General features: G+C 39.0%; 1 long non-coding RNA gene across 1 annotated transcript; it reads left to right on the forward strand.

Moving 5' to 3' along the window:
* Window positions 1–29,260: 29,260 nt before the first annotated feature.
* On the forward strand, window positions 29,261–112,017 carry LOC140844809 (uncharacterized). Its single transcript, XR_012123304.1, has 3 exons — window positions 29,261–29,372; window positions 29,475–29,726; window positions 109,447–112,017. It is a non-coding gene; the product is annotated as an uncharacterized lncRNA (long non-coding RNA).
* Window positions 112,018–144,179: the final 32,162 nt, after the last annotated feature.

Below are 144,179 nucleotides of genomic sequence, written 5' to 3' on the forward strand. Positions count from 1 at the left end.
CCTGCTTCTGGTCTAAGTGACCTGTCCTGCCCCTTTAAGATTTCCAAAAAGCACTCCCCTTCACAAGGCGCTGGGTTCTTGCAGGTGTGGATGTGGTCTGGATGTTGTCCTGTGTCCTGTGGTCTCTATTTTAGGAAGATTTTTCTTTGTTATATTTTCATAGCTCTATGTGTTTTTGGGAGGAGATTTCCACTGCTCTACTCACGCCGCCATCTTGGCTCCCCACCTATTTGCATTTTTTTAACCAACAAAAATCAAAAGTTAACAAGTAGCTTTACTAAGTCTGGAAATTTTAATTGATAGTAAAAATCGAGATGAGCTGAATATATTCTCTTAGGCAATTCTAGGGTGTCCTTTGTGTCCATATGATGTTGAAAGGATGTGCTAGCTACCTTTTTGCTTTAATTTCAAGCTTTGGATAAACTTCCTGACCTTATTTAGGCATAAAAAGAGGTATGACCTTGAAAACTTCTCTGGAGGCCTTGCCTAGCTTTATTAGAAGCTACCTAAGGCTGTCATGTGCCATGGGTTCAAGGCCACCTTGTTTTGGCCACTCTGTTATTCTCCAGCTTTTCCAGTTGCATGGATCCTGCCCTCTCCACCAGTACTTGGCCCATGCTCTAGGCCTAGAATATTTGATTAGCTTGACAAGGACTAGTTATCCTGGCTTTTACTTTAAATAAACCACAGAAATGACTTAAAATCACTGCCTTTGAGCATTATGCACTACCCAAAACACATCTCCCATTATTATCTATAAATATAAATGTGTGACATACATAGTAATATATGTGGATATAGTGCAAAAGCAACTGTCTTTTATTTTTTTGTGAGTTATTTTTCCTTTTTATTTAAAAAAGTTGTAAAGTTCATGCTTATGGTAAAAAATTCAAAGAGAGAGAGAGGATATGCACAGAAGAGTCATTTCCTTACTCCTCAGTCCTTCACCAGGTTTGGTCAGTATATTTAGACCTGCTTTGTTCTTTTAAAACCAAATAATTGATTTCACCAATTGCCTATGCATGGACATTTTGACCAATCCTTATATTTTATACATAACATTTTTATATATTGGCACAGTGAATGAGAGTAGGAAACATTTCTTCTAAAAGTTGAAACAAATATATATGGGTGTGTGCGCTTGCGGGGGTGGGGCGGGTGTCCAGATGAAAAGACCATAAGGGTCAAAGTTGGACATGGGTATATAAATTCAAGTTTTGTTGAATTTATCACTGAAATAAGATCTACAACTAACACCCATCCCAGCTTCGTTTCCCTGACTGCCCTCAACTCTTTGTATATTGTTGCTGTGTAGCTCCCCAAACTGTTTCTTAAACTCTTATGGAGATTCCAAAAGCTCCTTTTAATAAATTCAATTAGTAAATAATACTCTTTAATAAATTTTATACCAAATGAGCTAGGATAGTGTAGCTCCCGGGAGTAAGGGGGTTTCCCTTCTGGAACAAATTCCCCTATGAGTCCAGTGAAACCGAAGTGAGGCAAGGGGGAAGGGCAGGTTGGGAGAATTGCTCACACTTGCTCGAATTCGAATTCGCTAGCCAGGCCGGCTCCATCCGACTCAGGCGTGGCTCACGCTCTCTCCCTCTCCGCGCTTTCCGGGAGGAACTTCATGGGCGGGACCGTGGTAATTGACTGGTACCAGATCAATTAGGTACCAGGAACGGAGTCAGCGTGAGAATGGCCCTTGTTTCTCCACCCTTGCCCTGGACTGACCTCGAGGCTCTGCTTTGCTAAATACCCATTGATATGTAAACGGACTAAGTCTAGGTGGGAGATTCTGGAAATTCTGCGTTTACCCTACAGATAGGTTTTGTTTTTTTAATTAAGAATGCTGTTGCTATAAAAGATAACGAAAGGGCTTCATTTTGTAACTATACAACCACTCTTACTGATGTTCGAGGAAACTGAAAAGCAGAAGTTGTGCCAGAAGAGTAAAGATAAACAAATAGAAGAAAAATAAAGATATCAGACATCATACACATGAGAGGAAATTCCTACAACAGGATATTAAATAAATGGCTTGCAACACTTGGAGAAGAAAGTGGTGATCCTGAGGAACCCCTACGGAGTCATTAAGAAGTCAAGTCATATAGATCTTCTTTCTCTTATTTAAGTATTTTTTAACAATGATTCTTTATTGGTCAGGTTCTCCTTTATTATTTACCTAAAGAAAAAAACCGCATGAGGTTGTAATCAGAGTACTTAACAAGTTGATAGTAACGGAAATAAAACAAATTTTATATTTTCTCTCAAAAATTTTCGTGCATGTGGTAGAAAAGACTAGAATAGGATAATAGTTGCAATTAGGAGTTTTCAAAGGCTGCTGTAAGGAAGGATTTGCAGTCACGTGCAACAAAAATGTCTACAGTAGCAATAGGACTGGGAGAAGGAGGAGAGAGCATGCTGCTCACCATGGAAGCTGATATTACTGTTTTGACTATGTTCATTTGGGCTTTCTATTAACTGACAAATTTGAAGGACTTTTTTTAATGACATGGAAAAATTCCATTATAAATGTTATGCACAAAAGAGGCACTTAAAATCACATATAGTTTGATCTCAAATGGGCAAAAAATTACCCAGAAGCAAACTTGAAGGGCACGTATTAAAATGTTAAAATGATTAACTTTGGGTTGCAGAATTATATCAATCATAAGTCTGTAGTATTTTTATAACTAGAATTAAAAGTCAAGGAAGAAAGAAAAGAGAGGCTTTGGGCATTCTGGGAGCAGGGAAATATGAAGTGTATGAATGTTTAACTGCTGCGGTATGTTCCAGGGAGAGGAGGCAGTTCTCCTGCGATTAAATCCTATGAAGGTGTTTTTTCGTGTGAATTTCATAACAAGGAATTAAATTTCATCTCCAGGGTCCCCTCATATACAGATTTACACTTATATTACAAGTATAGTAATTCATATTATTAAAATAATAAGAATTAGAATAATTTACATTACTGTTTCTTGTAGGGCTTTTCATAAAAAGCAAGGGCATAACATTAAAGGGAAGTCAGTGAAGGTTACCTCTTGGAGGGGCCATGCTGCAGAGAACAGGTGGATTCTGAGTGGCTAACCTGGTCCAAGAATAGACTGTAGAGAAAACTGACTTAACCAGGGTCACAGAGTATGTTAATGGCAGAGCCAGCATTAGACCTTCTGACTTACTTTTTCAGCCTGGCAGTGCTACCCATCTCCCTGCCTGGCCCAGAAAAAGAAATGTGGGGACTACTTCAGTTCCTATGATCACCATCAAAACCCTTACTTCAAAATATATTCTCACCCACCTTTTTTCTCCTTTCATCAAACTACTTTTTTTTTTCAAACCGTCTTTCTTTGGATGAATGTGTAATTGCATGTGTGTCTATGTGAGTATCCTAGATTGACAAAGTCTCTAGGAGGTTAAGACATTCTCTCCTGAGATTTTAGCCACAACAGAGCAAACACTCGCCCTTCAATGATTAATGGAGAGAAATTAAGGTAGAACTGATGGGAAATTTACAAGATGCTTTTAATGTAATTAAAAATAATGTCTCTGTTGGCTCTTAACTCTTCCCCAAGCCTACTATTGGCTTCTTTCCAGAACTAACACATTTAATCTAGCAGTTGGGGAACAAATTTTAAGAAAAAGAAAAAGTCTTTCCATCTTTGAATTCATACTTGATTTACCGGAGTGCCATTTGTGAAATTTAATATTAGCTTACTATATTATGAAAGAATCACTGGGTTGCTTTTAGTAATATTTTCATAAAACCATAGAGCTTCTTTTAGAGCAAGAAGAAACATACCAGTACCTCTAATCTCATCTTATTTTACAGATCAGAAAACTGAATCCAGGGAGGTTGAACCATTACTAACCATTAATCCTGTGATTTTCCTTTTTTTCCTCATTCTTTTATTTGAAAAATAATTTTTGAGCATCCATTATGTATCAGATTGTGTAGTAGATCTTAAGGAGTTAAAAATCAAAAGCCTTGATTCAGAGCCTTAAGAAATAATACACTAAGGGAGGTACAGCATGGATCAATAAATATTAATCTATCATAGCATATGTTACATCGTATTATAGTTACATTTCTAGAGTTATGAAAGGAGAAGGAACAGGGAAATTTGCCTGGGTGGTTAGGAAAGCTTTTCTGGAATTGAAAGATGAGCAGGAATACACGAACTTCAGAAACTAGGGAAGAATTTCAAGGCAGAGGGAAATGAGAGGCACAGGGCGGAAGCGTACCGGTTTGAGTTTATTTGGGGATATCAAGGGCTGGCTTAATCTTTAGGGAGTGATTGGAGGTAAGACTGAATAGGTAAGCTCTGAGGTTGTTGGGAAAGGCTTGACAGAACCAGTGAAGTTGTATAAATTGTATTCTGCAGGCAATGGGAAACTATCGCATAATGTTAAGCAAATGACGTTTTACACTTTCATATAGGTCTATATTTGAGAGGAATAACGGTGGCCTTGTGGAGGATGGACTGTGGGGAGGCAAGTTCAGATGAAAACGGCGAGGTAATGAACCAGACCCATGGGGGTGTGCCCTGCAAAGGAGGAGGAGGTATTTGTAAGGTTAGAATTGGCAGGACCTTACAGTGACTGTGGGGGATAAGACAGGGAGCAGCCGACGAGGCAAACGAAGGTCCTGGTTTTGAAGATAAATCACAGTGATGCCATATAACTAGGATATGAAATATATGAAAAGGGAGGGAGAGACAAGGTTTGCATGTCGTGGTAGACATATTCAGCTTACCCATGATGGAACGTTTTAAAGGGAAGGTATACAGGAAATAATTAAAAATCTGTGTCTTAAACTCAGAAGAAAAGTCTGGGCTGCTGTTAACTGATTTTGGAATCTTTAAACTAGGTGAAAGTTAAAGCTGAGGAGACTAGAGAAGAAGTCTAAGGACAGGATGCTGGGGCAAACAGTACTCTGAAGGGATGGATAGAAAGAGGAACTGGTATAAGATACAAATAGAAAGTATTATTTGTGTGGTAGAAAGAGAATGAAGAGAACAGTGTTGGGAGAATCATGCTAGTTATGTTGCTTTCGACTGCAATCCACAGTCAACCAAACTCAAAACGACCTATACTGATAAAGTGGATTTATTCGCTTCTGTAACAACAGCAAATTCCAGAAGTAAGTAGAGCAGAGAACAGATGGCTTAGTCATAAATCCCATTCCGTTTCTGATTCAGCAATGCCCTCCTCTGGCTGTTGGGTTTATCCCTTGACTGCTGGGAAAAAGGATGTCGCAGTTCTGGGTTTCCCATCCATACAACTAAGGCCTTTTTTCCAGTGGTTCTATCTCAAAAGTGAGGTCACTTCCTTCCCCCACTTCCTTTCCGTGTTTCTCTTCCATCTTACTGGCTTGACACACCTTTGTTTGAACCAACCCCTCTGGCCAGTAGAATTCCATATGCTGGTGGCACTCGGCTTGGGTTTATGGACTGATCACTAGCATTGGAAGTAAAGATGGGGCTTACCTCTGTAAATGGGGGACTCATGGATCCCTCTTCTGTTTCACAAAGTGCAAGCCTGCTAACCAAAGAGGGTGAGGGGGAAATAGATGTTAGGCAGGGGGTTGTCTGTTATAAAAGCCAAGGCAGGGGAGATTTTTCTGAATGAAGGAATGTCATTCATATCAAATTAACACATCAAGTAGAATAGGCATTAAAAAGAGATCATTAAATCTGTCAATGATGTGGTCACGGGTGACCTTTGGGTGAGACCTTTCCAAGAAGTGCAAGGACAGCTTTTGCAGAATATTCTTTGAAGGAGGGTGGCAGCAAAGAGAAGGAGGGAGATGGGGCGTGTTAAGTCAATTGCAGTTCAGTGAAGCTTATAAATTCCTTTGGAAACATTATTTTATTTATTGATAAAATGGCATCAACTCACTTCTCCCAAATTGAAAATAGGAAAATTAATCCTGCAAAGTGAAAAGCATATGGCAAGCTTGTGAATGAAAGGAAGAGGATATAAACAAGGAGAGGGTGCTAAATCTACATTTCATGACAGAAGGTGGCCACTAAAAATGTGAGAGATGAGATTTCCACCAACATTTGCTTGGAACCAGAATCTGTTGTTTTGGGCATGTTTTGGTTAGTTTCCTGCAATGAAAAATGGATACTTCAATTTACAAGGGCAGCATTAGTCATATTATATATGTGCTTTGTAATTGCATGGTAATTACGTTAAAAGGCAGAGGCAATTTTTTCAAGTGTCACCAGTCACTCAGAAGATCGGTATAGGAAAGCAATAGGGCACATTTAGTTGATGTCAGGCAATAGAGTTTCTAGGTTTCCAATCCTCAGTCAAAACATAGAATAAGTTTCCAAACTCTAAGAGAATCAAGAATTTAATGTGATGATTCTGTGATATTACTACTACTACTACTAATGATATCATCATGTGGCTGATAGGTATCTTTCACTTTCCAGAAAAAGTAGTTCTTGTAATGGTCCCCATTTCATTTTCATTTGGAGAGCACATTTCACAATTCATCCAATTTTCTCTCCAAGTCATAATAACCTGGTGAATTAGGAATAGGTGATATCTTTATTTCCAAGTGGGAAAACAAGAGTCCTGGAAGAGTTACTAAGGGATCAGTCAAAGTCACCATTGCCCTGAATATGTGTGAGTTGCACCTGTGCCATAGCGAGTGGAGAAATATCAGGATATGCAGAGTGGGGCTCATGGGAATATCATTTTAAGATCAGGATGATGCTGGAGAAGGTGAATTCTTGGATAGACTTTCCCTCAGAGTGGACCAGGTGGCGTGGGCTGAGGGGAAGTCTTCCAAAGTAAATAGATGGACTGATGAATGACCCAGGCACTGGCTAAGGATGAAAATGTATAGTCTTTAGGTTACTTTAAAGAACATTCTAACATACCCTCTCCTCTTACCACAAGGATGCCAAGGCCCAGAGAATTCTGAGCTGGCTGAGAGGCATATTTTTCCCCACCAGCCCAGTGAACCTAGCTCACTGCTCTCTCCACTGTCCTAGAGCAACTTGGAGTTCTCAAGAGAAGGAGCAAAAACCGGATGGCAGGTACAGAAAGACAGGGGATGTGATTCTGAGGCTCGTCTCCTATCAAAATTCGGAGGATAGGGGGAGAGTCATTTCCTTAATGCCAAGGGACCAGTTGATCTGGCTATGTAACTGTGAGAAGGGTCACACAGTGGGTGAAAGGGATTCAGAGGCAGAAGGAGGACTTCTCCAAGTGTGACTTGCTACGGACGTACCTGATGAATTACGGAGCCAGGCCCTGGGACATGTCCTATGTTCTCTGCAAAGATACTGAAATAGTTGGAAATTTTCTGTAGCACTGATGTGATTTGTCTTGATCTTGGAAGAGGCTGTCAAATTTTTAAAATTGCAGATACTTTCCAGTAATAGATGATTCTCTTTTGGGGGATAGGGGTGGAGCAGGGGATGCAATTCTGGCTGATTTATTTCTGAGAGCAAGAAGCAAATAGCCCTGTTTATTATTAGTCATAGTTATTACACTATTCATAATCTCTTCTCCCAAAAGAATAGTATTGCAATGATGAATGACAACATATATATAGAACAAAACGAATTTATTGCAGGATGCATTTCCAGCGGTAAGAAATGAGGTCTGCAGTATGTTCAGGCTGCCCTGGGCAACTCTGGTTCCGCCCAAGAACTCACCTTGAAAAGATAAGGAGCAGACACATTCCTAACCAATATGATATTGCAAGCTCCCCTCTCCAAAGACAAGACCATATCTTAACTCAATTTTTTGTCACTCAGAGCCTCATTCATAGTACACAATGAAATAAAGGTAGAGTAGAATCTGTTGAAATGAAAGTGACTTCATTATTACAATTTTCCCCATCACAGTGATTAACATATATTGAGTAACTGATGTATGTTAGAAATTGTTCTAAGTGCTTTACCTGGTTAAACTCACTCAATCCTCCTAACAACCTTGTAAGGTAAATATTATCACTGCCACTGTTGCACAAGAAAAACTAGGCACAAAGAGATTGTGTAATTTGCAAGGTTAAATAACGCAACTAAATAAATTGGACCTGGGATTTAATCCCCCATCCTGGCTGTAGATGCTGCTGCCTCATTCACTGCACTCTCCTGCTTCCTGTGTGTGTGTGTGTGTGTGTGTGTGTGAGGTGTATATACATACGCATGCATATGCATACACATATATTTATGTAAACACACATTTCTCTCCCCCTGGGCTTCAATTGACTTCTTTTCTGGATCCAGGAGAGGTGAAGGTGGGAAAGTAATTATTTTAGCTCACAAAATAGTTTCTCTGGGTAGAGGGGAATCTGATTGTTCTCTAGGCCAGTGTGTCCTTGAAAAGATGGCAGCAAACATGAAGAGACCAATGGGATGGTGGAAAAATGACTCAGAGCTTCAGTTATCTTTCCTGTGGGATAAAGCTCGGTGGTACTCAGCAAAGAACCTTCTGCAGTTTGGGGTGGGAAAGGTTGGCTTGAGGGAAGGGTGGTGGAGGTGTCCTTTGTTTTGATGATGGTAACTATAATAATGCTGACTATGTGCTCGGTGATATTCTAAGAGCTCTACATGCCCTACCTCTGTCTGCTCGCCCAGTTCTATGAAGGGGGTAGTGCTGGCCTTTGCTTGCAGATAGAGAAGCAGAGTAGGAGGTCAGCTGGGCGACACAATCGGAGGAATACAACCAGCAATTCAGACCTGGATTAAAATCTTAAATCTTTGACATGGTTTACAAGGCCCTCACAATTTGGCCTTCACCTACCTGTCAACCTCATCGTATGCCACTTAAATTCAACCACATGGGATTTTTTTTCCAGTTCCTTAATTTTGTCTTATTTTCTGTGGCAGAAGCACTGCTGTATACCCCAAAGCATTTCCTTTTCTTCCCAAGCATATAGAAAACTTCCTTTCTCAGCCTGACACCCTTTGGATTTTGCTGGGGCCTGTATGGTTAAAGGGTTGGAGGTGAAAGCGATGCACAACATTCCCAGTTCTGGCCCCTAAAGCATTCTCATCCTTGACCACAGGTTCTGTTCCCCATCTGTACAGCTGCATGCACAGACCCTTACGGAGCAGATGGCTGAACCCCAAGACAGAACCCCTGCTTCATTACTTGATTGAGAGCCACCCAGAGAAGAAACTTTTATCAGAAAATACTGAGATCTTAGAGTGGTTTATTACAGCATCTTGTATTACCAACCAGGACTAAATCATTTGCTCTGGATTAGAGGTTGGCAAGCTCTTTTGGTTTAGGTTGTGCAGGCCGCACAGTCTCTTTTATAACTGCCCACCTCTGGTGCTGTAGTGTGAAAATGGCCTTAGATCATATGTAAATGAATAGGCATGTCTGGGTGCCAATAAAACTTTATTTACAAAAGCAGGCACTGGCCTGACTTGGCCCCTGGACCACAGGATGCTGAGCCCTGTACTAGACTAAGGGACTAGAGCTAGAACTCTTCTTCTCTTCCAGCTTCTCTGCCTTTCTCCATCACTCCCAGACTCAGTCCATCCTTTGCCTGGCGAAACCGTTACTCTTCATATGTTTTTCTGATCCCCTTTTCCAGGAGGTCAGAAGTCATTCTCATATGTTCCCACAGCAGCCACCTGTGCTTTTTTCATAATAAGCCTCCCATTTATAATTGTCTAGTGTTTTCCTTCTTTACTATGCTGAGCACTTCATGAGAAAAAGAAGCTCTACTTCATTCAATTTTATCCTAGAACCTAGCACAGGACCTGGCATTAAGCAGATGCTATAAATACATACATAGTCAGTGGGTAACTACAAGGCATACATTATTAACCACTGCCTTCAATATATAGAACATGTGGAAAGTCATCCTTCCTCCCCTTCTCTCTCCTCTTCCTCCTTGTCCTTCAGTCCTTGGAAATGTACCCAAAAGGAAGCCAAGCCCACAATTAAGGTATTCTTGTCCACTCTTGAATGGGGAGAATACCACAGAGATATTTACCCTCAGGCATATTTCTTTGGTGGAAATACTGACCTTGTCTTCACCTCCGTCAATATTTTTTTCCTTACGACCATAAATCGTGGGATGTCTTCTCATAAAAGCCGATCTCTGTCACAGCTCTGAAAGCTAATTCCATGAGCCCCATAAATGGAAAAAGGCTATTTCTCAAGTTCTTTCATCATATTGCTCCAACACCTATAAATCTGAAAAGCTTTCCAACTTTCCTCCGTGTTGCACGTATAATGTATTAGGTCAGTGGACGACTCGAAATGGTCAGAGATACGGTCCCACCATATACAAAAAGGGAAGATAGGAGAATAGGTATTCTGTTTTCAGGACAAAGAAAAACACAAGAAATATCGGCAGCTTCTAATAGATTAGGAACAAAAAGATATATAAGGACTGTAACAGAGCAGCCGACCTGCAAGTTCCATGAAGGTGAACTTGTAGTTCTGTGAAGTGTTTGGCTTGATATGGTAAAATGGCACTAGAGAGCTCAAATATGTTCATGGGCAGATTCACGATGCAGCCAACGTTGCCAGGGCTGCAAGCTGAGTTGTGAGCAGTGCGTTTGAATTCCCCGTGGGTTTGCCAGCGGCGTCTGTGAGCCCAAGGCAGGAAAGACAAGTCTGCCAATATGGGAAAAGTCCAAACACATTATACCCAAGAGGCAGCATCAGCTTGCCTCCTATTGTGTCATGTGGTCATGGAGCATCCACAGAAATGTGTGCACATCACTTAGGAAGGGTTGGAGTGAGCAGCGTCAATTCCTAAGGAATTGCAATGGCAGTTGCAGGGTCGTTAGCCATTTCCATCTTTCAGTCTAAGATATAGTCTAAGAAGTAACTTAAATATAATATCCTTTGGGGAATAAAACTAAATTACTCATGTTTTTCATATTGGAAAGCCTCACAAGTCCTACAGTGGGAGTTCATGAAAGAATATCTGGCCCCAATTCATTTACAGAAATGAATCATCCCCCAAAATCTTATTTCCTAATAGCAGCTGGAATCTTTATCTCTGACAAGGAAGATAATCAAAGCCTTCTAATTGCACTGTCATCATTCTGTCCCTAGAACCCAGCTCATGGCACTGGGCCATAAATACTTGCAGAATTTCTGAATGAATGAATGAATAATGCGATTGGCTGACAGATTGAATGAATGAAGAAAAGAGACCTGAAATAACATGGGCCCCAAGTCCATCTTTTTCTTTTTTTTAATGCTATTTCCCACTTCTATAATGATCCTTGGTCAAGTGGCTTTATAATTGTGACAACTTATGCAACTACCCAACTAACACTTAATGCAGCATTTTTGCATACCTTATTTTTAGTAATATAAAGTATCTGGCCTTAGTTTTCTGTGCATTTAGTTTGCTCCTTTGACCAGGGGTCAATTAACAAGTAATCATTACCTTCAGCTTTATGTGGGTAGGGCACCTTGTGACTACTGTTGTGCTCAGCACTTAACAGTGGGAACATTGTCTTTCTGAACATAGATAACTGAATTAGGAGACCTCGGTCAGTTACATTTAAAATGCAAAGCTTCAAATAATGCCTTTAGAGGGAATTTGTTGTGACCATTAGGATAAGTAAACACATCAGACATTCAAATATATTTGCTGAGCCAAATGTAATAAAGGAAGAAAGAAACTTTTTTTTTCCCACTGGGTCATTCTGTTTTGCAACTGTAAGCTTACTGCATGCTGTAATTCTCCAGAATGAACACTTAATTCTTCAGCTAAAATGCTGTATCAGACATATTTCAAGCTAATTCTTTGGCATTATAAGATCCTATTCTGTTCTCTAATCGCTTTGCAACATACTTTTTCAGGAGGGCATCAGTGATTTCCAAAGATAAAAAAATGATAAAGGACAAATAACGATTATCTGGCTGGGTTGCCTGGGCTCATTGCTGTATGGGGCTGAGCCCAAGAAAGTCATCTGATGCCCTGCTGCTTGGAGGCTGGGTTCTCCTGCTGATTAAATAGCCCTATCATTTTGTTTCTTGCTTTTATAAAACACAGTTTATTATTTTTGTATTATGGAAAATTAGAGTGCATAACACAGTAGATAGAGAGCTAAACAATCCCTATCTTTGCTGCCTACCACCACTCATGCAGACTGTAAATGTTTACTGAGTACCTGTTGTGTGTTAGGAACTGCTCTAGGGACTGGTATCTTCGTGAATTTCTAAATGCCCATTTCAACTGTGTAAAGTGTCCTTTATTAAAGTGTAACTAGGTGGAATTTGTCTTGAGTCCTCTGTCCCTTTGTTCTCTGCCTGTCCTGCCATATTATCTTCCCTTCCCTGCTTTTCAGTGATTCCCATCCCAGCATATTAGGTCTGTGGGATCCTTCTGTCTTCTTTTTTATGCTGACATAAAACTTGCTTTCAAGAATGGTTCTGGTAAGACTTCATGATGAGCTAAAAAGATAGTTTGTGATGCCTGGTAGCACATAGCAGTTGAGTTCCTGGACTCCTTGGGTTCAATAAAGGCTAAATAAAGTTTTAAAATCGAAAGACAAAAGAGAGCGGATGTTTACTTATGGTAATGCTACCTGAACTAAACAAAACAGAAGACTTGAGTGGAATTCCTAGTAGTCTTTGATGTATACAAAGAGGAAAAGTCATTACCCATGTATGGTTTGGTAACCCAAATCTTTAAAAACAGTGTAACCAACTGATTAAACAAAAAATCCTCTTTACTGGTGAAGTGTTCCAGTGCAGAACTGAAGGTGGATGTGGGCAGATCCTGGTAGGCAGGTCCCTGTTGCTGCTCCTGGGTAGCTCTGGCCTTGCCTAAATATTTTGTATTTTCCATGGTAGTGGAAAGAGAGGGGAGCTAACTGGGTGTGCAGGGGGATTGCTAGTAACCTGCTTTCCTGGATGCTGTGCCTGATCCTCTGAAAACAGGGAAACCAGCCCAGCTTGCTTAGTGGTTATCATCTCATCCTGCTGACAGGTGACCAAAAAGGGTGCTCATCATATAGCTCGAGAGGCGTCTTTGGGTGTTAGAGTCTTGACCTGCTCAGACATCAAAGAGAAGAGCTCTTCCTCCAGATCTTGAATATCAAGATTTTTCTCTAATGAGAGATTTTTTCTTCTAGTCTTCTCAGGGCTGGTCTTACTTTGCAACCCAACTGAGTGGGTTGAAAATGTCCCTTGATCACTTAGCAACATGTGGCCATCAGAACACTGGTGACATTCAACCATGAAAGAAAACCGGGAGGGAGGGATCTCTAAGTGACCTTGGTGACAGAAAAGACGTCCCCAGTGGAGCCTGTATCTCAGGCGAGGGAGGACACAATGAGCACACTGTGACTGGATGACATTTCATCGGTGAGTCGCTGCTCAAGTATTTGGAGAGGATGCATTGATCCCACTCTCCTGGAAACCCCCAAAAGCTCTCATAAAATGCCTGCTTTCATTTAACTTCTGTTAAAACAACTAAAATTCCCTTCTCATAATACTTGGGACATTGCAACAGTATAGTCCTTTCTTTCCCATTTTGCAACTCAAACAAATATTGTTTCATTTATTTCTTGTGGGTTCCCCAGCCTCATACTAATGTAAACAACTTTTCGAGTTGAAAGGCATTTCCCAGGACTCCCTGAGGGTGGCAGTATTGCTCACGAGTCAGTGACGAGAAATGAGGCACCTGCTAGGGAAATGATTTAAGGAGCATGGGTTTACACTACCAAAATGAGCAAAGTATATGGAGGACTGAGGGGTTCTTTGGGCCCCCAATATAACAGATGCCCTCAAAATCAGCCACTTCAAGTGCAAAAATAAAAGCTGAAACCTAAAATGCTCATGTCAACAGAAATATATGGATAAAAGTGGCAATGCAAATACTATTTCAAATAGGCTCAATTCCAGACAATTACTTAATACAAGCTTAGTCCCCACAATGCCTTAGGGCCTGTGAGTTGTCCACAGACAGCTGGCTGGGCAAATTTAGATGATGTCAAGTCACCAGGAATTTTCCAGGAGGAGACAGGCTGCTATTGCTCCCATCCAACTTAACTCTCTAAGAATTTGCAATCCACATGACTTATTAGTAAACATCTATTGTCCTTTGAGCTAAGTCATTAGAAGGTCATGTAACAAGAGTGCTCTAATGAGGTGTTTCACACTTTTATGTCAAAAAAGCTTCTTAGAATCACCCAAAGTGGAATTGAACAACTAGAATTGAGTGAAACTCATTGGTAATTTTAAATGAGAAAAAATCATTGCCCATAGTATTGATTGGGAAGAGGATGTCCCTTTTTAGGTCCAGTCAAAATCAATCACTTCCCGTAACCACTATTCTTATGGTGGTGTTTGGGCATGCCTGGTGGCATCCTAGTGTCACCTAGGATGATTGATGTCAGACCCTGAATGTAAATGATCGATGTCAGACCCTGAGTGGAAATTTCAAACACATCAGTGGTAGCTGGAGGAGGAAAGCCACAGTTTAGTCTCTACAAAAAGGTCAGGGATGTGAGGAAAGCCCCCGGGGACAGAAAGCTGGGAATATCCACATCTTCCCAGAAGGCCTCAGCCTGAGAGTTCCCAGACTTCTAGTTGAGTCACTTTTACCTTTTATTGGGTATGGTCATTGGGGTTTTCCAATTTTCTAGAACTCTGAGAGAGAGGAGGCACTGATTATTCTATTTGTATTAAGTGATGAAAATGAGGCAGCCTAACCTCCACTTTGCATCGCTTGTTACAGCAGGGAGTTGCCTGATACTGTTACACCTCAGTGTAGGCCCTTTATTTAGTCACTCACGAACTCTCCTTTCTGGAGGCCATTGAAAATAATTTAGGAAAAGCCTTCTGTAAAGAAATACCACTTACAGAAAAATTCAAGTTAATAGATAATATATTTACTGAATGGTTACTAAATGCCAGATATATAGGTGCTTTACATGTATTATCTCATTTAATCTTTACACCATCCTAAGAGATAGGTACTGACATTATTTTTCATTTGTTAGGCAAGGAGATTGAGGATCAAAGGCATTCAGTTTGCCCAAAGCTGTGACTAGTAAGGGGCCAGCTGGGATTCAGTCCCTGTGCTTCTTCTTGGAGGAGACAGCAGGTACATTTTATGAAACCATTGGACAGGCTTGTGAATTTATTAGATGCTCTTGTGAGTTTAGGTTGGCAGAGGGTGGTTGGTCAGGTTGGTTATATCATGGTGTTGACTGTTACAGGACCTCAGATACAATCCCTTACTTGATGCCCACCATTCTTGAAAATGCATCCCATTGGCCAAAGGAATCAGATAGTAAGAGTGTTAATGGGCTGGTGCTCAACCAGATTTTTCAGGGAAAAGGAATAGCAACTTTTTTACATTAGAGGATAATTAATTTAATAGCTGTCACCTCAGTGGCTCAACTTTCCACCAATGAACCCAGCACCCAAAGCTTTGCCTGCTCAGTACCATAGCTGTTAACTTCTGTCATTACTGGAGCCTCCACGCTCCCAAACACAGTTCCCACCACCAGATTCCTACTTTCTTCCAACACATGGACCTGGAAAATGTGCATGTGCCCATCTATGGGACACATAGTTGGATGGGTAATGAGGAAATATGTGCCAGTCACCTAACATGACCATTGTTCTTAAAAGACACCTTCTGGGCCGGTTGAAGTTAGGTCCCAGCCCAGCTCAGTAGACTGTTCTCCCTGTGCGCTGTGATCTCTGTGGTGTCGTGATCACGGGCCTGCCATCCAACCTTCAAGGGCCAATCCTGAAATCAACATTGGTGCTATGCAACAGAGATGCCAGTTGTTTTTTCTGGTTAGATTTAGTTATTTTGCAGTAACTGTGGAATTGGGGGATTCTTACTTGAAATCATTGGTCGGTCTAGGCATGGAATGAATATGCACTTGCAAGAAAGCAGGGAATAGGGAGGAAGTCCGGTTTTAGTGAGGCTTCAGACAGGAGGGATAACCTGGAGGCAGGCTGTGGGGAAAATGGAAGTTCCTATGGCCGGGGTCCTCACCTGAAACTAAACTACTTGATGACGTAACTGGCCTGCTGCTAGGCTACTGCTTCCACACCCGCAGGCAATAAGCTATTATTGACTGAGTCACTATATAAAGAGCGCTGCCCCCTGCTCTGGGCGGCGGTAGAGAGGAAGGAGGATTACAGACCTGCGGACTGCTTGATGCCGAGGTAATTCTAGTGCTTAACCTATCGCCAGGAGAACAAGCCGGGTAATAAACTCTTTGACTCCCAAGAACATTCCATTGTCAATACTTGGTCTCACTAAATCTATAGTGAACTTGCCTGGGGCTGAGACCCATTGGCAAGACACAGGTCACTGCTTTTAAAGCCACTTTTGGTATCACAAATGTGCAAGTTATACCGGGAAGTTAATATTATAAATATAATCAAGGAAGAAAAGGCCTAAGTTGGCATTTCTTGATGTAACACTTGCATAGGAAACACCTGAGAGATTTACCACAAATTTAAATCTGAGTGACACCTGTTGAATCAGGGCCCTTAGCATCGAGACAGAAATCAGAGGAGCTGGTTCATGATTTAAATGGAGCTATGTGTGATATAATGATTTATAAGAAACATCTATTTGGTCTTTCAGATGAAAATGCTTCAAAGCCATAAAGGTGAGATGGGTGTCTGTTATTAATGAAAGTGACTTTGGCTCTCACCCAAGGGCAGGGGCTGGTTGCCAGGAGGAATGACCCTATGATTGGAAGGTTGGAATTTTTAGTCCCACCCCCTGACCTCCTAGGAGTGGAGAGGGGCTGGAGGCTGATTCAGCCAATGGCCAATGAATTAGTCAATCATAATTATGTAATGAAGCCTCTATAAAAACCCAAGGAGGTGGCTCTTTTTTTGTCTTAATTTCTTGGAGAGTCTCCATGCTTGGGAAGCCAGAATGCTTCTGAGCCAGGCCCCAAGCTTCAGGAGGACAGAAGCTCTTTTCTTTGAGACCTCCCTCACCCAATGTCTGGCTGTTGATTCGTATCCTTTAATAAACTGGTAAATGTAAGTAAGTTTCCCTGCATCCTGTGAATTGCTGTAGCAAATTAATCGAACATAAGGAGGAGGTTGCGGGAGCCTCCAATCTATACCCCTTGGGTGGGTTGGTCAGAAGCATGGGTAACAGCCAGCGGCTTGAAACTGGGGTCTGAAGTGGTGGTGGGGGGAATCTTGTGGGACTGAGCCTGCAACCTGTGGAATTTGATGCAGCCGCTGGGGAGACAGTGTTAGAATTGAGTTCCTGTGTGTATGTTGGGAGGGGGCTCAACCCCCCCACTTTAGAATTGGATCCAGTGAACCCTAAAAGACCGTGCTTCTCAAAATGTTCTCAGACCGACAGAATGGGTATCACCTGGTTTTGAAATGCAAATTCTTGAGTGCTGTCGGAGGCCTACTAATGAAAAGCTGGGGACTGGGCCTAGCAAGCTGTTTAACCAGCTTCAGGTGATTCTGATGTGTGCTACTTTGGGGAACCACTGGTATAGAGAGTTCTCCATAGGCCTACAATTACGCAAAAGTGTTGAGTCAGAAATATCTGGGGATGGGGCTCTGAGATCTGTGTTTTTATTACACTTTCCTGGTGATTCTGTTAGATACGTGTTTGAGAAAAATTGATAGAGAAGAACAAAAACTTTATTTTCTTTTGTCTTTGCCAAGGCACTGGCTGTTATCTCCTAAGGCTAAGAACCAGATTATTCCTTTACTAAAAGCCCACCTACTTGGCCAAAGGGCAGGACAGAAACATTGGTCTGTATATCCTTTACAAGCTTGCCATAAATACTTGTGTGTATGTAAATATTCAAAATAATGATCAAACTCTGCCAAAAAAGACTATTACCCTGCTCTGCCTTAAAACTTAGCCAATTCCCCCTTCACTTTACTGCATTGCTTGAAATTTTACCACTTAGAGAGATAGTTGGGTTAATAAGCATCTTTTTAAATTCAGACACGAAAGTCAATGATTTCACAGAAATAGAACAAATAATCCCCAAATTTGTATGAAACCATAAAAGACCGCATCCTGAATACCCAAAGCAATCTTGACGAAGAATAAAGCTGGAAGTGTCATGCTCCCTGATTTATTTATTTATTTATTTATTTGTTTGTTTGTTTGTTTATTTATGCCATTTAGCACTTGTACGTGCCAGATATACATCATCTTATTTAAATTTTTTTTGATGATTTAATATACTGTTGAGAAAAGGCACATTAGTCAAATGTATTAAGCACATCAGCTGTAAATAATGGACATATATTTCCAAATGCCTCCTGCTCACAATTACTTGTAAGCTCAGCACCTTCTGAGTTCTTCCCTTGCCTGTATTTGTGCTTTGCACATAACATACTTTTCTCTGCCTTCATGTTTCACCCATCTCCACAACTCCCTCGCCTGTGGCATACACCATCTGTTCTGTCTCTGAGTCTATTTCTGTGCTGTTTGTTTCATTTTAGATTCCACATATAAATGAAATATGATTTTTGTCTTTAGCTGACTTATTTCACTTATGCTCACTGACTTCAAGCTATATTACAAAGCTATAGTGATCAAAATAGTATGACACTAGCATAAAAAAACAGACACATAGATGAATGGAACCAAATAGAGAGCCCAGAAACAAACTCACCCATATAAGGTAAGTTAATTTATGACAAAGGAGCCAAGAATATACAGTGAGGAAAAGATACTCTCTTCAATGAATGGTTTTGGGAAAAATTGGGGAGCCGTGTGCTAAGGAATGAAACCAGACCCCTATCTTATGCTAGACACAAAAATTAGCTCAACATGGACTAAAGCCTTTAACATAAGACCTAAAATTGTAAAACTCCCAGAAGAAAACGTAGATCCATATAGTTAAATTAGCTTCTTCCAATAAATAATCTTACTTCTAGGTACTTCCCCCTTGAAACAATTTTAAGAACCTGCCATTCAGTGTATTGGGCATCCTTTTGCTTTTTATATAGTTCACACATCTGATCAAAATGGTACCATTAGTTATTGATTAAACTGTTGAAAAGACCTCCCCAATGCAGACAAAATGCATTAGTATATAGTCTCTTGGCAGGTTTCTTCAGTGAGTGGAAGTTTACCCTTGATCTCTTTCTCTAGATTTTTCTATTTCTTCTATGAGGATATTAGGACAAATCTTGTCCAAGACTTTCCTGCAATTCGGATTCATCTGCAGAATTGATCAGTGAACAGAGAGAGAGAGAATTCAGTTGATCAGTGAACAGAGAGAGAGAGAGAGAATTCAGTTGATCAGTGAACAGAGAGAGAGAGAGAGAGAGAGAATTCAGTTGGGCCTCACTTGTTCTTGATGGTTCCTGTGGTACTTCCTAGGATTCTCCATATCCTCCCGGTATGTGCTCACAATTAAATCTATTAATATTCCATCCCAGAAACTTTTCTGGATTTAATGTCAAGTTCACTACTCCATGAATGACAAGGTCCATCTGCATTTTTTTTAAAGTGGGAACACATTTATCCTCTCTGTAATTCCACAAAGTACTGCACATTCTTGAACACTACACTGATATGTGTTTTACATATTTTATTCAGGGAATCGAACCACTTCAGGGATGCCAGGCACTGCTCTATTATACCTCACTTGTCTATCAATATTTACTTTTTTCAGAGCAAAATCATGCTCACTGACAAAGCACTCTGATGCAAAATTCAAATAGAGTTCCTTTCTATCTCACTGTCATCTGTTAACACTACATCAGTAGCCCAGGCAGCTGATAAATACATTTCTTGTTATTCTGTTTACTTTCAATATAACAAGAAATGTGTGTCTGTTCTCTTTGCATGCTTTACATTTCTCAGCTATTTGAGAGGTTTAGGTATTTAATAATCATTCTTAGAAATTCTAGCCAATATCTTTTCTCTTCCTTTCTTTATATGCTCTCTTTCCCCTCTCCCTACTTTTGCATGTGCTTCCTGAAATTTGAGTTTCTAGAAACTTCACTATTCGAGGACATGATTCTTTTGGCCATGTTTTATCTTTGTTTCTTATTGGGACCATCTGTAATTTTATTGTCAGGATACACTTGCTCCTGCTCTTGGGAGTCACCTTCATGTGTTTCATGTCAGCATGACTGAAGGTGGAGGGGGGGACCTTTGAGGTTTCTTCTTTATCCACTTTGTTTTCTCAGATGCATGGAAATGAGGTTAAGAAGCCCATCTTCTTCCACACAAAAAATAAAAGTCAGTAGAAATGGGACTTTAAAGTTCTCCCACAAATTGATCAGTTGATTAAAAATAACTCATGGCATTTAAATTTGGTTTCAGGGAAAACCCTTTGAAAACATCAAATTTCAGAAACTACCTGGGCTCCATGACATCAGTCCCTGCCTGCTGCAGTCCTGCTTTGTCACCAGCAGCAATAATCTCCCTCCTGACCACTTTGTCATCGGGACGTTTTGTTTCTGATTTTCACTCTAGTTCCTTATTGGGACTGCAAGCAATCCCTGATCCAGCACAGTCACTGGAGCCGTAACACATGATTCCTAAAATCTCCCTTCTGATCTGCACCTCCCTTCTGACATCTCTCATATTGGCCCAGAGGATTTGCTCTGTTTACAACTCTGACATGCATCTGGCCGAACCATTGCTGGCCCACAGCCCTGTCCCCCGCCCCAGTCTTTGGATATTGACATCCATCTAGATTTGTCCTCAGTTCACTATGATCAAAGATGGCGAATATTCCAATGTTAGTGTGCTTCAGGCTGTTGAAAAGTTCTCAGAATGCATGGAGTTTCAGAAAGAGGGAACATTATTTCTCTTCTGGAATTGACATAAAATCAGTTTTCTGGAGAAGTTTAAAAGAAATCAATGACTATACTCTGATTCTAGACATTTGACAGCATTTAAACAACCCCATTGAATTGAGAAAGGTTTAAAAAAGTGGTGTGTACAATTGGCTACATGAAAAAGAATGTAGTAAAAATAATGAGAGTTCCTTTCTTGATTGATAAAAGATCAAATATAGAGCTTGGGTAAGATTTTGGTCTTCTTATTGAATATTTTTATTAGTGAAACTAATTACCAAACAATTCGAATGTCCCAGGAACTATACTTATATTTAAAAATATCACAACAATCCATTATTTCCATTTTAGGTTGGGGGTGTGTGGGGGAGGGGAGCTGAAGCTTGAGGGCAGTAACTGGGATAACTGGGATGAGGTCCTCCAGCTGGTAACTTCCAGAACCAGAAAATTACCAGCTGTTCGAGGTTGCCTGAGATTATCCTGGAGTTAGCATCCTGAGAAACCTCTCAGTTCCAGGACATTTGATCACCCTACAAGTGAGCCCAAATTTGAATAATTCTGAAGCCCATGGTTTTTTTTCCTTTCATTGCCCAGCTTTGATTGGCTTTCCTGAGCTCTGCAACATTGCTATAAAACACTTCAGTTGAAGATTAAAATACTGAGACTCCTCTCTTGTAAAGAGAAAGAGTGACTAGGCTCCTTCAAGGTCTACTGGTGAATTTTGAGCTCACTTACTTTGACATACCATAACTTTCTCATAACTCGCTACCTTCTTTGTCTAACATCCAACTGAGTCAAACAATCTCCCTGGAATACCCCTGTAATATTAGTGACCTTATACTGTAAGACTTACTTTTCTGATAAGAGTTTGTTTGAATTTAACTTACACAGCACAAGCATTGGTATCCTGAAAAGGCCAAAATCATGGTGTTATTCTCATTACAAAATTTCCATGTGGCTTTGCAACATTTCCTTGGTGGAACCAGTTTGACCAGAGGACTTTTTTTTTTTTTAGTTATAAAATAAATAAGTCGTGGGGATGTAATAATGAACAGCATGGTGACTAGAGTTAATAATACTATACTGCATATTTGAAAGTGGTAGATCTTAAAAGTTCTCAGCACAGGAAAAAGATTTCGTGACCATGTATGGTGATGAATGTTAACGAGAGGATTTTAAAAAATTCCTCAGTGTGGATTTTGATATTTTCATATTTTATTAACTCAGCATGAAAGTGGGAAGAAACTTCTCCTTGTTAGATGGTTAAATCATAAACTAGAATCATCACTGCAAAATTTTATTGAATTCAGAAAAAAATGCTACATTTCCAAGTACAAGATAGGAATTTTCCATTTCAATGAGGGGAACAAAAAAAGTCTTGGGGTGTGATAAACACGTAGAAATGCATCCTAATGTTCAGTTAAAGCTTCCCAACTTATTCTAGCTGATAGTGAACATCTACATCTTTGCTTGGCTTAGAGATACTCAGATTTAGTAACACTGGTCATGGTTTGATTCAGTGTCAGGCCCCACATCCCACTATGGATCCTCCTAGATGTGTTTCACCCTCTAAAATGCTGTGGCATCCTGAGTTTGCTGTTCAAATTCCACAGCATACCAAGTAGAATCAGGTGTATAGCAGAGGGTAATTAAGACTTTCAGTGGTGAATAACTTGATAGCTCCTCCTTGCTCACACCTGGTGTTGCTGGAGAAACAGGCATGAAGAGGTTGCAGAGGTCAGGCATCTCTTGGGAAGAGTATTTTAAAGAGGCATTCAGGTTTCAATATATTCTTATTGGGTGCTTGTTTTTGCTGTAACTGGATTGTACTGTGAACAGCACAGCCCTTCTTTCCTCTCACGGGGCTTCCAAACCAGAGAGAGAGAGAGTGCTCTGGGTGGTCTCTCTCTGTTATGAAAGTCAATACTAATACAACAGAGGATTATGGAACACCCCTGAGGTGCCAGGCATCTTACCAGGTATGTGGATATAAAGATACATATGGAAAGGTCATTGGCCCCAGGGAAAACTCAAAGCCTAGTGGTGAGATGGACCAGCAGATAAATCGATAACTACTAGAAAGTGTGTAATACCTATTAGCACGGGAGAGGAGAGGGCTGCAGAGGACAAAGAAGGGAGTGATTGAGGCAGTTATATTTGGCATGGGACTGGCTCAGAAAAGAAGGCTGGGAGTGGGAAAGGAGGCTGAGAAAGTGGTTTTCCAGGGCCAAGCCAGCTCTGACCAGCCTTGAAGAGAGATGGAGGTGCGATCGCCGGGGAGACGGCTGCCCTGGGCAGGCCTTCCTGGTAGTCTCAAACATCTGCTGGCAGCCCATGATTTGTTCCTGCCCCTACTGAACTGAGAATGAGTTTTAGGGTCGAGTTTCCCAGTCAAAAATTCATTAATCTCATTCAGTCGCTGCTTAGATTTTTTCAGTCCTCGTTCCCCTGAGCAAAAATCCCTACAGCTCGTACAGCTGTCACTCTCTGGTCTTCTGTCTAACACTCTCTCAGCATGCGGTTCTGCTTTGTCGAGGGCCTTGTCTGAAGTGGCCTTGACTCCACAGGCGTTCTGCAAAGCCTGGGGCCAGGAGTTCATGTCTGAGGAAGGTTTCCCGCACAGACTTCACATTAGAGAAGCCAAGACGGGGGCTCGGTGAGTGAATGACAACTGCACATTGCCTTTCTCCTTTTTCTGGGAGGACAGAGATGGGAGACTGGTGATAAACTATTAAACCTTTTAAGATAGGAAATGTTCTGAAGTAAAAAACGTGCCATGTATATGAGTTTGCATCCTGCTACTGAATGTTTTTCTTATATGCATTCTCCATGTACGTTTCAAGGTGACAAAAACAGCTGAAAGTTGACCCTGTCACAAACACCTCCTTAAACAGTGACCGGAATGCAATCCCACACTCACACGATTTGTCGATAGAGTTATATTAATTTCTTCGAATGATCTAAGGACATAGATTTTTCCATTAGCCCTTTAAAACAGCTCCCATTAGCTGGGATCATCAGAAGGGAGGGAGTCTAGGAGTATTTCCATTTCAGTGTCTGAGCTACTAAGGGAGACAACACCACTGTCAGAATATAAAATGCTTTGAATCTTAAAAAAAAAAAACTTAAAAATAAAGCCAGGACCTATGGCTGCAGCACCAGGCCTTGTGCTCAGACTCTGAATCAGTGCAGACCACTGGGGTGTCCGGAGTTGGGCACCTCTCCCAGGCTTCCCTCTGCTCTGGGGTGATTCCCACTGAAGCAAGAAGGGTGCACGGACTGTGTAGTGTCATTCAGTAGGCATGGCAAAGACTGTCCCTTTCACCATTTAGACATAGAATAGCTTTAAACAATAAAAAATGTGTTGAATCCCACTTTTCTGACCCAACACTTGCTCTTCTTTCTCCAAGTTTAATCCATAGCTTTATTCCCATATGTGCATTTTTTTTCATGTTGTTGCCATATAGCCTATGTGATTGCATGACTTGCTTTTAGGAAAGGAAAACTTCAGTAACATTATTTCAGGGACATTTTCCATATTGTTACACACACTTCATGTTTATATGTTTAATGATGGACTAATATGCCATCGACCAGATGCTCCATAATTTATATAGCAATTCCCCTGTTGTTGGACATTTAGGAAGGCTATTGTTTTTGGCAGACTTCTGCTTCTGCTGAACTCCCAGCTGTGTGGGTTGAGATGGAAAAGAAGAGATCAATCTCAGGCAAGCCAAGATTGGATGCTGGGGAGCATGTGGACAGGATGCCAAAATTTAGTCCATGGAGAAGAAGTGGTGTTGGGAGCAGATCAGGGTGAGAGTCCCAGCTCATGGAGAAGGAGTATATTTCCCCGCTCCTTCCTGCTTTACTTATTTATTCCCTTTTATCTCTGCTCCCCAATCCTATTCCTCTCACTCTTCTATAAATAACTTCTCCAAAGTGTTTTCCAGAAGCAGCTACACAGAGGTTATTTGTAATCCAGTGAGGGTCACTGAAGCAGCCTTTCTGCTCAGCTGCTGGTGGCGTTGCGGGGGAGGAGTGGGGAGAGGCTGGGGAAGCCCGGATGGAGGTGCTGGGTGGAGAAGGCTGCTTGGTGTAGGAATTCATCTATGAAGATAGAAGACAGAGTCTTTACAATCAGCTGAATTAGTGGTTGAGGCAGGCTAACCTATAGCAATAGAAAGCCTCAAACATTTAGTGATCAAAGTCAAGTAGTTTATTTCTGTGTCTGCTAACAGCACAAGGCTGGTGCTCAGGTCAGCGGCATGTCACTGCTCCGTGCAGGCATTCTGCCCCACTCTTCTACATGTGGCTTTCAGGTTCTCTCTGAGGATCTCCATTCCTGCCCACGAGAAGGGCGAAGGAGACTGAGGGGAGGTCATATGGGTCAGCTCTGCACATGGAGATGCCACACCATTCACATGCCACTGTGGAGAGCAGAACCATGTGGGGAATGTGATCCCAGAGCGAGAGATTAGTAGTATCTGTATAATCATTTTGGCCTCCCTTCTGCGTTTCTCCTTTGTCTTACTTTCAGTTGGTTTAGAATTTTTGCAAAGAAGGATTCTATGTGAGAACCCCTAAGGGACTCCAGCCAAAATTAATTTGTTAGTGCAATAGTATTACAGATATGAGTATATTCTGTCAGCAGTATTTGTTGGTATGGAGGAGGGTTGTTGGGGAAAGTTTGAAAAAAGAAAGATAGTATTTCTGTGCAGTGGAGTCTCTATAAAAATCATAAGGTCACACCTACCACAGGACCATATTCATTCACTTTTCTTAAAGATGCCACTGTCTATCATTTTTGACAACTCAGACATTTCAGTTGCATGGGCCAGCATATATTCTTTAGCTGGTAATTTTAAATTCTGAGTTTCCTATGTCTTCATATATGTCACATTCATTCATTGAATCAACATCTATTGGGTTCATGAACTAGCTTTTATTCTAGTGCCACTAGTAGATATAAAATGGTCAAAATATATCCAAGTTTCAAAATTAAATGAATTTGAAATCATTAGAATTACAGATAAACTGAGTTATGTAGTGGTTTTAGAATAGTAGAGGTGATTGAAAATTGATAAACTAAAATTTGATTAAAAAACTGAAAGAGTGCTTGAATTCTAAAGCTAAGTTGGGCAACCAACTGCATAAAAAAGCAAATACTTTCTTCTTGTAGTTTATTTCAAAAGTGAAATGTTCTTTATTTCACAGTTCTGGTGGTGAACCACAGAGAAATAATCAGATGGTACAACCTCTAAGAGCTTGAGAGGGTGTGTGCCAACAGCAGTCTTTCTAGGGCAGGAAGAGAAGAAACTCCTTTCTGCATTTCTCTAGTCTGTCCTAGCTTACGTCCTCGCTGTGGCTCCGTTCTGAATCTAAACCCTCATGCCTAAGCTCGTACTTGACAGCTAGCTCCATCTGGACTGTGTGACCCCTCACCCCACCAGCTTTAGGGGTTCTGGGGGTCTGAACAAGAATCATCACAACAGCCACCTCTCATTGGGTACCTACTGTGCGCCTGCCACTGGGTGAATCACTTTGTGTGCAGATTACATTTAGTTCTCAGTCTCCCTGAAAGGAGGGCTCTATTATTTTTTCCCACTTTGCATATGAGTAAAATTGAGGCTTAGGTCATTAAGCCTTGTTGAGGTTATGCAGTATATCAGGGCAGATCCGGGGTAAGAAGCCACTGATACATAAACCGCTACACCATGCTGCCTTTCCTCAGGGCCACGAAGCATTTTTTAGTCACCACATTCTCAAGTTGCCGTATGTATGCTCTTACTGTGTTGGATAAAAATAGTGTGTTTATTTTAAAAACCTTCTCTCCACGTCCCCAAAACCGAAACAAAATCATTTATACGAATGTCTTCTGAGGTGCTTGCTACCCAGAGTGTTTACGATTTAGAGGTGTGTGACTTCAGCAAAGCATCTAAATTCTTCCCATCTAGAAAATAAGGTCTTTTTAAATGAGATGTTATATAAGGAAATCATTTCAAAAATGAAACACTTAAATGTAAGCAATTACTCTTACTGCTCTGTGGACAAGCCTGGGGACACATGAATGTGTTATGAAACACGTCGTGACGAAAAACAAACACTTTGGTGAGGAAATGCTTCCAAAAACCTTCTAGGTCTTCCCCAGTTTTTCCCAGCCACTTTACTTATTTATGCTTTGGTAACTTTTTTGTGAGAGTTCCCTGCCCATGAGCTCTCATCTGAGCCTCTGGGATTGTGTATAATCCAACTGGGGAGTGAATTTTCAGTAGACAATCAGCAGTCAGACTGTGTGGTTTTGGTTCAAAGCCTCCTCGAGAGGGATGGAATATTAAAGCTCTGCAAATGAGAAGCTGCTAATTGGCTGGCAGGGAATTGGACTGGTCTTATTTTTCATGAAGGCTTAACTCCTCTGGCTGACCATATTGGACTCAGACTGAAATGGATCACCATGTTAAAATAAACACACTCCTCTTATTATCTGGAGTGTTTAGCCCAGTAATTTTACATGAAATGCTTGTCAAGGTAAAAGTTCAAGAGCTCTTCAGGTCGTGGGAAGGATTTGGGGATCATATCCTGAGAAGGTGAAATAGGAGCCATTTATTAACTATCATTTTAATGAAACAATTGAGATGAGGATTTAATCCACTGAGCAAAATGTGTGCTGCATTGCCGCAGGAATAAACTAACTGAACACAGAAACAATGGCGAGGTTGAAAGTCACAGCTCCTTCTGTCTCCAAATCTTCCCAGGCTCCTGCCCCTAAATGCCAATAAGAAGGGGCAGTTTTCTCTTAAATAGAAGAGACAGCCTTCCTTAGTCTGGCCCTGGAGTCCCACTGAACGGTGACAGGTGTAGCCAAATCCGTGACTAGTGATGTGATGCCATTTAGGGGCTCCTAGTTTCCTGGCTTCCATGCACACTGGTTTCCAAAGGAGGTGCCTGTGTTCCTTCCCACTTTGTTTAGCTGGCTATTTGTGTGTGATGTGTTGTATGTAGTGTGTTCTACCTCAGCCTCCAGCCAGTTCAGCAGGGTTCTGCAACAGAGACTGTTCACCGAGCAGAGTGTAAATTGAATCATCTAGTCAAGCCCAGAGCTTGCTGTGCTGCTGTGGTTGTGAGCCTGCTGGTCTATTCCATGCTCAGCATCAGGCTGATTGGTGCCAGCATTACTTTTCTAAGCCTCTGGGGCCAGCAGGACATTGCCATTAAATGGTCATGGACATCCTGTAATATTGTGCTGGCCCCTAACTGGGTTCCCTGATCCCATTCCTGCCCCTCTACCATCTATATGCCACTCAGCAGCCAGATGGAGCCTTCAAACATATACATCCAAAAATCTAAAATGGTCCAGCCACTGTGGAAAATTATAGGGTGGCTCCCCAAAAATTAAAAGTAGAATTTCCTTATGAAAATGACATTTGGTCCTATTACTCTTAAGAGGCCTTTCTGAGCTATTTTTTCTAAAATAGCACCCCATCCCTCTGTTCTCTTACCCTAGATTTTTTCTTCATAGCACTTTTCATTCCCTGATACTATTTGGTATGTAGATTTGTGCATCTATTTATTGCCTATCTTCCCAATTAGAATGTTAGCTTAATGAGATCAAGGATATTGTCTGGACTATTTATCACTGTATCTTCAGTGCCTGGTCCCAGTGAATATTTGCTGAGTGAACAAGGAGTGAGTGAGTGAGTGCATGCATTTTCGCTGCAAAGAGGGTGCAATAATACAGTGGAGGGACTCAGCACAGGGCAGATGACAGTGTCCAGGCTGCTGTAGAAGGGGTGGTGGCTATGGTCACTTGCACGACTACTTCCAGATTCCCCCTCCCATGCTCCGCCTAGCCTGAGGCCACCCTGGGTGCTTGGGGAGACTGAGGAGTGGGGCTGTTATCACCTCCTCCTTTAGCTAGCATCGCCTGACATTCTTCCATTCACACTTCCCTGTTTCCGCTGCTTGTCTGGATCTCTGCCTCTCAATCTGGATTTCAATGAATTAAAACCTGAGCCTGCACCTACACACTTCTGACAAAGGCAGGCCCAGTTGCTTAGAGGTGAAGCAATTAGCAGAGCCCTAGCAGAGGCACTGGCCACTTTATTGAATGTGATTTGAAGAGAGGAAGATGCGTATCTATTCTTTCTACTTTAGGCTCAGGTGTTGGATAAAATGTTTGCCTGTCTACTGTCTTGAATTCTGGAGGGCCAGACCTGCTCTTAATTCAAACCTTAACCTTTAGCTTTGACCCTTCACCTGTGGCTCCTCAGGTGCAGCTGTGCTGTCTTTTAATACCTATTTAATCCTTCAGAGCTGCCCCAGTGTAAGAGTCACTATCCCCTGGAGCAATCTGCCTCCATCCATACCAGAACAGCTGTGGTGACCTGTCAGCTTCCCCAGGGGACCACCTTCCCTTGGTTTTGGTGGTGACACAGGATTGGGGCCTCGGAGTCCTCTCTCAGATCCACGCTGATGTCCAGCCCAGATATATTTGCACTTAGAAAGCTGATCACATGCATATGCTAAGTGTTTTTTTTTTCCCCACCAGATGCTTTTGCTCCATCCGTTAAAGCCAAACTCAAGACTGGGCTGCATTTTTCAGGTTCCTACTAACATGTAATAAGGTAAGTTATCCGATGTATACATTAGAAATTCATAAAATTCTATTTTTAAATTTGAAGGTTGTCAAGGCCTATTTTGGACCAAACTGGTATGGCTTCCTACAGGCAAAGATCTTTAAGGTAAGACCAGAGGAGGAGAAGATCTCCTATGTGCAGAGGACGGCAGAGGAGGGAGCGTGGAGGAGAGCAGAGAAGACAAGCCGGCCCGGGAGGCTGCCGCTGCGTTGGCCTCTGTGCGGTGGGGCAGGTTTTACGGGGAAGAGCTGAGACAACGGAGCAGAGACCCGGCCATGAGGGCATGATGATCCATGTTAAGGATCCAGAATTATATTCTGAAAGCAGCGGAGAACAATGGAAGTATGTAAAACTAAAGACAACACATTTTTTTTTAATTAAAAAAATACCTCTCTTACTGAAGAATGAACTCTGGGTCAGAGGCAAAATTTGAAGTTGGATAGGAGGTTATAACAGCACGGAGGCAGCTTGAACAAAAGTATGGAAAATGCAGTGAAGAAAAATGGTTAGATTTTTAAATAGACTTTACTTATCTTACCATATTTTTAATGCAGACCTTATTTTTTAGAATGGTTTTAGGATTACAGAAAAATTGTGCAGAGTTCCATATACCAACTCATCCTCCCCCTTTTTCTGTGCACACAGTTTTTCCTGGTATTAACATCTTGCCTTTAATACAGTATATTTGTTACAATTGATAAACCATTGTTGATAAGTGATTATTACCTAAAGTCCATCATGCGTTATACAGTTATTATTTGTATAATACACTCTTTGTGTTATACAGGTCTATGGGTTTTGACAAAGCATAAGGTCATGCGTGTACCATTATAGTATCATACAGAATAGTATTACTGCCCTAAAAATCCTCTGTGCTCTGCCAATTCATCCCTTCCTCCTCCCCCTGAAACCCTGGCAATCAATGATCTTAATACATTCTAACATTCTGGAAAGGCAAGATGGTAAAATAGTTGGAATCATACAGTATGTACAAGTTTTTCAGCTAGCTTCTTTCACTTAGCAGCATGTACTGAAAGATTCCCTCATGTCTTTTTGTGGCTAGATAGCTCTTCTGTATTGGTTTGCCTTTTACTCGCTGAATAATACTGAATTGCTGAGTAAACCATTGTATAGATGTACCACAGTTTATCATTCACCTGCTGAAGAGCATCTTGGTTTCTTCTAAGGTGTGGTGATTATTACTAGAGCTGATATAAGTATACATGTGTAGGAGTTCATGTGACATAAGTTTTCACTTCCTTTGGGTTAATCCCAAGGAGTGTGATTGCTGGATTATATGGTAAGAGTATGTTTAGTGTTGTAAGAAGCTAGCAAACTTCTTAAGCAGCTTTACCATTCTGCAGTGATGAGAGTTCTTGTTGCTCCAAATCCTTGTCAGCATTTGATGTTATCAGTGATTTGGATTTTAGCCATTCTAATCAGTGTGTAGCAGTATCTTGTATCAATTTGTAATTTCTAATGACATAAGATGTTGAACATCTTTTCATATGCTTATTTGCCATCTGTCTACTTTGATGAGGCATCTGTTCATTACTTTGCCAAACTAAAAACTGGGTCATTTTCTTGTTGTTGACTTTTTAGTTCTTTTTTATTTTGGATTGTAGTACCTCACCAGATAAATGTTTTACAAAGATTCTCTTTTAGACTGTGGATTCTCTTGATACTGTCTTTTGCAGAGCAGAAACTTTTAATTTTATTGAAGTCTAGCATGTCAATTTTTTCTTTGATGGATCATGCTTTTGGTGCTGTATCTAAAAAGTCATCACCAGACCCAAGATCACCTACATTATTTTCTATGAGTTTCATAGTTTTGTTTTGTATTTAGGTCATTGATCCATTTTGGGTTAATTTTTGTGTGTGAAAAATATAAGGTCTTGTCTAGATTCATGTTCTTGCATGTGGATGTCCAGTGATTCCAGCACTGTTAAAAATAGTCTTTTCTCCATTGAATTATACTTGCTCTTTAGTCAAAAATGAGTTGAAAGTATTTGTGTGGGCATGTTTCTGGGCTCTCTGTTCTATAGTTTCATTTATATTTTTGTCTCTTCCTTCTACAATATCATATTGAATTGAATACTGTAGCTTTTTAGCAAGTTGAGTAACATCAGTCCTCCGGCTTTGTTCTTTTCCAATTTTATATTGGCTACTCTGGGTTTCTTGCCTTCCTAACAGTGTTAGTCAGTTGTTGATATCCACAAAATAAATTGCTGGAATTTTGAGATTGCACTGAGTCTACAAAACAAGTTGGGAGAAACTGACATCTTAAGGATACTGAGTTTTCCAATTCATGAACATAGAACATCTCCTTATTTATTTAAGTTGTCTTCAAATAATTCATCAGAGTTTTATGATTTTCCTCAAATAGAGGGAAACTTGTATATATTTTGTTAGACTGGCTTATGCCTAAGTATTTTATTTTGGAAGGTTCTTATTTAAATGGTGGTGTTTTTAATTTCAAATTCCAATTGTTCATTACTGGTATATAGGAAAGTAATTGACTTCTGTTTATTAACCATTAAGTAGAGGTTAGCTGGAAAGACTTTTTGTTGTTTGTTAGACTGTTGTTTTATCAGGTTGAGGAAATTCTCCTCTATTCATTGTTCATTAAAAATTTTTATCATGAATGGATGCTGGATTTTATCAAATGCTTGATCAGTATCTATTGATGGCATCATATGATATTTTTCTTCTTTAGCCTGTTAATGTGATGAAGGATTACATTAATATGATTTTCGAAAGTTGAATCAGTCTTGCATATCTGTGATAAATATTGTCCTGCTGTATAATATTTTTACACAGTGTTGTATTTGGTTTGCTAATATTTTCCTGAGAAGTTTTGCATCTATGTTCATGAGAGATAATGGTCTGCAATTTTCCTTGTTTCTAATGTCTTTGTCTACTTTGGGTTTTAGAGCCATGTTGGCTTCATAACATGAGTTAAGAAGTGTTCCCTGTGCTTCTGTTTTCTGGAACAGGGTGCAGAGAACTTGCTATTATTTCTTCTTCAAGTGTTTGGTGGAATTCAACAGTGAAACCACTTGGGTCTGTTGTTCTCTGTTTTGAAGAATTATTAACTATTGATTCAATTTCTCTAATAGATACAGGCCAGTTCTGCCTATCTTTCTCATTGTGTATGTTTTGGGTGGCTCTGTCTTTCAAGGACTTGGTCCATTTCACCTAGGTTATCAAATTTGTGGGCATAGAGTTGTACATAATATTCTTTTATTATCCTTTCAATGTTCATGGGATCAGTAGCAGTGGCCCCTCTTCCTCTTTTGATATTGTTGTAATAATTTGTGTGTTTTATTTTTAATTAGTCTAGGTAGAGGTTGTATCAATTTTGTAGATCTTTTCAAAGGAATTACTTTAAGTTTCATTGATTTTTCTCTATCAGTTAGTTTCCTGTTTTCAGTTCCATTAATTTCTGTTTTTTTGTTTCTTTTCTTTTCTTCTGTTTAATTTGGATTTAATTTGCCCTTGTTTTTCTAGTTTCCCAAGACAGAAGTTTATATTACTGAGTTTAGATTTGCCTTCTTTTATAGATGCATTTAATGCTGTACATTTCCCTCTAAGCACTGCTTTTGCTGCATTCCCCAAATTTTGATGTTTTATTTTTCATTTTCAATTAGTTCAAAATAGTTTTAAGTTTCTCATGAGTCTTTTTCTTTGACATATGTCTTATTTAAAATCATGTCATTTAAGATTTTCCAACCATCTTTCTGGTATTGATTTCTAGTTTGAATCTGGTATGGTCTAAGAGCATAATTTGTATGATTCCTATTCTTTTAAATTTGTAAAGATACACTTTATTGCCCAGAATGTGGCCTACTTTGGTACATATTCTATGCAAGCTTGAGAAGAATGTGTATCCTGCTGTTGGATGAAGTATTCTAGAAAGGTCAATTACATTCACTTGATCGATGGTGCTGTTCAGTTCAACTCTATCCTTACTGATTTTCTGTCTGGTAGGTCTGTTAATTACTGGCAGAAAGAGGATAGGTTTTTGAAAAATATATGGTCCTTTGGATTTTAGCAGTTCTAATGGGTATGTATTGTGGCATCTATTGTTGTTTTAACTTGTTTTATTTTTATTTTGAAGCCATCTCAAACTTACAGTAAAGTTCCAAATATAGTGCAAATAATTATTTCTCTCCAAACTATTTGAGGATAAATTGCTTATCTAATTTTCTACCATTCTCGAATACTTTAGGATGTATTTCCTACAAAGAAGGACATTTTCTTACATTCGCACAAAGCAGCCATCCACATTATCCTCCCAGATTCTCTCAATCAACAGTGCCAAGGGATATACGTATACATATGCCTATACATCACATCTATATTTATTTATATATCTATATTACAAATCCTGAATTCTTACTTGTATCTCTGATTTCTAATCCAGCATGTCAGAGTTCAATCTGGTTTTGTCCCTTTCCTTGCTGGTAGCTCCCTGCTGTGCCATCCCACTCCGGCTCCCACCCTTGGCCCACTGCATCTCCCTGCCGCCCCCACACGCTGGTGACGCCTACCTTCCCTGGACTCACCTAGTGGCTTCTGTACTGAATAGTCAGCAATGGAAAGGAAGAGAAGAGCAGGGGTGGGGTGGGGGTGTGTGTAGAAGAACAAATGAACAAATGTGAGAGATCAGGAGACAGAATAAACAGGACTTGGTGACCTATCAGATGTGGAGTGACGGTAGAGCCAAGTCAGAGATGACGCTCAGGCATGACTTGGGTAGAAAATGTAGAAGAGGAACAGGATTGGGGAATGTGAGGGAGAGGGGTGGGAATGGTGGAAATGCAGCTCAAGCAAGAAGTCTGTCTTAGAATACACATTTGGCATCAGATTACATTTAATATTTAAAGACATGGAAGTGGATGGAATTTCCCCAGGAACATATATGTAAAATAGAATTCTTAGAGAAGAAATCAGGGCACTCTGACTAAAGAGATGGGTAGATACTAGGAGTTGGACATGACGGAGAACACGCAGCTTGTACAGTGTCTGGAAGTCCAGGGAACGAGGTCTACTGAGTCAAATGCTACCAACAGGTCAAGTAAGATAAGGACAGAAGCACACCTCCTGGACTGAGCAATAAGGTGATTAGTGACTTTCCAAGTAATTCAAGTAGATTAGAGTATGAAGGCACTTGATCGGAAAGGGAATGCCAATTTAGAAAGTTTTAGAAAGGAAGCACATGACACGCAAGGTTGATGAGAGAATTATGCAAGTTTAAATATTGATGGGAAGTGCTGAAGCCCCAGGGATGAGGGAAATAAATATTTCAGGTCTCTGAGGCTAGATCTCAGTCATCCTCACACTTGAGGGAGAACAAACACCTCCTGGAAAACTTGAAAACGTAATTCCGTGATGCCATATCTAGAGGTTCTGATTCTGAAGGTCTGAATTGAGGTTTCTGTACCTTGTCAAACCCCTGAGGTGATAATGACGGTGGTGTTTCACAGATAATATATACTTTGAGAAATAATAGGAAGAAAAGGATCTAGAGCACAATGGGGACAGAAAACAGCATTTTACCCATTATAACAGGAGCAGATGTAGGCCCATGTTGTTTGCGGATAGAAAGTTTAGTGATTCTTGTCTGTGTGCTGTATTTTCTCCGAGAAGTAAGTGGTGAATTTTCCCCTGCAAGTGAATGGTCAAAGAGGTTAGAAGAGAATGGCAAAGAATGGAAATAGCTACAATGCAGAATGGGAGACAGAGTGCTCTAATAAAGACTTATGAGATGTTTGAGAACGAATCGAGGTCTGTAGATCATGATTCTGTAGTAGCAATCATCTACATTGTTTTCTGAGTTTCTCTGAGCCCAGTGTCCCAGTGTGAGCACCGAGAAGAGGGTCAGTTGGATTGATCTAGGGTTTGTGCTTTTGAGGTATAAAAGACAGATAATGAAGAAAGGAATTGCATTTAGTGCCCAGAAAATTGTTGAGATGGTGAAACCCAAAATGAACAAGAAGTAAAGGCAGGAGGGCTCTAATGAGGCAAAGGGAGACAAGGAGCAGAGAGGTCACAGCAAGGCCCAGAGTGACTTTGTTACTTCAAGGAACCCAGAGGCCCAGAAGTCAGATCACTTAGGTTACCTTGCTCTGCTTCAGGTAAAAGCAGCTTAGTAAAGGTATTAAGCATAGTATCATTCTTTTCCTCATTGTAACTTAAAAATTGGTCTGTAACAGTGCTTCTCTAAGTATGGCCTTCAACCACCTGCATAAAAATCACATATGGGTGACAGTTAAAGATGTATACTCCTGTGTCAACCCTAGACCTAATAATACAGTAGAGTGGGGGTTGAGTTGGGGAGCTAGAATCTGTATTTTAACTAGATCTTCAAAGGATTCTTATGTGTGCTGTACACAGACGTACACAGACGTGTGTATGTATGCTTTCTGGGAGAGCAGCGCAGCACGTAAGTCTGTGTTGCCTATGGTTGGGATTCATGCAGACCCACGTTCTCTGAAATGTGCTCTCCCTCTGCGTCATTGAAGCACATTTTCATTCTAGCTCCCTTTTTTACATAAATGCTAATAAAGATAAAACAGAGAGCAATCAAGTGATTTCCTGCTTATTAGTCTGAGGGATACAGAATATCCTCTAGGGATTTTAAGCAAATACTTCTACAGATTTTGCCTTTGGTTGAATTACACAACTTCATTCTAGATTATACCCCCAGCGAGGGCATAATCTTTACTTAAAAAAAAAAAAAAGATATATATATATATTTTTTCTTCACCGATGATTTTTTTTTCTTAAAGGAATATACAATCAAGGGTGAATTGATAAAGAATGTCAGGTTTCCAAATGTCAAAAAAAGGACAACATTACCGCCTGCTTTAAGAAGAAACTGAATATTATAATTAATATTTTTATCCTTGACATTTCCTAACTGCCTTTGTGTGTCTTTGGGGCTATTGTAGTTTACTTTTCAAAAATAAAAATCCAGTATTCCTCTTACCCCCCGTTTTATAGTTCAGCTAATCCCCCACTAGTTCATCTGCTTCGTTGATTCACATTGCTAACGCCACTTACGGAAGGCAATCAACCATGCTTATAACATCTTGGTCTGTTTAGTTTAATGCTACCATCATTTGAGAGAAAAGTACCAGTTAGTCTGCTCCCATAGTGAACTCAATAAACAGTTTTCCTTGGGGTTAAAGTGCTCTCCTATTTCAGTTTTTCTTACTCTTCATTTCCAAAAAGCATGGCATTTATTGTTCTGCTTTATTTCCTTTTCAGCATTTGGATGTAGCTATTGACATCTGTCAGGGTCTTAATACCTTGAAAGTTCTCCAGCTCCCTCGGCCCTTGCTATTTTTAAAAGGATTCATAGGAAAACCTGAAAAGATGAAGTTATAGCAAGTTTACACTTTATAGTTGCTTTGAATTTCACAGAGCAAGTAGTGGTGTGATGTTAAAAGGTAAAGAAGGTAGGAGCTATGAAATTGTTCATTTGTTGAACAATATTTTAGGCTAGAATATATACTAAATGTGCTACATTTCATTTCATCTCATCTTCACCAAAATTTTTACAGTTGAAGTTACACTTGCTGTTTTTACAGATTAAGAAATAGATAAGGCTCCAAGAGGCAAATTAATTCATTAAGGTCTCCTTTTTCATTCAGTTATCACCTAGACCACATCTATTTTCAGTATCTATCTTTTCTATCTCCCCTTCCCTTATTATATAAACATGTTAAAAATTTCAGAACCTAGAAAAAAACAAATCCTCCTTTGACGATATTTCTGTATCACTGTTGTCTTCTCAGTGACGTCTTGAAGGAGCAGTCTCCATGCTTTGCTTTTGCTTTTCCACTTTTCCTAGTTGATGCATAACCCACAGCCATCTGGTTTCAAGCGTGCCCTTCCTGCAGCTCTGCACCTGCTGAGGACACGAAGTCTTTGGCGCTCTGGTCCTTGTCCCGCACGCAGCCTTCAGTGCGGACCGTGCCCTTGTTGCCAGGCAGCTGCGTCTGGGGAGGCCTCTCCCTGTGCATTAGGTGAAATCTCAACTTGGACAGGGGTGGGCTTTTGACTTTGATGGGGAAAGAATTCTCAATCGAACTGCCAAAAGAGCTCATTAAAGCAACAGCAGAAGCGAGTAGAGTATCCCCAGCCATGCAGGCAGTAGAGAGGAAGGAAGAACAGAGGGAGGAAAGGGAAGTTCGTTGAACTCCTGCTTGGCGTAGGGCAAATCCCTTGCCAGCTCCAAAAGCCAGGGTCACGTGGCACCCAGGGTCTGCTTGATCTGCACAGCGTGGGAATTACATCCCCACCACCCCAGAATTTGGGGGAGCTGTGAAGTACTGATCAGAGTGAGATTGTGTTCTCAGAACTTCCACTTCCCTACTGGTCTGAAATAAAACAGGAAGAGAGAAAAGGAGTGAGTTAACTAGAAAGCTGAATGAAATGCAAAGTGCCAAAGACATTTACAACTAGAGGTGGAGGTTGGTGAGTTCTTTATCATGAAAAAGAGTTCAAAGACAATAACTGTAGGCCTATGCAACAGGAAAGTTTATTTAATAATACAGCACACACGCAGGAGTGCAGGTGACCTCAGAGAGGGGGTGCACTTAAGGGTTTAGAGTTTGGGGTTTTATAGGACCTTTCGGGTAGGGGTTGGTATAAGGTATGATGTATACAGGTGATTCATAATTCCTTTGAAGTTTTGTATTAAAAATAGGGCTATTTAGGTGACTGTGTTAATCTGGCATTCTTTACCCGCACAGTTCATTTATACTCTGGAGGTCTGTCTCTCATCCTGGTTACCAAGTTCCTAAATTGATTAAGGGTCTGAAAGAAGAGGAAGAACAACATATAGATTAAGTTAAGGAAGAAGCTGGGTCTTTTTTTGTAGGCTAAGTACATTTTATAATGGCATGACCCTTGTCCCATTTCCTTGTTCTGTCTCTCCCTCATCAGAGAGCTTGACTCACTAGGAGGGCTGCTGTCAAGATTAAAATAGTTAATTCAAGAAGTTCGTGGCACATAGGAAATATATACATATATGTGTGTGTATACATATGTACATATAAATACATACACATACATATGAAACATGTATACTTAAAAATTTCTGCATGTTATTGTGTTTTGGTATCTTAAGCAAAATCTTCCTGGCTGGAGAGAGACTCCACCTCCCTGGACTAGCCAATCCTTAGAAGTAACTGAGGGCCCAGCTGAGGGCATGGTCTTGATACGCAAACTAGCCAATCCACAGCCACACTTTCTCTATCTGCCTAAGCATCCGGGAAGCAATTTTCCTCTGCTTTCATGATGCCAGGGCCAGGTATCAGGAAGTAGCTACCTCCCTAAAGCCCAAAGCCTGTTGAAATGCTTTAAATGAGTGAGTCCTAAACTGTTTACCTGCCCTTCTTTGCCTTCCCTGGGGGAACCCCAGGAAACGCCATCCTAAGTGCTACCCCTTGCTGAGGTCTGTCTTCCGACTACTCTGGTGTTTTCCCATGTGGAGCATGCTGGGTGGTGGGCTCTGTCTTCTATCTCTAGGACCTGTGAGTATAATAAACTGTTTACCCAGCCTCTTTTCCTGTGGCCACACCCGACCCTGTCAAAAAGGAATGCCAAACAGCCTTTGTTAAGTGTTAGATGTTACTGATGTGTGGCCATGGTGGTTCTTCCTAGGCTTCTGTCAACACACTGAGCAGGGTCTCTAGTCACTTTACAAATGAAATATTTTCCATTTATTGTACTAGTCTGTGTCTTTATTACTGTGCTTAGACTCAGGCAAGGGGGATCCTTGCTCTGGGCTTTCCCTCCACACTGAAAACAATTGAATGGGGGGAAGATGCAGCATAGAGTTTACACCCACCTCCTCCTGTCTTCATACTGAATCTGTACATACAGAACAATTATCTTGAGGAAGAGCTGAGGACTGAGTGATGACCTGCACAATAAGGAATAGCTCACGTAAGAAATGGCAGGAGAGAGAGAGGCATGGTAACAGCGGGAACCCACCCCCAGCGCACACGCCTGCAGTGGGGAGAGAGACTGCTGAGTGTCTGGATGCAGATTCCCTGCACTTTGGGCATAGAAAAAAAAAACCCAGACTATAAGTGAAAAAACCCAATTTATAGAACTATAGCACCTGCCATTTGGCCAGGGAATTGCTGGAACTCTTTCCAGATTGCAGGTCTAGTAACTATCATTATTGGTCCTCCTTCCTCACCTTGTGAGCAGGCCTGGGGCCAATATGTCAATTTCAGATTTGATCTAGGAGGCTTCTCAGCCCCCTCCCATACCCCAACCTGTCACACAACAGCTGCAGAGCGGGAGCTTCCCTGGAGGCAGTTGTTGCTGTGCTCTTGAGCCACAGGTGGGCCTAACTCAGGACAGTACCCTTGGACCCACGGCTTTCCCGGAGACTGCCTGGGCATGCTGCCCCCATGCTATCAGAGACCCAGTTATTACATATTTAGAAATTCCTCTGATCAGTCTCCTTGGACCATGCTGCCCTGCACCCACACTCGAGGAGTCCTGACACTAGGATACCCATGGCTCATGCTCACTAAGCCTCCAGCCAGCCAATCTAAACCACCAGGCAGTCAACTGATGGACACTTAGGTTGCTTCCATATCTTGGCTATTGTAAATAATGCTGCAATAAACATAGGGGTGCATATGCCTTTTTGAATCTGAGATCTTGTTTCCATTGGGTAAATTCCTAGGAGTGGAATTCCTGGGTCAAATGGTATTTCTATTTTCAGTTTTTTTGAGAAACCTCCATACTGCTTTCCACAATGGTTGAATTAATTTACATTCCCACCAGCAGTGTAGGAGGGTTCCCCTTTCTCCACATCCTCGTCAAAATTTGTTGTTCTTTGTCTTTTGGATGGTGGCGATCCTTACTGGTGTGAGGTGATATCTCATTGTGGTTTTAGTTTGCATTTCTCTGATGACAAGCAATGTGGAGCATCTTTTCATGTGCCTGTTGGCCATCTGAATTTCTTCTTGGAGAAGTGTCTGTTCAGCTTCTCTGCCCATCTTTTAATTGACTTATTTGCTTTTTGTTTGTTGAGGTGTGTGAGCTCTTTATATATTTTAGATGTCAATCGTTTATCGGATCTGTGATTTATGAATATATTCTCCCATACTGTAGGATGTCTTTTTGTTCTATTCATGGTGTCCTTTGTTATACAGAAGATTTTCAGCTTGATATAGTCCCACTTGTTCATTTTTGCTTTTGTTTCCATTGCCTGAGGAGATATGTTCATGAAGAAGTTGCTCATGTTTATGTCCAAAAGATTTCTCCTGTTTTTTTCTAAGAGTTTTATGGTTTCAAGACTTACATTCAGGTCTTTGATTCATTTTGAATTTACTTTTGTGTATGGGGTTAGACAATGATCCAGTTTCATTCTCTTACATGTAGCTGTCCAGTTTTGCCAACACCAGAACAAGCTGTCATTTCCCCATTGTATATCCATAGCTCCTTTATGGAACATTAATTGACAGTATATGTTTGGGTTAATACCTGGACTCTCTATTCTGTTCCTCTGGTCTTTGGGTCTGTTCTTGTGCAGGTACCAAATTGTCTTGATTACTGTGGCTTTGTAGTAGAGCTTGAAGTTGGGAAGTGAGATCCCCCCTGCTTTATTCTTACTTCTCAGGATTGCTTGGGCTATTTGGGGTCTTTTGTGGTTCCATATGAATTTTAGAACTATTTGCTCTAGTTCATTGAAGAATGCTGTTGGTATTTTGATAGGGATTGCATTCAATCTGTAGATTGCTTTAGGCAGGATGGCTATTTTGACAATATTAGTTCTTCCTAGCTGAGAGCATGGGATGAGTTTCCATTTGTTAGCATCCTCTTTAATTTCTCTTAGTAGTGTCTTATAGTTTCCAGAGTATAGGTCTTTCACTTCCTTGGTTAGGTTTATTCCTAGGTATTCTATTCTTTTTGATGCAACTGTGAATGGAATTGTTTTCCTGATTTCTCTTTTTGCTAGTTCATCGTTAGTGCATAGGAGAGCAACAGATTTCTGTGTATTAATTTTGTATCCTGCAACTTTGCTGAATTCAGATATTCTAGTAGTTTTGGAGTAGAGTCTTTAGGGTTTTTTTATGTATAATATGTCATCTGCAAATAGTGACAGTTCAACCTCTTCTTTACCAATCTGCATACCTTGTATTTCTTTGTTTTGCCTGATTGCCATGGCTAGGACCTCCAGTACTATGTTGAATAAAAGTGGGGAGAGTGGGCATCCCTGTCTTGTTCCCGATCTTAGGTGAAAAGCTTTCAGCTTCTTACTGTTAAGGATGATGTTGGCTTTGGGTTTTTCATATATGGCCTTTATTATGTTGAGGTACTTGCCCTTTATACCCATTTTCTTGAGAGTTTTTATCATGAATGGATGTTGAATTTTGTCAAATGCTTTTTCAGCGTCTGTGGAGATGTTCATGTGGTTTTTGTCCTTTTTGCTGATGTGGTGGAAGATGTTGATGGATTTTCAAATGTTGTACCATCCTTGCATCCCTGAGATGAATCCCAGTGGATCATGGTGTATGATCCTCTTGATGCATTTTTGAATTTGGTTTGCTAATATTTTTATTTTATTTATTTTATTTTTTATTTTTGAGAGGGCATCGCTCATATTTATTGATCAAATGGTTGTTAACAACAATAAAATTCTGTATAGGGGGGTCAACGCTCAATGCACAATCATTAATCCACCCCAAGCCTAATTCTCGTCAGTCTCCAATCTTCTGAAGCATAATGAACAAGTTCTTACATGGTGAACGAATTCTTACATAGTGAATAAGTTCTTACATGGTGAACAGTACAAGGGCAGTCTTCACAGAAACTTTCGGTTTTGATCACGCATTATGAACTATAAACAATCAGGTCAAATATGAATATTTGTTTGATTTTTATACTTGATTTATATGTGGATCCCACATTTCTCCCTTTATTATTATTATTATTTTTATTTTTAATAAAATGCTGAAGTGGTAGGTAGATGCAAGACAAAGGTAGAAAACAGTTTAGTGCTGTAAGAGGGCAAATGTAGATGATCAGGTGTGTGCCTATGGACTAAGTATTAATCCAAGCTACACAAGGGCAGCAAAACATCCATGGATGCAGAAGATTTCTCTCAAAACAGGGGGGGTGAGGTTCTGAGCCTCACCTCTGTTGATCCCCAAATTCTCACCTGAGGGCCCCCCTGCTACTGTGCCTGTCTTAGGTTGTTCCTCCCTTGAGGAATCTTACCTGTCTCTGGCTAACCAGTCATCTTCCGGGGCCATACAGGGAAATGTAAAGTTGGTAAGTGAGAGAGAAGCCATATTGTTTGAAAAGGTTAGCTTTTTACTTCTTTGCAGATTTATGCCCTGTGGCTTCTATGCCCAGCACTTGTCTCGAGGTATCTTTACCACCTGGAGGAATTATGATACTTGGTAACTTCGATATGAGGCACGAATTCTATTTAAGGGTTGTAATTAGGAAGGAAGAAGAAAAGCTATAGAGGTAGCATATGGAAGAAAACATGGGAGGATTGATTATTTCTTTGACATATCTTCTTGTAGAGTACCTTAAGTATGTATAGGTTTTAAACTACTAACTAATTTGCACACACATATTAACATAATAGGAATATGGTGACATAAACAAAGCAAATCTATAATTACCATCCATCTCCAGTGAAGCCAAGAAAACCATTTAGGCACCCTAGGCATTTGTGAGAATTTGTCTATGATATGATGGATATTGTCCAACTGTACTTGAACAGTCTGAGAGAAATCAGACAAATTAAAGCAACCCATTTCTGGGATCTGTTCACATCCCATATGTTCTTTTAACCGTAGATAGTCTATAGTCATAAGATTTTGGAGTGCTACAACTTGCACCCCTCCCAACTCCTGGTTGAGTTCCAACAGTACAGATCTGGTCAAATTCGTTGTCTCACTGTATGTACATGCCATGGTTTGCTAATATTTTATTGAGTATTTTTGCATCTATGTTCATCAGGGATATTGGTCAGTAATTTTCTTTTTTGGTGGGGTCTTTGCGTGGTTTTGGTATTACAGTGATGCTGGCTTCATAGAATGAGTTCATAAGTATTCCCTCCTCTTCTATTTTTTGGAAAACTTTAAAGAGAATGGGTATTATGTCTTCTCTATATGTGTGATAAAATTCAGTGGTGAATCCATCTGGCCCAGGTATTTTGTTCTTGGGTAGTTTATTTAGAACGAATTCAATTTTGTTGCCTGTAATTGGTCTGTTTAGATTTTCTGTTTCTTCCTTGGTCAGTCTTGGAAGGTTGTATTTTTCTAGGAAGTTGTCCATTTCTTCTAGATTTTCCAGCTTGTTAACATATAGATTTTCATAGTATTCTCTAATAATTCTTTCTATTTCTGTGAGGACTGTCATGATTTTTCCTTTCTCATTTCTGATTCTGTTGATGTGTGTAGATTCTCTTTTTCTCTTAGTAAGTCTGGCTAGGTGCTTATCTATTTTGTTTATTTTCTCAAAGAACCAGCTCTTCATTTAACTGATTTTTTCTATTGTTTTATTCTTCTCAATTTTATTTATTCTTCTATGATCTTTATTATGTCCCTTCTTCTGCTGACTTTGGGCCTCATTTGTTCTTCTTTTCCAGTTTCAATAATTGTGACTTTAGACTATTCATTTGGGATTGTTCTTCCTTCTTTAAATAGGCCTGGATTGCTATATACTTTCCTCTTAGAACTGCCTTTGCTGCATCCCACAGAAGTTGGGGCTTTGTGCTGTTGTTGTCATTGGTCTCCATATATTGCTTGATCTCTGTTTTTATTTGGTCATTGATCCATTGATTATTTAGGAGCATGTTGTTAAGCCTCCATGTGTTTGTGAGCCTTTTTGTTTTCTTTGTACAATTTATTTCTAGTTTTATACCTTTGTGGTCTGAGAAGTTGGTTGGTAGAATTTCAATCTTTTTTAATTAAGTGAGGCTCTTTTTGTGGCCTAGTATGTGCTCTATTCTGGAAAATGTTCCAGGTACACTTGAGAAGATTGTGTATCCTGCTGCTTGGGGTGTAGAGTTCTGTAGATGTCTATTAGGTCCATCTGTTCTAATGTGTTGTTCAGTGCCTCTGTATCCTTACTTATTTTCTGTCTGGTGGATCTGTCCTTTGGAGTGAGTGGTATGTTGAAGTCTCCTAAAATGAATGCATTGCATTCTATTTCCTCCTTTAATTCTGTTAGTATTTGTTTCACATATGCTGGTGCTCCTGTGTTGGGTGTGTATGCATTTATAATGGTTATATCCTCTTGTTGGACCGACCCCTTTAATCATGATATAATGTCCTTTTTTATCTCTTGTTACTTTCTTTGTTTTGAAGTCTATTTTGTCTGATACTAGTACTGCAACACCTGCTTTTTTCTCCCTATTGTTTGCATGAAATATCTTTTTCCATCCCTTCACTTTTAGTCTGTGTGTGTCTTTGGGTTTGAGGTGAGTTTCTTGTAAGCAGCATATAGATGGGTCTTTTTTTATCACTTTTAGTCTGTGTGTGTCTTTGGGTTTGAGGTGAGTTTTTGATTGGTCTGCTTTCTTTGCTGTGATTTTATTTTCTCTGGTGACATCTATTTAGCCTTAGGATTTGCTTTCATCTAGAGAAGTCCCTTTAAAATACCCTGTAGAGGTGTTTTGTGGGAGGCAAATTCCCTCAACTTTTGCTTGTCTGGAAATTCTTTAATCCCACCTTCAAATTTAAATGATAATCTTGCTGGATATAGTATTCTTGGTTCAAGGCCCTTCTGTTTCATTGCATTAAATATATCATGCCATTCTCTTCTGGCCTGTAAGGTTTCTGTTGAGAAGTCTGATGATAGCCTGATGGGTTTTCCTTTGTAGGTGATCTTTTTTCTCTCTCTGGCTGCCTTTAATACTCTGTCCTTGTCTTTGATCTTTGCCATTTTAATTATTATTTCTTGGTGTTGTCCTCCTTGGGTCTCTTGTGTTGGGAGATCTGTGGGCTTCCATGGTCTGAGAGACTGTTTCCTTCCCCAGCTTGGGGAAGTTTCCAGCAATTATTTCTTCAAAGATACTTTCCATCCCTTTTTCTCTCTCTTCTTCTTCTGGTACTCCTATAATGCAAATATTTTTCTATCTAGATTGTTCACACAGTTTTCTTAATATTCTTTTATTCCTAGAGATCCTTTTATCTCTCTGCCTCAGCTTCTCTGTATTCCTGTTCTATGATTTCTATTCCATTAACAGTCTCTTGCACCTTGTCCAGTCTGCTCTTAAGACCTTCTATCCATAGTTTCCTTTCTGTTATCTCCCTCTGGACTTCATCACTTAGCTCTTGCATAATTCTCTGCAGGTCCATCAGCATGGTTATGATTTTCATTTTGAATTCTTTTTCAGGAAGATTGATTTTATCTATCTCACCAGCCCTATCTCTGGGTTTGTCTGATTGATTTTTGACTGGACCAAGTGGTCACAGGCATTTGGGGCATGTATCAGCTGGAAGAACAATGTCCCTTCCTGCTTGTTGGTCACCTTGCCCTTCTCTGCTGCCTGTGCCATCTACCCACACAGCTGGAGCAGTGTCTGGGATAATCTCCTGAACTTCCATGGGTGGAGTGGTCCTCGGAATAGCCTAGAGCACTGTGGGGGGGTTGCAGCCACAGCAGGTGTGTTCTCCTGTGAGAATGGTGCCCCTCCTTGCCTTCCGGACCTTGCTTCCGCTCTGCTGCCTATGCCCATTATCTGCACAGCAGGAGGCAGTCTCTGGGATAATCTCCTGAGCTGCTGTGGGTGAGGCGGCCCTTGGGCTCACCTAGCACACTGCGGGGGTTGGCAGACATGCTGGGTGTGTTCTCCTGCAAGAACGGCTCCCCTTCATGCCTTCCAGACATTGCTCTGGCTTCTCTGTCTGTCCCAATTAGCTGTGTCCTGGGAGGAGACTCTGTGTGGTTGCTGTGGGTGGGGCTGTTCTCCGGCTGCTCTGCAGCTGTGGCGGGTCAGCCGGTTTGTTTGCAGCACTGGCTGGGGTTTAATGAACGGCAGGCTGCTAATCACCATGAGGTGCTTCGGGGCTGCTTTACCCATCAGCGGTTTAGGGGGCCTGAAGTTCCTCAAGATTCCCACCCTTGTCCCTTTGAGACTTTTAAAAGGCACCTGCTTTTCTTTTGGCTCAGTGGAGCCAGCTGTGGGGGCCCACTCACAGTCTCCATATTATATTTTACTTTTCTGTTTCTCTAATATCCAGTACACCATGCAATATGTGTCTGTGCTCCTGGTGTAGATTACTAGGGCTGGTTATTTAGTGGTCTGCTTCCACTCCCTCCCCACTCTGATTCTTTTCCTCCCACTGGTGAGCTGGGGTGGGGGGAGTGCTCAGGTTCTGCCAGGTCACGGCTTTGCATCTTACCCTTTCTGTGAGATGCTGAGTTCTCACAGATGTAGATATAGCCTGGCTTTTGTACTATATCTTCTGGTCTCTCTTCCAGTAATAGTTGTGCTTGTTGAATTTTCAAAAATATATATGGTTTTGGGAGGAGATTTCCACAGCCCCACTCATGTCGCCATCCTGAACCCCTCCCCTCATTGTGGTTTTAATTTGCATTTCCGTGATAATTAGTGATGAGGATCATCTTTTCATGTGCCTGTTGGCCATCTGAATTTCTTCTTTGGAGAAGTGTCTGTATCCTCCACCCATATTTTAATTGGATTATTTCATTTTTGGTTGTTGAGGCATGTAAGTTCTTTATATGTTTGGGATGATAACCCCTTGTCAAATATGTCACTTAAAAATATATTCTCCCATACTGTAGGATGCCTTTTTGTTCTACTGATGGTGTCCTTTGCTGTGCAGAAGATTTTTAGTTTGATATAGTCCCATTTCTTCATTTTTGCTTTTGTTTCCCTTGTCTGTGCAGATGTGTTCAGAAAAAAGTTGCTCATCTTTATATTCAAGAGATACTTGCCTATGTTTTCTTCTAAGATTTTTATGGTTTCATGACTTACATTCAGATCTTTGATCCATTTTGAGTTTACTTTTGTGTATGGAATTAGACAATAATGCAGTTTGATTCTCTTACATGTAGCTGTCTAGTTTTGCCAACACCAGTTGTTGAAGAGGCTGTCATTTCCCCATTGTATATCCATGGCTCCTTTGTCATATAGTAATTGGACATATTTGCTTGGGTTTATATCAGGGCTCTCTATTCTATTCCATTGTTCTATGCCTGTGTTCTTGTGCCAGTACAAAGTTGTCTTGATTACTGTGGCTTTGTAGTAGAGCTTGAGGTTGGGGAGCATAATTCCCGCACCTTTATTCTTCCTTCCCAGGATTGCTTTGGTTATTCGGGGTCCTTTGTGGTTCCATTTGAATTTTAGAACTATTTGCTCTAGTTCATTGAAGAATGCTGTTGGTATTGATAGGGATTGCATTGAACCTGTAGATTGCTTTAGGCAGGATGGCCATTTTTACAATATTAATTCTTCCTATCCATGAGCATGGGATGTATTTCCATTTATTGGTGTCTTTAATTTCTCTCATGAATGTCTTGTAGTTTTCAGAGTATAGGTCTTTCACTTCCCTGGTTAGGTTTATTCCTAGGTATTTTATTCTTTTTGATGCAATTGTGAATGGAATTGTTTTTTGATTTCTCTTTCTGGTAGTTCATCCTTAGTATACAGGAAAGCAACAGATTTCTGTGTATTAATTTTGTATCCTGCAACTTTGCTGAATTCAAATATTAGTTCTAGTAGTTTCGGAGTGGATTCTTTAGGATTTTTATGTACAATAATATGTCGTCTGCAAACAATGACAGTTTAACTTCATCCTTATGCCTTTTATTTCTTTGTGTTGGACATCTGATTGCCATGACTAGGACCTCTAGTACTTTGTTGAATAAAAGTGGGGAGAATGGGCATCCTTGTCTTGTTCCCAATCTTAGAGGAAATGCTTTAGCTTCTCGCTGTTAAGTATGATGTTGGCTGTCAGTTTGTCATATATGGTCTATATTATGTTGAGGTATTTGCCCTCTATACCCATTTTGTTAAGAGTTTTTATCATGAATGGATGTTGAATTTTGTTGAATGCTTTTTTCGCATCTATGGAGATGATCGTGCGGTTGTCCTTTTTGTTGATGTGATGTATGATGTTGATGGATTTTTGAATATTGTACCATCCTTGTATCCATGGAATAATTCCTACTCCATCAGGATGGATGATCTTTTTGATTTATATTTAAATTTGACTTGCTAATCATTAGGGGTATTGATCTGTAATTTTCTCTCTCTCTCTCTTTTTTTTTTTTTTTGGTGTCTTTGCCTGTTTTTGGCATCAGAGTGATGCTGGCCTTATACAATGGATTTGGAAGTATTCCCTCCTCTTCTACTTCTTGGAAAACTTTAAGGAGGATGGGTTTTAGGTTTTCACTAAATATTTGATAAAATTCAGCAGCGAACCCATCTGGTCCAGCAGTTTTGTTCTTAGGTAGTTTTTTGATTACCAATTTAATTTCATTGCTGGAGATTGGTCTGTTCAGATTTTATGTTTCTTCCTGGGTCAGTCTTGGAAGATTGTATTTTTCTAGAAAGTTGTCAATTTCTTCTAGATTATCCAATTTGTTAGCATATAATTTTTCATAGTATTCTCTAATAATTCTTTGTATTTCTGTGGTGTCCATAGTGATTTTTCCTTTCTGATTTCTGATTCTATGTGTATAGACTGTCTTTTTTTCTTGATAAGTCTGGCTAGGAATTTATCTGTTTTTTGAATTTTCTCATAGAACCAGCTCCTGCATTCATTGATTCTTTCTGTTGTTTTACCCTTCTCAATTTTATTTATTTTTTTACCTAATCTTTATTATGTCCCTCCTTCTAGTGACTTTGGGCCTCATTTGTTCTTCTTCCTCCAGTTTCATTTATTGTGAATTTAGACTATTCATATGGGATTGGTCTTCTTTCCTGAGGTAGGCCTGTATTGCAATATACTTCCCTCTTAGCATGGCCTTCACACCATCCCACAGATTTTGTGTTATTGAGTTATTGTTGTCATTTGTCTCCATATATTGCTTGATGTCTATTCTTATTTGGTCATTAATCCATTGGTTATTTAGGAGCATGTTGTGAAGCCTCCATGTGTTTGTGGGCTTTTTGGGGTTTTTTTTTTGCATAATTTATTACTAGTTTCATACATTTGTGTTCTGAGAAGCTGGTTGGCAAAATTTCAATCCTTGTGAATTTACTAAGGCTCTTATGGCCTAGTATATGATCTATTCTTGAAAATGTATCATGTGCACTTGAGAAGAATATGTATCCTGCTGCTTTTGGGTGGAGTATTCGGTAGATGTCTGTTAGGTCCATCTGTTTTAATGTGTTGTTCATTGCCTCTGTCTCTTTACTTATTTTCTGTCTGGTTGATCTGTCCTTTAGAAGGAGTGGAGTGTTGAAATCTCCTAAAATGAATGCATTGCATTCTATTTCCCCTTTTAATTCTGTTAGTATTTTTTTTCACATATGTAGATGCTCCTATGTTGGGTGCATAGATATTTATGATGGTTATATCCACATGTTTTACTGGGAACCTTTTATCATTAAATAATATCCTTCTTTGCTTCTTGTTACTTTGTTTGTCTTGAAGTCTATTTTGTCTGATACAAGTACTCCAACTCCTGCTTTTTTCTCCTTATTAGTTGCATGAAATATCTTTTTCCAACCCTTCACTTCAGTCTGTGTATGTCCTTGGGTATGAAGTCAGTCTTTTGTAGACAGCATATTTATGAGTCTTATTTGCTTATCCATTCAGTGACTTGGTCTTTTGATTGGTGCATTCAGACCATTTACATTTAGGGTGGTTATCAATAGATATGTACTTACTGCCATTGCAGACTTTAGATTTGTGGTTACCAAAGGTTCAAGGGTACCTTCTTTAGTATCTAACAGTCTAACTTAACTCACTAAGTAGGCTATTACAAACACAATCTAAAGGTTCCTTTCTCCCCCCTCTTTTTTCTTTCTCCTCCATTCTTTATATATTAGGTATCATAATCTGTACTCTTTATCTATCTCTTGACTAATTTGGTGGGTAGTTGATTCGATTTTGCATTTGCTTAGTAATTAATTGGTTTGCTTCCTCTACTGTGGTTTTATTTCCTCCAGTGACTACTATTTAGTCTTAGGAGCACTTCCATCTATAGCAGTCCCTTCAAAATACACTATAGAGATGGTTTGTTGGAGGTAAATTCTTTCAACTTTTGCTTATCTGGAAATTGTTTAATCCCTGCTTCAAATTTAAATGATAATCTTGCTGAGTAGAGTACTCTTGGTTCTAGGATCTTCTATTTCATTGCATTAAATATATCAGGAGACTCCCTTCTGGCCTGTAAGGTTTCTGCTGAGAAGTATGATGACAGCCTGACAGGTTTTCCTTTGTATCTTTTTTTCTCTCTCTGGCTGCTTTTAATACTCTGTCCTTGGCCTTGGTCTTTGAAATTTTAATTATTATATTTTTTGGTGTTATCTTCCTTGGGTCCCTTGTGTTGGGAGATCTGTGCAATTCCATGTCTTGAGAAACTGTTTCCTTCCCCAGACTGGAGAAGGTTTCAGCAATTATTTCCTTAAAAATACTTACTATCATTCTTTCTCCTTTTTCAGTTCCCCCTAAAATGTGAATATTGTTCTATTTGAATTGATCACAGAGTCGTCTTAATATTCTTTCATTCCTAGAGATGCTTTTTTTCTTTTTGTGCCTCAGCTACTTTTCATTCCTATTCTCATTTCATTTACTATGTCCTCTACCTCATCTAATCTTTTTTAACTTTTTCATTTTGGTGTTATTAATATACAATTATATGAATGTTGCTGTTACTAGATTCCCTCCATTATCAAGTTCCCACCACACACCCCATTACACTCACTGTCTATCAGAGTAGTAAGATACTATAGAATCACTACTTGTGTTTGTGCTATACTGCCTTCCCCATGCCCCAGCTATGTTATGTGTGCTAATCATAATGCCCCTTATTCCTCTTCTCCCGCCCTTCACACCCACCCCCACCAGTCCCTTTCCCTTTGACAACTGTTAGTCCATTCTTGGGTCCTGTGAGTCTGCTGCTGTTTTGTTCCTTCAGTTTTTGCTTTGTTCTTATGGTCCACAGATGAGTGAAATCATTTGATACTTGTCTTTTTCTGCCTGGCTTATTTCACTGAGCATAATACCCTCTTGCTCCATCCATGTTGTTGCAAATGGTAGGATTTGTTTTCTTCTTATGGCTGTATAATACTCCATTGTATATATGTACCACATCTTCTTTATGCATTCATCTACTGATGCACACTTAGGTTGCTTCCACTTCTTGGCTATTGTAAATAGTGCTGCAATAAATGTAGGGGTGCATACATTTTTTTTGAGACTGGGAAATTGCATTCTTAGGGTAAATTCCTAGGAGTGGAATTCCTGAGTCAGGAATGGTATTTCTGAGGAACCTCCATACTGCTTTCCACAATGGTTGAACTAATTTACATTCCCACCAGCAGTGTAGGAGGGTCCCCGTTTCTTCGCATCCTCCTCAGCATTTGTTGTTCGTATTCTTTTCTATGTTGGCCATCCTAACTGGCATGTGGTGATATCTCATTGTGGTTTTAATTTGCATTTCCCTGATAATTATAGATGTGGAGCATCTTTTCATGTGCCTGTTGGCCATCTGAATTTCTTCTTTGGAGAAGTGTCTGTTCATATCCTCTGCCCATTTTTTATAGGGTTACTTGCTTTTTGGATGTTGAGGCATATGAGTACTTTATATATTTTGGATGTTTACCTCATTTCAGATATGCCATTTACAAATATATTCTCCCATACTGTAGGATGCCTTTTTGTTCTGCTGATAGTGTCCTTTGCTGTAAAGAAGCTTTTTAGCATTATGTAGTCCCATTTGTACATTTTTTGTTTTGTTTCCCTTGCCCAAGGAGTTGCATTCAGGAAAGAGTTGCTCATGTTTATATTCAAGAGAGTTTTCCCTATGTTTTCTTCTCAGAGTTTTATCATTTCATGACTTACATTCAGGTCTTTGATCCATTTTGAGTTTACTTTTGTGTATTGGGTTAGAAAATAATCCAGTTTCATTGTCTTGCATATAGCTGTCCAGTTTTGCCAACACTAGTTCTTGAAGAGGCTGTCATTCCCCACTGTATATCCATGGCTCCTTTATAGTATATTAATTGACCATATATGCTTGGGTTTATATCTGGGCTCTTTAGACTGTTCCATTGGTCTATGGGTCTGTTCTTGTGCCAGTACCAATTTGTCTTGATTACTTTGGCTTTGTATTGGAGCTGGAAGTCAGGGAGTGTAATTCTCCCCACTTTAATCTTCCTTCTCAGGATTGCTTTGGCTATTCGGGGTCTTCTGTGGTTCCATATGAATTTTAGAACTATTTGCTCTAGTTCGTTGAAGAATGCTGTTGGTATTTTGATAGGGATTGCATTGAATTTGTATATTGCTTTAGGCAGGATGGCCATTTTGACAATATTAATTCTTCCTATCCAGAAGCATGCAGTGTGTTTCCATTTATTGGTAACTTTAATTTCTCTCATTAGTGTCGTTTTCAGAGTATAGGTCTTTCACTTCCTTGGTTTGGTTTATTCCTAGGCATTTTATTCTTTTTGATGCAATTGTGAATGGAATTGTTTTCCTGATTTCTCTTTCTGCTAGTTCATCATTAGTATATAGGAATGCAGCAGATTTCTGTGTATTAATTTTTATCCTGCAACTTTGCTGAATTCAGTTATTTGATCTAATAGTTTTGGAGTGGATTCTTTAGGGTTTTTATGTACAATAGCATGTCATCTGCAAACAGGGACAGTTTGACTTCTTCCTTACCAATCTGGATGACTTTTATTTCTTTGTGTTGTCTGATTGCCATGACTAGGACCTCTAGTACTTTGCTGAATAAAACTGGGGACAGTGGGCATCCTTGTTGTGTTCTTGATCTTAAAGGAAAAGCTTTCAGATTCTTGCTGTTAAGTATAATGTTGGCTGTGGGGTTGTCATATATGGCCTTTATTATGTTGAGGTACTTGCCCTCTGTACCCATTTTGTTGAGGGTTTTTATCATGAATGGATATTGAATTCTGTCATATGCTTTTTCAGCATCTCTGGAGATAATCATGTGGTTTTTGTCCCCCTTTTTCTTGATGTGGTTGATGATGTTGATGAATTTTTGAATGTTGTACCATCCTTGTATCCCTGGGATGAATCCCACTTTATCATGATGGATGATCTTTTTGATGTATTTTTGATTTCGGTTTGCTAATATTTTGTTGAGTATTTTTGCATCTATGTTCATCAGGGATATTGGTCTGTAATTTTCTTTTTTTGTGGTGTCTTTTCCTGGTTTTGGTATTAGAGTGATGTTGGCCTCATAGAATGAGTTTGAGAGTATTCCCTCCTCTTCTATTTTTTGGAAAACTTTAAGGAGGATGGGTATTAGGTCTTCACTAAATGTTTGGTAAAATTCAGTGGTGAAGCCATCTGGTTCAGGAATTTTGTTCTTAGGTAGCTTTTTGATTACCAGTTCAATTTCATTGCTAGTAATTGGTCTGTTTAGATTTTCTGTTTCTCTCTGGGTTAGCCTTGGAAGGTTGTATTTTTCTAGAAAGTTGTCAATTTCTTCTAGGTTATTCAGTTTTTTAGCATATAATTTTTCATAGTATTCTCTAATAATTCTTTGTATTTCTGTGGTGTCTAGTGATTTTTCCTTTCTCCTTTCTGATTCTATGTGTGTAGACACTCTTTTTTTCTTGATATGTCTGGTTAGGGGTTTATCTGTTTTGTTTATTTTCTTGAACTAGCTCCTGCTTTCATTGATTATTTCTATTGTATTCTTCTTGATTTTATTTATTTCTCCTCTAATCTTTATTATGTCCCTCCTTCTCCTGACTTTGGGCCTCATTTGTTCCTTTTGTAGTTTTGTTAATTGTGAGTTTAGACTGTTCATTTGGGATTATTCTTCTTTCCTGAGGTAGGCCTGTATTGCAATATCCTTCCCTCTTAGCATGGCCTTCGCTGTGTCCCACTGATTTTGCGGTGTTGAATTATTGTCATTTGTCTCCATAGATTGCTTGATCTCTGTTTTTATTTAGTCACTGATCCATTGGTTATTTAGGAGCATGTCATTAAGGCTCCGTGTGTTTGTGGGCTTTCTCATTTTTGTGTAACTTATTTCTAGTTTCATACCTTTGTGATCTGAGAAGCTGGTTGGTACAATTTCAGTCTTTTTGTATTTACTTAGGCTCTTTTTGTGGACTAGTATATGATCTATTCTTGAAAATGTTCCACGTGCCCTTGAGAAAAATGTGCATCCTGTTGCTTTTGGATGGAGTGTTCTGTAGATGTCCATTAGGTCCATCTATTCTAGTACATTGTTCCATGCCTGTCTCTTTACTTATTTTTTGTGTGGTTGATCTGTCCTTTGAAGTGAATGGTGTGTTCAACTCTCCTAAAATGAGAGCTTGCATTTTATTTCCTCTTTTAATTCTGTTAGTATTTTTTTCACATATGTCTGTGATCTTGTGTTGGGTACATAGTTATAATGCTTATATCCTTCTGTTGGACTGACCCCTTATCATTATGTAATGTCCTTCTTTGTCTCTTGTTACTTTTTTTGTTTTGAAGGCTATTTTGTCTGATACAAGTACTGCAACTCCTGCTTTTTTCTCCCTTTTAATTGCATGAAATATCATTTTCCATCCCTTTAATTTCAGTCTGTGTATATCTTTGGGTTTGAAGTGAGTCTCTTGTAGGCAGCATATAGATGGGTCTTGTTTTTTTTTCCCATTCAGTGACTTCATGTCTTTTAATTGGTATATTCAGACGATTGACATTTAGGGTGATTATTGATAGGTATGTACCTACTGCCATTGCAGGCTTTACATTCGTGGTCACCAAAGGTTCAAGGGTAATTCCCTTACTATCTAACAGTCTAATTTAACTCAGTATGCTATTACAAACACAACAAAAAAGTTATTTTTCCCCCCTCCTTTTTCTTCCTCCTCCATTCTTTATATATTAGGTATCATATTCTGTACTCTTTGTCTATTCCTTGATTGACTTTGGGGGTTAGATTATTTGATTTTGCATCTGCTTAGTAATTAATTGTTCTACTTTCTGTGGTCTCATTTCCCCTGGTGAAAGCTTTTTAGCCTTAGGAACACTTCCATTTATAGCAGTCTCTCCAAAATGCACTGTAGAGATGGTTTGTGGGAGGTAAATTCTCTCAGCTTTTGCTTATCTGAAAATTGTTTAATCCCTCCTTCTAATTTGAAGAGAAAATTGCCAGGTAAAGTATACTTGGTTCAAAGCCCTTCTTTTTCATTGCATTAAATATATCATGTCACTTCCTTCTGGCCTGTAAGGTTTCTGTTGAGAAATCTGATGATAGCCTGATGAATTTTCCTTTGTATGTGATCGTTTTCTCTCTAGCTGCTTTTAAAAGTCTGCCTTTATCCTTGATCTTTGCCATTTTCATCACTATATGTCTTGATGTTGTCTTTCTTGGATCTCTTGTGTTTGGAGATCTGTGCATCTCCGTGGCCTGAGAGACTATTTCCTTCCCCACGTTTGGAAAGTTTTCAGCAATTACCTCCTCAATGACACATTCTATCCCCTTTTCTCTCTCTTCTTCTTCTGGTACCTGTATAATGCCATTATTGTTCTGTTTGGATTGGTCACACAGTTCTCTCAATATTCTTTCTTCTTACAGATCCTTTATTCTCTCTGTGCCTCAGCTTCTTTGTATTCATCTTCTCTAATTTCTATTCCATTTACTGTCTCTTCTACTACATCTAATCTGCTTTTAAATCCCTCCAGTGTGTGTTTCATTTCAGATATGGAATTTCTTAATGATTGAATCTTCATCTTAAATTCGTTCCTGACTTCTTGAATATTTTTCTGGACTTCCATGAGCATGTTTGTGATTTTTATTTTGAACTCTCTTTCGGGAAAATTGGTGAGTTCAGTTTCATTTGGCCCTTTTTCTGGGGTTTGTGAGATTTTGGTCTGAACCAGGTTCCTTTGGCATTTCATATTTCTATGTAGTGCCCTCTAGTGCCCAGAAGCTCTAGTCTCTGGAGCTGCTCAATCCCTGGAATGAGGTTGGGTGTCACAGGGGAGTGGTGCTTGTGCCTGGTGGGATGAAAGAGGTGTTTCCCGATTCCCGTCTGTGGTGCCTGTCTCCAGTGTCAGAGCCAGTGGGCCAAGCACACAGGTGTAAGCTTCTGGCTTTGCATCTCTAGCTGTTGTACATGGGGCCTCCCTCTGGCTGGCCTGACAGCAGTGCAGTCACTGCCGGTTTGCGAGCTGGTGCTGGCATGCCAGGAGGAAGGTATAGCAGGCTGTGTGTCACAGTGGGGGGCCTTGGAGCTGAGTAGTCAGCCAGGGACATGGAGCACCTAAAGCTCCTCAAAAGTCCCAACCTGCTGGGTAGAGTGCACCCAGACCACCTTGTCCACCTATCCCTTCTCCCAGGCAGCAAGCCCCATGCAAACCCTGCCCCTTTAGCATCCCTTTCACTGCTAGACAGCTTCTCTGACCACCCACCTTTCCTTTATCTCAGAGTGGGCGGGTGTGGATCCCTGTCATCCACAAATGGCCAAAATCTCAGTCTCTCAAGCACTCCACCTGCCCCAGCTCCCCAATCCCACCAACCTCCAGATCCCCACACAATGTAGGTTCATGCTCCTTAAGCAGATCTCCATGGCTGGGTGTTTAGCAGTCGTAGGCTTCCACCCCCTCCCTGCTTCATTTCTCCTCCTCCCACTGAGCTTGGGTCCTGCCAGATCAAGGCTTTGGTGTGTTACCCTGTTTTGTGAGGTCTGCTCTGTTCTCCAGGTGTATGCAGTCTGGTGGAGCCTTCTTTCCTGTTGCTGTTTTAGGATTAGTTGTATTAACTATATGTTCGTACTATATGTGGTTTTGGGAGGAGTTCTCTCCTCTCATCTCTCACACCATCTAGAATCCTTCCCTCATTTAATCTACTTTTAAATCCCTCCATTGTATGTTTCATTTCAGATGCTGTATTTTCAAAGTTTCTCTCTTTCTGGAAGTCCTCCCTGAGGTCTTGAATATTTTTCTGTAGTTCTGTTTGCATGTTAATGATTTTTATTTTGAAATCTTTATCAGGAAGTTTGGTGATTTAAGTTCCACTTAGTCCTTTTTCTTGTGTTTGTGGGATTTTGGTTTGTACTAGGTTCTTTTGTCATTTCCTATTTGTAATGTATAATGTGGAATAACAACTTTGTGTAGATTCTGCCCTCTAGTGCCCGGAAGTTCTACTGTCTGGAGCTGCTCAGCATCTGCATTGATGGTGGGGGTTACATGTGAGTGGTGCTGGTGCCTGTCATGAGGAAAGAGCTCTTTCTTGATTCTCAGCCATAGTGCTTGCTTCCCCTGCCAGGAGCAGTGGGCTGAGCATGCAGGCAGCAGCCGCCTCTGCTTTATGCCCTTGTCGTTTCTGTAGGCAGAGTCACCCTCTGGCTGGCCTGGTGCAACTGCAGAGGCAGCAGGTTTGTGAACAGTTGCCAGCTGGGCTGAAGAAGTGGCTGGCTGCATTTTTCAGTAGGGAGCCTGGGTGTGCATCCCCAGCCATGGGGATGGAGAACCTGAAGCTCATGAAAATCCCCAATAATCTTGGCTGAGTGTTCTGGGACAACTTTGTCCACCTGTCCTTTACCCTGAGTGAGCAGAAACTCTGTGTACTACTTGCCCCTTTAGCAGCCCTCTTGCTATTGGGAAGTCTCTCAAAGCACCTGCCTTTCTTTAGTCCTGGAGTGGCTGGTTGTGGGTGTCTTTTCTCCACAAGCAGATGGAATCTCAGCCTCTGAGTTTTCCACCTGTCTTTGCTTCCCAACCCCACTTAATCTCCAAATCACCATATAATGTGGGTTTATGCTCCCAGAGCAGATCTCCAGGGCTGGGTGTTCAGCAGTTCTAGGATTCTACCCCCTCCCTGGTCCATTTCTCTTCCTCCCACTGGTGACCTGCAGTGGGGGGAGGGCTTCGGTCCTGCTGGATGGTGGCTTTTCTACTTTACCCTTTTCGATAATGTCTCCTTTTTTCCCCAGATGTAGGCAGTCTGTTGCACTCTCCTTTGTGTTCGCTCTTTCAGGATTCATTGTATTTGCTGTATTTTCCTATTACATGTAGTTTTGGGTGGAAGTTTCTGTCTCACTCTTCACACTGCCTTCTTTAAGCCTTCAGGAAAATAAGTCTTAGAGAGAGGTTTATAGCAATACAGGCCTACCAAGAAGCAAGAAACATCTCAAAGAATTGACACATATAAGGAACTACAAAAGAAGAATAAACAAAGCCTGATGTTTGTAGAAGGAAGATCACAGAGGAAACGAACAAAACTAAAAAAAAAAAATACAAACTATGCATGAAACTAAGCTTGTTCTTTGAAGTTAGTAAAATTCATAAATCTTTAGCTAGACTCACTTTAAAAAGAGGAGAGGACTCAAAATTAGACATGAAAGAAAAGTTACACTGGAAACTACAGAAATACTAATGATTATAAGAATATTATAAAAAATTATGCCAACAAATTGCACAACTTTGAAAAAATTGGATAAATTCCTAGAAACATAATCTTCAAAGACTGAAGCAGGAAGAAATTGAAAATTTGAATAGACCAATTACTAGTATGAAATTCAATCTGTAAAATGTGTAATAGGAAAACCCCAATGAACAAAAGTCCAAGATTTGATGGCTTCATGGGTGAATTCTACAAAATTTTTAAAGAGGAGTTGATACTTGTCTTTTTCAAGGTATTTTCCAAAATCAAAGAGAAAGTAAAGCTTTCAATTTTATTCTATAAGGCCAGCATAACCCTGGTACAAAAACCACACAAGGACACTGAAAAAAGAAAATTATGGACCAATATCCCTGATGAATAGATACCAAATCCTGAACAAATTATTAGCAAACCAAATTCAAGAATACAGTGAAAGGATCATTCACCATAGTCAAGGAGGACTTATCTCAGGAATGCAAGGGTTGTTCGGCACCCACAAATCAATCAGTGTGAAGCACTGCATTAACAAGAAGAATAAAAACTCTATGGTCACCTCAGTAGATGATGAAAAAGCATTTGACAAAATATGGGTATAGAGGGCACATATCTCAACAAAACAAAGACCATATATGACAAACTCACAGCTAATATCATATGCAATGGTGAAAAACTGAAAGCTTTTCCTTAAAGTTCAGAAACATGGAAGGTGCTCACTCTCACAACTTTTATTCAACATAGTCCTAGAAGTCCTAGCCACAGCAGTCAGGCAGGAAAAGAAAGAAATGGCATCCAAATTGGTAAGAAAGAATTAAAATTGTCACTATTTGCAGATGGCATGATACTATATATACAAAACACAAGTCTCCACCAAAGAACTATTAGAACTAATAAATGAATTCACTAGTCGCAGGATACAAAAATTGATGTACAGAAATCGTTTGCATTTCTGAATATAAATAATGAACTAGCAGAAATAAATTATGAAGGAATGCATTTATAATTGCATCAAAAAGTAAAATACCTAGGAATAAATATAACCCAGGAGGTGAAAGACCTGTACTCTGAAAATTGTAAAACATTGATGAAAGAAAGTGAGGAGGGCACAAATAAACAGAAAGCTATTCCATGCTCATGGATAGGCAGAATTATATTGTTAAAATGCCCATCCTGCCCAAACCAATGTACAGACTGAATGCAATCCCTATCAAAATACCAATGGCATTTTTCAATGAACTAAAGCAAATAATCCTAAATTGGTATACAACTACAAAAGAACTTGAATAGCCAAAGCAATCCTGAAAAAGAACAAAGCTTGTGGTATCACACTCCCTAATTTCAAACTGTACTACAATGCTATCATGCTCAAGAGTATGGTACACAGAAGCAAGTACATAGGTTAATGGAACAGAATAAAGAGCCCACAAATAAACACACACATATATGGCCAATTAATCTATGACAAAGGAAGCAAGAATATAAAATGAGGCAAAGATAGTTTCTTCAAAACTGAACAGCTTCATGCAAGAGAATGAAACTGGTTCACTGTCCTACCCCATATGCAAAAGTATCTTGAAATGGATTAAAGACCTAAACTTGAGACTGAAGCCATGAAACTGTTAGAAGAAAACAGGCAGGAATCTCCAGAAAAAATGGAAATTTTTTCTAAATGTCTCTTCATTTAAGGGAAATAAAAGCAAAACAAACACATGGGAGTACATCTGACTAAAAAGCTTCTGCACATTAGAGGTAACAATCAACAAAATGAAAAGGCAACCTGTACTGGAGGCTGTGTTTGCAAATGATACAACCCATAAGAGGCTAATATCCAAAATATATAAAGAACTCTACAAGTCAACACCAAAAACACATAACCCAATAAAAAATGGGCAGAGGACCTGAACAGGCATTTTTCTAAAGAAGACATGCAGATGGCCAAGAGACACATGAAGAGATACCCAACAACACTACACATCAGGGAAATGTAAACAAAACTACAATGATGTATCATCCCACACCAGTCAAGATGAATATTAAAAAAAAGATGAGATATAACAAGTGTCGGCAAGGATGTGGAGAAAAGGGAGCCCTTGTGTACTGCTGGTGGAATTACAAATTGATGCAGCCATTATGGAAAGCAGTATGGAGATTTCTCAAAAAACAAAAAATAGAAATACCATATGATCCAGCAATTCCACTTATGTGAATGTGCTTGAAGAAAATAAAATTAATTTGAAAAGATATATGCAATCTTATGTTTATTGCTACATTATTTACAGGTGCCAAGATATAGAAGTAACTGAAGTAACCATCAATAGATGAATGGATAAAGAAGATGTGATATGTATATACACAATAAAATATTATTCAGCCATAAAAAAGAAATCTTGCCATTTGTGATGACATGGATGGACCTATAGAGTATTATGCTAAATAAATAAGTCAGAGAATGATGAATACCATATAGTTTCACTTCTATGTGGAATCTGAAAAGAAAAACAAATGAAAAATCAAAACAGAAATAGACTCACAAACACAGAGAATGGATGGTTGGTTACCATTGGGGGTATGGATGAACTAGGTGAAGGGGATAGAGGTACAAACTTCAAAGTATAAAATTATTCAGTCATGCAGATGGAAGTATAGCATAGGCACTATAGCTCATAATATTGTAGTATCTGTTGAAAAATGTAATTATGGTGAGCATTTAATGTATATAATTGTATAAATTAATGTATATAATTTAATACATATAATATATAATGTATGTAATTAAGATGAACCAAGTTAGTATAGTACTTTATATAAACTGGGTTTAAATAGAGAATATCAGTTATATATGTACAATAACACTCATTAATTATTAAGAGTACAATTTGATAAGGTTTGACAGACCGGTGTAACCACCACCATAATCATGCCAAAATTCCTTGTGTTCCCTTGGAATCAGTCTTTTCCCCCTCTTGGTCCTGGGCAGCCATTAACCTTATTTCTGTCATTATAGTTTTGTCTTTTTTAATGTGTATAAATGGAAACTATCCACTAATTAGATAATTGTTTGTATCTGGCTTCTTTCACTTTGTATAGTGGTTTTGAGATTCATCTATGTTGTTTCATAAATAACTATAAAAGTGGGATAGATCTTAAGGTAAGTGGATGTTTTTGATAAAATGCTCAACTTTTTTCAAAGTGTTTGTACCATTTTGCAATCCCAACCTGTTGAGGAGAGTTCCTGTATCTCCACATTCTTACCAGCATTTAGTACTCAGTCTTTTTTATTTTAGCCATTCTGATGGATGGATAGTCTGTGGCTTTAATTCGATTATCCCGAGGGCTATGAAGTTGTGATGTGTCCATATCTTTTGCCCATTTAAAAAATTGGGTTCTTTGTTTTGTTGATTAGTAATAGTTCTTCGACATTCCAGATACAATAATTTCTACTACATTTTCTTCTAGAACTTTTGTAATTTAGGTCTAACATTTAGGTCTGTGATTCGTTTCAGTGGGAGTTAAGGATCAAGGTTAGTTATTTTCTTGTTTTGATACCTCGATATGCAATTGTTCCAGCTCTGTCTAGGTGAAAGGTCTGTCCTTTCCTAATTCAATTATCTTGGTGCCTTTGTCAGAAATCAATTAGCCAAAAATATCGGTTTATTTTTGGCCTCTGTTTTGTTTTATTGAACTATCTTTTAGTTTCTAAAAGTAGAATTTTAGATTATTGATTTGACACTTTTCTAATATAAAGATTTAATGCTAAAAATTTTATTTAAGTGCTGTTTTAGCTGTTCATAAATTTTCCTGTATTGTATTTGCATTTGCATTCATTTAAAAATATCGTCTAATTTCACTTCTGATTTTTTTCTTGATTTATGTTAGAGATATATTCAATTTCTGTGCTATTTGAGAAGATTTCTAGATACCTTTGTTAGTGGTTTTCATTTAATTCTTTTAGTGTTGGAGAACATACTGTGTTTATTTTAATCCCTTTAAGTTTTTAAACTTTTTATTTATGGCCTAGCATGTGGGTTTTTGTTTTTTTGTTTTAGATTTTTGCAAATGTTTCACGTTCATTGGAAAAGAATGAGTATTCTGCTGCTGTGTTGAGTCAAATTGGTTGAAATGATTATTCAAATATTCTATACTCTTAATGATTTTTCCATCTACCTATCAATTACTGATAGAGGAGTGTTTGTATCTGCTGCTGTAATTGTGAGTTTATTTCCCTTTTTGATTCTATTGTGGATTTGTTTGTTTCCCCTTCTCTACCAATGTTATGTCTTTGAAGCTCTGTTATTAGGTGCATAAGGTTTAGGATTACATCCTCTGGGTGAATTCGTGCCTTTATTATTATGAAGTATTTCTCTTTATTCCTGATCATAAATGTTAGTTTTGAAATCTTTGATATTATTATAGCCACTAAAGCTTTTTGTAGGTCAGTGTTTTCCTAGTGTATCTTTAAACAGCAATTATATTTCAAAGAGATAAAAAGGAGAAAAGTACATTTCGTATTTGCCCACTTATTTATCATTTCTGACATTCTTCATTCCTTTGTGTAGTTCTGGGTTATCATCTGGTATCATTTTCCTATGCCTGAAAAACTTTCCTTAACATTATTTGTAATTCAAGAGCAATAAATCCAATCCAATCCCTGTTACTCCTTTATGGTCAGAGGGAAAATAGGGATTTTGCTACTCTTCAGAGAGTCCTGCTTTCACCCTCTTAATGGCTGTGCACTTTCGCATAGTGTGAAGATTCAGTGAGGCTAAGGGGATGTGCCCACCCAGAACCTATGCTCCCCTTCTAACTAGACCATTCTGACATGGGCATAAATCCTCTGAGTTACATTCTTATCACCTACCTCCGCTGTCCACTGATGACCTTGAATTTATAAAAGGGCAAAGCCATAGATAGAATCACTTGAGTGACTAAGTCACAGCTTTCAGGGGAACTACTCAGGAGAACCACCAACCCAGGAATATTTGCATTGGAATTGAATTCTTTTAAAAGTTCTTTTATTGCATTAAGCCAATAAGGTTTTGGATTGTTTGCTACAGCAGTTAGTCTATCCAAATACATACATTTATATGTTGAAGTAGGCTTTTTCATAACAAAAATTTGAAATATATGTTACTGGCTCAGCAATTGGCTATGGTCAGTAAGGAATCTGAAACTGGCAGCTGGAAAAATGGTAATCTTGTTATGTAATACAAGACATTTGGTAAAAGTTTTTCCTGTGAACACTTGGAAGGTAGAACATGTACCTATTGAAATCAAAATCTAGGAGAAATGAAAAACAGAACTCTGGTGGTGTATGGTTTTTATTGGCTGTATTTGGCCAAGGAAAAGCTTGAGAAAGAAATGGCTGGCTTGCAAGCATAATGAAAGGGGAATAAAGAGAGTCTGGAAATTGTTTTGCAGAAAAGAAAAGGTCAGCTGTTTCTAGAATTTAAGCAGTGATGAATGGAATTAAACAACAACAAAAAAAACCTTTAAGCAATAACAGCCAGTAAATCTTCTCAGGTGAATAAAATGATTCACAAAAAGAGATCAGGTTAAAGATAGGATATTCCCCATTCAAAAATTATAGCCTCAGTGTAGGTATTACTACACTGAGAGAGATTAGTACGGTGGCAAGGAGGCAGAAAGATAAAACATATTTGAGAATTCTGTCTAGGAAAGATCTCTGAGTGTGGTTTCTGGCACATTCAGCTTCTGAAAAGCAAACTGTTCAGGAACCTATTAAGGTTTTGAGGAATCTTTATTTCCAAAGAAACCACAAACCAAACGAACAACCCAGTTTCGATCCCTTCGGACTTCCAACGGATCCAAGAAGGATCACTGGAACTCCACACTTTCGTAAACGTGACGTTGACCTCCAAGGCTTGCAGAGGGGTGCTCCCTCTCTCCTGCTTCACAGATGGCCAAAGACAGTAATGGACAAGGTGGTGCTCACAGAGGCTGGAACCAGGGCCACAGAGAAGGGTGCACAGGGCCATTTCTCTTGGGGAACATAGGAAAAACCGTTTCGAACATCTTTTCCTAGCACCATTTCAGGGGCTTTGACATTTTTCTACCCAAAAGAACTTCAGTATTTCTGTAGATGTTGGCTTCTAGGCTTTTGCACTTGTTCCTTTAATAAGTGGGAATGTTTGTTACTGCTCTCTGCCTCTGTTCCACCACTGCACATTGGCTGTGTGTGTGTGGTGCTGGTGGGCAGGTAACTTACATTTTAATTCATCAGGTACCAGCACACAGGGAGTCATAGGAGCCCTAATGGAAGGGCTGTATATCATCTGGACACCCTGAACTCTGGACCCTGAGTAATTCTTTGGGGTGACTTTGGGCCATCCTCGTTAGTGAGGTGCTGAGTGTACTTTGCAGGTAGGAGGAAGAGTGAGCTGAGAATTTGGTGGCCAGAAGGAAGTCTAGGGCAGAGAATGACTAAATGCTCAGCAGTCACATATATTTCCTATTCCTGAGTATCCAAGGATAATGCTTCTCTCCATTTCCCTTGAAGTTGCATTAAAGTCATGTGACCAATTTGGTCAACAATGTAGACCAAATGTAGAAATGATGCATCCCATTTCCAGGACCAGCCACAGAACTTTGCGCAAACCCCCAGTCTCTATGCCCTTGACCGCTGACTGGAAATGTCAGGATACCTTGAAACCACAAGGTGAAAGTAGCCTGGGTTCCCAAGGTACTGCCTGGAGAAAAGCTGCCCAGGAGAACCATCTGGCTAGGAGTGTCCACCATGGAATTCATATAAGCAAGAAAATGCTTGATAATGTTCACTCACTGTTATTTTGGGGGTCAGGGGCTTGTTTATTCCAGCAGTGAGCAAATCCTGAACAATATAGAGCACATGATAGATTGTGGAGAATATCATGGAGAGTAATCACTTAAAATGGCACGCTTGTTAGAGATGGAATGGAGGCAGTTTCTTCTTCTGATCTCTGAAATAACCTCAAACCCCAAATAGGGTTAACAGACTGAGACAGCTGTTTAGGAGGAGGATTAATGCTGATGGTGTTCTGGGAGTTCATCTTAGCGGTGGGGTGCTCTGGGATTTCAAGATAGAGATCCGAAGGGTGAACATGAAAGTAAATCAGTGAGTTTACCACCCGCTATTCTGAACATTTGAGAACATACTGTCCAGATGAGACAGGGAAGAGATGATGCATCTGCCAGAACTGCTGAGTTCAAGGATGTCCCATCGTTTTCCAAGTTCCACCAGAGTTCTTTTTGTGTGGGCCTGAATTCCGTACTTTGTTTACAGTGAGTATTGTTGAAGGGGTGGGGTTTGTGTGTGTGTGTGTTTCCTGGGGTGTGCTATTCTCATTGCAGGGATAACTTTGAATTTGGGTTGGAATAGTTTATGGAAATGTTGCATGTCCAGAATTGAGAAAGCAGAGGGAACTTTTGAAGAGCCTCATGGGGCGAGTATTTGTTGCAGTACAAATACTAGAAATTATTTTCTTCTCATCACTGTGCAGTATGCTTAAGGGCCCAAACAATAGTTTGGGGACTGTGGAGACCATACAAAATCTTTACATCATACAAATGATTATTAACTCTTTTAGAGCAAAAAAAGCCTTCAGCTATGAACAGATCCTGTAGATAACATTAAAGGAGGTATGCTTAAAGAATCAGTGACTTGAGAAGACAGGAATCATGTCAATCTGTTCCAAGAAATCAGATGAATTTTAGATGTGGTATCTTTCTGGAAACTCCAATAAAATAGACAGCAAGAATTAATTCCCTGATGTAAATGGTTTGGGGTTAAAAAAAATTCTCCTCCCAGTTTATCTTGACACCATTTGCAATCACATGATTACTGCCACCTATCCACTGAAACGAGGGTCTTGATGGTTCACCAGTGACTCCATGTTGCCAACCCAGAGGTTTTTTTTAGTCATCTTGCTTGGTTTTTAAGTAGTATTTCATACACTATTCCTTATACTTACCTTGTTCTAACTTCTCCACTTGGATTTCAGGCCATCTAACCCACCTGGATTTACTTTCATCTCTTGTTTGAAGTTCTTTCCTTTGCTGGTGTCTCCTCATCTTTCTGACATCTACATCAATGTTAGTGTTCCCCAGACTTACTCTTTAGATCTTTTTTCTCTTCTAACTCAGACACACATACATTTGGTGACCTCACCTGTTCTTTGCTTTTAAATGCCATCTATATGTTCATGTTTTCCAAGTTTGTATCTCTAGTCTGTACTTCTCCGAATCCCAGACTCATGACAGAATACCTCCTAGACACATTCTCTTTGTTTTTATCTCAAGCTTTACTCCTGCCTGTCAAGGCTTCTTTTCATACACTCTTTCCATAAACATAAATAATAAATCAGTTCTTCCTCAGGCCAAAGGTCTTGTAACCAACACCTTAATTTACCTCTCATCCTTACTTCATATGAAAGAACAGGTCTTTGTTTTTAAACTTCCAGTGAATATCCCAAATACAACTGCTCTCACTGTCTTGGACCTCTTCTGGCTATGATCAACAGTTTATAGCCAAACAACCTTTCTTTCATCAGAGAATAAAGATAAAACCTGCATAAACACAGAAGAAAATCAATTTGAAGGCATCAGAGAGCTATCAATACATCTGGGATCTGAGTTTCTGAGATCTCAGAAGAGAAGAGAGGAAGAAAGTTGAAATTTTTAATGCTACCATTCCTCTTATTTATTGATTCACAAGTTGCATTGTGAAAAAAAGCAAAGGTCAGCTGGGAGTGGCAGCCGAAGGCAGAGAGGCTGATTAGCGCTTTCCTCTCTTTCATGGGACAGAGACATGCACTGGAGTTTAAAGATGATAAAGATTTGATTATAATGATTATAAACCCAGAGTGAAGAGAATCACAGAAGAGCAAGACTGATACTCTGCCCTGCTTTTTCCCAACAAAGCATTTGTCTTTTCATAAGTGGTCAAGGGCTGAGAGGCCATGAAGCTAAGCAGATATTTTCTCCAGTCTCATAGTGTGAGGGAGGCGATATTTAGAGTTGAGGGCCCTTGCAAACACGTCAAGTTTTCAGTTAAAAGTCCTGAAGGACTACATCCTAGGCATAATGGAGAACCCAAAATAGGTAAGACTTTCCAAGGCTTGAAATCCAGCTGTGAGTGAAATTCGATTCCTCATCAGATTAAGATGATTTGCCCAAAGTTAACATAATCCTTTCTGGAAGAGTTGACAAAAATCAATACACATGCAGATCTTCCTCAACCTACAATGGAGTTATGTCCCGGTAAACCCACTGAAAGTTGAAAATCCTAAGTCAAAAATGCATTCAATATGCCTGAGCTACCAAACATCATAGCTTGGCCTCGCCTACTTTAGTCATGCCCACAACACTCACATTAACCTGTAGTTGGGTAAAATCATCTAACAGAAAGCCTATGTTATCACAAAGTGTTGAATCCTTTATATTCAATACTCTATTGAAAGTAAGAAAAAAACAGAATGGTTGTATGGGTACAGAATGGTGGTAAGTGTATTGGTTGTTTATCCCCTTAATGGTGTGGCTGATGAGAAGTGGCAGCTGACTCCACTGCCCAGCATCATGAGAGAGGATCCTACCACGTATGGCTAGTTTGGAAAATGATCCAAATTAAAAAGTTGATGTGTGCTTTCTACTGAACGTGTATTGCTTCCACACAGTTGCGAAGTTGAAAAATCTTAAGTCATAGCCTTGTGGACCCACAGTTGATCTAGTTATTAGAGTTATCAGGTATGGATGTTAAAATAACTGTGCTTAATATTCAAGACTATAGATGATAAAATGGAGAATTTCAGCAGAGAACAGGAATTAACAAAAAAATAACCTGATATCATAAAATTGAAAAAATATAGTAACAGAAAATAAGGACATAATAGATGAGTTTCATATCAGATTAGATATTGCTGAAGAATGAATTAATAAGTTGGAAGAAAAGGAAAATATCCAGACTAAAGCATAGGAGAAATAAACACTGAAAATTATTAAAGGTGCATAAGGAATATGTGGGCTAGTAAAGCGGCCTCATGTAAATATAATTAGAGTCACATGTGGGGAAGAGGAAAAGAATGGGACACAAGTAAAATCTGAAGAATAACGGCTGAGAATTTCCCAAAACTGATGGAAGAAATCGAGTCACAGATTCAAGAAGTACTTTGCACCACAACCAGGATAAACACTAAAACCACACAGAAGCACACTGTAGTAAGGCTGCTGAAAGAATTGCATAGAGAAAACCTTAAATGTAGCTAGAGGAAAAAACTGTGATACTTGAAAAGAATCAACTTATCAGCTGATATCTGAAAGTAAATGATGCAAATCAAATTTAAAAAAAAGGAATTCCATCTTGTCAAAAGAACATTATCTTTCATACAATAAGCACACAAGAAAAGATAAAGCCATTGGGAAGGCCAAATCACAACCTGTCAGCTATTTTCTTAAAGACAACAGTGTGGAGATAGTGTGATAGGAGATTTTGAAAAACATCACCTTACTCTGGCAGATAACACCAGAGAGAGTTGTAGTCTCTTCATGATCATCAACTAATTACAAGCAGAGACAGTTACGGCACTCCTGTTGTTTCATCCCAATCTCCTCCCCAAACCTTCAGGAAGCAGTTTCAAAGGTTTCTTTACCAGATTGCATAGAAGGAGGGAAATAATGATGTGGAACTTTCTCAGCCAAATGCAGGTGTGAAAGACAGGTGAGAGGAGCCTAGGAATTTTAGGCCTAGCGAGTGGGTAGCCATAGAGTCCAGCAATCCTGAAACCTGGGCCCTAAGCTGGTGGATCTGGGATGGCCACTTAAGCTAGTTCCTTTGATGGAGGTTGGAGAGGACATAGAGTTAATGGAGCCAGAGGTGACTGAACTGTGATACATCTGGCCAATGAGTGATGGACCTTCACAGCTGTTTGGGCCTACAAGCATGGGCGTGGGGTGGAGTGCAGTGGCCTACAGAGGATTGTGAAGAACAAGTGGAATGTTGGGGAAGAGATTACTAGGCTTGACTTTTTTTATTGTACTGTGTTTATTGCTAGAATGCAAAATCTTTTACTAGACAGATTGAAGACTCATTAGTGAGAGTGGTCCAAAGGATATCATGAGTGAATTTCTGGGGGGCAAAAGGGACTAGCCATGGTGGGGCCAGCTTCTACTGGCTGGTGAGAGCCAGTTGCACATATCTCCTCCCAATTTCATGTTCAGTTATGTGTTTGGTACCTTGAAATCTGCCATGGTGGGATTTCACGACAGAAATGTAAATTTACAACAGACAAATTTAGCAAATACTACAAATTAGGGCTCTCTACCCTCCAACCCCTGAGAGTCAGTTGATAAACATTTGCCAGTACAGCATTGGAGCTGTGTCACATGGCAAAATTTCACAGCATGAATTATTGGGACAGTCGGAACAGATTAGACATTGCATCTTTTAAATGTTGATCTCTCCCACTGTATAATTCAAACCCAAGCTTTCCTCTTAACATCCAGTTCCATTTTTCTCTTACCTTGACCTTACCTCAAGTTTTATAATAATCACTTTAAATTTAGCTTGTACAAAATTCATTACCTTATCTCCCAAACTAGTTCTTCTGGCATTCTTTATTATGTTTTTTGACGACTTAACCCCAGGGACCCAAATCAGAGACTTAGATGCCTCTATTGTTGTTATTTCCCAATGATCACTGGGTCTTGACCAGTCAACCTAAGTAGCATATAATATATTTATTTCCTGATTTCCTCTATTAATCCTGTTGTCTTGGTTCAGGTCCTCATACTCTTTTGCCTTCCCCAGCGTCCTTAAACACTTAATCATTAGAATCACATGAGTACCAGCTAAAATACAGACCTTCAGGCTCTTTTTTCTAGAGATTTGGGTTCAGTTATGAGAAGACAGCTGCAATCTACATTTTCAACAGGTATCAAGAATTCAGATAAACCTAATTGTTAGCTCAGGTTGGAAAATACCCAGACATAGGATAAAAATCAAAATTTTTGATCTTAGAATACAAACACAACCATAACCTGCCCTTTCATTGATTCTCTAACTTTCTTTCTCACAACCTTCCAGTATGTCTTTTATTTACTCTATTTTTTCACCAAGTATTTATTATGCTCTAACTATGTATCAGGTGCTATCTTAGGTACCCAGAATTACAGCAGTGAAAACAAGATACGTTGTTTGTTTATATACAAATGTTGTTGTTGTATACCAACAGAGGTTTGTGTATAAGTAAGCCAAACTTCACAGTTTTGGAGGTCTCCAAACATACCATTCCCAGCCATGCCTTTTGACATTTTTGTTCCTCATGTTCCTTTGGTCTGGGGTGCCTTTCATTTAGCTACCTTCTCTGATTACCTTCTTGTCTGTGTCACCATTGTTCCTGCTTCATTCCTCTTTTATACAAGGTTGATTTCCTTGTGTCTCTTTCTTAGTAAGCTGCTGGCTCCTCACAGGCAGACTCTTTCAAGCTCTATTGTCTAGACCAATAAATGGACAGAAAATAGTTCCCAACCATTTACTGAATGAATATTACTCAACTAGTAAGTAGCACAGTAGGGATTTCAATTTAGGATATTTGACTTCCAAATCATGTCCTTTTAACTCTACTATACTCAGTAAAATATGGTTCACCTTGTCAGAGGAGCCATTCTTTAATCATTTAAGGAGAATCAAATGATACTTGAAGACAAAACTGCTACCTGTCCAGAGGGAGATGTGCCAACCAACCACTTTAGCTGATCAATATCCAGTCTAGATTGGAAAATTCCTGCCAAAGAATATTCTTTGTGATTTATTAAACTAACAAGACAAATATCTCCCCTTACCTTGGACTAATATCAGCATAACTTTACCATGCAGATACACCTACTCTACTAGGAAAGGTGACAGGCTAAGAGTAGGTGATGCTATTTCCTAATATTAATCCAGCCAATTAGTCTTAAACTCATTTTTAGGTATCAGTCAAGCATAGTGCTTGCACACAAAATTCCTCAGAAGCATTTCAGAAAGACTGAATTAGAAGATGAGGCCGATACAATTTGGCAGAAAATGAACCTAACGCTCAATCAATTTAAGTATCCACTTTATTGAGGAAATTAATGCAACTCATAGGATTTTTTATGCTTTAGCACAAAAAATCAGGGCAGAAAAAGCTAATGGATAAAATTTAGTGTCTCTCTTCTGTCATCTGATTTGGGAAATATGTGCTGACTTTGCTAATTGTATTAAAAATACTGTCCATAAAATACATGTGAACTAGGTTGGCACAAGTTATTTTAGGGCTGTGAGAAGGACCGTTATTAATAAAACCGCCTTTTCCCCTTCGAATTAATTCATGGCATTGCCACCAGAGTGTTCTTCCTATAGCACAAATTTGATTATGTCACACTCTCCTGCTGAAAAACTGTTGGTGACTCCACATTTTCTATAAATGTGTAAATTCCCTATAGCAGCACATGTAAACTTTTTACAACCCAATCACATCCTATCTTCCTATTCACAATTCATTTCAGTCTTTCCTCAATTCCAAATACACATCACAAAATTTAATAATTTAATAGCATAACTGTTAAAAGAGAAAGACAAGAAACAAAAAACTAAAAATAATTTCAAGTAGTGGTAATTACTGTGGAGGGAACAGAAAAAAGTAGTATGATAGAAAGTGACAAAAGGTGTCACTGAGCAAGATCAGATATGGGGCCATTTCTGTAGTATATAGATTTCTATTTTTTTGGTACCATTAATATACAATTACATGAGCAACATTATTGTTACTAGACTCCCCCCATTATCAAGTCCCCCACACATACACCATTACAGTCACTGTCCATCAGCATAGTAAGATGCTATAGAGTCACTACTTGTTGTGTTGTACTGCCTTCCTCGTGCCCTCTCACCCCCACATTACATGTGCTAATCATAATGCCCCCTTTTCCCCCTTATCCCTCCCCAGCCATCCTCCTCAGTCCCTTTCCCTTTGGTAACTGTTAGTCCCTTCTTGGGTTCTATGAGTCCGCTGCTGTTTTGTTCCTTCAGTTTTTCCTTTGTTCTTATGCTCCACAGATGAGTGAAATCGTTTGATACTTGTCTTCCTCCACCTGGCTTATTTCACTGAGCATAATACCCTCTAGCTCCATCCATATTGTTGCAAATGGTAGGATTTGTTTTCTTCTTATGGCTGAATAATATTCCATTGTGTATATGTACCACATCTTTATCCATTCATCTACTGATGGACACTTAGGTTGCTTCCATTTCTTGGCTATTGTAAATAGTGTTGCGATAAACATAGGGGTGCATCTGTCTTTTTCAAACTGGGCTCCTGCATTCTTAGAGTAAATTCCTAGGAGTCGAATTCCTGGGTCAAATGGTATTTCTATTTTGAGTTTTTTGAGGAACTTCCATACTGCTTTCCACAATGGCTGAACTAATTTACATTCCCACCAGCAGTGTAGGAGGGTTCCCCTTTCTCCACAGCCTTGCTAACATTCGTTGTTTGTCTTTTGGATGGTGGCCATCCTAACTGGTGTGAAGTGACATCTCATTGTGGTTTTAATTTGCATTTCTCTGTTGATTAGTGATGTGGAGCATCTTTTCATGTGCCTGTTGGCCATCTTAATTTTTTCTTTGGAGAAGTGTCTGTTCAGATCCTCACCTATTTTTTTTTTGGGGGGGGGTGTGCAAGGAAAGCAACTTTATTTGGAAAGCCAGTAGGCCTAGAAGGTGGCGGACTAATGCCCTAAAGAACCATCTTAACTTAGGGTTGATTTCAAACTTCTTTCATATTAGGTGGGGGGGGCAGGAGGAGGTTAGGTCAGGAAGTGATAATCCACTCTGACATCTGCACGTCGGCCAGGGTCTGAGGAGGGTTTTTACCCTTTCGTCCTCCATTAGTTGATTCCAGTTGTTTTGTTAATGTCCTCACCTATTTTTTAATTGGCTTATTTGCTTTTTGAGTGTTGAGGTGTGTGAGCTCTTTATATATTTTGGATGCTAATCCCTTATCAGATATGTCATTTATGAATACATTCTCCTGTAGTGGAGGATGCCTTTCTGTTCTGCTGATGGTGTCCTTTGCCACACAGAAGCTTTTTAGTGTGATGTAGTCCCATTTGTTCATTTTTGCTTTTGTTTCCCTTGCCGAAGGAGATGTGTTCAGGAAAAGTTGCTTCTGTCTACTTTCAAGAGATTTTTGCCTATGTTTTCTTCTATAAGTTTTATGGTTTCATTACTTATGTTCAGGTCTTTGATCCGTTTCAACTTTACTTTTGTGTATGGAGTTAGACCATAATCCAGTTTTATTATCTTACATGTAGCTGTCCAGTTATGCCAACACCATCTGTTGAAGAGGCTGTCATTTCCCCATTGTATATCCATGGCTCCTTTATCATACATTAACTGACCATATATGTGTGGGTTTATATCTGGGCTCTGTATTCTATTCCATTGATCTAGGGGTTTGTTCTTATGCCAGTACCAAATAGTTTTGATTAGTGTGACTTTGTAGTAAAGTGTGAAATTAGGGAATGCAATACCTCCAGTTTTGTTCTTCTCAGGATTGCTTTGTCTATTCAAAGTCTTTCATAGTACCAAATGAATTTTAGAACTCCTTGTTCTAGTTCAATGAAGAATGCTGTTGGCATTTTGATAGGGATTGCATTGAAACTAGATTACTTTAGGCAGGATGGCCATTTTGACAATATTAATTCTTCCTCTCTATGAGCATGGGATATATTTCTATTTATTGGTGTCTTCTTTAATTCCTCTCATTACTGTCTTGTAGTTTTCAGAGTATAGGTCTTCTACCTCCTTGGTTAGGTTTATTCCTAGGTATTTTATACTTTTTGGTACAATTTTAAATAGAGTAGTTTTCCAGATTTCTCTTTCTGCTAATTCATCATAGTATATAGGAATGCAACTGATTTGTGTATTAATTTTGTATCCTGCAACTTTGCTAAATTCAGGTATTATTTCCAATTGTTTTTTGGTGGATTCTTTAGCATTTTCTATGGAAAATATCATGTCATCTGCAAACACTAACAGTCTAACTTCTTCCATACCAATCTGGATACATTTTACATCTTTGTGTTGTCTGATTGCCATGGCCAGGACCTCCAGTACTATGTTGAATAATAGTAGTGAGAGTGGGCATCTTAGAGAAAAAGCTTTCAGCTTTTCACTGTTAAGTATCATGTTGGCTGTGGTTTGTTGTATATGGCCTTTATTATGTTGAGGTACTTACTCTCTATACCCATTTTGTTGAGTTTTTATTATAAATGGATGTTGAATTTTGTCAAACGCCTTTTCAGCATCTATTGAGATAATCATGTGATTTTTGTCCTTTTGTTGATGTGGTGTATGATACTGATTAATTTTTGAATATTTTACCATCCTTGTAACCCTGGAATAAATCTCACTTGGTCATGATGGATGATCTTTTTGATGTATTTTTGAATTTGTATTGCTAATATTTTGTTGAGGATTTTTGTCCCTATGTTCATCTGGGATATTGGTCTGTAATCTTCTTTTTTTTTTTGTGGTGTCTTTGGTTTTGGTGTTAGAGTGATGCTGGCTTCATAGAATGAGTTTGGAAGTATTCCTCCTCTTCTCCTTTTTGGAAAACTTAAAGAAGGATTGGTGTTAGGTCTTCTCTAAATGTTTGATAAAATTCAGTGGTGAAGCTTTCTGGTCCAGGGGTTTTGTTCTTAGGTAGTTTTTTGATTACCAATTCAATTCATTACTGTTAATTGGTCTGTTCGTATTTTCTGTTTCTTCCTGGGTAAGTCTTAGAAGGTTGTATTTTTCTAGAAAGTTGTCCATTTCTTCAAGGTTGTCCAATTTGTTAGCATATAATTTTTCATAGTATTCTCTAATAATTCTTTGTATTTCCATAGTGTCCATAGTGATTTTTCCTTTCTGATTTCTGATTCTGTCTATGTGTATAGACTGTCTTTTTTTCTTGATAAGTCTGGCTATGGATTTATCTATTTGTCTATTTTCTTGAAGAACCATCTCCTAGTTTGATTCTTTCTATTGTTTTGTTCTTATCAATTTATTTCTTCTCTGATCTTTATTATGTTCCTCCTTCTACTGACTTTGGACCTCTTTTGTTCTTCTTTTTCTACTTTCATTAATTGTGAGCTTGGGCTGTTCATTTGACATTATTCTTCTTTCTTGAGGTAAGCCTGTATTACAATATATTTTCCTCTTAGAACTGCCTTCACTGCACTCCACAGGTTTTGGGGTGTTGAGTTGTTGTTCTTATTTGTCTCCATATATTGCCTGAAATCTGTTTTTATTTGGTCATTGATTCATTGATTATTTAGGAACATGTTGTTAAGCCACCATGTGTTTATGAGCTTTTTGTTTTTGCATAATTTGTTTCTAGTTTCATACCATTGTGATCTGAGAAGCCAGTAGGCACAATTTCAGTCTATTTGAAAAACTGAGGCTCTTTTTGTGGACTAATATGTGACCTATTCTGGAAAACATTCCATGTACACTTGAGAAGAATGTGTATCCCGCTGCTTTTGGGGGGAGTGTTTTGTAGATGTCTGTTAGGTCCATCTTTTCTAATGCATTGTTCAGTGCTTCTGTCTCCTTATTTATTTTCTGTCTGCTTAATCTATGGGTGTGAGTGCTGTGTTGAAGTCTCCTAAAGTAAGTGCATTGCATTCTGTTTTCCTCTTTAATTCTGTTAGTATTTTTTCTCCTATTTAGGTTTTCCTATATTGGGTACATAGATATTTATAATGGTTATATCCTCTTGTTAGACTGACCCCTTTTTCATTATGTAATGTCCTTCTTTGCCTCCTGTTATTTTCTTTGTTTTGAAGTCTGTTTTGTCTGATACAAGTACAGCAACTCTGGCTTTTTTCTTCCTATTAGTTGCATGAAATATCTTTTCACATCCTTTCACTTTAAGTCTGTGTATGTCTTTAGTTTGAAGTGAGTCTCTTGTAGGCAGCACATAGATGGGTCTTGTTTTTTTATACATTCTGTAATTCTGTGTCTTTTGATTAGTACATTCACTCCATTTACATTTAGGGTAATTATTGATATGTATATGTACTTATTACCATTGCAGGCTTTAGATTTGTGTTTACCTAAAGTTTAAGGGCAGTTTCCTTACTATCTAACAGTCTAACTTAACTTGCTTATTATGCTATCTCATACACAGTCTAAAGGTTCTTTTTTCCCCCTTCCTCTTCTTCCTCCTCCACTGTTATATATTAGGTAACAAATTTTGTACTCTTTGTGTACCCCTTGACTAACTTTGTGAGTAGTTGATTTAGTTTTGCATTTGCTTAGTAATTAATTGGTTTACTTCCTTTACTGTGGTTTTGTTTTCTCTGGTGACAGCTATTTAGCCTTAGGAGCACTTCCATCCCTTTAAAATACACTGTAGAGATGGTTTGTGGGAGGTAAATTCCCTCAATTTTTGCTTATATGGAAATTGTTTAGTCCCTGCTTCAAATTTAAATGATAATCTTGCCAGGTAGAGTATTCTTGGTTAGAGGCCATTTGGTTTCCTTGCATTAAATATATTGTGCCACTCCCTTCTGGCTTGTAAGGTTCCTGCTGAGAAGTCTGCTAATAGCCTGGTGGGCTTTCCTTTATACCTGACCTTTTTCTCTCTCTGGCTGCTTTTAATACTCTGTCCTTTTTCTTTATCTTTGCCATTTTCATTATTATATGTCTTGGTGTTGTCTTCCTAGGGTTCCTTTTGTTGGATGATATTTATGCTTCCATAACCTGAGTGTCTATTTCCTTCTCCAGACTAGGGTAGTTTTTAGCAATTATTTCCTCAAGGAGAATTTCTATCCCTTTTTCTGTCTCTTCTTCTGGTACCCCTATACTGTGAAAATTGCCCCATTTGGATTGATTGCACAGTTCTCTTATTATTCTTTCCTTCCTAGAGATCCTTTTTTCTCTCTGTGCTTCAGCTTCTTTGTTTCCCCATTCTCTAATTTGTCATTCATTTATCATCTTCTCTACATCATCTAATCTACTTTTAAATCTGTCCATTGTATGTTTCATTTCAGGTACTGTATTTTTCAAAGTTTCTATCTTTTGAAGTCCTCCCTGAGATCTTGAATATTTTTCTGTAGCTCTGTGAGCATGTTTGATTTTTATTTTGAAATCTTTATCAAGAAGATTGGTAATTTCAGTTTCACTAAGTCCTCTTCTGGATTTTTTTTCTTGGAATTTTGTTGGACAAAATTCCTGTTGCTTCACTTTTTTTGTGTCTCTGTTTCTTATGGATATTAGATTTGTGTAGTAGACACCCTCTATTGCCCAGAATCTCTACTTTCTGGAGCTTCCGTTAGCCTGCAGCAATGGTGGTGGTCACAGGTGAGCATAACCTGCGCCTGCCAGGAGGAAAGAGCTCGTTTCTGCTTCCTGGCTGTAGCACCTACCTCCATTGCCAGGTCCAGGGGAGGAGCCTCTGTGCTATGCCCCTGTAGCTGCCATAGGTAGGGCCACCCTCCAGCTGGCCTGGCACAATGGCAGGGGCAGCAGGTGTGTGGGCCTGGTGCCTGCCAAGAGGAAGGATCGACAGGCTGTGTATTAGAGTGGAGGGCCCTGGGGCTGCATTGCCAGCCAGGCAGATATAGTGTCTGAAACTCCTGAGATTTCCCAACCTGCTGGGCTCAGTGTACCAGGACTATTTTGTCCACCTGCCCTTTCTCCCGAGCAGTGAGTTCTGTGTAATCTTTGCCCCTTTAGCATCCCTCTTGCTGTTGGGACATCTTTGAAAATGCCCACCTTCCTTAAGTCCCTGGGAGGCTAGTTGTGCAGTACCTGTTCTCCACAAGCAGCTGGAATCCCAGTTTCTCCCTATATTCTGCCTGTCTTTGCTTTCAAACCCCACTCATCTCCAGAGCACCATGTAATGTGGGTTTGTGCTCCTGGGGCAGATCTCCAGGGCTGATGTTCAGCAGTCCTGAGCTTCTATTCCCTCCTCACTCTTTCTCTTCCTCCTGCCTGTGAGCTGGAGCTGGGGGAGGGCTTGGGTCCCACCAGATCGTGGCTTTGCTACTTTACCCTTTTTTGTGAAGTCTTCTCTTTTCCCCAGATGTAGGGAGTCTGCTCTGCAGTCTTTGGATCACTCTTTCAGGATTAGTTGTATCTGCTGTATTTTTGTGTTATATGTGATTTTGGGAGGATGTTTCTGCCTCACTTTTCACTCCGCCATCTTTTTTCATCTCCAGAAGGCATTTAGAATTCCATTAGGTATTAAACAAATTTGCATTTTATTAGTCCCAACATTACATATGTTTGAAATATGATAGCTGATATATTTGTGAGACATATTTACTCAGTCTATATGCAATGCTTAAGGTACACATGGATTCATGGGAAATAAGCTCTGTGACCCCTTAAGAATCAATAATCTACATTTTTGGAATGAATGAGCTGGGCCATAGAAAGAACATATCTTATTACACACAGAGTTGGGAGGCAGCTAAGTCTACAGTTTTAACTCTGTAGACGAGTTTCCATTTTAAGACATGGCACTTCTTCATCTGGTTACATATCTGGCTGCTTTTCAGGCAGTGTAGCCTGGGGCAGTGTGAGAGGAATGAGGGAAAGTATCTTCTCCATGGTTTTTCAATCACAATAGGTGTGAAAATTTGTCCCTGGCTTCTAGAAGGCAAAGTTGTACTGATGACATTTACTGTTCTATTTCTCAAGTTGCATGTAAAAGCAAATTTGAGATAACTTTATATATATTTCTTATAATAAAATATTCAAATATAAAAGGAAAATGGTGGAAAATGTAACAAATACCTATATACCTGATACTGAGAACAATGGTAAATTTTCATCCTATCAGACTTTTTAAAAGAAGTAAAATAAAGAAACTGTTGAAATCCTTTTTATATCCCTTGCTAGTCTCTGCTCTATTTTAACTGCTTAGATGGCATTTTAACAAATTCTAGCTGTGGTTTATCTTGCCGTAGTATGTAGGATCCGTCGCATTTTCTCACAATGGCCTAAATAATAAGAGTAAAGCTATTGGACTTCAAAGTAAGGGTGAATCATTATGCTGCATTTTTCCTAGTCCCTCTTACAGAGAATAAAGAAAGTTCCCTGCTCAAATCAAAGGACAAGATATGCATTTTCTCCACTCACTTTGAAGTGTAGGAGAAAGCAAATAGTTTCAGTGGCATGAAGATACTGCAGTCCTCCCATTGGCATTACACACACGGGCCTTTTTGTTTTTATCCTCTTGGTAAACAAGGGAAAGATTAAATCAGATACCATCCCCAGATCAGTCTACATTATGTCCACACAGCCAGCTGAAATGTGAATGTTTATTTAATCATCTGGTTGGTAAATTATTCAGTTGGCTTTCAAAAACATTATAATATGGGACATGTTAAGTGTATAAGAAGTAGGGGGTTTAGTGTAATAAACCCTCTCATACTGTAACCAACTTCAACACTTATCAAGTGATGACCAATCCTATTTTCTCTCTACCTACCATTACTACCCTACCACTGTGTATTGGGATGAACATATCAAACACTGTATAATACCACCCAGAAACATATCTGTGTGAATCTTTAAGGGATAAGGATGCTTTTGAAAAACATAATCACAAAAAAGGTATCACCCTTTAAACATTAGTATTTTCTTAATATTATCAAATATCGAAAGCTGTTCGAATTTCTCTGATTCTCACATTTTTTAAGTCTGCTTGAATCAGGGTTTAAAGTACATCTATCTTACAGTTTGTTGATGTGTCTCTTAAGATCTCTTTCACCCTATAGCTTCACCTCAATCTCTCCCTTTTTATCCTTGTTATTTATTGTTGTTGTTCAAGAAACCAGGTCTTTGTTCTCTGAAGTTCTCCACACTTGGATTTTTTTTTTATTACATCTCCATAGTTTCTTTTAACATGTTCTTTAGTCTCCCATATTTCCCATAATTGTTAAGTTAGATCTACAGGCTTGATTAGATCTAGATTCAATTCATTATTTTGTTTCTGGATGTGAGTTGGCTGACTGTAGAGGTGGCAATGATGAAACCAGGGTATGCATAAGTGAAGGTAGTTGAGAGAGGGAAAGGAGAATTTTATGAAGAAAAACCTCATTAACTGTCAAAGTTATGGTGTTAGAATTAGGACCTTTGTAACATCTTTTAAATTGATCAGCTTTTTTATTATATTTAGGATGTGGTAGTGATCCACAGTCTAGGACACATTTGTCTCTGTGAGAATGGGACTGACCTTGGGCCAGTCACAATTTCTTGTCTTTAAAGTCAGCATCACATTGATAATTCAGTAGCACAATTTCTGTCCTCATTTGGAAAAAAATGCTGAATATGGGACAAGAATATACATCTGAATGTCTTAGTGCTTACGGCGTCATATACTTATGTAAAGGTAAATCTGGGGTGGGACTGGACATTGGAATGAGACACCAATGTGATCAGATACAAAAGAGAATGAAAGACATACATATGTGTAGCACTCAAAGGAAATCTTGAGTATCGATTCTCCAACACTTGAATCCCTTTTACTTGGTTTGTGGATACAAAACGGCGAGGCAAGATTTTTGAAGGAGGGGATATCTATAAAGAATGATACGGTGCAAAGAACACCTCTCACCTGGGGAAGGAGACTTGCAAGCAACCTTTCAAGGCTGTGAGGTGTGACACCCCACCCCACCCCCCAAATGGCTGAGAGGCAGAGTGGAACAGGTCTGGCTTTCTTCTTGGGAAATACAGAAGTGAAGAGAAAAGTGACAGACGTCCTTGGTAGAACCAGGAGAATGTTATGTTGGGAAGGGACTACCTGCTTGCCAGAATTTGCCCAGCTACCTAGAGGGACAGAAGGTCCTGTGCCAAGAAGTTGGAGATGAATGTGGAATTCTTAGGTGCAGCAGAAAATATGTCAAGTCAAAATCCAGAACCAAAGATGGATTTACACAGGTCAAAAAAGGAACTATGAGGAGAGATTGCCAAATAATCAAAACTTCCATGGAATTCAGGAAAGGGTTTATGCAAGAAATCATTCACTTTACGCACCTGTCATCCCCAGAGGGCATATCTGAAAATCACCTGGAGAGCAGGTATTATGGGCTTGCTCATCTTTTGAGCTGAAAATACTACAGTAAAGGAAGTAAGTCTCCCATGTTCTAGCAGTAGCATTCCTGTTATTGTCACTCATTACATTTTTAATGCTTTACAGGTTTTATGTTTACACACACACACTCCCACTCACACATTCACTTCTCATAATTGCTTTGGCCAATAGTCTGGGAAGAGTAGACATTTCTCCACTTTATAAATGAAAAAAAAATGAAACTCAAAAGGATTAATGGCTACCCAAGCCTCATGGCTTTAAGTGGTAAAGCTGGACTAGGAATACAGGTCTTCTTGCTTCTGGTCTGATATTCTTCCTATATTTTGCCATTTCACTTGGCCTGGTTATTTAATACAAAATCCTCTCTCCATTTAGTGTTCTCTCTGGAGCACCCCTTTCATAGAGGATTACAGTAAAGAAATACAAGAACTTAAAAAATCTGATTCAGACTGTGGCTCAGAGATTGCTGCCAAATTTTTCAAAGTGCTTTTAAATAATTCATAATTCCTTAAACATGGAAACCCACTGCCTAAATATAGCATGAGAAAATGTGCTCCAGTGCTTAGTTAAGCCAAAAGTTAGGTATTTAAATACATTAAATTTCTCCTTCTACTCATACAAACACATTCAATGTCACCCATTTGTTTGTATAGAATGCTTTAAAATAACCCTATTGCAATATGCAGGGCTTGTCGTTTTTGTATTGCTTTAGAGTATAGCAAATTCAGCACACAGAGTTTTGTTTTTTTTTAGTTTGATAAGACTATCAAGTGCCCTGTTGTTAGCTCTCTGCCCAAGATCCTAGGGGGCCAAAGGAGGAAGCTCATGGTGGGCTCCAAAGAAAGACCATGGGAAAGGGTCCAGAGAACTGGAAGACCAGGATTTCCCAGCTGATAGGGAACTTGAATTCCCCAGGTGAGCTGGTGAGCTCCAGCATCTGCAGAGAGGATGTAACACTCTTGGCCAACTGGGCTCTTAGGGCCTCTGGTGGGTGGGTTGGGGCGGGGGGGCGGCATTAAAAGATGTGGTCTTTTTAATGTCCAGGTGGGGGACTACTGGGGGGACTACAGCTTTGGAGCATGTCATTGTTTCAAGTTTCCGATCAAGCAAGCAAACGCTCACCAAATCTGTAACTGGAGGCAGTCTCCCGTCCTGCCTTAGAGCATCTACAGTTTATATCCTGTCTGGCAATGAAGGTCTAAATTCCTGATCCTTCTCTCAGTCCCCATTCATGAGAAATCTCAAGACTGCTCGCTCTGCTCACTCTGCAGGGACAAAGTAGCCATGTTCCTATCCTCCAAAGTTATCATTCTTGCCCTTCGAAAGCTCTCCCTCATGCTCCATTCATTCTCAGGTCTCAGTTAAGTAGAACTTCTGCAGAGCAGATTTTCCAGACCACACCATCCACACTGTTTTCCTCTTATTATCTCACAGACATCTGGTTTTCTTCCTTTACTGCGCTTGTCACCGTTTGCATTTATTGATTTGTTTGTTGTTTTACTTAATTCCTGTCTCCCTCTCCCTCCAACTAACCTGGCAACTCCATTAAAGCTGGGGTCAAGCCTGTCTATTCTCTGCTGTATCCCTCTCAGTTAATACAATGAATGACCCATGGTATGTTCTCAGTACGTATTTGTTGAATGACTGAATGAACGAATGCTTGAACTGTGTCCTGCCTAAGTCTAGTCTGTTTGCCCATCCTCTGTCGAATCCCATCTGACAAAACTCAGGACAAAGTGTTGTAACTACTCATTTGAATTTATGCATGCTGGATGTAAGGGGAATTCTCAAATGAATGAGTGCACTGAACTTCAGCTGATTGAAATAGCGGAGTTTTATTCTACACACAATCTCTTTCATTAATGCAGTAGAATTTAACAACACTAACCAACTAAGCAGGTCATTCTTTTTATGAACACACATTAGTATTATTTGACAGAAAACCAATACAACTTGAAAATGGCTGAGAGAGCCTTGGGAAGCAGCTGAACCTAGAATAATTTCTATAGTCACTCTCATTTAGCTACCATGTAGCTACAGTCTTTAAGTGGATACTTTAGTTTTGGAGGCATTTTCAATAATACACCTTTTCCTTATAGTTTTCCAGTGGTATAAATTACTTATAAAGTATAGATTTAAATTAAAATATTTTCTTGCCTTTTACCTTCACTTTTGATGCCATCAAAGCATGCTTAGTCAGAACATAATGTCTTCCTCTTCTGATACAGGACATGTATTTACAGGGGCTGAGTTACTTACAGAGAAGGATTTTCCTTGATTTTCTAGATTTCTCAGTAAGAATGTTTATGCCATTTCCTTTGTGCCCTTGAACTAAGGGTTTCAAATCTCTTACTTTACAAGGACATCTCAAGCATGTTGGGAAAGTAAGTGGAGGAATAGTGGATGGATGGAGCTGAAGGGCTGTGTCCTTAAGATGCACTGTGACTAGCTGAGTTTTCGTTTGAACTGAAAAATGTCCTTCAGTGAACGATGATGGTTTTTCCTCAGAGTTATGAATATTTTGATCCTTCCCCACTTCACTTACTGGGGCTGAATTCTCCCGAGTGAATGCTGTGAGAGCAATGCCAAGTGATTCAATTTGTTGTTATGGAGGATTCCCCCAAACTCTGTATTTTAGGTTAACCTAGTGATCTTTGGAATTTAATAGGTTAAATTCATTTTTGTGGAGAACCTCTGTCACCAGAACTCCACTGGTCACCTACTTCAAACTAAAAATTTTGCCTATTCCCATTTACTGCATGAACATCCCCAGGGGACCCCACCCCATCCTGGTCACAGTGTCAGCAGCGTCCTTCCAGCTGTTTCCCTGCACCTGCTTGTATCTATCGTGCCACTAAAGTTAACCAATACTGAGAAGAGAGTTGTAGTCCAAAATTCTCCTCGGGAAACTAGAATTCCAAAGATTGATATAGGATTATTATAATACTATTCTAATCTAGATCCTGGAGGAAGGACATCAGAAGGTCACATACCGTTTGGTATGTATTGAAGCCCACTGTTTATACTGAAAACTCGAGAACCGTTTCCAGGGGGCTCTTCCAGCTCTTACCTTGTAGTATTTAACCATTTGCTCACCCTGCTTGTCCTCTTATTAGGTTTACGAGTTTTCTGTACCACTCACTTCAGTTCTTTTCCTGGGTTCCTCTTCCTGCCTGCTCCTCTGTAATGGTCACAGTTTTCTACTTATTTTGATTTTGACCTCTGGATTTACCTGTGAGACATGACCTCCTGTCCTCTGCTTCACTCCTGGTGGCAATGGCAAGAGGAAACCTGTCTTTTGGCTCCTGGCCCTTATGTAGCCCACCAGACAGCCCTGCTTCCTGTCAGACCTCATCTGCAGCATTGGGGAGTTGAAGAACTGTAAACGGTCTTCGGAAGGGTTTGCTGGAGGACACGATGCTGAGAAAACAAACAGGAGAAAAGGCATTCCAGAAAGAAGGAACAGTAGGGACAAAGGCAAGACAATGGGAAGTAAATGAGACAGGTGGAACTCAAGTCATTTATTTATTTTTGGCAGAATGCAGAGAGAATATGGTAGGGTTCTACATATGAAGTCAGGCGATTCAAAACATCTGTATCCACATACTACACCATCAGGCTTTTCACAATGAAGTGTTGGGAGCATAATGGGGATGCTTTATGCACCGGGAGTTTCTAGAGGTTGCTTGTGGCCAAGATGATTTAGGAAAAACTCAAGAGTAACTGATATTTGAACCTGCCCTTAGTTTAAGGATATGAAAGATTTTTATATGAGAGATTAAAGAAAAAGGTGGAAGGTGAAGAATTTGCATTCATGGATGAAAAGTGACCAATATTGGTTGCAGTTTGGCATTTCAGACAGGACATGCCTTTTAATATGCTAACACATTTTTTAGACTGATGCCAAAATCTAAGTTGAAGCCTCACGTTTTCTTTAACTTCAGTGTGCATCATCTTGATCTCTTTGACAGAAGCTACTTTATTCTTTTATTTTTTTATTCTTTGCATTCCTTATATATGTACATACATTATTTCTCCTGGGCTTTAAATGATTTAAGGGCAGGGAATTTGTCTCATTTACTTTGGTATCATCCAGTGAAGGCAAGCATGGCTATTGTATGCACACACCACGGGCTCAGTAGCTGTCTCTTCAGTGTATAACTGAAGACTTAAGGGTCTTTTTGAACTTTAAAAAAAAAATTTTGAGCAACACTTTAATAGACCATGCTTTTTTAAAAAATAACTTTTTAATTGAAATACAGTTTATATACAATATTATATTGGTTTTAGATGAACAGTTTAGTGATTCAATTATATACATTATTAGATGTTCAGTGTAAGTGTAGTTAGCATGTCCTCATAGTAAGTGTTATGAGCTATATTCCCTATGCTATATGTCCATCCCCATGACTAAGTTATTTTGTAATTTGAAGTTTGTACCTCTTTATCACCTTCACCTATTTCACCTGCCCCCTCCACACCCATGGTAACCAAGTCTATTCTCTGTGTTTACGAGACTACTGCTGTTTTGTTTTGTTTTTCAGATTCTACATGAAACTGAAATCATATGGTATATAACTTATATACCATATATAACTGACTTCATCCATCTTCTTTATCCATTCATATACCAGTGGGCACTTCAGTTGCATCCATATCTTGGCTATTGTAAATAATGCTGCAAAAAACAGGGGTGCATATATCTTTTGAAGTAATGATTTCATTTTCTTCAGGTAGATTCCCAAAAGTGGAATTGCTGGGTCATATGGTATTTTATTTTTAGTTAAAATATTCTCCCATAGGTTGTGTCTTCATTTTGTTGATGGTTTTCTTTGCTGTGCAGAAGCTTTTTAGTTTGATGTAGTACCACTTATTTTTATTTCCCCTGTCGAGGGAGACATATCCAGAAGAAAATTATTATTTTGATGTTCAAGAGTTTCGATGTTCAAGATGTTCAACAATTCCCAAAAGTGGAAATGTTTTGTTCTAAGAGTTTTATGGTTTCAGGTCTTGTATTTAGGACTTTACCCATTTTGACTTTATTTTTGTATATGGTGTAAGATAATGATCTAGTTTCATTCTTTTACACATAGCTATCCAGTTTTCCCTACACCATTTATTGAAAAGACTGTTTTTTCCCCATTGTATATTCTTGCCTCCTTTGCCATATATATCAATCAGCTACTAGATGTTGGTTTATTTGGGGGCCCTCTAATGTGTTCCAGTGGTCTATGCATCTGTTTTGTGCTGGTACCATACTGTTTTGATTACTGTAGGTTTGTAGTGCAGTTTGAAATCAGGGTGCATGATACCTCCACCTACATTCTTTTATCTCAAGATTGTTTTGGTTTTTGAGGTCCTTTGTGGTTACATGGAAATTTAGGATTCACTACTTCAGTGAAGCATACCACTGTATTCTGATAGGGATTGCACTGAATTTTTTAATTGGTTTGGGCAGATGGCCATTTTAACAATATTTATTCTTCCTAACTATGCAACATATTTGTGTTTTATTCTTTTTCATGCAATTGTAAATGGGATTGTTTTCTTAATTTCCCTTTCTGCTAGTTCATTATTCACTGTGACAGTGAATTCATTTATTAGTTCTGATAGTTTTTTGGGGGAGTCTTTTAGGGTCTTCTATGTATAGTATCATGTCACCTGCAAATAGTGATAATTTTACTTCTTCCTTACCAGTTTGGATGACTTTTCTTTATCTTTTTTCTGATTGCTGGGGCTAGGACTTCTAGTACTATATTGAATAAAAGTAGTACGAATGGTCATCCTTGTCTTGTTCCTGATCTTACAGAAAAAACTTTTAGCTTTCACCGGTGGGTACATTAGTGGGTTTGTCATATATGGGCTTTTAAAAAATGTATATTTAAAAAATTGTTTATATTGAGTATGGTTGATATACAATATTATACTGGTTTCAAGTATACAAAATAGTGATTGACAGTTATCTATATCATTAAATGCACACCCCAGTGTTGTTACTATTTTTCAACAGACATTGAAATATTATTGTCTACTTTCTCTATGCTGTAATTTCATCCCCATGACTAATTTGTATTTATAATTGAGATTTTTGTGCTTATTTATCCCCTTCATCTATTTCATTAACTATCCCATGGTAACCACCAGTCTATTCTGTGTCCATGTGTCTATTTGTGTTTTGTTTATTTGTTTGGTTTGTTTTCAGATTCCACATTTAAGTGAAATCATATGGTATTTGTCTTTCTCTCCTGGCTTATTTCACTTAGCATAATACCCTGTAGGTCCATCCATGTTGTTGCAAATGGCAAGATTTCTTTTTTATGGCTGAATAATACTCTACTGTATATATGTACCACCTCTTCTTTAGTCATTCATGTATTGATGGAGACTTAGGTTGCTTCCATATCTTGGCTACTGTAAATAATGTGGCAGTGAACATAGGAGAGCATCTATCTTTTCGAATCATTGACTTTTTTAGTTCAGAGAAATCCCCAAAAGTGGAAATGTTTGGTCATATGACACTTTGTTTTTTGAGGACCCTCTTACTGCTTTCTACACTGACTAGACCAATTTAGATTCCCACCAACAGTATAGGATGGTTTCCTTTTCTCCACATCCTTACAACACTTGTTATTTCTTGTCTTTTGGATAGTAGCCATTGCTGACTGGTGTGAGGTGATATCTTGTTGTGGTTTAGATTTGCATTTCTCTGATGATTAAGTTATTGAGAATCTTTTTATGTGCCTATTGTCCATCTGTATGTCTTCTTTGGAAAAAAAGTGTGCATAGATCCTCTGCCTATTTTTTAATCAGATTATTGGCTTTTTGAGTGTTGAGTTCTATGAGGCCTTTGTATATTTTAGATGTTAGCCACTTATCAGATGTATTATTTGCAAAAATGTTCTCCCATAGAGTAGGTGGCCTTTTAGTTTTGTTGATGGTTTCCTTTACTGTGCAGAAGCTATTTAGTTTGCTGTAGTACCACTTGGTTATTTTTGCTTTTATTTCCCCTGCCCTTGTATCCAGAAAAAAATTACTAATGCTGATGTTTAAGAGATTCCTACCTATGTTTCTTTTAAGTCTTTTATGGTTTCATGAGTTACACTCAGGTCTTTGATCCATTTCAAGTTTACTTTTATATATGGGGTGAGATAATTATCTAGTTTCATTCTTTTACATGTAGCTGTCCAGTTCTCCCGACACCATTTATTGAAAAGATTGTCTTTTCACTGTTGTACATTCTTGCCTCCTCTGTCTTACTTTAATCGATCATCTATGTATGAGTTTATGTTGGTGCTCTCTTATTCTGTTCCATTGATTCATATTTCTATTCTTGTGCCAGTACCATACTGTTTTAATCACTGTAGCTTTGTAGTATAGCTTGAAATCAGGGAGCATGATACCTCCAGCTTTGTTCTTTTTTCTCAAGATTGCTTTGGCTATTAGGTGGCCTTAGTGGTTCAATATGAATTTTGGGATTATTTACTCTACTTTCAGGAAAAATGCCATTGGTATTTTCATGGGGATTGCACTGAATCTGTAAATTGGTTTTGGCAGAATGGCTGTTTTAAAAATATTCTTCCTATATGAGCTTCCTATATTGTTTTCTTAATTTATCTTCCTGTGAGTGATTATTAGTACATAGACATGCAACATATTTCTGTACTTTGATTTTATATCATACAACTCTACTAAATTCATTTTTTACTTCTAATAGTTTTTTGGTGGAACCTTTAGGGTTTTATATATATACAATATTGTGTCATTTGCAAATAGTGACAATTTTATTTCTTCCTTACCAATTTGGATGCCTTTCTGATTCTTCTTGCCTAATTAATGTGGCTAGGACTTCTAGTACTATGTTGAGTAAAAGTGTTGGGAATGGAGATTCTTGTCTTGTTTCTGATCCTAGAGGAAAATCTTTCAGCTTTTCACCATTGAGTATGATGTTAGCTGTGAGTTTGTCAAATATGGCCTTTATTATATTGAGGTATGTTCCTTCTACACCCTTTGTTGAGAATTTTTATCATGAATGGATCTTAAATTTTGTCAAATACTTTTTCAGCATCTGTTGAAATGATCATATGGTTTTTATCCTTTTCCTTAATGTGTTATATCATGTTGATTTACAGATAGTGTACCATCCTTGCATCCCTGAGATAAATCCCAGTTTGTCATAATGAATGACTCTTTTGAAGTATTTTCTAATTGCGTTTGCTAATATTTTTTTTGAGGATTTTTGCATCTGTATTCATTAGGGATATTATTGGTCTGTAATTTCTTTTTTGTAGCAACTTTGTTTTTGGTACTAGAGTGATACTGGCCTCATAGAATTAGTTTGGAAGTATCCCCTCCTTTTTCATTTTTTGGAATACTTTAAGGATTGGTATTACCTCTTTAAATGTTTGGTAGAATTCACTCATGAATATGTCTGGTTCTAGAATTTTGTTTGTTGGGAGACTTTTTATTACCAAAAATTAATTGTCATTACTAGTAATTGGTATTTTCAGATTTTGTCTTTCTTTCTGAGTCAGTCTTCAAAGATTGTATGTTTCTAGGAATTTGTCCATTTCTTCTAGGTTGTGCAATTTATTGGCATGTCAATTTTCATAAATTCCTACAATTCTTTGAATTTTGAGTTGTCAGTTGTCACTCCTTTTTCATTTCTGATTTTGTGTCCTCTCCTTTTCTCTTGATAGGTCTGGCTAAGGGTTTGTCTATTTTTTTAAACTTCACAAGTCTCTCATGTGATCTTTTTATCTTTCATTGTCCATATGCGCTCACTCAATCCTCAGTTCTTCTTCAAGATGAATTGCTCTGTGTAGGTGTAGATTCAGTGTGAAGGTGGGAGAAGGTGTGTTCAAACTTTATACCACTATCTTCCCAGAAATCACCCTTCTTTATTATTTTTGTTGAGGCAGTCCCTTTCTGACTCCTTGCAAATATTGATTTTTGGTTGGAGGGCTGGAGATCCAAGTCCCAATCCCAGGCTGACCACTAACAGTGTACAATTTTGAGTCTAAAGTTCTGCATCTCTAAAATTAGGTCGGTGTCTAGACTGTTTTTCCCAACTCTTTAGCCATCAAGAACTAATTTTGAGTCATTTGTTCAATAATTTTTACTTTTTGTTAATAAAATAGTGACTCTTCTTTTTTAGCTAAACGATGCCTGCTAAACAGAGTGTTATCGAAGTGGAATAACTGATACTAAGTAGATAGGAAAGTTCTGCTAAGATCATTGGGGACAGTGTAATGGCATATAAATTTTCCCCTGTACTTTTGGAAACACTGAAAATAGCTGATAGGACTTTTCAGAGTCTGAGAACCATAATTTGGGAACTTTGGGAACCCTAAGCTGACAAATCCTTGACCCTAGTCTGGAATTTTTTTTTTGCAATGATTCATTCCCATCTTTAATAAGGAGGAATATATATGACAGAATGATTTCAGAATACTATTATTTCCTCTAGCATTATTATTAGGCATATATTTAAGTATTTTAAAGTGAATCTGAAATAAACATACTTAGCTTTTAAGCATCTGAGCAACTGTGCACTGCTGTTTGAGATAATTAGCAACTGCCCTGCACGGTAAGGAAGATAAGCATGCCAATCACCATGAGCAGCATTTGTCCGGATTGCGTAAAGCCTGTAGAGAAAGGCTGAATACAAGAGACACTGTTTTCATTTTTTTGTTGTTGCTGTTGTTCTCTGTAATTTTGAACATGAAAGCCAGGCTTGCAGTTGTTGTAGCTCATTTAGGATTCCTTCCCAGCATCTCCCTCAGCTCAAGGCTTCTTTATCATGTCAGTGAAAGCTGCCCACATTCAGAGAGCCCCTGAGAGGAAGTTGAACGTGCTTCTCTTTGCAGTACAAATTTCCACTTCTGTGGGAAGACAAGTAAAGCAAATTGGGTTATGACTAAGAATGACATTAATGTGTCAGTGGAATAAGTTCTTATTTAGTTTTATTAGCTTTCTTAGAACGTGCAACTTCGGTAGCCATCCATATATGCTCTCCTGGGCAACACCAAGCCTCTTTTGTGTTTTGTCTTTAGGCTTGACAAGAAAGCTCTTTGCCAATATGCCCCAAAATAGATGACAGTTGTAGGATTTATCCTCAAAAATAATAGCAAGAGTAACATTAACCTACATTTACATAATACTTTCATATATATTATATCATTTGATGTCTGTAGCAATGTTGCAAAACAAGCTGACATTATTTCTTCTAAGTGAGGAATTTGAAGCTCATCGGGATTGATTGCCTTGTTTAAGGTCATCAGTCAATCAGTATGAAAAGCCAGGATTTGAATCCGTATCTGTCTGTCACCAGTACCCATGGTTTTCTTACCCAAGATGTTGCTTTAAGCTCTGTTACTATTTACTCCAGGAGCAGGAAAGATTTCCCCGCACAGTACACAGTAGATGTCCAATATGCACAATGCCCTGCATAAGCACTGAACTGCAATGAGTAAAAGGAAGTGGCACTGCCTGAAAAGTGTCATTATTTTTATAGGAGGCTGAAAAAAAAGGACAAAACTATTAACTCATTTTTAAAGAGGCAGTAAATTTAATGGAAGCAGAATTGAGGCAAAATTATCGAAGGGGTAGCGTTTACTAAGATAATGCAAATGACCCAGATGAAAATTACTCAGGCTTAATAGCTTAGAAATGCAAATATAGAAAAATGAGAGAGAAATTAATCTCATCAAAATGGCAAAGATTCTTAAAAAGTGATAAGACACAGTTTTGTTATGAATGAAGGGAAATGAACCTCTCCTAATTGCCTGTGGGTTTCTAAATTGGTACAATTGTCACAAGGGCAATTTAGTGTATTTATTAAAAACAGAAGTATGCATTATCATATAATGCCATCTTCCTGTGCCAACTATTATGCTAGGTAGCAGAAATAAAATAAAGAAGGTATTGCCCTTGCCTTCCTGGCAGGGGGGATAACTAAATAAGCAATTACAGTAATGTGACCATATGATAAAAAGTATGTAATAGATACCCCTATTTTTGCAGTTATGGCATACGTGTGTGTGTGTTGGAATATTAAATATACTAAGAAAATATGTATCCAAGTTTAATGGTATTTATCTCATCTTTCCATTGTAGAATTATGGGATTTTTTTTAAGTTTTCCTATATTTTTCAAATGCTCCTATAATTAATATGAATTAGTAAAATAATACTACAAACTAACAAATTCCTCCCTTTTTTAAAAAAAATAGCAATGAAGTATCAGTCAATTCACGAATCATTAAGAGCCAGGCCTGGTTGAGTTTGCTTGATTCTGCTTTCCTTTCTGGCATTTGTATGTCTGGGCTGCTGATATTCAGACCCCATTACTGGTTTCAGTTCCTGATTCAGTCCACTGGGACAGGAGTTCAACCTTGAATTTAGGCTCTGTTGGCTAATGCCCTTGTCCTCCTTCTTATGTCTGTCCGTCTGTCCAGCAATGGAACTTGGTCCCTAGGACCTCGAACTGCTGGCTAAGGATTTCTAGATACAGCTCTATGCATACCTGAGAAATGTTCTAGGGCTTCAGATCGAGAGGTTTTTTTTAGGGCATCCTGTTGGCATGGCTTTTCACCTCCTGCACTAGATTCCAGGGAGTTCTTGCTTCTAGGCTTCAAGATTTGGAGTTGTAAGTACCTTGCGTTCAGGGAAAGGGGCTTACACACTGAGTTAGTTCTTTAATTCCTTAACCTAAGTCTGGATCGTTCTCTGTCTCCACTGCCTACTTGGGGGACCCCAGAATGCCTTGCAGAGTGTTGTTAAATACAAATTTCCATTCCAAACTCTTTGGTTGGCTCTCCACCTGTCCTTTCTTTTTCCATGAGCTTTCCCTCAGCAACACCTCAAGCTTCTCATTATACCCCCCTGATTTATACTCAGGCTGCACAATCAGCAAACATTTCTTTGTACAAAGTTAAATTAAGTAATCACAAGGTTGTGTGACTCTAAATAGTCTTTTTAGGAAGTGATGAAATATCCCTATTTAGGCCATTAAACAAAAAGTAATCAAAGTATCTTGCAAGTCCTAAAATTTATGTGGTGCTTCATAGTCCTAAAATTGTTTATTTCTCTGGGATCCACTAACAATAACAGAACTTAATTTTAAAAGAGTTTGAAGGAGCAAATAAATGCCTATGGCAAATAGTCTTGGGACCTTTAAACAAAAGACAGGCTATATCTAGATATCACGGTAATATTAAATGACTTGGAAAGTTGACTTGTGTGTTATTCAGTTTTGTTCTCAGGAAAGAAACACATTTGCCCTGAATGTCAAAGTCCCCTTAGTTAGTTTCACAATGGCACACTAACTTTAGTCTCAGAGGAGATAAATTGTAGCACAATATTAATTATTTGAATGGTACATGGCAATAATGGCTTATCACTATTTGCATAAGACTAGAAACCTCAAATTACTTACTCTAGAACCATCAATGACAGTAAATTCATTGTTGAATACTCCAGTATTAGAGGATTTGTACTAAGCGAGGTCACATCCGTCTTAGGGATCGATGGATGACTGAAAGTGAACATGATTCTCATGAACCCTAGTGGGTCTTGGACTTCTCCATTTGCATTTCTAGACTATTAAGCCTGAGTAGTTTTCATACGGGCCATTTGTATTTATAAAACAGACACTATCTCTTCAATAATTTTGCTTCATTTGTATGTTCCATTATGAATATTATTTATTGATCCTTAAAGTCTTAATCTCCTAGTTATGCTGTTTCTTCTTCTCTTTCTTCCTCATATCTGAATTTTGGCCATCTCATTTCAGAAAAATGTTGAGCTAAGTCTGACTTTCTGTGCTAGAAATCTGAAAATGCTGTATTTACCTCAGGGTGAGAAAACAAATTTCCTAATCAGCCTAGGTGACACACATTCATATATGCACAGACAACTAAAGGGTTAAGTTTCCTTCCCCTTAAGAATCAACTTCCTCAAATGTATTTGGGAGGCAAAATAAATTTGTCCCGCATCCACCTGTGAGTCATCCCTTTTGAGAGAACCTTGCCTACTGCTGTATCCCACACTGCTGGCATCACTGGTTACCTTGAACTCCAGGGCCACCTTCTCAGGAGGGTCAAGAATCTGGTTCACTTGGCCTCAGTGAGAGAATGGTGTGAGAAAGGCCATGCTTCCCTTTATGATTTCTAGTAGATCGTTGTCATTTTTTTCAGTGTCCCAGTCCTGAAGCCTCCTCGCTATGTCTGGGGAGTCACCCACATGTGGAGGCAGAACCTGCTCTTCACTATGAAAGTATATCAGATAACCAGGTGCCCCCCATCCTTTGCAGCTGGGGCTGCCTCACTGCCCTAAACACCACCCACCAGAAAGACAGACTGAGCCAAAAGCTACTGCTGGGGAAGTAGGGACTGCACAGAAGCTCATCTGGGGATCTGTGGAGGCAGTCGCTGGAGGCGACCACGGCTTGTGGTGCTGCTTGTAGCACTGGTGGGTATCCAGTGTCTGGGGTGTCAGCGTTGGACACTGCATTGTTGTGCACAGTGGAAGTTCTGTGGTATCATTTGGGCTGCATGCCTGGATGCGTGGCCCCAGAGCCTTGTTCTCTGGAGTTCATATAAGCAACCCAATATCTTTTTTGTTAACTTTAAAATTTTGATATTATTTAAAACTGATAGAAAATTTGTGGGAATGTACAATTTGTATATGTTCTTGGTTTAGGTTTTTGTTTCCAAATCTCTCTTAGAATTTTTTTTGAAATAATTTTGGATTCACATAGAAGTTGAAAAAATAGAAAACAGAGTTCCCATGTATCTGTTGCCCAGCTTCTCAGTGTTAATAACTTGCAAAACCATAGCATAATTATGAAAACCAGGACACTGATACAAATATTAGGTAAAGCTGAGATTTTTTTGGAATTTTAGCAGTTCATATATATAATTTTTAATGTGTATTTCTACAGAGGTTGATCTCATGTATGTAATTGTGCAACTACCACCATGATCAGGATACCAAACTTCCGTCACCTAAAAGAAATTCCCTTGTGCTTCCATTTGCAGTCACACTGTAACTCCCAAAGCTAGTCCTTGGTAGCCATCAATCATTATCATTCTCTGCCACAATTTTGTTATTTCTAGAATGTTATGTCAGTGGAATCATATGTAATCATACACATTTCCTGAAGACAAGCAATAATTTTAGAAAGAATTCAGCCTAACTAAATAATAAGGAAGAGGCTCGTCTCTTAAATACACCATATTCTGTATAGTCTCATACCCATTGTCTCTACTTTGAAAACATTGCTTTATATTATCATGCAGAAGCATTTTGGAAGCCATCTCCTATATGCAAATGATGGCTAGACATGGGACTCCAGAGCTCTGTTTCATTTCTCTGCCAGACAGTCTATGTACTCCTGCTGCCACCTTTGGGTAGATAAATGCCCAAGAGAGGCTTTGAAATGGACATGTAAAAATTTGTAAAAATTCTTCAGCATGGCCTCCTTCTCATGAATTCCCATTAATGAATATGTGGAATCAAAGGTAATGTAGAGATTTATTGCCTTCTTGTCAGTAGTAAGCCTCAAAGGCTGAGAATATGTCTATATGTGTTCCTTCAGTTGCATACATAAAACACAATGAGAACTTGGTTAATGATATTTGTTTACAACATAAGGTACCATGACTGTTCATATTGGTACGAACACCTGTCCTCTTTGATAAGGGAATGTTCTCATCACAATTGACTCAGTTTAGGAGAAACAACAATTACACATAGTGTTTGGGCTGACCGAGACATACTCATCTACCACGAGTGTGTCTTCTGGTCTTTGTGGGAAAAGTTTCTTTACCTCATTTGGCCCTTTGGTATCCACTGACATGCCTGGCATTCAGGGTAGTGTCTAAGTGCTGGAGGTTGCAAATTAAGTGCAGGTAAGGAATTCAGAAACAAAAGAAGTACCTGAAAGAAAATATTAAAAATATTTTTTGGTAGGCTTAATATTTGTTACTGAGGTACAGTTGACATAATAGTTTCAGTTGTACAATGTAGTGCTTCAACATTTACATACATTTCAAAGTGCACACTACAGTAAGTGTACTTACCATCTGTCACCATACTAAGTTACTACAGTATGATTGACTATATTCCCTATGTTATATTTATTTTATAATTGGGAGTTTATACCTCTTGATCCTCTTTACCTATTTTGCCTGTTCCCCCACCTCCAGGGCAACCACCAGTTTGTTCTCTGTATTTATGAGTCTTTCTGGGTTTTATTTTTTTATTCATTTGTTTTAGTTTTTAGATTTCACATGTAAGTAAAATCATATGATATTTGTCTTTTTCTGTCTTATTTTATGTAAGGTAATACATTCTAGGTCTGTCCATGTTGTCACAAATAGCAAGATTCATTCTTTTTTAAGGCTGAGGAATACTCCATTGCATGTATGTACCACGTTTTCATTATCCATTCACATTTTGATGGATGTTAAGGTTGCTCCTATATTTCGGCTACTGTAAGTAATGCTGCAGTAAACATAGGGGTGCATGTATCTTTTGGTCTGAAATGAGTCTCTTGTAGGCAGCATATAGATGGGTCTTATTTCTTTATCCATTCTGCCACCCTATGTCTTTTGATTGATATATTCAGTCCATTTACACTTAAGGTAATTAAGGTAATTGATAGGTAGGTACTTAACTGCTATTTTATTGTTTTCTGGTTGTTTCTATAGTTCCTCTCTATTGCTTTCTTATACTCTTTTGTTATTTGATGGTTTTCTTTAGTGTTGTGTTTGGATTCCCTTTTTAAAAATTTTTTGTATATTATCAGCTTTAGGCTTGTGGTTACCTAAGTTTTTAACAGTCTATATTAAGTGGATGGTAACTTTATTTTGAACACTGTCTAAAAGTACTTCATCTTTTCTCCTCTACACTTTATGTATTAGGTGTCATAATCTGCATTTTTCATGTATCCCATGACTGATTTTGTGTATAGTTGATTTTGTAACTTTTTTTTTAAACTTCTTGCTTAATAAGTAAATTGGTCTTCTACCTTTACTGTTGAGTTTATTTTCTTTGCTTTATTTTTTAAATTAGAGCAAAAGATTTATTTGAATAAATACCAAGGGAGGAGTGGGACAGAGTCAATGTAGACAAAGGCCTCAATCCTTTAGGCGGGAGGCCTTTTTATTACATTCTGGTTAGGAGCTGCCCCTTTGATGAGGCGAGGTCATTGATTGACATTTATATGATTTCCTGCTTAGGGCTACCATGCCCAAAGTTTCAATCTTATCTGCAGAGTCTAGGGTCCAGCAGATGTCTTCCTGTACTTGGCCTGAATGATATAGAAACAGCATTCCTCCCTTAGATAGCTGCAGGTTCCTCCCTCACTCACAGCGGGGTCTAATGCACTGTGGATTGTTTTGAATACCAATTCAATTTCATTGCTGGTAATTAGTCTGCTTAGATTTTCTGTTTCTTCCTGGGTCAGTCTTGGAAGGTTGTATTTACTTGAAAGTTGTCCATTTCATTGGCACATCATTTTTCATAGTCTAATAATTCTGTCTGCAGTATCTGTTGTGACTATTCCTTCTTCATTTCTGATTTTGTTTATGTGTGTACCCTTTTTATTTATAAGTTTGTCTATGGGTTTCTCTATTTTGTTTATTTTCACAAAGAACCAGCACCTGGTTTCATTGATTCTATTATTTAATCTTCTCAATTTTATTTATTTCTGCTCTCATCTTTATTATGTCCCTCCTTTAAATGACTTTGGTCATCATTTGTCGTTCTTTTTTCTGGTTTCTTTGTGATTCTAGAGTGTTTGGGATTGTTCTTGCTTCTTGAGGTAGCCTGTATTGGCTGTCTACTTTCTTCTTAGAACTGCCTTTGCCGCATCCCACAGATTTTGCGCTGTTTTCGCTTTCATATTCTCCATGTATTGTTTGATTTGAACCACTGATTATTTAAAAGCATGTTGTTTAGCTTCCATGTGTTTGTCTTTTTGTTTTCTTTGTGTAATTTATTTCTAGTTTCATACCATTGTTGTCTGAGAAGCTGCTTGTACAATTTCAATCTTTCTGAATTTACTAAGGCACTTTTTGTGTCCTAGTATGTGATTCTAGAGAACGTGCAATGTACACCTGAGAAAAATGTGTATCCTACTGCTTTTGGATGGAGTGTTCTGTAGACATCTATTATGTCCTTTCGATCTAATGTATTGTTAAGTGCCTCTGTTTATTTATTTTCTGTCTGATCTATTGATGTGAGTGGTATGTTAAAGTCTCCTAAAATGAATGTGTTGCAGTCTATTTCCCCCTTAAATTCTGTTAGTATTTGTTTTACATATTTAGGTGCTATGTTGGGTGCATAGGTATTTATAATTGTTACATTCTCTTGTTGGACTGATCCCTTTATCTTTATGTAATGTCCTTTGTCTCATTACTTTCTTTGTTTTGAAATCAATTTTGTCTGATATAAGTACTGTTACTCCTGCTTTTTTTTCCCTATTATTTGCATGAAATACCTTTTTCCATCCCTTCACTTTTAGTCTGTATATGTCTTTGGGTTTAAAGTGAGTTTCTTGTAGGCCACATACAGAAGGGTCTTATTTCCTTGTCCATTCTGCCAGTCTGTGTCTTCTGATTGGTACATTCAGTCCATTTACATTAAATGTGATTATTGATATATATGTACTTATTGCCATTTTATTGTTTTCAATATCTCCTCTCTGTTCCTTTCTTCCTTTCTTACATTCTTCTCTTGTTATTGACAGTTTTCTTTAGTATTGTAATTGGATTTCTTTTTCTAAAATTTATTTTTTTCTGTGTGTGTTTACTGTAGGCTTTAGTTTTGTGGTTACCAAAGGTTCAAGGATAGCTTCTTTATAATAGCCTATCTTAAATTGCTTATTACTATATTTCAAACACAATCTAAAGGTAATTTTCCCTTCTTCCTCCACATTTTTCATATTAGTTATCAAAATCTGCACTTCCTGTGTATCCCTTGACTGATCTTATATACAGTTGATTTTGCTTTTGTTTTAATTTCACACTTGCTTGGTAGTTAGTTGGTCTACTACCTTTACCGTGACTTTGTTTTCAGTGGTGAAAGATATTTAGCTCTAGGGTCATTTCCATCAACAGCAATTCCTTTAACATATTGTGTAAGACTGTGTAAGACTGGTTAAGTGGTGGCAGATTCCTTCAACTTTTGTTTATCTGGAAATTGTTTAATATCTGCTTCAAATTTAAATAATGATATTGCTGGTAGAGGATTCTTGGTTGGAGGTCCTTCTGTGCCAATACATTAAATATATCATGCCACTGCTTTCTGGCCTGAAGAGTTTCTGTTGAGAAGTCTGCTGATAGCCTAATGTGATTTCCTTTATAAGTAATCTTTTTTTCTCTCTCTGGCTGCTTTCAACATTCTCTCCTTATCCTCAATCTTTGCCATTTTTAATTATTATATGTCTTGGTGTTGTCTTGCCTGTGTTCCTTTTGTTAGGGGATCTCTATGCTTCCATGACTTGAATGTCTATTTCCTTATCCAGACTGGGAAAGTTTTCAGCAATTATTTCCTTAAACAGACTTTCTATCCCTTTTTTTTTCTCTTCTCCTTCTGGTACCCCTATTGTGTGAATATTGTTTCGTTTGGATTGGTCACATAGCTCTCTTACCATTCTTTCATTCCTAGAGATCCTTTTTTCTCTGTTCTTCAGCTTCTTAGTTTTCTTTTTCTCTAATTTCTATTTCATTTAGTGACTCCTCTACAATCTACTTTAAAATCTCTTCATTGTATGTTTCATTTCAGATACTGTATTCTTCAGTCCGAGTGTATCTTTTTCAGATTTTCTATGTCTTTGTTGAAGTCCTCTATGAGATCTCAAATACTTTTCTGTAAATCTGAGTATGTTTATGAGTTTTATTTTGAAATCATCAAGAAGATTGTTGATCTGTTTCATTTAGTCCTCTTTCTAGGGTTCTGTCTTGTAGTTTTGATTGGATCAAATTCCTCTGCCTGTTCATTTTGTCAGGGATTCTGTGTTTCTTCCTTTGCATTAGATATTTCTGCTATGTTTTCTGGTCTAAAAAGTAATAGCTTTATGAAGAAGGTGTGCTATAGTGCCCTGAATATTCATTATTCTCTAGTGCCTGGCTCTATTTTGCACGGGTCCCAGTTGTTGGTGTGCCATGGGTGAGGTGCCTTTCTAACTTCTGTAGTGGTCTCAGTCTGGGTGGGAAGTTTGCTTGAGCTGCTACCTTTGTGATCAGCTCAGGAATCTCTGTTGAGCTTGCTGTAAGTGGGGGCCATCCTTTGTCTTGTCTGCATGAGTGCTGTGGCTGCAGGGTTAATGTGGTAGGCAGGATGTGCCCCAGCCTGACACACAGCACCAGGTTTGGACACCTGCAGGGAGGTGCCTTGGGGCTGGCTCTTCCAGGAACCTCTCCAGGTGAGCTGAAATGGAGCCAAGCAAGCTTGGAGAGTCTCCCTCTACCTGCCAGACAGCAAAGTCTGATGCTGCTGCTGGGCCAAGTGGGTTGGTTCCCGGCAGCACATGCAGGGAGGTGCCTCAGGGCTGTATTGCAAGCAAGGGGAATGGCGTCTCTGGAGCTCTTTAGTTCCCAATCTGTTGGGTCAAGCAAGGGCTGGGGAAGTATCTTCCACCTGTCCTTTCTCCTGAGGAGACAGTTCCATCCAACCCTTGGCACCTCTGGTACCCATCCCACTGCTGGAAGTCTTTCAAACTTCTGTCTCTCCTTTGGGTCTCAGGACTGGTGGAGTGTGCCTGCTCTCCACACTGGCTGGAGTCTCAGCCTCCCAGGGTGTTCTGCCTGCCCCTAGTGTCCAGCCCCAATCATCCAGTGTAATGTGGGCTTGTGTTCCCAGAGCAGATCTCCAGGGCCAGATGTGCAGTGGTCCGGGGCTTCTACTCCTTCCCTGCTCCTTTCCTCTTCCTCTCATTTGTAGGCTGGTGTAGGGGGAGAGCTTGGGTCCTGCTGGATCTCAGCTTTGCTGCATCACCCTTTTCTGTGTGGTCCTCTCTTTCTCAGGTGTAGAGGGTCTGTTCTGCAGTCTTTAGGTCATTTTCAAGTCTCAAAGAACAAAGCTCTGTGCTTTTGAAGAGCCACTGAGGCAAGTGAGTCTAATTGGCTCAGAAGCCCTGTCAAGGCAACAGCCATTCACTGGAAATACTCAACTATTTCCTTGGTTAATTTGGACTGAATCCCTAGGGAGGAATCTCCTGTGGTTGTGCTTGCAGTTCCCAGGAGAGTCTTGAGCCCCACTGCTAGTGGAAGAAGGGGTCCTGCCTGTTTGGTCAATTTTGGTGATACACTGGGTAAGGGAAGGATGTATTGGCCACAGCCAAGGACATGTCTTTTACTATAAAACCCAAAGATTAATGTCTTATCCACCTAGGAGGGAGCTTAAAATAGGCACTATGTGCACACACTCAGTATAGTCCCAGAGAGGGGGATGGGTAGGTAGTGAAAGAGGTAATAAATGGGGGAGTTACGGTGCTGGGCTTCCCTGTCCATTTAGAAATTTCTGCCCTTGATGTTGAGTGTAGTCTAGGCAGCTAAATTGGCTGACATGATGGGAAATATTAGGTGGTGGGGTATGGTTTGATTAGGTTGTCCCATGGGTCTGGAAAAGAGGGTGCCTTGGGCTGGGCTCCAGAGTAGCTGGTGGCCTGCTCAAGTGAACAAGATTAAACAGTTAGTGGATGACTGATTTAAGAGCAGACTGACAAATGTGTGGGCAGGGGGCCACTCTTTACAAAAATCAGTCTGGTTGGTAGGAACTCAGGATCCTTTAGTTCACTTATCACAGGGGAGGCCATAATGGCTCTCCTGGGCATGCCTTGTTCCCCAGACATCAGGGCCAACAGCATTCTCTCAAGTCTCTGGGCTCTGTCCTGGGTTCTTTTTTTCAGTCAGTACAAGCATTTGTAGGAGAGTCTGATGAGAGGGCCATTCTCCCAGAGTGACTTGAGTTTCCAGTTTTTGTAGAATATCCTGTCCTCACAATGTGGTGGGATGTTCAGGCTTTACAAGGAAGCTGTGAGAAGAGGAAGAAAAGTTATGGCCTTCCCACAGACAGCACAATGGAGGACTAAATGGCAGAGAAGTCAGCTTACCAGTAAAGTGCAAAGACAGTGCAGGCTCTTGAGGTGAAGGGTGTAGAGAAGGAAGTCAGAACAGAGTATGCAGCCCAGTATCCAAAAGGAAAGTTACCGTCCTACCTGCTACATCCATTGGCACCTTTGGTTCTAGTCTAGTGATCTCCTGCAGTGGGGCCAACTGGGGGTGGTGCTGCCGTGTCAGTCCGGGTTGAGCAGTTACAGACCTAGGGCTGCCTCAGACCCCCAATCCCTTCAGTTTGAGGGGCAGAGGTGGCCCAGTGCCCTGCCTCTTTGCATTTTGGGCAGACACTGACAGTTGGCATGTTCCTTTCGGGATATCCTTTGGCCCAATGCTCCACTTGGTGGCTGATACAGCACCTTGTGGAGCCATCTGTGGGTGTGGTTGGGGTACCAGTGGGCTGCCCTTGTCCCTGTAGGGCTGCCATCGTCTGGGTATGCCTAGCCTCTCTTTTCTGTTCTTCCTCCTGGTGCCTTGCCTCCTTCTTCCTTTCCTTCTCCTGAACCCTAGCCTCCATGAATTACTCTTGGTAGAAGAAAAAACTGAGGTTACTGTGGTAAGCATACCATCTACCATGGCCTCTGAGTCCTGAACAACTTTTTGGCATTTCCTCCTAGTGTCTGGTGCTGACTGGGTCAGAAATCTATCTTTCAGGATTACCTGCCCTCATGAGTCTAGGTCCAGATTGGTATGTTTAATGAGTGCCTCTTTAGGCTTTTCTAGAAAGGTGGCTGAGTTCTCAGCAGGCTCTTGGGTCGCAGCCAACTTCTGTCTAGTTGATAACCACTGTTGGTGAGGAAAAGAGTAAAGGGAGGAGTCTACAGCTGCTCTGGGCAATATTCCCATGGACCCAATCTTGACCTGCCCCTAGGGAGGGATTCCCTGCAAGGTTAAGCCCAAGCAGGTACTACCTCTGGCTGGATCTGGTGGACATCTCAGAGCCAAGGGGATCAGGAGATGAGAGCCTTCAGGGGATCACCCCAGACCAGGTTAGAGGGAAACCTGTCATGAGAGTCTTAAGATCAGTGGTCAGCCTATTGACTTTTAACTGGCTGTCCCATATCCAAGCATTTAATAGTGACAAAAAGAGTCTGATTAGCTGATCTACAGGGAACATAGAAAGCAAAAGAGAAATGCAGTGAGTAGAAGAAATTTGGGAACAGAGAAAAGGAAGTATCTTGTATGGACATATTAAATACTGCTTGGAGATTTGCTGTGGGGTTGCAAGTGGGTGTTCTTACAGTGTACCTCCACAACATGGACCGTGTCTTGCAGAAGGCAGGGTGCCTAACACAATCTTCCCTGGTCTGTGACCTACTTATCCTGTCATGGATGTCTTCTTGTGGCCAGCGCCTAATGGTATTTAACGGCTCAGTCCATGCCCACAGGTTGCGCTTGTTTTTGTCCACAAGAGACAGAGAAGCAAGGGGAGTGCCCCCAGAGGATAGGTAAGGAGTGCCTCAGCCAGTGGGCGAGGCACATACAGCTTAGTGGGAGTAGCAACCTGAGTCCTGGAACCAAATATGCTGTGGGTTGCGCTTGTTCTCCTTGGTTCTTGTCCCCACTGAAACAACGAATTGAAAGGCAGAGATACAATGGCAAAGCAGAGTGTAAGTTTTATTTGAATACACTCCAAGGGAGGAGTGGGCCAGAATCAAGGTAGACAAAGGCCCTGTGAGTTCATTTTCACTGATGAAAAATATTTAGGCTTAAGGACATTTCCATATACAGAAGTCTCTTTAACATATCCTGTAAGGCCAGTTTAGTGGTGGTGAATTTCCTTTAAATGTATTTTTGAATTTTGTTTGCTAATATGTTGTTGAGTATGTTCGCATCTATGTTCATCTGGGATATTGGTAATTTTCTTTTTCTTTTTTGTAGTGTCTTTGGTTTTGTATCAGGGCAAATATAGCTTCATAGAATGGATTTGGAAGCATTCTCTCCTTCAATTTTTTGGAATAGTTTGAGAAGCATACGTATTAGCTCTTCAAAAGTTTGGTAGAATTTACCTGCAAAGCCATGTGGTTCTAGACTTGTTTCTTTGGTGTTTTTTGATTACCAATTCAATTTTTTTATTAGTTATAGTTCTGTTCAGATTTTCTGTTTCTCCTGGGTTCAGTCTTGGAAGATTGGTATTTATCATTTAGCCATTTCTTCTAGGTTGTCAAGTGTGTTGCACATTTTTCCTAGTAATAGCTTACAATCATTTGAATTTCTATAGTGGTGTTTGTCAGTTCCTGAACTCTTTCATTTCTGATTTTATTTGAGTCCTCTTTTTCTTGATGACTTTGGCTAAAGGTTTATCAATTATTAATTATCTGTTCAAAGAACCACTTCTGTTTCATTTATTTTTTTGTAATTGTTCTCTTAGTCTCTGTTTCCTATATTTCTGCTCTGATCTTATTTTTTTCTTCTAACTTTTGGGATTTTTTCTTTTTCTGTTTTCTCTATTGGAAGGTTAGATTATTGAGATTGTTCTTGTTTCTTGAGGTAGGTCTGCACATTACTGTAAACTTCCCTCTTAGAACGGCTTTTACTGCATTTCAAAGATTTTGAACCATTGTTTCTCTTTTTATTATTAGGTATTTTTTACATTTCCTGTTTGATTTCTTTGTTGACCCATTGGTTGTATATATTTAGACTACAGTATTTGTGTTTCTTTCCTAGTTTTTTTCTTGTAATTGATTTCTAGTTTCATACATTGAATGGGAAAAGTTTCATACCATTGAATGGGAAAGATGCTTGATATGAATTCAATCTTTTAAAATTTACTGAGACTTATTTTGTGACCTGATAGGTGATCTGTCCTGCAGAATGTTCCATGTGCACTTGTAAAGAATATGTGTTCTGCTGTTTTTGGAAGGAATGTTGTACATATATCTGTTAGGTCTATGTGGTCTAATGTGTCATTCAAGGCCACTGTTTCCTTACTGGATTTCTGTCTGGATGATCTATCCGTTGATATAAGTGGGGTGCTGAAGTCCTGTTTTATTATTATATTACTTTCAATTCTCTCTACACTAGAGATGTTTATGTGAAATCTTATGTTCTAGTCATGCCCACATCCTTCTTCTGGTGGAAACGTTCTTTCTGCCTACAGCTGTCAGCACAGTGAGTGTGATGATCAGCCAGTGAATGTATTCTCTGGTTTTGACTGACTGGGCCAGGGATCAGAGTTCATGCTTTGATGAAAGATAAATGTGTTGCTTGGCAAGAACTTTGTCTCCCATTCTTGCTCCATTTGGATAGTAACTAATTGAACAATTCAGATCATCTCTCTTGGAAAGCATAAATGGCAACAAAAAAGGAGGGCTGCTAGAACTTGTGTCTTAAATGACTGAGCTATTTTGGTTTTGCATAATGCCTGATATATATCTCATATACAACAGTCCAGACTGACAGTGTAGCTACTGAGATTTCTCTGTTTTCTCTCACAATAAATCCCTTTATTATATTTTTATAGGCATATAAACTAAAACAAATGATTTATTCTTATTAATAATAGCTGTGATTGATTGCTTACTGTGAACTGAGTTCACATATTGTAGCATCTGCCCCAACACTCTTGTTGGAAAATGTTTATTGCAATTTTAAAGATCATGGCCAAGGTCAAATGGTTAGTATGTATCACAGCTAAGATTCAAACCCAAGTTCAGGTCCATTTGCCCATTAATTCCTTTTCTTCCTCTGGTTATCTGCCATTGATCAATATTACTTCCCCTAATTAGTACATCTAAAAATATATGAAACTCAGAGCATCTACTGAACTCAAAATCTACTTTTGATGTTTCTTATTCTTGGATAATTATTACTAAAATTGGATCTGTTTTCCTTGGGTGAGTTATCAGTTCACTGCTATTTAAATTCCTACAGAATATGTGTATAAAACCATTTTTCCAAGTAATAAGAGAATATCTTATTTTTGAGAAAAATGTTAGCTTCCATAAAACATGTTTTTAGCTAACAGATTTTAAATTACACTCAGGAGAAATGAATTCTAATCAGAAAGATTAATATTTCTAATCAAAGAAATACACAGAATTCTCATTTTCAGGTAGCATTTTAGATAGAAATGGATGTTAAGAGAATCGATTGCAGTCTGTTATTAAAGTGTGGTTTGAAAAGGTGATTTAAAAATTTTAATCAGAAAGCTTTAATGTAGAAATTATGTGTATTAGCACACACTGGATTAGCAAATTTATGTCTTTGGAGCCTATTCATTAGATAAAGATCTGGTGTGCATTAGAATAGAAGGAAAGCTGGAAGACGAGCTTGGACTACTGGACAGAAGTGATTGGAATCGATTGGTATTTTTGACAAAGGACTAATAATTGCTGTTAGTTTTTACAGCGTTATATTGCCTAGTCTCTCCTGTAATTCTTTGAAAAAGTCTTAAACCCTGTCATCTTACAGCATGCTTTAAAATACCATAGTTTTTCTAAAAGAAAAAAAAACTGTATGTTAATACTTCTCCGGGTATTATTTTACCCCTGGGTATTATTTTACCCCTGCCTGAGGAGTTTCTTCAGTATGCCTGAAGTATTCATTTCACCTTTGAAAGGTATTTGCAGTAGGTAATCTTTTCTTTATTAAAGTATCATTGATATACAATCGTATGTTAGTTTTCATTATACAACACAGTGGTTTTACTGCCTATGGTCACTAGGTCAGCAAACTAAGTCCCCTTCTTCCAAGCTGCCCTATCACACCAGTATCTCCCCATACTTGAACCGGATCCATACCGCAGCTCACCATACTGTATGGTATGCATGATGCAGATCCGGTGAGAGCCGGTGAGGTGCAGTACAGATCCAGTGAGATATAGTACAGATCCGGCGAGGCGCGGTGAGATCTGGCACAAATACGGCAAGATGTGAAATCCATCGAGATATGGCAGATCCGGTGCGGTGAAATCCAGTGAGGTGCGGTTAGGATCCGGCACAGTATGGTGAGATCTGGTGATATATGGCATAGATCCGGTGAGATGCGGTGAAATCTGGTGAGATATGGCACAGATCCAGTGCCCTGCAGTTAGGATCCGGTAGATTCAGGGAGATAGAGTACAGATCCGGCGAGGCGCGGTGAGATTTGGTGAGATATGGCACAAATACGGCAAGATGTGGTGAAATCCATCGAGATATGGCAGATCCGGTGAGGTGCGGTTAGGATCCGGCACAGTACAGTGAGATATGGCTTAGATCCGGTGAGGTGCGGTGAAATCTGGTGAGATATGGCACAGATCCAGTGCCCTGCAGTTAGGATCCGGTGAGGTGCGGTTAGGATCCGGTGCCGTATGGTGAGATCTGGTGAGATATGGCAAGATCTGGTGTGCTGCGCTGAGGATCCATGCCGTACAGAGAGATCCGGCAGACGTGCGGTGAGATCCGGCGAGATATGGCACAGATCTGGTGAGGCGCGGTGAAATCCGGTGAGATATGGCAAGATTCGGTGTGCTGTGCTGAGGATCTGGTGCCATACGGTGAGATCCGGCGAGATATGGCACAGATCCGGCAATGTGCGGCAAAATCCGGTGAGATATGGCACAGATCCGGTGCCCTGCAGTTAGGATCCAGTGCAGTACGGTGAGATGCGTTTAGGATCTGGTGTGCTAGGTGTGGATCCAGTGAGGTGTGGTCCAGATCTGGTACAGTACGGTGAGATACAGTACTGCACCACATCTGTATCTCGCCACAGATCCTAACCATACCAGATCCAACTGTACATCACATAAATGGAATGATATGGTGTGTTCACTGTAAGATTTAATATATTGTATGTAAATATCCTTAAATACTAAAATAACACTTAGAGTCTGCCATATGCACTGCACCCTCTACTGAATGTACTTGTGTTTTTATCATACATTAATTTAGTATCTAACAAAATGGAGAAGTTAGATTAAGACTTTTTACAGAAATGAGATCCCTTGCTCATGTGAATGCATCTGCTGTGGCAATAGGAATTTTAAATCTGTGAGGAACTAATATTAAGTGACTTGTTAAGATCAACTCAGTAAATTCAAGACATTATTTGATTTACAGATAGGATTTTTATCACTTAGTCATATAATTTGGTGAGATGTCTTTATTTTAGCCTGAACTTTTTAGAAATGAATCACAAATAGGGATATTGGCAAGAAATAATGAATTTAACTTACAACTGTTTTAGAGATTGTGTCTATATCTGTTGCTTGGAGATCGATTTTATGGCATGTTTAAGTTTAAAATGAGGAAAATATTTTTTGTATGCTTTCTCATGGCACTTAATTTTTTTTCTTTCAAAGGTGATATTTAAAAAGAAGCACCTGGAATGACAGCAGAATAGGAGGTCCCTGTGATAACCTCCTCCCAGGTACACGGAGGAAGCAACTACATATCATACAGTTAACTCTGAAAATGATCTGAAGACTTGCACAGCAGACCTTCTATACTTAATGAAAAAGAAGGGACAATATTGAGAAGGATAAAGTAGCAGAGCTGTGATCAATCACCATCCAAGCCCTTCCCCCCTCACAGCCCCAAATCAGGAGACAGTGAAGATTGGAGGAGATAAACACCCTGACACAAATGGCCCTGGGGATCTGTTCCAGGAAGACGAGTCCCATAACACTGGGCTTTGAAAATCAGTGGGGATAAATGCCAGGGAGAGCTAGAGCACGTTGGGAGGCAGAATCCCTGCTTGCGGAGGAGCAGCACACACTCTCAATTGCTCTGAGACAGAAGCAACAAGTTTCCAAGGAGATTTAAAATTTTGGAAGTGTGCTGGCTTTCTCCAGGGGAAAAAAGGTTGGAAAATGCCACTTTTCCAGCCTTTCCTCAGCTACCGAAACAGACACTTATGGGAACCAGTTGTGAAACTCTCCATGTACCCCCATTTGATCTGCCCTAGCATTCTCCTGCAGACTTAACCCACTCAACATGATTAGCCCAGAAGTACTTGCATCATTCACCGCTAGCAGCCAGGCTGTGTGCAGGCTGCATCCACACACACTGGCAATGGAGTATACCAGTTGTTAAGCTGCACCAGTGAGTCACACACTAGGGTAGAGCAGTAGCAACCACCTTTGCTGGCAGTCAGGCTGAGAGGTGACCTAACCCATGGCACACCAAGAGCAGCTGTACCTCAGCCACAATAGATGACTGTACACAGCCCACAGAGGGGATACCCTTAGAGCACCTGGCTCTGGTAAGTAGGGAGTTTTCTGCTTCTGGGGACCACAGAACGCCTACTACATAAAACTACTTTCAAGAACAGGAGACAAAGCTAATCTAAGACACAGAGAACCAGAGGAATATGTTCAACCAAAAGAATTACACAAAACATCAGAAAAAAGTACTTTACCTGATACAGAATTCAAAGTAACAGTCATAAATATATAATGGATTTCACTAATTTTGTCTTTTGAACTTCATAGTCCCTTACTGGGACTTGGGGAAAAAATAGATAAATTCAGGGGTCAGTTTACCAAGGAGATATAAAAAAGAATCACAGCTGAAGAATACAGTAACTGAAGGGAAAAACACACGACAGGGAGCAGAAGAACAGATTGGCACAATCTGGAAGACAGGTTAGTGGAAAGCAACCAAGCTGAGTGACAGAAAGAAAGAATTTCTAAAAATGAGAACATGCCAAGAGAGCACTGCAACAATTGCAGACAAAATATTTGCATATAAGGGTCACAGAGGGAGAAGAGAAAGGGACAGAAAGCCTACTTGAGAAAAATAATAGCTGAACACTTCCCCAATCTGGGGAAGGAAACAGGCATCCAGGTCCTAGAAACAGAGTGCATCTAACAAGATGAACCCAAGGAGATCCATAGCAAAATATATAGCAATTAAAATGGCAAAGATTAAAGGTAGACAGTTATGTACAAGGGAAACACCATAAGGCTATCAGATTTTCAGCAGAAATCATAGGCCAGAGGGTGGCATGAAATATTCAAACTGTTGAAAATAAAAAATCTACACAAGAATACTGTAGAGTTATCACTCACAATTCAGGGAGAGATTAAAAGTTTTGCAGATAAATAAATGTTAAGTGAAGTAATCACAAAACTGGCCTTACAAGAAATGTTAAAGGAATTCTTTAAATATCAAAAAACTTTTCCATTAATGAAAACAAACCTAAAGGTATGAGCCCCCTCACTTACTTACAAAGTGACTATGAAGTTCCAAAGGCAAAATAAGTGAAGTCAATTATATACAAAACTAAAAAGATGTCAATATGATGTGTTTAACATGGATGAGGAATAATGGAAAAGTAATACTTTTAGAATGTGTTGGACTTAAGCAATCATCAACATCCTATAGAACATATATAGTTCTATAGGATGCTATATATGAACCTTACGGTGACCACAAACCAAAATCATATAGCAGACACACACACAAAAGAAAGGAATCTAAGAATAACAGTAAAAAATGTCATCAAATCACAAGGGAAGAGAGCAAGAACTAGGACAACCAGAAAACCCTAAAATAACAAAATTGGCTAAATGCTCCAATCAAAAGACATAGGGTGAAAAATATCATATGATTTCCTTATATGTGGTTTCTAAATACAAAAAAAAAAATGAACAAAACAGCAGTAGACACTGAGAAATGACTAGTGGTTACCATGGGGGAGGGGTTGGTGTGGATGGGTAGAATAGGTAAAGGGGATAAAGGAGCACAAAAATCTCAATCATAGTAAGTTGGGGATGGAAGTGCAACAGAGAGAATAGTCAATAGTTCTGTAACATCCTTCTATTGACAGCAACTGCACTAGTTGGTGTGATGTATGTATGACTATTAAATTACTCTGTTGTATACTTGAAGCCAATATTGTATATCAACTATACTTGAATAAAAGGAAATCTATCTACCTAGACATAAGTTGGCTTAATGGACAAAGATAAAAGAACCATCTATATGCTGCCTATAAGACACTCATTTCACACCCAAAGATACATATAGACTGAAAGTGAAGGAATGGAAAAATGTATTACATGCAAACAAAAGTGGAGAAAAGGGAGGAACAATACTTATGTTACAGAAAATACACTTCAAAACAATAAAGGACATTACATATGATAAAGGGATCAGTTCAACAAGAGTATAAAACCATTGCAAATATCTATGCACCCATCATAGAACACCTAAATATATAAAGCAAATACTAACAGACCTAAGGTGAGAAACTGACAGCAATACAAAAATAGTAGGGGACCTTAACACCCCACTTACATCAATGGATACATTATCCAAACAGAAAACCAATAAGGAAACAGTGACCTTTAGTGACACATTAGATCAGAAGAATTTAACAGATATATACAGAACTTTCCACCAAAAATAAGCAGAATATACATTCTTCTCAATAAATTTAATTACGCTGACATGTTATCAAGCATCTTTTCTGACCACAAAGGCAGGAAACTAGAAATAAATTTTAAAAAGAACTAGAGAAAACACAGTTGGAGTCTAAACAACATGCTACTAAATAATCAATGGATCAATGAAAAAAATCAGAGGAAATAAAAAATACTTGAAGACAAAACACAACTGTTTAAAATCTGTGGGATGCAGCAGGAGTGATTCTAAGATGGAAGTTCATAACAATATAAGAAATGGGAACAATCTCAAACAATGTAACTTTGCAACTAAAGGAGCTAGAAAAGGAAGAACAAACAAAGCCCAATGTTAGTAGAAGGAGGTACATAATAAAAAACACAGAAATGAAATAAAGATTCAGAAAATAGCAAAAATCAATGAAACTAGGAGTTGGCTATTTGCAAAGATTAACAAAATTGATAAACTTTTAGACAGAGTTATCAAGAAAAAAAGAAAGAAGACTCAAAATCAGAAATGAAAGGAGAAGTTACATCCATAGAAAAATGAAATAATTACAAGAGATTACCATGAAAAATTATATGGTGATGAATAGGACAACCTAGAAGAATTGCATAAACTCCTAGAAACATACTATCTTCCAAGACTGACCCAAAAATAAATAATCTGTACAGACCAATTACTAGTAATGAAATTGAACTGATAATCAAAACACTTCCAATAAAAAATGTCCAGAACCACCTGGCTTCACAGATGCATTCTCTCAAAAATTTAAAGAAGAGCTAATACCTGTACTTAAAGTATTTCAAAAAATAGAAGAGGAAGGAATACTTCCAAACTCATTCTACAAGGCCAGCATTATCCTAATACCAAAACTAGACAAAGTCACTACAAAAAAAGAAAATTATAGACCAATATCCCTAACGAACATAGATGAGATGCAAAAATTCTCAAAATATTAGTATACTGAATTCAAAAAGACATGAAAAATGATGATTCTCCACAACCAAGTGGGATTTACCTCAGGGATACAAGGATGGTTCAATATCTGCAAATCAATCAATATAATATACCATATTATCAAATGGGAGGATAAAACCATATAATCATCCCAATAAATGATGAAACAGCATTTGACAAAATCCAACATCTTTTCATGATAAAAACTCAGCAAAGTGGGTATAGAGGAAACACACCTCAATGTAATAAAGGCCACATAAGACAAACACAAAGCTGACATCATACTCAATGGTGAAAAATGGAGAGCTTTTCCTTTAAGATCAGAAGCAAAACAATGATGCCTACTCTTCACCACTGTTATTCAACATAGTGCTGGAAGTTCTGCCATAGAAATCAGATTTGAAAAACAAAAGGCATCTAAATTGGTAAGGAAGAAGTAAAATTTCATTATTTGTAGATGGCATGATATTATGTATACAAAACCCTAAAGAGTCCTCCAAAAAGCTATTCCAACTAATAGATGAATTCAGTAAAGTTGCAGTATACAAAATCAATATATGGAAATCTGTTGTATTTCTATAGACAAATAATGAACTAGTAGAAATAGAAATTAAGAAAACAATGCTATTTACAGTTGGATCAAAAAGATTTAAATAGAAATACCATGACCTAGTAATTTCACTTCTGGAAATTTACCCAAAGAACATTTAATAATATTTTCTGTATATAGGAGATAATCACTTCTATGTTTATTGCTTCATTACTTATAATAGCCAAGATATGGAAGCAACCTAAGTATCCACCAATAGATAAATGGATGGAGAATATGTGGTACATATATACGATGGAATATTACTCAGCCATAAAAAAGAACGAAATCTTGCCATTTAGAACAACATGGATGGACCTAGGGTTTTATGGTAAGTGAAATAAGCCAGGCACAGAAAAACAAATACCACACGATTTCACATATATGTGGAATCTAAAAATTAACAAGTAAGCAAAATAGAAATACACTCAGACATGAGAAGAGACTGGTGATCACAAGGGGGTGTGGGTGAAATAGGTGAAGGGTATAAAGAGACACAAAATCCAATTATAATGTAAATTAGTCACAGGGATATTCATTAGTCACAGGTATAATAGGGAATATAGTTAATAATATTGTAATATCTTTATATTTTGACAGATGGTAACTACATTTATTGGGGTGAACATTTAATAATATAGATAACTGTCAACTCACTGTTGTATACCTGAAACCAATATACTATTGTATATCAACTGCACTTCAATTTACAAAAGCACTGTCACTGTCAACATGTAAAAGTACTTATCCAGAATTTGTTCATTGCAAAGTTTGGACCTCTTATAATCTGAGTCAAAAGTGAGTGACCCTGTACCTTGACAGAGTGTTCCCTTTGGGAATGCAGTTACTACAATAACTCTAAAAAAACGGAATGATTCTTTTATATAGAGGCACTTTACTTTATAAAATATTAAAATACTAAATGATATATGTCCCACATTAACCTTATAAAGTCCAATGAACTCTAAAAATGTACTGGCTATGTATATATTGGGAGGATAGAGGGACACCCAACAGCAGGACGGGTCTCACTGCCAATATCCTCACTGGAGTTGTAGGTTTAGCAGGCAGAATATGTAAAGTAGTAATAATACCAAACTATGTTTAAAATAATTGGGAGTCTTCCAATTGCACTAATTTTTTAGGGAACAAATCAGGTTTAGATGTTATTAATTAATACTAATTAAATCTTTGGTATGCCTTAATTTTTCACTGATACTGTGTTTCATTCCTGCTAATGTTTGCCTATGTTACAGTGTGATCTTTGAGCAATGTCAGGTAGTAGACTTTGTAGAATAAGCAGACAGCCATAACCAGAAGCACCAGATTGTGCTCCTGGGCTTTATGGGTTTTCTGCTGCCACAGGCTCAGGTCCTAAATAATCCAGCATGGGGCATGAGATGAGTTATTAAAACATATAAGAGGCTTGACAAAAAGGAAGAAAATAACTATAGCTTCAGTTGTTGAATTATTATAAAACAACATCCTTGACTTCTGGGAAGATGGTGTTGTAGAAAGAGCTTAACCCCACCGCCTCCCAACTTCACACCAAATGTACACCTACACACAATACATGCCGAGGAAGAACTGAGGACCAAGTGAGCACCTTCTGCACAATGAGGGATACAAAGATTGCAAACAAAAATAGCAGGACAGATGGAGACACAGTATTTGAGAGAACATGACCCCCAGGGCAACAACCAGCAGGGGGAGGGATACCCCTGAGGTACCTGGATGCAGATTCCCTGCCCTGAGGCATAGAAAAAGAAATGCTGCACTTTGAAGTCTATCCAGACTATGAGTGAAAAAATCTGATTTATAAAACTAAAATACCTGCTCTTTGGTGGGGGAACAACTGGAACTCTCTCCTGATGGAAGGTCTGCTGAGTGCCATTTCTTTTTACCTTCCTTCTGCACATTGGAAATGATGCACGGAGCAGAGTTGGGCACACACACCGATTTCCCTCTTGGTCTAGGTTGCTTTCCAGCCCCTGCCCACACCCAGATGCATTAGGTCAACAGAGCATCTGGGCTACAGCGGGCCCAAGGGCATGGAGCCAGTTGCTACAGACCCCTGGAGAGCACTGGCCACCACTGAACTGCGGCACTGACCCAGTAGCTATGGGAGTGGGGCTTCCCTGGGGCTGAAGTTCAGCCTGGGACTTCACTGAAGGTGTAGAACTGATCCCTCCCCACTCCTGGAGAAAGTGCCTGACCACTGCTACACCATAGGCATGAGCCCCCAGCTATGGAGGAGGATTTGGGCACACTGCCTCCCTGGCAATATGGATACCATCTATATCCACTCAGGAATGCCTCTTATTGGGCACCACAAACTGTGCCCCTTGCCCCCAATTACCCTCCCAAAGACCTGCTATCAGGACACTCCAGGCTCACATTCACTTCCTGCCAACAAGCCCAAGCCACCAGGTACATGCAGTCTACCTAGGGGACCTTACACAAGGCCAGTTCTTCAAGACTGGGAGAGGTTGCCCATTCTACTAAGTCACAGATTCAAGAACAGAAAGTAAAATAAATGAAGGGACAGAACAATATGCTTGAAACAAAGAAACATCACAAAAATTTAGAAAATAAACTTAATGAAATGGAGTTAAGCAATGTACTGAATAAAGAGTTCAAAATAATGATTATAAAGCTCTTTAGCAGACTTAAGAGTGGAGGAACTCAGTGAGGAACTATGAAGAGACAGGAAATATAAAACAGAACCAATCAGAGATGAAGAATACAATAAATGAAATGAAAAACACTCTAGAGGGAATCAACAACTGACTAGTAGATGGAGAATAGATGAGTAACCCAGAAGACAAGAGTAATGGAAGGAAGTACTCAAGCTGAACAGCAGAAAGAAAAAAGAAAAAAAAGAAATGATGGTAGGTTAAGGAAGCTCTGAGGCAATATCAAATATCCAAACATTTACATTATACAAGTCCCAGAAACTGAAGAGAGAGAGTAAAAAACTTACATGAAGAAATAATAGCTAAGGGGATTCTGGGAAAAAGATGGTGGTATAGGAAGGCAAGGCAGAAAGCTCCTCCCAAAATCACATAAAACACAAAAATACAGCAAATACAACTAAATCTGAAAACGACCTGAAGATTGCAGAACTGACTACCTACTTCTGGGAAAGAGCTCATCTCACAGAAAACGGTAAACCCATGATCAGGCAGGACCCAAGCCATCCCCCCCACGTGAGCCCACAGGCAGGAGGAAGAGAAATGGAGCAGGGAGGAAGCAGGAGCCCAGAACTGCTCAACACCTGGCCCTGGAGATCTTCTCTGGGAACATGAACCCATGTTACATGGTGCTCTGGTGATTGGTGGGGCTAGACAACGAAGACAGGTGGAACACTTTGGGAGGCTGAGATTCCAGCCACTGTGGAGAACAGGTATGGTCTGCTGGCCCGAGACAAAAGCAAAGTGGACAGTTTAAAAGACTACCCAGCAGCAAGAGAGGTGCCTGAGGGGCAAGTGTTACACAGGGCTCTCTGCTCAGGAGAAAGGGTAGATGGACAATACCTCCCCAGCCTGCCCTCAGCCCAAGAGGTTAGGAGCTCTCAGGAGCTTCGGAAGCTGCATCCCCCCACCAGCAATGCAGCCCTGTGGTGCATGGCCTGCCAGCTGACAGAGAAATCAAACTTTGCTCCTGGGTATGCAGAGGAAGACCCCTCTAGCTTTCTAGACACTGCTTGCCAGGGAACTGCCTGTGGGAGCCAGCCCCAGAAGCTCCTTCCTTCCAGCAGGGGGGGGGTGTCGTACTTGCCTGCGGCCCCTGCCATTACAGCAGGTGGGATGGAGGGCAACTCTGCCCACAGAAGCCCCAGCAGCATAACACCAAGGATCCTCCCTGCCTGCATGGTCCACATAACCCAGTACTGGAGGCAGACACTGCAGCCAGGAAGGCAGGGGGAGACGCTCCCAGCTTTATTGGTCTTGCTTCTGCCTAGCCAGGGAAGTACTGCAGGAGCCAGCCCCGGAGCTGCTTGCTCCCGGACGGTGTCAGTCCCAATCACCTGTGGCCCCTGCCATTGCTGCAGTCCAAGTGGAGGGTGACTCTGCCCACAGCAACTCCAGCAGCGCAGCCCCAAGTATTCTCCCTGATAGTGAGTTCAGTTGAAGGCCCACACAGCCCACCTGAAATCAGATCACTACAAGCCAGATTGAAAGGTGTCCTGCCCACTGCACAACAGCTGGGACTTCTGCACAGGAAATCAAGATAGTAGGCAATAGAGGGCGCCTCCTACAGGAAGCTCTGATACCGTAAGAAACACTAAAAAAAAAAGAAGAGGCAGAGGAACTTGGTCCAAACAAAACCACAAGAAAAAACACCAGAAACAGGGATGGGTGGAACTGAAATCACCAATCTGCTTGATAAAAACTTTAAAGGAAAAGTCATAAACATGCTCATGGATCTACAGAAAAATATTCAACAACTCAGGGAGGGCCTCAACGAAAAGATAGAAGAACTCCAAAAAAGTCACTTGGAGCTAGAGAATACAGTATCTGAAATGGAAAACAAGAATTAACAGCAGGCTTTCACAGGTTGAAGAAGTTGTAATCTAGAAATAAGGGAGCAAGAAAACAATGAAGTAAAAAAACAGAAAAGAGAATCTCTGGGAATGAAATAAAAATAAGAGACCTGTGTGACCAATCCAGTGGAACAATATATGCATTACAGGGGAACCAGAAGAAGGAGACACACAAAGGGATAGAAAGTCTGTCTGAGGAAATAATTGTTGAAAACTTCCCCAATCTGGGGAAGGAAATAGACACTCAGATCATGGAAGTGCAGAGATCTCCTAACAAGAGAAACTGGGACAAGACAACACCAAGACATACAATACTTAAAATAGGAAAGATCACAGACAAGGAGAGAGAATTGAAAGCAGCCAGAGAGAGAAAAAAGAACTTATGAAGGAAACACCATCAGGCTAAGTTCTCAGTAGAAACCTTACAAGCCAGAAAGGAGTGGCATGATATATTTAATGCAATGAAACAAAAGGGCCTCTGACCAAGAATATTCTACCAAGAAAAATTATCATTTAAATTTGAAGCAGGGAGGAGGCTTAAAGAGAAGTGAGACAGAAACCTCCTCCCAAAACCACATATAATATGAAAATACAGTAAATACAACTAATCCTGAAAGAGTGACTGGAAAGAAGACTGAGACAGACTGCCTATATCTGGGGAAAAGAGAGGACCTCATGGAAAAGGGTAATGTAGCAAGCTGCTATCTGGCAGGACCCAAGCCCTTCCCCCACCCCACCTCACTGGCAGGAGGAAGAGAAATACAGCAGGGAGTGGGTGGAGGGCTAGGACTGCTGAGCACCCAGCCCTGGAGAACTGCTCCAGGAGCAGGAACCCATATTACATGGTTCTCTGGAGATTAAAGGGGTTGGAAAGCAAAGACAGGTAGAGTACTTGGAGAGACTGAGATTCCAGCTGCTTGTGGAGAACAGGTATCCACAACTGCTACTCCAGGACAAAAGAAAGGCAGGCACTTAGAAAGACTTCCCAACAGTGAGAGGGCTGTTAAAGAGTCAAGGATTACACAGAGCTTTGTGCTCAGGAGAAAGGACAGGTGGACAAAATAGTCCTGGCACACTCAGACCAGCAGGTTAGAAACTTTCAGGAGCTTCAGGCACTTCATTCACCTGGCTGGCAATGTGTATTGAGAACCCCCACCATGATACAAAGCTTGCTGCTCCTTCCTCCAAGCTAGTACTGGTTTGCAAAATGGCTGTCCACACCACTGCACCAAGGAAGCCAGAGGGCAGCTCTGCTTATGGCAGCTACAGGGGTGTAATGAAGATCCTCCCTTCACACTTGGCTCACTGGCCCTTGCAGTGGAGGCAGGCATTGCAGGCGGGAAGCAGGAGAGTGCTCTTTCCTTCCAGCAGGCACCAGCGCCACTCGGCTGCAACTGCCACCATTGCTTCAGGTGCTGGGCAGTTCTGGAGAGTAGAGCTTCTGGGCACTAGAGGGCGCTGCCTACACAGTTATTATTCCATAGTAATTACAAATATGAAATGCCAAAAGAACCTGGTACACACCCAATTCCACAAACACTGGAAAGAGGGCTAAGTGAAACTGAAATCACCAATCTTTCTGATAAATATTTCATAATAAAAATCATAAACATGCTCACAGAGCTACAGAAAAGTATTCAAGACCTCAGGGAGGACTTCCAAAGAGAGACAGAAACTTTGAAAAACATAGTATCTGAAATGAAACTTACAATAGAGGAATTTAAAAGCAATTAGATGACATAAAGGAGATGGTAAATGAAATAAAAATTAGAGAACAAGAATACAAAGAAGCTGAGGCACAGAGAGAAAAAAAAAGGATCTCTAGGGATGAAAGAATATTAAGAAAACAGTGTGACCAGTGCAAATGGAACAATATTTGCATTATATGGTTACCAGAAGAGGAGAAAGAAAAAGGGATAGAGAGTTTCTTTGAGGAAATGATTGCTGAAAATTTCCCCAATCTAGGGAAGGAGATAATCTCTCAGGCCATGGAAATGCCCAGATTTGCCAACACAAGAGCCCCAAGGAAGACACCACCAAGACATATAATAATTAAAATGGCAAAGACCAAGGACAAGGTGAGAGTACTGAAAGCAGCCAGAGAGAGAAAAAAAGATCACATACAAAGGAAAACCCATCAGGCTATCATCAGACTTCCTAGCAGAAACCTTACAGGCCAGAAGGGAGTGACATGATATATTTAATGCAATGACACAGAAGGGGCCTCCAACCAACAATACTCAACCTGGAAAGATTATCTTTTAAATTTGAATCAGGGATTAAACAATTTCCAGATAAGCAAAAGTTGAGAGAATTTGCCTCCTACAAACCATCTCTACAGTGTATTTTGGAGGGAGTGCTACAAATGGAAGTGTTCCTAAGGCTAAATAGCCGTCACTGGAGAAAATAAAACCAGAGTAAAGGAAATAGACCAATTAATTACTAAGCAAATGCAAAATTAAGTAGGCTATCCACTAAGTCAGTCAAGGGATACACAAACAGTACAGAATATGACACAACATATGGAGTGGAGAGGGAAGAAAAAGGGGGAAAAAGAATCTTTAGATTGTGTTTGTAATAGTGTAATAAGTGAGTTAAGTTAGACTGTTACATAGTTAAGAAGCTACCCTTGAACCTTTGGTAACCATGAATCTAAAACTTGCAATGGCAGTAAGTACATATCTATCAATAATCACCTTAAATGTAAACAGACTGAACACAACAATTCAAAGACACAGAGTGAATGAATGGATAAAAAACAAGATCCTTCTATATACTGCCTACAAGAGACTCACTTCAAACCCAAAGACATACACAGACTAAAAGAGAAGGGATGGAAAAATATATTTCATACAAATAATAGGGAGAAAAAAGCAGGAGTTGCAGTACTTGTATCAGAAAAAATAGACTTCAAAACAAAGAAAGTAACAAGAGACAAAGAAGGATATTACATAATGATAAAGGGATCAGTCCAACAAGAGGATATAACCATTATAAATATCCATGCAACTAACATAAGAGCACCTATATATGTGAAACAAATACTAACAGAATTAAAGGGGGAAATAGAATGCTATGCATTCATTTTAGGAGACTTTAACGTATCATTCACTCCAGAGGACAGATCAACCAGACAGAAAATAAGTAAGGAGAGAGAGGCACTAAACAACACATTAGAACAGATGGACCTAACAGACATCTACAGAACACCCAAAGGAACAAGATACACATTCTTCTCAAGTGCACATGGAACATTTTACAGAATAGGTCACATACTAGGACAAAAAAAAAGTATCAATAAATTTTAAAAGATTAAAATTCTATCAAACAGCTTCTCAGACCACAAGTATATGAAATTAGAAATAAAACACACAAAGAAAACAAAAAAACCTATACAAACACATGGAGGCTTAACAAGATGCTCCTAAATAATCAATGGATCAATGACCAAAATAAAAGAGAGATCAAGCAATGTAAGGAGACAAATGAAAACTCACACCCCAAAACCTGTGGGATTCAGCAAAGGCAGTTCTGAGAGCAAAGTACTTAGCAATACAGGCTTACCTCAAGAAAGAACATCCCAAATAAATGGTCAAAACTCACAATTAGAGAACCTAGAAAAAGAAGAACAAATGATACCTAAAGATGGTTAAAAGAGGGAAATAATAAAGAATAAAGATCAGAGCAGAAAGAAAACAGAGAAGAATAAAACAATAGAAAAAAAATCAATGAAACGAGGAGCTGGTTCTTTGAGAAAATAAACAAAATAGATAAACCCATAGGCAGAGTTATCAAAAAAAGTGTGCACATAAAATAAGAAACAAAAAAGGAATAATCACACTGGACCCTATAGAAATACAAAGAATTATTAGAGATTACTATGAAAAATTATATGCCAATAAACTGGACCACCGAGAAGAATTGGACAGCTTTCTAGACAAACAAATACAACCTTTCAACTCTGAACCATGAAGAAACAGAAAATCTGAACAGACCAATTACAAGGAATGAAATTGAAGGACTCTCCAAAAACAATACTCCAGGCATGGATGGCTTCATAGCCAAATTCTACCAAACATTTAAAGAAGAGGTAATACCCATCCTGCTTAAAGTATTCCAAAAAAAAAGAAGAGGAGGGAATACTTCCAAACTCACTCTATGAGGCCAGCATCACTCTAACACCAAAATCAGACAAAGACACCAAAAAGAAAGAAAATTACAGACCAATACCCATGATACAAAAATCCTCAATGAAATATTAGCAAACTGAATTTAAAAATACATCAAAAAGATCATCCATCATGACCAAGTGGGATTTATTCCAGGGATGCAAGGATGCTACAATATTAAAAAATCAGTCAGTATCATACACTACATCAACAAAAATGACAAAAATCACACAATCATCTCAATAGATGCTGAAAAAGCATTTGACAAAATTCAACATCCATTTGTGATAAAAACTCATCAAAACAGGTACAGAGGGCACATATCACAACATAATAAAGGCCATATACAACAAACCCACAGCTAACATCATACTGAACAGTGAAAAGCTGAAAGCTTTTCCTCTAAGATTGGGAACCAGACAGGGATGCCCACTCTCACTACTAGTATTCAACATAGTACTGGAGGTCCTAGCCACAGCAATCAGACAACACAAAGAAATACAAGGTATCCAGATTGGTATGGAAGAAGTTAAACTGTCAGTGTTGGCAGATGACATGATATTTTACAGAGAAAATGGTAAAGAATCCACCAACAAACAATTGGAAGTAATACCTGAATTCAGCAAAGTTTCAGGATACAAAATTAATACACAGAAATCTCTTGCATTCTATACTAACAATGAATTAGCAGAAAGAGAAATCAGGAAAACAGTTGGATCCCAGAAAACCATTTATAATTGCATCAAAAAGAATAAAATACTTAGAAATAAACCTAACCAAGGAGGTGAAAGACCTATACTCTGAAAACTACAAGACACTAATGAGAGAAATTAAAGATGACACCAATAAATGGAAATACATTTTGTGCTCATGGATAGGAAGAATTAATATTGTCAAAATGGCCATCGTGCCTAAAGCAATCTACAGATTCAGTGCAACCCCTATCAAAATACCAACAGCATTCTTCAATGAACTAGAACAAATAGTTCTAAAATTCATATGAAACCATAAAAGACCCCAAATAGCCAAAGCAATCCTGAGAAAGAAAAACAGAGCTGGGGGATTGCATTCCCTAGCTTAAGCTCTGCTACAAAGCTAGAGTAATTAAAACAATTTGGTACTAGCTAAAAAAATGGACCCATGTATCAGTGGAACAGAATAGAGAGCCCAGATATAAACCCACACATATACTGCCAATTAATATACAGTAAAGGAACCATGAATATACAATGGGGAAAAGACACCTCTTCATCAACTGGAGTTGGTAAAACTGGACAGCTACATGTAAGAGAATGAAACTGGATTATTATCTAACTCCATACACAAAAGTAAACTAAAAATGGATCAGAGAGCTGAATGTAAGTTATGAAACCATAAAATTCTTAGAAGAAAACATTGGAAAAAGTCTCTAGAATACAGACATGAACAACTTATTCCTCAACACATCTCCTTGGGCAAGGCATAATATGAACAAGTGGGACTATATCAAAGCAAACAGCTTCTGTACAGCAAAGGCCACCATCAACAAAACAAAAAGGCATCCTACAGCATGGGAGAATATATTTGTAAATGTCTTATCTGATAAGGGGTTAATATCCAAAATATAAGGAACTCACATGCCTTAACATAGAAAAAACAAATAACCTGATTAATAAATGGGTATAGGACTTGAACAGACATCTCTCCAATGAAGTACAAGTGCCTAAAAGGCACATGAGAAGATGCTCCATACCGCTAATCATTAGGGAAATAAAAATTAAATCCACAATGAGATATCACCTCAGCAGTTAGTAAAGTCAATATCCAAAAGACAAGAAACAACAAATGCTTGTGAGGATGCAGAGAAAGAGGAACCCTTCTACATTGTTGGTAATGTGTATTGGTTCAACTGTTGTGGAAAGCAACATAGAGGTTCCTCAAAAAAATAAAAACAGAAATACCATTTGACCCAATAATTTCACTCTTAGCAATTTTCCCAAAGAAAACAAGATCCCTGATTCAAAAAGACATATGCACCCCTATGTTTATTGCTGCACAATTTACAATAGCCAAGATATGGAAGCATCCTAAGTGTCTATGAGCAGATGAATGGATAAATCAGGCGTGGTATGTACATACATTGGAATATTATTCAGCCATAAAAAGAAAAGAAATCCTCCCATACGCAACAACATGGATGGATCTAGAGTATATTATGTTCTATGAAATAAGACAGGTGGAGGAAGACAAAACCAAATGATTTCACTCATCTGTGGCATATAAAACCAAAGCAAAACAGAAGGAACAAAATAGCAGCAGACTCATCAACACTGAAAAGGGACTAGTGGTTACATAAAGGGAGGGGCTAGGAAGGGAGAAGGGGATTAAGAGGCACTATAATTTGCAATTACAAACAGGTAGGTCACAGGAATGGTAGTACAGCATGGAGAATACAATTAATGAATCTATAACATCTTACTACATTGACAGTGAGTGACCACAATGGAGGGTGTGAGGACTTGATAATAAGGGTGAATGTTGAACCACTGTGTTGTTTATGTGAAACCAACGTAAGATTGTATATCAATACAAACATACATATGTGTGTGTGTGTGTGTGTGTGTGTGTGTATAAAATAACCACATAGTAACCAGAAGTCAAAAAGCTATAATGGATACACAAAAAACACCCAGAAGGGAATCTAAACATAACATCAAAGAAAGTCAAAATGCACAAGGAGAGAGGAAGAAAGGATCAGAGAACAAAAAGCAACCAGGAGACACTTGACAAAATGTCAATAACTACATACCTATCAATAATTACTTTAAATGTAAATGTTCCCATCAGAAGGTGTAGGGTAACTGAATGAATAAAAATAAATAAATAAAGACCCATCTATTTGATTCCTAGAAGAGACTGACTTTAGACCTGAGGATGCACACACACTGAAACTGAAGGGATGGAAAAAGATATTCCATGCAAACAGAAATGAATGGAAAAGCTGAAGCAGCAATATTTATAATATACAAAATAGACTTTAAAACAAAGTCTGTAACAAGACACAAAAAAGGACATTCTATAATGATTAAGGGCACAATCCAGCAAGAATATATAACAATTGTAAATATCTAGGTACCCAACAGAGGAGCGCCTAAATATATAAAGCAAATATTCACAGACGTAGGGGAGAGTTTGACAGTAATAATGCTAGGGTGCTTTAACACCCCACTTACATCAATGGCTAGATCCTCCAGACAAAACTAAGGAAACAGTGGATTGGAATGACAAATTAGGCCTAACGAAATGAACATATATAGAACATTACATCCCAAAACAGTACAATACACACTTTTTAAATGCACATGAGTCATTCTCTGGAATAGGTCACATGTTATCCATCATTGATATTAGACTCTTAAAGAAAAAAGAGAACTGAAACTGGAAGTGAAAGAGAAGTTACAACTGGTAGCACTTTTCCTACCACAATGGTATGAAACTAAAAATCAATTACAAGAAAAAAAATGGAAAAACAGAAACACATGGAGGCTGGGAAGCACTCTACTAAACAACAAATACTTGGAGAATAATAAAATAGAAACACAGTCCTTCAGAATCTTTGGAATGCATGAAAAGTAGTCCCAAGAGGGAAGTTTGTAACATTACAGGCCAACCTCACAAAGCAATAAACATCTCAAACAATCTAACCTGAAACCTCAAGGAACTAGAAAAGAAAGAAAAAACAAAGCCCAAAGTTAGTAGAAGGAATGAAGTGACAAAAATCAGAGGAAATGAATGAAATGGAGGCAAAGAAAATACAGAAGATCAATGAGACTAAGAACTGGTGCTTTGAAAAGATAAACAAAAGTGATAAACCTTTAGCTACTTTTTGAGAAAAAAGGAGGATTCACATATGGTCAGAAATGAAAGAGGACAACTACAACTGACACACAGAAATACAAACAATTATAAGAGAGTATTATGAAAGATTATATGCCAACAAATTGGATATCTTAGAAGAAATGGATACAGTACTAGAAACTTACAATCATCTAAGACTGAACCAGGAAGAAACAGAAAATCTAAATATAAATTAGTACTAATGAAATGGAACTGGTAATTTAAAAACTCCCAAAAAACAAAATCCCAGGGATTGATGGCTTCATTGGTGCATTCTACCAAACATTTAAAGAATAGTTGATACCTCCCCTATTCAAACTATTCCAAAAGGCTGAAGAGAAAGGAAAGCCTTCAAATTCATACTATGAGGCCAGCATCACTTTGGTACCACCACCAGACAAGGACACTACACACAAAATGGGAGTTACAGACCAATATCCTTGATGATCACAGAAGCAAAATATTCTACAAATATTACCATACCAAATTAAAAAACTATTAAAATGATCAATCACCATGACCAAGTTGGACTTATTCCATGGATACAAGGATGGGTCAATATATGCAAACCAATCACTATGATATATCACATTAACAAAAGGAAAGGATAAAATAAGCATGATCATCTCAATCGATGCTAAAAAAGCATTTGACAAAATCCAATACCCATTTATGATAAAAGCTCTAAATAAAGTGGGTATAAAAGGTGCATATCTTAACACAATAAAGGCTATTTACAACAAACCCACAGATAACATCATTCTCAACAATGTAGAGCTGACACCATTTTACTTAAGATCAGGAAGAAGACAGGGATGCACACTCTCACCACATTTATTCAACATTGTCCTAGAAATCCTCGTCATAGCAATCAGTCAAGAAAAAGAAATAAAAGGTATCCAAATTGGTAACAAAGAAGTAAAACTGTCACTCTTTGCAGATGACATACTATATATACAAGACCCTAAAAACTCCACTAAAAAATTGTTAGAAACAGCAAATAATTTAGTTAAGTTGCAGGATAGAAAATCGATATATAGAAATCTGTTGCATATTTCTATGTAAATAATGAACTATCAAAAAGAGAAATTAAGAAAACAATTCTATTTATAATTGCATGAAAAATAATTAAGGAATAAATCTAACCAAGGATGCAAAAGACCTGTACTCTGAAAACTATACAACATTGACGAAATAAATTGAAGGTGGCACAAACAAATGGGAAGTTATTCCTTGCTTATGGATAGGAAGAATTAATATTGTTAAAATAGCCATTCTGCACAAAGCAATGTACGGATTAAATGCAATTCCTATCAGAATACCCCACAGCATTTTTCACTAAACTAGAATAACCCTGAATTTGTATGGAATCACAGAAGGTCCAGAATAGCCAAAGCAAGCTTTAGAAAAAAAAAATAAAGCTGGAGGTATCACATTTCCTGATTTTAAGCTATACCACAAAGCTACAATAATCAAAACAGTACAGTATGGGACAAGAACAGATACACAGACCAATGCAACAGATAAGAAAGCCCAGAAATAAACCCAGTCTATACAGTCAATTAATATAAGACAAAAGAGGCAAGAATATACAATGGGGAAAAGACAGTCTCTTAAAAAATTGCATTAGGAAAAATGTATAGCTTCATGCAAAAGAATGGAACTAGACCACTGTCTTATACTATTGTTTTGAAATGTATGTTTAATGTGTGGTAGTCTTACACCACAAAATTATCCCAAAATGGATTAAAGATGTAAATATGAGACCTGAAACAGAAAATTCATAAAAGAAAATGTAGGCAGTACACTCTAGAACACTGACATGAATTTTTTGAGGAAAGAGAAATAATATATACAATATATACTAATTTTTGCCAGGCAAGGGAAGCAAAAGCAAAAATAAATAAATGGGATTATATTAAAGTAAAAAGTTTCTGCATAGCAAAGGAAACCAACAAAATGAAAAGGCAACCTATTCTATGGACAATATATTTGCAAATAATTTACCTGGCAAGTGGCTAACATCTAAAATATATAAAGATCTCATATAACTCAACACCAAAAAAACAAATAATCCAATTAAAAAATGGGCAGATGACCTGAAAAGACATTTTTCCAAAGAAATACAGATGGCCAACAGGCACATGAAAAGATGCTCCACATCACTAATCATCAGCGAAATGCAAATTAAAAGCACAATAAGATATCACCTCACACCAGTGGAAATGGCCACTATCTAAAAGACAAGAAATACCAAGCACTGGTGAGGATGTGGTGAAAAGGGAACCCTCGTGTATTGTTGTTGAGAGTGTAAATTGGTGTAGCCACCTATGTGAAACAGTATGGAGGTTCCTCCAAGAATTAAATAGAAATATCATAGACCCCAGTAATGCTACCTCTAGATATTTACCTGATGAAAACAAAAACACTCATTCCAAACAATACATTTACCTCTATGTTTATTGCAGCATTATTTATAATAGGCAAGATATGAAAGCAGCTGAAGTGCCCATCAACATATGAATGGATAAAGAAGATGTACATATATATGATGGAATATTATTCAGTCATAAACAAAGAAATCTTGCTATTTGCAATAATATGGATGGACCTAGGGGGGATTATGCCAAGTGAAATAAGTCAGAGAAAGATGAATACCATATGGTTTCATTTATATGTGAAATCTGAATTATATATAAAATGAAAAAGCAAAACTGAAATAGAGTCATAAACACAAAGAATGGACAATCAGCTGTGGGGGGATGAAATAGGTGAAGGGGGTAAAGAGGTATAAACTTCAAATTATAGAATAATCTAGTCACAGAAATGGAAGTATAGCATATAATATTGTAAAATCTGTTTTTGGTAACAGATAGTAACTACATTTATCATGGTTAGCACTTAATAATGTGTATAAATGATGTATTACTAAGTTGTTCATCTGAAACCAATACAATATTGTATATAAACTATATTTCAATAAAAATGTTTAATAACTTCCTAGAAATTTAATGACTACATGTTCTGTGGGCCTCAAATTTGGTTATATTAAGGTTGGAAATATGAAATAGCATTTAACAATACTGTGACACAGAGAACTAGACCTAGAGGAGTCTGTTTTGTAGGGGGACCATTTTCTCCTCTGAGAGTCCTGTTTAAACTTATGAGCACTAGCTGCCATGTGAAGACTCTTTAAACTTAGAAACAATTTTGTAACTTTTGTCTAAAATTTTTCTCAATATTTTCTGGAATTTTTCTCAAATTTTCCTGGTTTGAGAATGTCAATAAAAAGGCTGAACAGTAGCTGTGCACAATTTTGGCTCCATGGTCAAATTATAAGGCTTCACAAAGACATAAACAATTGGGTCCAAATTAAAGGAGACCATCTGAGACCTGCCATTCTTGATAATTCTAGGTACTAAATTCCATGTAATTTAGAATTTACCATAATGTTTTTCCACAATAGACACACCCATGAGCAAATATTTTTAAAGGGATAATCAAGACCCTCTTGAGATATTTACCTGTCATTCAGGAACTTTTATTGGCCCGCAGAATTGGCAGAAACCTCCTCTAAGGGCCTCAGAGTTCGTCCCTGCTGGCACTGCTTATCTGACAAGATTTTGTTTCACCCTGTCATTGCCTGGGCTTCATATAGACCTGTTTTCATAGTTAATTCTTCTCAATTAAAATTAGACAAATTCTACTTCCAGCAGCTTGGCAACCTGCCCCTTGGGTCTACCATCTGTCACTTCTGCTGCTTTAACAAACCCCAAAATCTCAGGCTTAACCCAGTAAAAAGTATGTTTCTTGCCCATGTTGTCCTAAACAGGTGTTCTAATTGGCAGGCAAAATCTCCCAGGAAGTGATGCTGGGATTCAGGCTTCATGGATTTGCAATATGTTTCCAAGTTGGCTGTCCATGCTGGAAGGCGTAAGAGATGAAGGATAGTGTGTATGTTTTAATGGGTCAAACTTGGAAAGGTACACCTGCCCTCCACTCACATACTACTGGCCCAAACTCAGTGCCATGGCCAGATCTAAATGCAAAGAAGGCTGGGACATAAAGTCTGTCTTTGAGCCCAAGAAGAGGAGAAGCTGGGTTTGATGAGCAGGTAGGTAGTCTTGCCACACATACAATCATCAAACTATTTCAATTGTATTAAAAATTTTTTTTATTACTTTTAGCTTTGTTGCATTGTGATTTCTCATATGTGAATTTCTTAAATTATACCAATATGTCTCTAAAATATCTTGAAATTTTGGTGTATTTTTTCAAGATATATTATGATAATTCAAGGTCACTTACTTAGAGCCAGATTCAGAACTTGAGACCAGGATTTATAACTAAGTCCAGTACAGGGTTTCAATATATTATACAGATGTCCCTGACTTCCGATAGTTTGACTTACAATTTTTTGACTTTATGATGGTGAGAAAGCGATACACTTTCAGTTGGAACCATATACTTCAAATTTTGAGTTTGCATCTTTTCCTGGGCTAGGGATATATTGTGATGCTCTCTCATGACACTGGGAAGCTGCAGCAAACCACAGCTCCCAGTCAGCCACATAATCATGGGGTCAAAAACCAAAGCACTATTTTGTACCCACACAACCATTCAGTTTTTTTACTTTCAGCACGGTATTTGCTAAACTACACGAGACAGTCAACAATGTATTTTAAAATAGGTTTTGTGTTAGATGATTTTGCCCCACTGTGGGTTAATGTTAGTGTTCTGAGCGTGTTTAAGGTAGGTAGGCTAGGCTAAGAGGTTTGGTACTTCGGTGGATTAAATGCACTTTTGACTAAGCACATTTTCAATTTATGATGGATTTATCGTAACCCCATCCCAATTCAAGGAAGATTTATACTTCAATCTCAAATTTATAGAGAAGACAAAAGGTCATGAGTTAACACTTTTGATCACTGTCATCTGTAAATTCCAGTAATGGGTAGTTAATATCTAGAAAACTAAATTAGAGCCAGAAGGTCATCAGATATTGGGATCTTTTGTATTTACCTTTGCTACTTTTTCCTTCTAGTATTAATTATTTCTTTACCAGATTGACTCAGAGATATAGTCATTCTAGCATTTTAGGAGTTGGAAAAGAGACAAAAATGTATTGATAGATTGTTCAATCAGTAGATATGGTAGGAGGTTGAACTTTCTAAAAATTAAAGTACAAAGATAAAAGCCACATCACATACCTCCTTTCCCCGCTATCTGATAGCATGTCCAATGGGAGAACAGTAGGAGAAAAAAAACAATGGTACCAGTTGGTACAAATATTGGAGCTCGAATCAGAAATCTGACTACAGAATGACAAAAGGAAAGGGTTGATCTAGGTGTGTATGACAAGCTTTGAACTGTGATGATGACACCAGTATCTTTATGCCAATTCCCAGGGTGGACAAGCCATTTCTCATTACTGCTGTCGAGCAGGAGTCCAGGAGATTGTAGAAAATCCAAATACGTTGTTCATAAAGAAAAAAATAAAGCTCAAATAAACTTAGAAAGGAATTAGCTACTCAATGAAAAACACTAAAAAGGCAGAGCCATCTGTTGTAGGAAAAACCACCCTAAAAGGACTGTCAATATCACAAAGAACAGATAGTCTTCCCAGGGCAGAAAAAGGGGGAAAGTTTTATTGTGGCCTGTGGCCTGATAAGGTGAGTTGTATGGAAGGCTTGTTCCCAGGCAGCCACTGCCTATTAGGTGAAGGTGGTGAGAGGCTCCACTGAGCAACCTTCAGACGAAGTTATGTGAAAGCATGCACACACCACAGACTCTACTGAAGATATCAGAGTGATCATGCTCCAGGTGTTATTGTGGCTAAAATGTTTTCTGGGCAGAGGGAAAAAGGCCAGGCTTGGAGTGAGCATGTGTCTTAAACACTTTATGAAAAATCATATTAATTCCTTTATATCTTCTGTTATTTGTCCAAGAGACTAAATATGATTTGGATTGTCTTTACAGGCCTCTCTGATTGAAACAGACATTTCTTGGCTTTCCTTTCCTGTTTCAATTCCCTAATTTTATTTTTTGAATTTCCACTTTAAACTAAGTGAAGGTAGAACCAACATTCATCGATTGTTTACTATGTGCCAGATCTTGTTGAAATGCTTTATCTCATGCGATCCACATGACAACCCTATCATGAGGGTTGCAAAGATCACATTTGACAAATGAAGAAGCTGCTTTGCTTCAAGATACACAGCCAGTAAATGGAAAAACCAGTAAATTGATTATATTTTCTCAGTGCAAAGATGAAGCCGCTTTCCCTAGAAGACATGTAAGGATTCCTGATGCTGGGTTCAATCTTGACTGATTTTCGGTTCTTCCTCTTCCCGTTAACATAGCAGCTTCTTCAATTTCCCTCTACTTTATGTTTTTGGTGGCAACACTGGAGTTCTGGGCAGTGTTTCTTGTAATCCCGGGCAAGTCACATCACCTCTGTTTCTCCATTGGTAAAATTATGGGATTGGACTAGATGAGCTCAGACCTCTTCCGGCTTTGACAAATGTCTAACCACAGTCCAGGATATGCTTCCTGCTATGAAAATCCAAGGGACCATTTTCCATTGCCAGGTAATGGCCCCCTTTGCTTCTTCCCTCACTGTAGATACTCTTTCCTTAAAAAGTAAAAGCAGGGACACTTCCCTGGTTGCCATAAAGCTGGGTGTGATGGTGAATGTCAATTTCCCATTTGTCAGGCTGAATTTAAGCCCATTAGTCAGTTCAGCCATAGACAAATCCTCATGAAGGTACCTAAACCACACTGGAAGTCTCATCCATTTTTTGAGAAAAAAGGAAGGGTTTGTCTCTTTTCTATACTGGCAGCTGAGTTAAAGTGCTTACCTAGATAGACTTGTTGAAAGTAATGACATTTAACCATAATCTGGAAACCTGGCTGTATATGTAAATTTATTTCCTCTTTATCCCTACTGATGCAGATCTGTGTGACACCTGTTTTACCCAGGAGCAAATCATAGGTGAGCATGGCAATTTCACTTACCCACTTCACAGAAGCAATTCAAGAACAGAGCTCTTTCTCAATTGTGCTTAAGAACTTTCTTGGCTGATGAGGCACAGCTTTCCTTCAGTACAAAATCTCTCTAAACCTCACGTACTCTATTTGCTCAATCATTTATTCAATACAGTTAAAGATCTATTTAATGCAACTAAGGGCAAGTTATGTCTCTCATGATACATTTCCTTACCTTATAAAGTGGCCAACAAATATGAGCTTATAGAATTATTTTAGAAAGTATTTGTGAAAATACATGAAGCCGTCTGTGTTCTCTGTGTAGTTGTCAGTTATTATGCAAGCTTAAAAAAAGATAATTTTATATGGAAATGGATCAGACCCTCAGGAAGTTGAAGCCTGGTAAGAGAAATAAGGTACATTCATAAATCACCAGTTAAAGAAGAAAGTGGCATGCATTTAATACAGGTAAAATGCTGCGGAAATTTGGAGGAGAGAGCAAGCTTCTAGGATTTTAAGACACAATATTTTGAATGAGGCTTTTGAAATCAGCTATTAAGGATGACAAGGATTTAGACATATAAAAACAAGGGAGAAAAAATATCTTTACTTCCTGAAGGTGTAGCAAGAGAATGGAACTACAAGATGGATGGGAAGGAGAATGGTCAATGGCTGGTTTGGTGGGAGTGCATGGTATATGATGGGGGAAAAGGGAAATCAGGTTGGAAATGGAGGTGTGACAAGACTGGAGATGGGTGTGTGTGTCAGCGAAAGGAGTGCTCTTATTCTGGAGGCCTGGGTATAGGGTGACATTAATAAGAATAAAGAGGCTACAGGTAGGAGCAGATATGCAGCAGGAAGAGGACAGCAAGTTCAATGAGCATCATACTTGATTTGAGATGAACCAAGGACCTGCTTGCTAGGTTGCTGGGGAGACTAAGAACTGGTGATATGAGGGCAGAGGTAACATGACATGGTATAATTCAGTTGGACATAGTTTATACCAAAAAAACTTCCAATATATAATTCAGTAGAAGAGAACAGCTTTGTAAGATTTTTGTAAACACACAGCCCTATGATTCCATTGTTCATCTCCATCCTTAGCCATCTAAGGGACAACAGGTGACATTGGAAGTGAGACTTGATGAGAAATTTAAGATAAAATTTGGAGTAAATTTACTGAAGCTATTGATAGAAAGGAATAAGAAGTGCTATACTGAATACATTTGGATTCAATTTATAGTATGTTGAGATGGCATGTGGCAAAGGAAAAGTTAATGAGCCTTCAAAACAATGAAGTGAAATAAATAACTGATAAATAATGGGAGCAAAGAGTAATCACAAGATAAAAAATTACTCACACAAGGGGTGGAGCCAAGAAGGCAGCGTGAGTACAGCAGCAGAAATCTCCTCCCAAAACCATATATATTTTTGAAAATACAACAAATACAACTATTCCAAAAAGAGAGACCAGAAGACACAGGACAACATCCAGACTACATCCACACCCACGAGAACCCAAAGCCTCGTGAAGGGGGTAAGATACAAGCCGTGGCCCAGTGGGACCTGAGCACCCCGGACCCCAGCTCCTGGCGAGAGGAGAGGAGCTGGAGCAGGGAGGGAGAGGGAGCCCAGGACTGCTAAACACCCAGCCCTAGCCATCTGCACCAGAGCACAGACACACAGTGTGTGGGATGCTGGAAAGTAGGGAAACAGGACAGTAAGACCAGTGAGTGGGTCCCTGCAGCCAGTGCCCCTGGGACAAAAGAAAAGCGAATGCCCTTTGAAAATCTTAAAGGGACAGGGGTCTCACAGCTGGATGGAAGCACCCCGGCGCAATCAGCCCAGTAACTGGGAATCCCAGGGAACCCCAGGCACCACAACCCCCTGGGCAGCAGCGCAGCTAGGAGGCCCATCATGGTGATAAACAGCCTCCCGCCTGTTCCCCCTCTGGTGCAACTCCACCACAGTGGCAGTGGCCACGCCCACAGCAACCAGGCAGAGCTTCTTCCACAGTGGCCGGGCAAGAATCAGACACTCCATCTGCGCACAGCTGCCCAGCACAAGCTGCTAGGGGTTGCTGTTCTCCCAGGAGAGGAAGGCCACAACACCAGCAAGAAGGGACGTTCTCCCAGCCGAAATATGCAACAGCTCCCCACAACCACGTCTATCACCATGAAAAGGCAGAAGAATTTGATCCAGACCAAAACCAGAGTAAACCCCTGAGAAGGAAATAGACCTAACCAATCTTCCCAAAAAAGAATTCAAAATAAAGGTCATAACCATGCTGATGGAGCTGCAGAGAAATATGCAAGAGCTAAGGGATGACGTACGGAAGGAGACTACAGAAATGAAACAATCTCTGGAAGGACTTAAGAGCAGACTGCATGAGGTGCAAGAGGCCATTAATGGAATAGAAATCAGAGAACAGGAACACAGAGAAGCTGATGCACAGAGAGATAAAAGGATCTCCAGGAATGAAACAATATTAAGAGAACTGTGTGACCAATCCAAAAGGAACAATATCCGCATTATAGGGGTACCAGAAGAAGAAGAGAGAGAAAAAGGGATAGAAAGTGTATTTGAATAATTGCTGAAAACTCCCCCAAACTGGGGGAGGAAATAATCAATCAGAACACGGAAGTACACAGAACTCCCAACAGAAGGGACCCAAGGAGGACAACACCAAGACACATAATAATTAAAATGGCAAAGATCAAGGACAAGGACAGAGTTTTAAAGGCAGCTAGAGAGAAGAAAAAGGTCACCTACAAAGGAAAACCCATAAGGCTATCATCAGACTTCTCAACAGAAACCTTACAGGCCAGAAGAGAATAGCATGATATATTTAATGCAATGAAACAGAAGGGCCTTGAACCAAGAATACTGTATCCAGCATGATTATCATTTAAATATGAAGGAGGGATTAAACAATCCCAAGACAAGCAAAAGTTGAGGGAATTTGCCTCCCACAAAACCATCTCTACAGGGTATTTTAGAGGGACTGCTCTAGATGGGAGCACTCCTAAGACTAAATAGATGCCACCAGAGAAAATAAAATCACAGCAAAGAAAGCAGACCAACCAAATACTAACTAAAGGCAAAAAATAAAATCAACTACCCACAAGAGCAGTTAAAAGAAACACAAAAGAGCACAGAATAAATCAACCAACATATAAAGAATGGAAGAGGAGGAATAAGAATGGAGAGAAATAAAGAATCACCAGACAGTGTTTATAATAGCTCAATAAGCGAGTTAAGTTAGACAGTAAGATACTAAAGAAGCTAACCTTGAACCTTTGGTAACCACAAACTTAAAGCCTGCAATGGCAACAAGTACATACCTTTCAATAATCACCCTAAATGTAAATGAACTGGATGCACCAATCAAAAGACAGAGTAATAGAGTGGATAAAAAAGCAAGACCCATCCATATGCTGCTTACAAGAGACTCACTTCAAACACAAAGACATGCACGGACTAAAAGTCAAGGGATGGAAAAAGATATTTCATGCAAACAACAGGGAGAAAAAAGCAGGTGTTGCAGTACTAGTATCAGACAAAATAGACTTCAAAACAAAGAAAGTAAGAAGAGATAAAAAAGGACATTACATAATGATAAAGGGGTCAGTCCAACAAGAGGATATAACCATTATAAATATATATGCATCCAACATAGGAGCACCAGCATATGTGAAACAAATACTAACAGAACTAAAGGAGGAAATAGAATGCAATGCATTCATTTTAGGAGACTTCAACACACCACCCACTCCAAAGGATTGATCCACCAGACAGAAGATAAGTAAGGACACAGAGGCACTGAACAACACACTAGAACATATGGACCTAATAGACATCTATAGAACTCTACATCCAAAAGCAACAGGATACACATTCTTCTCAAATGCACATGGAACATTCTCCAGAATAGACCACATACTAGGCCAAAAAAGAGCCTCAGTAAATTCAAAAAGATTGAAATTCTACCAACCAATTTCTCAGACCACAAAGGGACAAAACTAGAAATTGTACAAAGAAAACAAAAAGGCTCACAAACACATGGAGGCTTAACAACATGCTCCTAAATAATCAATGGATCAATGAACAAATTAAAATAGAGATCAAGGAATATATGGAAACAAATGACAACAACAACACAAAGCCCTAACTTCTGTGGGATGCAGCGAAAGCAGTCTTAAGAGGAAAGTATATAGCAATCCAGGCATACTTAAAGGAAGAACAATCCCAAATGAATAGTCTAATGTCATAATTATTGAAATTGGAAAAAGAAGAACAAATGAGGCCTAAAGTCAGCAGAAGGAGGGACATAATAAAGATCAGAGAAGAAATAAACAAAATTGAGAAGAATAAAACAATAGAAAAAATCAGTGAAACCAAGAGCTGGTTCTTTGAGAAAATAAACAAAATAGATAAGCCTCTAGCCAAACTTATTAAGAGAAAAAGAGAATCAACACGCATCAACAGAATCGGAAACGAGAAAGGAAAAATCACGATGGACCCCACAGAAATACAAAGAATTATTAGAGAATACTACGAAAACCTATATGCTAACAAGCTGGAAAACCTAGAAGAAATGGACAACTTCCAAGAAAAATACAACCTCCCAAGACTGACCAAGGAAGAAACACAAAAGTTAAACAAACCAATTACGAGCAAAGAAATTGAAGAGGTAATCAAAAACTACCCAAGAACAAAACCCCTGGGTCAGATGGATTTACCTCGGAATTTTATCAGACATACAGAGAAGACATAATACCAATTCTCATTAAAGTTTTCCAAAAAATAGCAGAGGAGGGAATACTCCCAAACTCATTCTATCACCCTAATACCAAAACCAGGCAAAGACCCCACCAAAAAAGAAAACTACAGACCAATATCCCTGATGAATGTAGATGCAAAAATATTCAACAAAACATTAGCAAATATCCCTGATGAATGTAGATTCAAAAATACTCAATAAAATATTAGCAAACAGAATTCAACAGCATATCAAAAGGATCATACGCCATGACCAAGTGGGATTCATCCCAGGGATGCAAGGATGGTACAACATTCAAAAATCCATCAACATCATCCACCACATAAACAAAAAGAAGAACAAAAACCACATGATCATCTCCATAGATGCTGAAAAGCATTTGACAAAATTCAACATCCATTCATGATAAAAACTCTCAACAAAATGGGTATGGAGGGCAAGTACCTCAACATAATAAAGGCCATATATGACAAACCCATAGCTAACATCATACTGAACAGCGAGAAGGTGAAAGCTTTTCCTCTGAGATTGGGAACAAACAGGGATGCCCACTCTCTCCACTGTTATTTAACATAGTATTGGACGTCCTCGCCATGGCAATTAGTCAAAACAAACAAATACAAGAAATCCAGATTGGTAAAGAAGTCGAACTGTCACTATTTACAGATGACATGATATTGTACATAAAAAACACTAAAGACTCCACTCCAAAACTACTAGAACTGATATCAGAATACAGCAAAGTTGCAGGATACAAAATTAATACACAGAAATCTGTGGCTTTCCTATACACTAACAATGAACTGATAGAAAGAGAAATCAGGAAAACAATTCCATTCACAATTGCATCAAAAAGAATATAATACCTAGGAATAAACCTAACCAAAGAAGTGAAAGACCTATACCCTGAAAACTACAAGACACTCTTAAGATAAATTAAAGAGGACACTAACAAATGGAAACTCATCCCATGCTCTTGGCTAAAAGAATTAATATTGTCAAAATGGCCATCCTGCCCAAAGCAATATACAGATTTGATGCAATCCCTATCAAATTACCAACAGCATTCTTTAACGAACTGGAACAGATAGTTCAAAAATTCATATGGAACCACCAAAGACCCTGAATAGCCAGAGCAATCCTGAGAAGGAAGAAGAAAGTGGGGGGGGATCTCGCTCCCCAACTTCAAGCTCTACTACAAAGCCACAGTAATCAAGACAATTTAGTACTGGCACAAGAACAGAGCCACAGACCAGTGGAACAGAATAGAGACTCCAGACATTAACCCAAACATATATGGGTCAATTAATATATGATAAAAGAGCCATGGACCTATAATGGGGAAATGATAGTCTCTTCAACAGATGGTGCTGGCAAAACTGGACAGCTACATGTAAGAGAATGAAACTGGATCAATGTCTAACCCCATACACAAAAGTAAATTTGAAATGGATCAAAGACCTGAATGTAAGTCATGAAACCATAAAACTCTTAGAAGAAAACCTAGGCAAAATCTCTTGGACATAAACATGAGCGACTTCTTCATGAACGTATCTCCCCGGGCAAGGGAAACAAAAGCAAAAATGAACAAGTGGGACTATATCAAGCTGAAAAGGTTCTGTACAGCAAAGGACACCATCAGTAGAACAAAAAGGTACCCTACAGTATGGGAGAATATATTCATAAATGACAGATCCGATAAAGGGTTGACATCCAAAATATATACAGAGCTCACATACCTCAACAAATAAAAAGCAACTAATCCAATTAAAAAATGGCAGAGAAGCTGAACAGACAGTTCTCCAAAGAAGAAATTCAGATGGCCACCAGACACATGAAAAGATGCTCCACATCGCTACTTATCAGAGAAATGCAAATTAAAACCACAATGAGATATCACCTCACACCAGTAAGGATGGCCACCATCCAAAAGACAAACAACACCAAATGTTGGCGAGGTTGTGGAGAAAGGGGAACCCTCCTACACTGCTGGTGGGAATGTAAATTAGTTCAACCACTATGGAAAGCAGTATGGAGGTTCCTCTAAAAGCTCAAAATAGAAATACCATTTGACTCAGGAACTCCACTTTTAGGAATTTACCCTAAGAATGCAGCAGCCCAGTTTGAAAAAGACTTATGCACCCCTATGTTTATAACAGCACTATGTACAGTAGCCAAGAAATGGAAGCAACCTAAGTGTCCATCAGTAGATGAATGGATAAAGAAGATGTGGTGCATATACACAATGGACTATTATTCAGCCATAAGAAGAAAACTAATCCTACCATTTGCAACAACATGGATGGAGCTAGAGGGTATTATGCTCAGTAAAATAAGCCAGGCAGAGAAAGACAAATACCAAATGATTTCATTCATATGTGGAGTATAAGAACAAAGAAAAACTGAAGGAACAAAACAGCAGCAGAATCACAGAACCCAAGAATGGACTAACAGTTACCAAAGGGAAAGGAACTGGGGAGAATGGGAGGGAAGGTAGGGATAAGGGCGAGGAAAAAGAAAGGGGGCCTTACGATTAACATGTATAATGTGGGGGGGGGTCATGGGGAGGCCTGCTGTATAACACAGAGAAGACAGGTAGTGATTCTACAGCACCTTGCTACTGTGATGGACAGTGACTATAATGGGGTATGTGGGGGGGACTTGGTGAAGGGGGGACCCTAGTAAACATAATGTTCTTCATGTAATTGTAGATTAATGATAACAAAAAAAAATTACTGACACGTGAAAAGCAGTAAAATCCAAAGGAAAAATGAGATGCAGACTCAAGTTGCTAGTTTCTATATTTTAATGTGTGAAGCTCCCATTCACATCAGAGAATTTTCTGACTTGGGAATCACAGGGAAATTTCTGGAAACAAGAATTATTGATATAAAAAAATTCAAGGGAAGAAGTGAAAATCCTACTACCATGTCAGTGAGCCTTCTCTGTGTTTATTTTCTGTAGCTTGATTTTGTTGCTGGAAACTGATGACAAAGATTAGGAGCCATAAAGATAAGAGAAGTTGATACTAAGGGTAATCGAAAATCATTATATAATAAGGCCAGTGTGGCAGAAGAGTATCATGACACTCTATAACACTGAAAATATCAATTAGAAGACTTCCTGCCATAAAGCTTCAGGAAAGTAACTCTGTGCAGTAATACAGGGAGAGTATTAGTGGAAGTAGCAAATTTCTTCATAGGCTTTGGGTACATTTCCTAATATAATAAAAGGCATTAGAAATCTCTGCCATTATTTCTTTAAATTTCGTGTCTAACAATAGAAGGACTTCTCTAAAATATGAAGGCTTGGGCAATACACTTAGAGTGAACTCTTGAGAATGTCAGAAAATGAAGTCAACTTAACTCTCACTATTTGGGGTCTGAAGTCAGGCGAACAGCCTTATCCTGGGTTTGTGTTAACCCTATGAACAAATAGCAGGAGACAAGGATAGACAGATCCACAGAGGGTTTGAAATTGAGGTTTAAAACTTTTGACTGTATTCTTCTGAAAGAAATGGGAAGTCATGTGACATTTTTTGTGGGGGAGGGTGATGGGCAGTAATATGGCCAAGTGTGTATTTTTTGAAGACTTATCTGGCAGGTTTAAAATAAGCTGGGCTAAGGACAGATTTGAGTCAGGGATTTTAGTTCTTACAAAGCCTGATCCAAATAGTGTCACAGAACATAGCCTGAGATGTATTCTTGAAGTAGAAGATTAGGGGAAAAAAGAAGGAAGACTCTGGAATTGATTGACAGAAATAATGGGAAAAAAGATGTAAATTTGCAAAGAAATAAGTCCTCAACAAACGTATTTCCAATGGAAATTCCTTTATAGTTTTTGACTGAATTTGCAGTGGAAGATAAAGGACAGTTATTTCATGTTGCCATTCAAAGAACCTTTCTGCTGGTTAACCAAGGGGTCCATTTTGGCCCCCAAAGCCCTAGGACTGAGGAAGGCTATCCGAGGTCACATAGCAGGCCCAGATATGGCTGAGTGGGTAAGACAGAAGAATATGAGGATACACACAAAAATGAGAATTCCAGAAGAATTTAAATAGCTATGTGCTTGGCTCCCTGACATAAGATCCTGCAACCTTCACGTTTGGGATGTCTTATCTCCCACATATAGCTTTATTCACACTCAATCTCTGAGACCAAAGCAGATTTTAAGCAGGGAAGACTATTAAACAAGAATTTAGACAGCATCAAGTCAGCCTCCCTACTTATCCTACTCTGATCAAGTAACTGGCTCCATTTCTTGTCTTCTTTGCTGAAGGAACTTAGTTACTTGACTTGTGCTCAACTTCACTTAGGACTTGAGTCCTTTTTATCCTTTAAGAGCTCACAGGGCTTTGCATCCTGCCGCTATATTCCAGTAGCCACAGGGGACCAAGCTAACCATGCCACACATCCCTGTCACCATCTTCCTGACAATTTCCTTGCACACCCTACCTCCCATTGGTTACTACTCATAGTTAGCATTGGGGCTAAAACTCCTGTAATAAAGAGACACCCAAGTACAGAAGCTTTAAAAAGATAAAACTTTCTTTCTAAAATAACAGTTCACAAGGAAATATTCCAAGTTGGCAGGACACCTCTGCTCCATGCATTCAGGACCTATGCCTGTTCCATTTATATTAATTAATTAACTAACACCTTTTGGGGTGTTGCTCTTAATTGTCAAGTTGATGCAAAGTCACTGCCATATTCACATTCTGGCCCATGTGAAGGGAAAGAACAGAAGAGGTAGATAAGCAGGTCCCTTTGAAGCACGTGATGTAGAATTTGCACGTAAAATTTTTATTCACTTTCCGCTTTCCCAGTGGAGATAGAATCAGTCATATGGCCACAACTAGCCGCAAGGGAGGCCATGGGAAGTGTAGGTGTGCTGGGCCCTGCGCCACTAACAGGCTTTGGAGGATAAGAAACTGTTCAGTCACACCCACCCTGATGGTGTGAGACTCGTAATAGCTCATTCTTTAACTAATCAAGTATTAAGAACACTATTTATTAAAAAAAAAATCCCTACAGGAATGTTATTCCACAAACACCTATTAAAACGAGCAGATTTCCTGCTGTCATTTGATTGATATATATTTATTTCAAGCTACTGGAATCTATAGTTCGGGATCTGAAGTTTCTAGCATAGTGAGTTTCTGAAGTGATTTTTGCTAAAATTGAATCCTCAGCCCAGGATTGGTGATTTCATGACAATGCTTATGAATACTCACACTCTTTTTCATGGAGCATGCATGCAGCTTTGTGATCATTTTTAACATAGCACTCTAGGGAGTCACTTTTAGTTAATTGGGGTTGGCACAGAGATTAAAACAATTTGCCACCTCTAAGCAGCTGGAAACCATTTAGGTTTCAGAGACAATTATAAATAAGTTGCTGCTTACTTAAAGCCCTCCACTGATAGTTACAGATACCTTTCAGGTTTTCTCTTTTGAATTTCAGATGTTTCTTGGGCAAACAATGAGGGAAACCTGTTTCTTTAAGTGAGAGATACTCCAAATTGTCCAGAACATCCTTGGCCAGCTCAGTCTCAGGGTGTGACTGACCAGGGAAGGTCAGGACACTGCTGGCAGTCAATACCCTTAAGAGACTTGTTCTCCAGAGTATCACCAGCAAGGATCAGCAATGCTCAGAAGGTCCTATGGACACACAGAGCCAAGAGAAATGGTTGGGTTTGTGTTAGAAAGAAGGGATTTCACAGATATTAGACTTTGCAAGGCCTGTGTGTTCTCACAAGAATTCTCCCGAAAACTGACT

Source organism: Manis javanica, chromosome 12 (assembly GCF_040802235.1).
Source record: "Manis javanica isolate MJ-LG chromosome 12, MJ_LKY, whole genome shotgun sequence".
NCBI classification, from domain to species: domain Eukaryota; kingdom Metazoa; phylum Chordata; class Mammalia; order Pholidota; family Manidae; genus Manis; species Manis javanica.